Here is a 142,623-nt window from a genome sequence, read left to right on the forward strand (position 1 = left end):
AATATACCAAAATGACCCATATCTGCCACATATTCTTAATGTGTAAGTCAAATGTCTGCCTTGAGCTTTAATGTACTGATTTGTGGTATTAGGAGAGAAAAGTTGAGGGGAAATTGTGTGATAGTTTGGCTCTTTGGCTTTCCCCTGTCTTAAATCAAACTATGGATTAAGAGCAGAAAAAATAAAAGCAAATATTGAATGAGCTAAACTTTTACATAATTCATCCAACTGTCCATTCTTTTACACTATTTTGCCCAGCTTGGTGCATCAACGTGTGCAACTTTAGAGACTCATGAAACTACTGTTGTGAAATATAGGCGTATTATAACGTTTGAGGAAAGATTGCAACAAACAACTTGAAGTAACAAGGACAGGTTTTTACACTATGTTTTAGTGTGAGTGTGGTTTATGTGAAGAGCCACCTGTCTCTGGAAGCAAAACCGGCTAACTACAGTGAAAACACACTGCGCCATTCACCCAACACCTGCTTTCAGTTTGTCAATGCCTCAGTCAGTCTCTGCTACTTCTGCTTCACTTCATTTTATGACCGACATACCCATGAGGGTAGATTTTGTTTTGTTTGTTTTTGTTTCATTCAGATAGCGTAGGTGCAGGGCAGGGACAGAACAAAATGCAAAGATTTTTGACTTGAGTCAGCGCACCTTTTCACCAGGTATGAAATGATTTTTAACTGTCAGAGTGATTTTCAACAGTTTCTATTATTTAGTTATATCTTGACAAATGGGCAAATACGTCACATGTCCATGACTTTCCAACGGACCAGACCTTTTTTTTTTATTCTAAATACGACTGATCTTTGATAATAACATGAATGCAAAGGACAAAATCAGCTAAGTATTGACTTGTCACCGTTTGAATTAATGCTCTGCTCTCAGCACTCACTACTCATTTAGCAATGTGTCACATTTCTCTGACCTGTCATATTTTAATGCTGGAAGCCGGCGCTGAAATGCGTCATTCTTTCCTCGGAGTCTCATTTATTCTGTGTTGTCTGGCCTCTCACATGTGACAGATGAACGGATAACGTGACAGACAAATGAACGGAGGAGGCTGAGTCATTATAAGGGACTGAGGAAAGAGCAAACACAAGCAAATTGCAGCTTTTTAGCAGCTTTCATGTCACCGCCGAGCGCACTGTATATCCCCCGTTTTAGTTATTTTTTCCCGCCTGCTGTCGCGCGTTACGCTCCACTCGCGCTCGCTCCATCCCTCCTCTGTTGTCATGTCGGCGGTAACTAATGGCAACGGAGCGGAGAAGCGCTCTGTTATGCCTGGATGCTTGTTCTGCTTAAGAGAAATGGTGCGTTCACAATAATGCGATAATAGAGCGCTGATGAGCTGCCATTCAAATGCCTTCGCTGTGGAAAGTGGTGACGGGGAGGACGCAGTTTGGTGTGTGTGTGTGTGTGTGTGTGTGTGTGTGTGTGTGTGTGTGTGTGTGTGTGTGTGTGTGTGTGTGTGTGTGTGTGTGTGTGTGTGTGTGTGTGTGTGTGTGTGTGTGTGTGTGTGTGTGTGTGTGTGTGTGTGTGTGTGTGTGTGTGTGTGTGTGTGTGTGTGTGTGTGTGTGTGCGCACGAGGGAGGAATGAAACAGGTGCATGCATGTGCACCTCTTCCTGTTTATGCTGATTTACTACTCGGTATGTCTGTTTGTGTTCTCACTGAAACCTGTGCTGTGCTTGCAAGTTTGATGCTGTATCTCCGCATGTGTGATGGGAGAAGAATGTTTATCAAGGCGTACGCACACACACACACACACTTTCTCGGTGTGCGTGTGATTAATTTAGCAGGGCTCTGGAAGCACCGAGGCAAGCTAGATGCTGCTCTGCCGCTGCTTATTAATCAAGCTGGCAGACAGACAGTGGTGGCACGGCCCCTCTGCCTGCCAAATAGGGAGCTGGCCCCACTCTGATAACTTTCAACATGCTACACCCACCGCTCTGAGGATGCCAAATTAGGAGCAACTCTGGCTAAGATAAGTCTAATAGCCCCATGCTGTGGGAGGGTGATAGACTGCAGGTCGCATAAAAGACTGATGGTGCTCGGTCGGCCGCTGTTGGTGAAAGGATAAGAAAGCAAGAGGTCGTGAGGAAGAAAGTAGAACACAGAACCATCTCGAGTTGATGTTTTCCTTCTTGTCTAATCTGGTGAGACTTGAGCAGGAATCGGAAGAAGACTTGGCCCACCCCCCGAGGCAGGAAGTATCCAAGCTCTTGGGGTGGGGGGGGGGGTAAAGAAAAGCAGATTCACCGAATGTCAGAGCGTATTTAAAGCAGAGAGCTTTCTCTGCCAAGGAAAGACGATGATTATTTACAACCCGCATTCATGTGCGAGTCCGGCAAGAAGCGAGGTGGCTGCCAATCTTTCGCTGGCACGACTTGCAAAAAAGAAAATAAGAGGAAAGGGGGAAGGGGGAAGAGAAGAAGAAAAAAAAGCTAATTGATCGTTCAAACTGCGTTTGGACGGGTCAAACGATTTAATCCCCTTGATCTGTGCTGAAGTGTAAATAATTGTTCAACCTGGAGTTCAGCACAATTTCTAACTGCATTTGTTCATTTGCTTTTTTTTTGTGGCGTAGCGGTTCATGCTGTCCTCTCAGTGAAGAGATCACTGCTTCAGTTCCGAACATGAAAAGGCCTTTCTGAGTTTGCATTTTCCCCTTGTGCATGAGTTTCCTGTCACTATTGAACAACGAGATTATTACCTTATTTGGTGATTTGAAAAAAAAAAAAAATGATGGTCAAAGTATTTGATCAAAAGGTGTCCAGCGCTAAGTGAAAACTGGCAGGATTTCATATGGAGGGACTCATGATCTAGTTACCTGTAGCTGTGGACTATTAGTCAACAACAGCCTACCTTAAAAAACAACATTAGGAATATCTGAGAAATATTATAACATGTTGACTATCTTGTATTATCTCATGTATGATTGCATTTGCAGGTGTCAAAGCATGTATATACAGAATGTGTATTAGTCCTTCAACAAGATAATTGACCGGTATCAAAACTCTAGCTATTTTTATATCAATGTGCAGGAAACCACCAAGCCAACCTCGGTCAGTGGTTCCCAATCTGGGGTCTTGGATCTCTCTGAGGGGCTCCAGAGGTCCAGGATTGGCCCGCTGGGAGGTTTTCCCAGTTATATTTGCACTTGTCCACAGTGCATTGCTTTTGTATATTGACATTGGGTGGTTCTGTCAGTGTGCGGCTTCACTGTAAGGACTTACAAAAAAACTAAGATCAGGAAAGGGGGTCCGCAGCCTTTGGTAAAGATAGTTATTGTGGGAATGGCTCATGGTGGATTGTAAGACTGAAAAGAAACTTGTGAAAACAAACTCATGTTGACGTTAGCGGTCTGTCAGAGAGCTGACAACGTCAAACTGTGACTGATCAATAAAAAAACAGTTCCTTCATAACTTACGTCCAATCTTCCGCTCTGCGTCTTCATGTGTTTCACGACTTTTTGTTTACAAGTGAGTGTGATTTTCCTTGTACGACTCAGGAGGAAGGTACAGAGCCTCTACCAGGTCAAGCTTGATTGACTTGTGTTTGCTTGCAACTTTGTGTTTAAAATAAACAGATGAACGCTCCGTGGCTTTCTGCCTAATTTGGTATTCAGCAGCAGTGTGCAGATCCATAAAAAGTGTTGTGCGTAAAGATTTTACACAGTGAAGGATTTCCAGGTTGCCTTGCATCAATTTACGTCGCATGAATTATTCATCGAGGCCTCGGACATCTTTCAATATCTGCCTGGAAATTCACAGCGTGCATACATGTTGACTCCTCTCTCTTCCTCACTCCCTCACTCCCTCACTCTGTCCCGCAACAATGCACTTCACACCCGCGCCACTCTGACATTTCGCCTGACTCAGAATCACTTCGCCTCGGCTGCAGCTGTTGTTTGACTTTGGAAAAAGTAATAACGGTGATCATACAGTAGAGCTCCCCTCCGCTCGCCACGGTGGTGGAAGCTTAAACCCGTGTGCTGAGGTTGCAGGGAATCGGAAAGAAAATCAAACAGTTGAAGGAAGCAGCTACTTCAATTAGATGTGTGTGTGTGTGTGCAAACATTTTCAGCTTATTTTGTATTCAAACTGTAATTTCACTCTCTTCTTTTAATTATAAACAAATCCTTAATGAAATGCATTAGTTCTAATCTGCACATCTTGATTTAAAAGCACTTTTTAAAATAGAGAATCTGTTGGGTTGACCCACTTGAATTTTGGGTCTGATGTGAAGCCTCATAACTAGTGTAATTCCATCTTTATATATGGAATATATCAATAATCTTAACACGGGACACAATGGGGAAACCCAATGGTAGCTACTTAGATATGTTGCTTCTTAATGTCATTAAGCTCAGTAGTCTTGGAAACACGACGGTCCAGATGTTGGTGTGACGTTTGGACCAGAGCAGAAAAATATAATCCAAATTTTATAAAAAGAAATAACCACTGTGAAGAAAATCTATTTTGGTCTTCACCAAATACACATGCTGGTCCGCACTATGAATTCAAAATCACCTTTATATGAGTGATTCTACCACCTCCTTCCCCCACTGTCAGCAAACATGCCGTTTGAAGCAGCGTGTGCAGATCGTCCAGAGCGGCTTCGCCTCGTGGAAACACAGGAAGAGGAGCGCGCCCCGCCTCCGCCTCGGAGCGATTGCACTGGGAGCATTACCTCCATGCATTCAGAACAATGAGTGATATGACAAGGCGCAGGCACAAATCATGAGGTTGACAAACAGTGTTATCTGGCCCGGCATGCCAGAGTAGTGTTTTCTATTTGTATGTGAGGCTGTGGGGAGAGAAAAACACCACCTCTGACAAAAGCCTCCATCACAGCTATTTGTTGTTGGTTTGTTTTTGGGGTTGTTGTTTTTTTTTTTTTTGCTGTTGTTTTTTTATTGCATTCTGAAATAATAGAGCGCTCCCTGTAGCCTTTGACTTCTGGTCCAGAGCTACTACTCACTCATTCCATCCCTCTGTCATCCTGGCACTGTGACACAAACAACATGCACTTTCTTTCACTTTGCTTAAGTAATGTCTTTAGGTATTTGCTCATGGGATAAAATGTCTTTCTTCCATTTCCAAGCAAGGGTAGCCTTTTATTCAAATCTCTTTCCTTTTTTTGACGAGTCGTTGGATTTTGGTCCACATGTGAATGCTTTTCCATTCTCAACCAGCTTTCAGTTAGCCACTTGTTGAAAATGGATGGTCTTTAGTTTGACAAGACCAACTGGGTTTCTATAAGTACCAATGGTGGTGATGTAGGATGTGGAAAGTTTAATAAGGATGTTTGATAGTGTTTGATCCTGATGTTAGACGCTTGAAATGGATGTCGGTTGTTTTCTAACAGCATTTTAATCTTTATCAAATACAGTGTCCATTATGTGCAAGAAAGTAATAGAGTTACATTTCTCATCATTATTGATTTATTATATGTCTGAATAACTTGAAGACCAAATCTTTTATTTTTTTTTCTCAAGAATTTTTCACATAATCAAAAAAGGAAATACTTTGTAACTTTTCTCTTCATGGAAAATACTTAATCGTGAAAATCGAGGGGACTTTTTGGCCACTGTGTGTGTTTCTTTTGGTAGAATGCTGGCAGTGCACCATTTTTTTTTCCAGAACATTGTTTTTCTCTAAATTGTTTACCCAAACCTTGTGTACACAGATGGTCAGTTTAACGGAGGTTCTGCAGATCGAGCGTGTTTGGATGTTTGAGTGAGGGATGAGCAATTGTGGGGGATTTGAGAAGCGGTCCCTCACACACTCGTCAGATCAGTTTCTTTATCTGGCGGAGATAAAGATATGAATTGCCTTTGTCTCCCCCACACAAACGGGTGTCAGCCACACTCTTTATCTGACAATACCCTCCCAATATCGAAGGCCTTCGACGGCGCTGCTGTTGTCTTCGTCAGCGCGAGACGCATTTTTATCATATTATTTGCATATTTTAATTACGCTGCCACGGAGGTGGAAAACAGACGACATCTTGATGCTGTTTCATGTTTTGATGGACAGGATTATCACGTAAATACACGTGTGTGTACAGGCGTGTGCGAGAGAGTGAGATTAACGGCGGTTGCTGAGGGAATTTTGGTTTTGCGCAAAAGAGGAGCCGCTTGGCTTGTTCTTCTAAATAACAGTGCTCTTTCGCTTGCTCGTAATCTACCCAAGCTGCGACTGAGCGTTTCAGAAGAAGAGTTTCCTCACTTGTGAAATATTCTTTAAAGACGTTGCATTTTCTAATAAAGCATACTTAATTATTATAGATCCGTAACAGATTAGTTCGATGTTTTTGATCAACGGTGACAAATGGTCAAACAGAAATCTTCCAAAAAGCAAACAAATGGTGTCGACATTGCCGGCTGAACGAAACTCAAACTCAGCTAAACTCTACCGCATTGGTTCTAAGCAGCGCTGCGCGAGCTGAGTGGAGGAGTTACAGTATCTAGGACAAGCCAGCATGGGCTCTGTTTGAAGTTCTCCGGAGTTTTGCCAGCGCGTAGTGGAAATGCACACGTCTCCTTTTCAGCTCCACAGATGAACCGCCGTTCATTCTGATCGCAGCCGAGGGAGGCATGTGCGCGCCGGATTGTACTCGCAGCCGGCATTCGCACGTAAACCTGCCAGTAAAAGGCTTGTGTGCAGAGACAAACAGACTCGCGTACATTCACACACCCCTGCAGACTCGAGATGAGTGTTTACCCGTTTATTTTTGCTGTTTGTTTGTTTTGCTCGGTAAATCCTGACCACCGCACAGCTGCCGCTGCTGCCGCCGCCGGTGCGGGCATGGACGGCAGTTTGGGGATTCATTAGCTCTTGCTTTTCTCCCTCTTTTTTTTCCCCCTCCGTCACTGCCCAGGAGTTCTATAAAAACACTTTAAATCAGAAATGGGAAAATATGCTGGTTTTATAGAGCGATTGCTGTCACAGCCAGTGTGTGTGGATGTGTGTGTGTTTTTTTTCCATTTACATTGTGAAAACCCTTATACAAAGCGAATCTTCTCGGTGAAGGCAGAGAAAATGATCCCTTTGACGTCACGGGGGTGATTTCAGATCCACTTTGTGAGGCGCCAGCTGCAGCAATGAAATTGGCAACATGATAGCGAAGGCCGCTTTAATAAAAGAGGCTATCAGATTGAAGAATATGATGTGTGGCAGGTCATCTTTTCTTGGAGCTTGGAGGATAACTCACCCTGTGCCGCTTAAATTCTGACCATTCCTTTCTCCTAAATGCAAGCACAATTAGCAATGATTGTAGTGACTCTTGTGTATTTTCAGCTCGGGTACATTTGCGCAACAGTGTTGAGAGATAATATTAAATTGATTCAACAGCTGAATGTCTTGGATCTTTATTCGAAACACAGGAATGAAAACCGGCATTAATTGAAATAATCTTTAGATTACAGTTACATTCTATTGAAAATTAAATAATAACAACCTGCGTCTCAAAATGAAGTTAGAAGAAGTTATTCTCCGTACCTTTCTCTGTAAGAGCCCTTTAATTTTATGTTTTTTTCCTTTTCGGCGTATCACCGGTCCCGCAGTATAATAGTACGTTATATTTTTCGGAAACTATTCAGCAAACAGTTTCTGCAAAAATCGCAAAACAAAATGAACAAAATTGGCCAGTCAAAGCAGATGGAGGTGATGAGGTTTTTTTTTATTGTTTCCTGGGTAAAAACTGACTTGAAGCTTAAGCGCAATCATCAGAGCTCATGTTGGACGAAACAAAGTGTCACCACCATTCAGTCTCGTATCATTCGTAATCTTGTTTGTATGACTTTCAAAACATTTTAAACCAATAAACCTACGAGTTTGAAATCGGACTTCTGGACTTGGAAGGAAATGTGAAGCAATTGATGATGCAGTGTCTCCTTTGAGACTCATATACACATGAAAAATGAAGAGTGACGTACGTTTCACATATTTTACCTGTTAAACACAAATCTCTTTTAAAGCCACAGGACTCATTTCTGCTCGGGAAGATATTTAAAATACCTTTAAACTTTAGGACGAAGTATCGAGGTTTGCAAAAATACCAACTCTTCGTTTATGCAGCACTCAGAGCGGAATCATAGACTCTATCAGTTTTAGCCAGTTCTTGGACAAAAGAACGGGCAAAGTTTTTGCAAAAATATGTCTCGCAAATTCTTTGCAGTATTGAGTCTGATCTTTTAAAAATCACGGGAGGGAGTAAAGTGTTTCTTAGATGGTGTCATGACTGAAAACAATTACTGTAGCTTTGTCCAAGCGTTATCCACACGGCCATGAAATAATACCATACATCGTGTCTGATCTGGCCCGTGGCACCCCTATTTCACCCACCATTACCCCCTGACTGAGAAGGCAGCCCTCAGGGGTAGCAGCACCTAAGGGAGCCAAGAGACTGATAAACAGAAGTGTGGGGGAAACACTTAGGCTGAGGAGGAGATGTTGGAACACATCAAAAAAAAAAAAAAAAGGGAAACAAAGGGGGAAAGTACTTTCAATTCAAAGCACATGCATGCAAAACGGGTGATAGTCAGCGTGCGCGATCGAGACGATGAGCTATTGTTCCTCAGGGCTGTAAAAGTGTTCACAGGGCAACAAAACCTGATCGATAGACACACACCGCCACTCCATAAAGGCTCCAGTTAAAAAAGAGGAGAGAAATAGACACGGGTCCTTCTATCTCCTGTAGATACACACACACACACACACACACACACACACACACACACACACACACACACACACCTGACAATCTATCAGCTCACTTCCTCACACCCCGTTTGTCCCTTTGTGACTCATTCCGTCTCTGTCAGCCGCTCTCATCCTGATACCTCGCCGTCATCCTCCCTCATGGCGGACTGAGCGTGGGCGTGTATTTCTAACACACTCGGACAAAAGCAGACTCTCACACACACACACACAGACACACACACACACACACACACACACACACACACACACACACACACACACACACACACACACGCGCACGCACATGCATGTGCAGATTGCAGCTCATGTGCATATGGTCGTAGTCTGCTGGGAGCTGGCCTGGTTTCTCTTTCACCAGCGTCAGGACTTCAGAGGCGAGCAGCTCCACACTGAACCTTGAAAGATGAAGAGACCAGGGTAATAGAAGAATCACTGAAACAGGAGTGACTGAAGGAGCATCTGTGTACAGAAGAGAGAGAAAGACGGCATCCAAATATGTAGGATGGCCACCAGAACAAAACTGAAAATCGCTGTCCACAATCTCTGGGTTTCATCCATGTGTGGTTGGATTTGAAACAATAAAATCGAGAAAATGTTGTGTCGTCTGCATGTTTCATGACTGACACCAAAGTTCCTCGAAAACAAAATTATGTAAAGGCAGTGAAGTTTAAGTGGAAAAAAGCAGTGGAAATAATACAGCAAGTTCTGGTTCTCAAAGACAGAGATTTTACTTTTAAGAGGAGGTCTTACGATGTGTTCAAGCCACTTATTTAAATAAGTTCCTTTTTGTTGACTTTTATTTCTTCTCAAATGGAAATAAGTTATAAAACAATTATAAAACTATGACCATTCAAATTTTAAATGTTTTTGTTAAAAGTGAGGAAAAAGTCCAAATTCCCCTCAATCTTGTGGATTTCTTTCTCACGTCATCTTACAGTGGTCCCTGTGGCAGTATGCAGAGCGGACCCTGTTCCCTTCTTCCTGCTCATCCGGGGGGAATCCGAGGCCCAGGCTCACTGAGAAATATAATCTCTTTAACCGGGTCGACCTCTGGTGCTCGTCCCGGTTGACCATGTCTGATATAACTCCAACGGGATGTGACCAGGAGGCCTCCTAATCAGATCCGTGAACCATCTCCAGTCACTGCGCTGAGTTTGAGGGAATAGCAGATTCTTCCAAAAACTCCCAAAACTGTGGTGAAGAGTATAGCCTGCCATCTTGCGGAGAAACATTCTGGCCAACTGAAAAAAAAACTCTTCCTCTGTACAGTATAGGAAGTTTGTACAGTCATTGATGTTATTGTTGTGTATTGATGTGAATGAAGCATCTGCTGCAGCTGCTGAAGGGAGATTTCCTTCACCCAGTTGTATCTACAGAAAATAGTTTCTGAAGCAAAATCTATTGAGATTTTACACTTTTCCCAAAAAATCATTCACATTCAGCATTTATTGAACTTAAAAACAGGGGAAAGATCAACGTACCGTTGATAAGTGACCTCCCAGCTGGTTGAATGTCAGTAGTTAAATCTTGGAACAAATTTGGCTTGTATTTTAAAAACCTACCACATTGGGAGCTTTTTATTCATTTAATGAAGCACTCTAATACTCCAAGGTAAAAAAAAATAACCAGTCTTCATTTTGCCCAACCTTGCATCTTTATTTCTCCCTTCACCAATTAAACTTCATCGTCCAAGTGAAGTGCATAAATATCGTCCTCAAAAGTTTATATCGGTACTGCAGATTCATTACCTGATTCTTATTATCAATACGACAAATACTGCCCAATAATTGTAGCTTAGGGCCACATAGTGCGATAGTTAATAGCACTCTTGCTGTGAATGTTCAAGGTTTGAGCCTGGGTTGGGTTGAAGTTTGGAAGTTTTCCTTAAATTGCCTGTAAGTGTGATTGTGTGCCGTCAGCTGGGACCAGCGCCAATCAATCAATCCATCTTTATTTGTGAAACATCTTTCATGCCAACAAAATATAGCACAAAGTGCTTTGCATGATTTAAGAAGAGCTGCAACCCTGAGTTTGGATCAAGCCGGAGAGACATCAGATGAGGAAGGTATTGGATCACGTCTTGTTTCACATCGGTGAAAGGTGAATGTTGCTGAAAGAAAACACACACACACACACACACACAATAATAAGTTGAGATATACCAGGGAAAAGAGAGAGAAATGTGCTGATATTGACCAAGTGTCCCCTCTCATTTGGACTATTGTGCCACATCTCTAAATGCCATCATATTCATGCCGATGAAAACTACAAACAAGACACATACCCAGACAGTCTTAGAGGGGTGCTTCTCAATATAAGGGCATACAATCTGAATAATTTCACAGATAATTTGGTTGTCACAGCCAAGCAATAGTATTAACAACTTTAGAGTTAGAAAAAGCATTAAGAGAAAGACGAGCAGAAGAGCATTGCCATTCACCCAGGGCCAATCCCCTGATCGAAGCTAAAGTGGTGTTTGAAGACGACGACAAAAAAGGCTCTTTAAAGCTCGACTTAGAAAAACAGGAATATGTATCATTTCAATCCTTTTTTTTCTTTTTTAAACCCTTTTTTCTTCCGAATCCATCTCCTTCTTCGCTTTGCCGTGACTCTTTGGTAATGGCGAAACGTCAAGAGTGGCAGTGTGACGATAGCACGGTCCGGCTCCGGCAAACGCCGCGAGGCACGTCGCCTTATTTCTCGTAATACACTTAGACACGATTCGCAAATCCATCAAAACGTCCTGTAGGTTTGTATCTGATTAAACCAGAAGAATGCACATGGTCCTAAGAGTGTGTGTGTGTGAAAAATACTGGAATGCGTGCGTCCTATACATTATTCAAATGTTTCAAACGTGCTCACATCTGCTCACGTCTCTGGACGCCACTCTGATGGACAATAATTACCACGCTGCCAAGAGCGCGCATGCTCACCTGGGGAGCTCCGGGAAAACCCAGTCTGCATCCCAACAATGAATTCACGTGGGACATCGTATGTTGGAAACGCAAACAAAGTCACGCACGCGTGCACAAATCAGCATAACAAGTGTGGCTGTGCATTCACGGCAAAACCTGAGCAAAGCGTACTGGCTCTATATGCGTAATTGCACGACGCTGGAACATAAAAGGCCCTCTGCAGGGTAGGTACACAAAAGTTGGCTTGTTTGCTTACAGCGCGCAGAAAAAAAAAACACGGGCACAAACAGGGTGTCTATAGCGATTTCTTTTGAATGATCCGTGCAGGCTTTGTGTGTGTGTGATTTCTCTGTATTTTTATTTTTTTTCCACCACATGCATATGTGTTGTGTGCGGTCAGGTTGTGTGTACGTGGTAAAGAGAGGACGATGGGTATAAAATGAATCTAAAAAAAAAAAAAGAAAAGGAGGCAGTCTTCTCTGTAGTGTCAGCCTTTGATCAGTGTGTGTGTGTGTGTGTGTGTGTGTGTGTGTGTGTGTGTGTGTGTGTGTGTGTGTGTGTGTGTGTGTGTGTGTGTGTGTGTGTGTGTGTGTGTGCCAACCCCTGGTGTCTTGGAGGCAGATGAAACACTGCGCCTCTATCCGGGACTCACAGAACACCCACTATCCTTTCTCTCCCTCTCTCTCTCTCTCTCTCTCTCTCTCTCTCTCTCTCTCTCTCTCTCTCTCTCTCTCTCTCTCTCTCGCTCGCTCTCCTTCCTCCCTCGCCCCTCTCACCACCGTTCCTTACCACTGCCATTTTAAGGGCTATTCATGCCGAGCTGCGCTTTCATCTTGCATTGCTGCGTTTTTAACCAGCTCCCCTGTTTTGCTTCTTCTTCTTCATCATTTCTCAAGCCTTTTATCGGATTAGAGAGGATAGGGGAGGAATGGGTGAAGTGGCCTGCTGTTGTACACTGACTCACAGTCGGATGGACACAGCATGAAGGTGCAGTAAAAAGCATACACCTGGGGATCTCAGGTGTACGCTCGTTTCTATTGTGAAATCTGGACTTTTTTTTTTTTTTCCCTGAACTCCTGCTAATTTTTGGAGCAAGAAAGTGAGGAGTATTTCTATACACTGCATTAATTAACTTCATTAATGAGCCAATTAGTATAATTGGTAATGTTTAATATATCATGCTGATTACAGTGGGGCATTAGGCAGCTTATTTGGCTCTTGTTTGTGCTCGGCTTAATTAATGCACCCAAACATGCAGCTTACTGGCGTGTTGCTGGACGGCGAAGTGCAGCTCCGAGGCTCACAATGCAGCTCATGGATACGCGCTTTGATCCCTTTTGTTCTGTGTGGACCATCTTAAGTTATACAGCCATGCTAAAGTAAGCACACCACAGGGGAAAAAGAAAGTTAGGTGTGTCTGAACCAACACACGCTTGAGCCTCTCTGAGGACCGAAGTGGATGGGGTTGAGAAATTCACACATATTAATGATTATTTGTATTTGTTTTAAACTAAAAAGAACGTAACGCCAGCACAGATGAAATGGTCAATTTTACCTGTTAATCCATCCTACCTCTTCAGGTAAAAAAAAATAAAAATAAGTAATAGAAATAATTAACTTCATCGGTATGTCTCCAGCTTCATTATGTTTACATAGTCTCTCTACCCATTAGTCATTTGTTTTCTCCCGTTAGGTTGACCAGTCTGGAAAAAAAAGTATTTCAAGTAAATTGGAGATTATAAATTCCACCTAAACTGTTCATAAAATTGTGTTTTTGTGTTTGTGGCTCAGTTAGCAGGTCTGATGGTTAGTTGCTCCCAATGAAGTGCATTTTGATGTCGATTTACAAGCATAATAATAACCTATTTTAACCTATTTTCATGCCGCATATTGCAGATATTTGGTCACATGTAATAAAATTCCATCAATATATGATAAGCCTCAGAAAATACAAGTTTCTCCACTCATCATGAGTAAATTGCTTATGGTTGGTAATGAACCCAAAGTTCCTTTCAAGAGCAAAACGAAGAAAAAAAACATTTCTTTTGAAGAACTACTGCAGCCTGAACTCTGATGCTTATGTGGAGAAGTTTGTGTGTGTGCATGTGTGTGAACTTTTTTTTTTGAGGAGGGGGGTTGTGGTTTAGGGATTGTCGGTGGGGGGGGGGATTCCTGATTTGCAGGTTAGTTTGGCTTAATGAACAACTGAGTTAATGTCATTAAGTGGATCCCGTTTTTAATCTCTTCTTTCCTTCTGCTTAGTCACTGTTTATCTTAATTGCCAATTAAAACTGCAGCCTTGCCAGTGCAACTCACTCCATTCACTCTGTGTCTGTGCTTATATATATATATACACATTAATGCTCTGAAGTCAAGCTTTGACACTTTAAAAAAAAGTTTCAAAATGTGACTTTTAAAAGACATTTTTAGAATCAGAATGCGGGAAGCTTGTATACCTTAAACTGGATAAACCTTGAAAGACGAGCCGAGCAGGAAAGAAAGAAAGAAAGAACGAACCTGTACTTTCATGCCTCATCTGAGGGAAATGCTTCAAATTTTCCCTTTCTGATACAACCATCTGCATTTTTACTGTAAGTGAAGATTCTACGTGCGTCTCCTCAATCCTACCCGCTTGAACTGATTTCCAGTGTGATCAGAGGATCAGATGTGTTCGGAATTGTTTGACTTCATTCTCAGTCTCACGGGGAAGGCTTAAGATCCTGATAACAGTAATCAGATACTATTTACAGGCGGCATACTGTATGTTTGTGTTAGACGGCAGCCTGGTTTAACATTTACTGTATCGGCTTACTGGACGACCTTTTCACGGCACCTGTCTTTATTAAAGCTCTAATTAGAAGTCCTGTTAGGATCCCGGAGGCCGCCGGCTAATGGGTGCTTAAATAGAGAAGATTTAGGTCTTTGGTGGAACAATCGAAGACACTCGACAGCAATCATGAGAGGCAAATGCCAAGCCAACAACAAAAAGGGTAAGCTGTTATTACAGCGCGCTGATGAATGGACCGTTGTCTTAACAGGGGAACTTTGAGGAGTCTTCAGTCCTTCCTCATTCCACAGGGGAAATGTGACTCACAAACAGGCTTTCATGTCACTTCCAAACACAGAGAACAACAGTAAATACAAAAGAGAGTGAAGATGTTGCCTGAGTTAATTTAGGCTAAAGGTTGAACAAATTCTGTGATGGAGTTGAGAGAGACTATAGTATACAGTATAGATAAAATATATATTCCCGAATCCAAATCCAGCTAAGTTATATTTCCTCCTTTGGCACGTCTTTGCTTTCCTTTGGTAAGGAAACTACAGTTTCTCTTGAGAGTAATTAATAAAGCCCAAAATGACCAAAAGCTAACATTAAAGAATCTTTCCTCATCTTCTAGTTTTCTTATCCAGCCTGTGGCCCAGCTCTAGCCTCATCTGTTCTGACTAACCTTTAATATATGTACTTTTAATCTTAAACAGCTTTGTCGTTTTGACAAATGAGATCAATTTCCGCCTCAATAGTACATGAGCTGTGAAGAAGGACTGTTTTCTACTGATTCGGTGAGACCTTTTTGCAGTTTGTGAGTGAAGAAACAGCAATTGTTGGATTATTTTTGCTTGTTGTACCTTTTTTTTTATATCATGCATGGTCCACTGTAGCCCACAAGAGAAAGCTGCATCGGATAGTCGCTTGAAGTTTTTTACTTTGTTTTTTTTTTAATCGGATTGACGTTTCGTCCGCACAAAGGCGTTTTCTTCTTTTAGGGAAAGTACTTATTTTTGAAACGGGCTCCCAGAGTAGATAGATCTGAGCGTGTCTTTCATCGTCATGGCAGAAACACAAACAAAATGCTGAAATACAGACGTCATAGCCCTGCTAACCTGCATGTAGTAACCTTGCCAACCACCAACACAACAATGGAGGAATACATGCTACAGACGCTACTGATCTAATTCTGGCTTTAAAGAACTTTTATCTTTTTTTTTACATTCGCTTGTCAATTTGTTGTTTTTATAAAATCCAAACGGGCCCAAAGACGGAGTTCCACTTTGTCATTGGTCCAAACAAATGACTGTTTTTGCCATGACTGCCATTGTACTGTATGTGTTTTGACTTTTATTGTGTGCCTCCTTGTTTTCTTCTCTGTTTTCTGGTGTGTTTCTGTCTTTCCATGATGGCATTACAGCTTCAGAGGAGCTACAGTCTTGGTACCATAAAGAGTGGATGGAAGGACAAAAAAAAAAAAAGCTTGAAAGTCGTGGATATAATCGTGTTTGCTTCCTCTCGCACTAAACTTAACATTCACAAAGACCATTAAGGACAGTTGAGCTTGTCCTACATCGACAATTCAGCCGCGTAAACACGTCACAGAAGCTGCGACATTTCTGCTGTGTCATGCCGGGAGCTGCCATGCATGACCACATTGATTGAGTGTAAAACAGACACACTCCTAAATCGCAAACACAATATGTCATTGTTTTGTAATCCAGTTATGGGTGTGATTCAGATTAAGGCCACCTTTGTTATTCGGGGCGACCGCGCTCTAAGTGGCTTTGTTTAAAAGTCTGCCCTCAAAAGCATGAGAGTGAGGGAATGTCATTAAAAGAGGGGCTGAAGAAGCCATTTCTTCTCTTGCTCGCGGGGCTTTCTCCGTGCGCCCGCCGTCTGTGACTCCCGGTTGATGGATGACGGTGTTGCATGCTCAAACACATACATCCTCTTTTCCCCCCCGCGGTCCTGCGATTCCCTCTCAGTCCGAACTTGATTTAGAGGCCAAAGTAAGGATCATTTGCCAGACAGGCACTAAAGACTAAAGACACAGATACTAACATCATCCTCTCTCTTCTCTTCTTATCCAAACAGGCTTCCTGAGCACTGGAGATCAGTCCGCCAAAGGGAACTACGGTCTGCTGGATCAGATTCAGGCCCTCCGTTGGCTGAATGAGAACATCGGCCACTTTGGCGGAGACCCGGAGAGGATCACCATCTTCGGCTCTGGAGCCGGGGCGTCCTGCGTCAACCTCCTCATCCTCTCGCACCACTCGGAGGGTAAATCGGAGTGCTTTTTCTTTTTTCTTTTTTTTTTTTTTTTTTACAATTTCTTTTTTTTTTAAAGTCCTTCTTGATGTCAGTTCATCTGTCATGTGTCGTTTTCTGTCAGTTCCATAATATGTGTCGCAAAACACAGAAGCACATTGTCAGGTTATTGTTATTTTCTAAATAGCCTCAAGCCCTATTAAATATAAATGTTTTTTGCTTGAATCACTCGTGTTATGATTAGTCAAACGTATTTTTCTGTGTTAAAAAAGTCTGGGTCAGACAAAAACACACCTATTAACATCCAGCTCGGAAATGATTAAACCCTGTGTTGTTCACTTGTCACGTCAATACTCAGGGGAAAAATACCACTTGTCCTTGAAAGCTAATAGTTGAAGCCGCCATGTGGCTAATGGGCGTTCTCCAAGTTGCGTCTCGTATTTAGAGGACGAATGGCTACGGAGTGCCGGGATCCCTCTGCAGTGGTCCGTTGAGCACTCCTGGCTCGACTACCAGCCCTCTGTGCGAGGCCGCCTCCGCCTCCACCTCCATCGGAAAACCTACATCTGTCTGACCTCGTGCTCCCCATTACCGACAACACGCCCTGAGGGCGAAGTGTTAATATTGCACCACCAAAAAGACAGAGGCCTGCGGACCGGGCGGACTTTGATCTGAATTGAGATCAGTGCGGCTGACGATCCGCAGCCAAACGGTCACGCACTCGCAGCCTTTGATCATGATGTTCTTGAGGCCGTCCTCCTCCGATCTTAACTTCTCGGTTCTTTCCGCTGGTCGAGGGCTCCCCCTCAATATCTCTGGCGTCTCTTCATTTTCCGTCTCGCAAGCACAAACCGCAAAGGACAGAGACAGGGAAGAAATGGCTGGTGAAAAGACAGATAGAAATTGGAAGGAGCGTGTTCACACCGCTGCTATTACTACGCTAAATTACCATCAGTGGGCCTGAGCTACTCGAGGTTTGCGTGTATAAATCGTGTGTGAATTTGATGTAGATTTGTGCACATGCTAACGGGGCCCACCCAGGATTGTGTCCGATTGACGCGCAGAATAAATAGCGCATACAATCCATATACTACATTATTGCTTGTTAATATGGAATTTTGGACATGTACAGGTACAAATCAACATTCTTCTCCTGGAGCCTTCATCACGCTGTGCGGTCTATTCAGAATCTCTTCTTTATCCCACAGCTTTTACTTTGTGACACGTCACTCCTCCACCCGGCGTTAGCAAACGGACACAGAAATAATAGCGTTTCTAGTAAATCGTTCGTGTGCAAACACGGCACATTGCATGCAGAACCCCTATTTGAATAGTCGTGTTTGCATGTGCTCTCACTAATACTATTATTCGCACCAGAATAACGATTTATTTGTGTGAGCTTGCAGTAAATCAAGCCCAATGTCTATTAACACTTCCTACTAAACCAGACACCCGACACACACCCTTTCCTACTGGCGCAACTAGTAACGCAGCTCTTTTGGAAACAAATAGACTGTAACTGACTGTTTTGGGGGGGTTTTAATTATGAAAGATAAAGACAAGAAATAAATATTACACTTGTACAGGACTCTATCAAAATAAATGCAATGTCCATCATTAAGCGTACCAAGCTGATATGACCTGACATTTTCAAGGAGGCCCTTTTTTTTTTAAAAATAGCTTCTGTGTACGAGCCGTTGCCAGAGTTGTAGAAGTTCACTTTTAGTTTGAAGTTATCGTTTTTTTAATGGCACTGATTGTTAGATTCATCATGACTGTATGGAACAGTCTTTGTATTGCAGCCAATTGCTGTTGGACATTTGTGATGAGGATAGTCACATGAAGCTATTACTGGTTTGAACTGCCTCTCAATGAGAGACACATAAAGAGGTTTTATGAAGCATGTGTGATTAGACACAATCACTTGTGACAATCAGTGGAAATGGAAAATTGACTGCGTTCTCTTATAGGTCTGTCAGTCTAGAAGGGTTTGGGTTACAAAAATCAACAATGACGTTATTTTCTTGCCCATAGCTGCAGTGTTTTAGTCACACAGGAGACGCATGGGTGACTCAATTCACCATCTTGTGGTTCAAAGTGATATTACATCTTAAATCGCCACGAATCATCCAGCAGACATCTACAACGCATTTATGGGTTTTTTTCCCCATCCATCTATTATTTCAGGTTGTTTTATCGAAAACTAATCATGCAGCGAGCCTTGCGTTTCTTTAATATCAAAAAGCAAGAATTAGATGGTCAAGTTGTTTTATTTAAAAAAAAATTTCTACAATGCATTGTAATGATTAGTTTTCAGGTGAACCCAACTTTCCTAAAAACACATTAACAATTCAGAAAAGCAGTATTAACCTCTTGTCTTGTGTTGCTACCAACCAGCCCTACCCCACGGCCTCCTGTCCATACTCACGCCTCCGCTTTGTCATCACCCCATCGTCATCGTCCTCCTCTTCATCAGCATCTAACGGTGTAACATCAGCCCGCTAGACACCACCTGTCTGTCTTGCTCCCCTCCCTGTCTCACCCAGCCGGGGACGCCAGGTAAGGAGCCTGTCATGCTCGCGCTTCAGGGACACCAATCATGTCAAGAGCGCGGCGCCACAAATCAAATCCGACAGCGGAGACGTACAGGATGGATAGCAGGATAGCAGTGGCAGGCGGGACGGAGGGAGGTGTTGTTGGCGATACTGATCTGATTAAGGGGACCGTGGAAACCGAGTGCAAAAATGTGTCAATGCAGTATACACAGTGATGGAAACGGAAGGGTATTACACAAGAGGGAAATATGCGAGCTTGCTATTTAAATCAATACACACTCTATAAACATCTACAGGTTTTGTTTTCATGTGTGTAGTTTAAAGGCTTTGCGGAGGCTATTTTCCAGAGCAAGTTTGAAATGATGTTCAAACTGTTAAAAACAGATGAAAGAGGCAGCGATTTCAAATTAAAACTTTAAAAAATTAACTAGTTTGGTGCAAACTCACATGAAAGCAAAGCGTTTGATAAGAGCCAACTTGGAGTGTTTTGACGAAGAGATTACTGTCGGCACTCCTGAGTTCTTGTTATCATACCTGTTAGAGCTTATCCAGGACGTCATTAAAACCTGTGCAAGTTTCTAAGGTTATTGCTCTGGTGTTATTGATTCAAACGAAAGTTGAAGGCCAGGTCATTGTTTGCTTTACAAAACACAACGAATCACAAGTATCCCTTTCGTTTCCTCGGCCGCCTCATTTACCCCCATTTTTTTTTTTTTTTACCTTAACATTGGGTCAAATCCACTGCACTCAACACTGAGTCATTAAAATAACATTTGATGGCATTTAGTGTGGAAGAAAAAGAGGAAAAGTAGCCTAATGGAGTAAGACACGAAGCAGGGAAGACAAGAGGCACTCAGGGGATGACAAAGAAACTGGTTTTGAAGGTGAATAAAAGTATACCCATCGCCGTGTCTCTCAGTGCAGATATGTAGGTGAAGCTGTTTCCAAGCCGCTTCTCGCTATAATTGATTTCCCAGGGAAAGGAGCCTCTGCAACTCTGCTTAATAATTAACTGACCGGTCTTCAGGCCCGGAGAAGGGGGAGGAAGGGGTGGGGGGTGAGCGAGTGAGACAAGCGGGCCCTTAACGAGCCACTTGAGTGGTTCAAACAGCCCAGGACAGCCAGAACCGGGGAGACTGTGAGAGAGACAAAGAAGAAGAGAGGCGGAGAGAAAACCCAGTGGCGCCGAAAAGAAACAGAAAGCACAAGAAAGGGGGGATCTTTTGACATATTCCCAGCCCTTTACCTCCGTCAGTGATGCTTCGGGTCTGTAGTTCCAGATCTGCCAGATTCTTTCTACTGAGAAACCCCAAGTAGCAGTTTTAATATCCTGCGATTCTAACACTAGTGTTACTGCATCTGCAAATCTGGATTTTTATTTTTCACAAAGCTCCACCCTGCCTCTGTCATTATTGAAAGAATTGGGGTCATATGCAGTATTTGTGACTTTTCGGTATTACTTGAGGACAAGGGTCTCAAGCTCAACTATGCTGGGCGCCACTGTCATCTTATAGGAAACTCTTCAAAAATGCATCCTTTATAATAAATGCAAATATACAAACATTTGCAGTTGATCAGGGCTGATGAAAACAGCTGTTTTTTAGCTGGGTTTCTTTTCTTTTTTTGAACAGAATAATGACACAACACAACACTGAGACCCAGATTGAATTGATGTAAAATGTATTAATTACATGAAATAATTTTTGGACATATTGCTGTGTTTAATACCAGGATTTATTATTAAAATTGTCTTTATGTTGTGACTGTAGTAATTCTCTGTTGGAATTATCTTTCTTTTCAAGGCTATTATGGCACAATTTTATCACTCTGGCCCACTCGAGATGAAATTGGGTCGAATGTGGCAATTTAAATTATTTATGTTTCAGTAGGTATTTTTTGCATTAAATAAATACCAAATTTCATCTAAAAATCACCTGAAACACTTATGCTTGTATTTTATTCATATCGATTTGACATTTAAACTATCATTCACAACTGCAACTACTGCTCTTGCTTCTTTTCCCACTTAGTTTGCGTTTTAATTGGATGGTTTCTCATCATTTGAATTTTATAAGACTTCACTATTTATTTGTTGGGGGGGGGGGGGGTAAAACACATCCCCTGCTACATGTTTGCCTCACAATAACATATCTGTAAATCTCCATCTATCCTGACAGGTCTGTTCCACAGGGCCATAGCCCAGAGTGGAACCGCCATATCCAGCTGGTCTGTCAACTACCAGCCCCTCAAGTACACCAAGATCCTGGCCCGGAAGGTGGGCTGCACCTACACGGAGACGGCCGACCTGGTTGACTGCCTGAGGCGCAAGAACTTCAGAGAGCTGGTGGATCAGGACATCCAGCCGGCCCGCTACCACATCGCCTTCGGGCCGGTGGTGGACGGAGACGTCGTGCCCGACGATCCCGAGATCCTCATGCAGCAGGTGAGGAGTCCTGTGTGTGCAGACGTGAGCCTCCTCCCGAGGACAGTGGCTTGATCTGTGATGACACCGAGCGGAAGAGAAAGTGAAGAACGTGTTTGTGTGACTAAGTGTGAGCGTCACCTTCCTTGCGCCACTGGGAAGGCGACCAGTGATGAGAAGTCACACCTTGCAAAAGCTGCAAGACTGGGAAAATAAGCACGTGTGTTGGCGACGTGAGGATTCCCACCTTTTCAGTTTGCGGCTTTGCGATTTATGAAACAACGATAAAACTTGTTCTGGGCTGTGCAAACTTAGACTTATACTTTGCTCCTGTGATCAGGATTAACAGTAATCAGTATTTACAATTTCAGGAACATCGTGTGTCCCTTTTTCACTTCCATACCTTATTAATGTTATCTGTGAAGTAATGGAGTCTTTGAACATTTGCTCTATCGTCTATGCTCCATTGTGATCTCAGTATTGCTTTTATGAGAATTGCAAATGATTGCATCCTTGTTTTTATTTACACTTCAAACATCGTCCCAGCCCATTTGGAAATGGGGGAGTACATGTGCCAACGCCGAAAGCTCGAATGAGCGTGACTGTTGCAGCTGCTTTGTTATTCAGCTGCTCGGCTTCCATATTAGATCCCTATAAAAATTAATAATCTGTGAGAAAATAATTGGAGGTGAGCATCAAAAGCTTTCCGGAGCTCTTGCTGTGCATTAATTGACTGCAGACTTTTAAAACTCTAAAAGAGTTTACATGTACTCGCATGAATCCATAACCTGGAGCACGTCATCTGAGATACCTCCTAACTTGTACTCATTTTCACGAAAAACAAGTGGCATCGATAAACAGGATCGTGAAATTGCCTTGAAACCACATGTATGAGTGTCTTTTTGTGCACTTATAACCACTCAGCATGTGCTTCCCTCATCTCACCACCAGGGGGAGTTCCTCAACTATGACATCCTAATAGGAGTGAACCAGGGAGAGGGGCTGAAGTTCGTGGATGACAGCGAGGACAATGATGGCATCTCAGCCGCTGCGTTCGACTACACCATCTCAAACTTCGTGGACAACTTGTACGGATACCCTGAAGGTAAGGAGGAGGGGGCGCGTCACAGGACACCCGTCTATCTTCACCCGTCCATCATCATCCATCATCAGTGCTCTGACTCTTCCTCTCAGATTAAATCAGAGTTTCAGTAGGAGAAACATTCAAAAATGACAACTAAAAGAGTACTTACACTCTGTTAGTGTACTTAAATTGATTTTTAAGGGATCTATACTTTACTATGAACAAAGAGGTTTTTTTTCTATTTATGAAAACTTTGATACATTCTGATCTGTGTCATTGCAAATGAATAAGCATAAACTTAGTATTACAAAAATGTGCATTGATGTGAGCCCAGCAATCACCATCAAAAATGTACGTAAGGGGTTGTTTTTTTTTGAAAAGGAGGCATTGTGTATCCGTAAAGTTGAGCCATTTTACTTATGTTCTTTAATATATTTCTCAACCTGTCACTTTGCACAGAAAACAATACAAATGAAGGACAACTCGTCAAAATACAAATGTCACTGCAAATGTATTCCTTAACACATGAAACCTCAAAAACACCTAACCATTTGAGTATATTAAAGTAAATGGTAAATTTGGAATATATTTTCATTAATTTGCGGGCGGAGATGCACATCTTTAAAAGGTTATTTGGGTGAAGACAATGAGGAGATGAAATGTGAGCCCCGGTGAAGTGCGTCAACCAAGACGAGCATACTGGGGAGCTTGCCTATCGTGGAGATTATCTTTCACCACGGTGGGTCTGTGCTGTGGCCTTTGAGGCTCTGTGGGCACTTATGCCGCCGCTCATCATCCCCCAGGCAGCCGGCTCCCAATCACAGTGCTGTTGTTCCTCCAGGATCAGCCTGCAGCCCCCTCACAGCGGGCTGCAGTCAAAATACAGACACGTTGGGAAAATTGCTGCCACGCTTCCCCCTCAAGTGCCTGTCACTCATCCCACGTTCTGAGAGGAGCGTTGCAATGTTTGCTCTTTGTGTCGCTCCGTCTTTTCTCGGTCACGGATTCAGCTCCATCCTGTTCACTCCCGATTGTATCTCACCTCTGTTTTTGCTTATCTTGAACACTTTCATCCTTCAACATGTATTGTTACTTCACTCTCAGCTTTTCAGTTTTCCTCCTCTCTCTCTCTCTCTTTTTTTTTTCTCCTTTTCCCACTTCCAGGTAAAGACATCCTGAGGGAGACCATTAAGTTTATGTACACAGACTGGGCGGACAGAGACAATGGCGACATGCGAAGGAAGACTCTTTTAGCTCTGTTCACAGACCACCAGTGGGTGGCTCCGGCGGTGGCGACCGCCAAACTCCACGCTGAGTTTCAGTCGCCGGTTTATTTTTACACGTTCTACCACCACTGTCAGACCGAGACGAGGCCCGAATGGGCCGACGCCGCCCATGGAGACGAGATCCCCTATGTGTTCGGCGTGCCCATGATCGGTGCCACAGACCTGTTCCCGTGCAACTTCTCCAAAAACGACGTGATGCTGAGCGCTGTGGTCATGACCTACTGGACCAACTTTGCCAAGACTGGGTAAGTCTGATCGTCAATATTCTCTTTTCACTCTGAGCTGAACAATTTAGATTGTATGATTGGCACCTGCTTTCTCAATTCCATCAGGACAGTGATCTGCCATAACATTAGGACCACCTCAGTGACTATCTGTGATCAAGTTGATAGCAGCAGTCCTGGAAGTGGCACCGTAGAGCCCCGATGGCAGGGTTTCAAATTCAAATGAGCTGGAGCCACTTTAGATAAATTAACAAATAAACTGTAACTGTGTTCTGGACAAACATGTGACAGTACTTATGCTCAAATTTTCCTCATATCTAACAAAATACTAAAATATACACATGAGAAAAATTGCTTTTTCCTCTGCTATTGCTCTTTTTCTACTTCCTTTTTTAAAGAAGTACTTTTTAACGTTTAAATCGGTTAACAGATCATCAGTTATTTATGGAGAAAAAGGAAAACCACATTGAATTATATATTCTTCTCATTAAACTGCTTTTGACAATTTTCTTTGATTAATTTTTTTTCAATCAAATTACGGGGCCAGAATCACTATCACCATCACCTTTGATAGATACTGATCTCTGCAGACTGGGAACAAACCACAGGAGCATCAGTTTTCTAAACACTCCGACCTTTTGCTTTAGACATCTCAATTTGTCTTATTGCGCATGTCCTCACTCTTGTCCATTCCTCGGCTCCGAGCACATCAGCTTTGAGGACAAAATGTCCCATAAAAAAACCCACCCAGCTTGAAGATAGTTCAATATCACCCACTTCAGTTGTATTTGCAATATAGAAGAGCAGCTGTATTTCCACAGAGTTACAGAGCATCCTGCCCACCTTGAACATCCCAAACACATTTGAATTTCAGGTGTAAATATAATCATTTTTGGATGTTAAAAGGTTGTGCCACTTCATGTCCTGTCGTCATTGTTTTGAAAAATGCAATGATCCGAAGCCCATGACTGAGATGTCCCCCTCTTTGCTCCACCAGGGACCCCAACCTGCCCGTCCCTCAAGACACCAAGTTCATTCACACAAAGCCCAACCGCTTTGAAGAGGTCATTTGGACCAAGTTCAACTCAAAGGACAAGCAGTACCTTCACATCGGCTTAAAACCTCGTGTTAGAGACAACTACAGGGCCAACAAGGTGGCCTTCTGGCTGGAATTAGTCCCTCATCTTCATAGTCTAAATGAGGAGCTGTTCCCTACGACCACCCGCTCGCCGACAGGCACGGGCACCATCAAGCCCTGGACCAGAAATCCAGGTGCTCGCACCACTCGTCAGCCCTACCCTACCTTCCCCTCTGATCCTGAACCGGACGGTTCAGAGCGCCCACGCCAGGAGCTCTTTCCTGGAGACACCCGTGACTACTCCACCGAGTTGAGCGTGACGGTTGCCGTGGGGGCGTCGCTCCTCTTCCTCAACATCCTAGCTTTTGCCGCCCTTTACTACAAGCGTGACAAACGCCACGAGATGCGGCGGCACCGGCTGTCTCCTCAGCGCGGCGGCCCGGCCAACGACCTGGCCCACAGCCAGGAGGAGGAGATCATGTCCCTGCAGATGAAGCACTCGGAGCACGACGCCCACCACGACATGGAACCCCTCCGGCCCCACGACATCCTGCGGCCCGCCTGTCCGCCCGACTACACGCTGGCGCTGCGCCGCGCCCCCGACGACGTGCCGCTGATGACGCCGAACACCATCACCATGATCCCCAGCACCATCACCAGCATGCAGCCTCTTCATGCCTTCAACACGTTCCCCTCGACCGGCCACAACAACACCCTGCCCCACCCCCACTCCACCACCAGGGTATAGTAGAGACTGCCCCAACGCAGCGTCACCTCAGGACCAGACATACTGGCTCTCCTACTGATCGAGAGGAGGGGCCTCTGGACCTGAGCCTCCGCTCTGCTCTCTTACTTATTTCTCAAAAAGTACTCCTCTGTCATGTGCTGTAAAACTTTGCAGCTCCCTCCACTGGTGGCGTATGGAGGTGCAACTGAACTACACGGCAGCAGACGATCAGTTCGGAGGTCACTTAGATCTTTCGAAGACACTGGCTTCAAACAAGGTCTGTTTCGCAGACTAAAAGCCCCAAACAAGTGTTAGAGGAGTGAAACATTTTGCCCCTTGCCGTTTTCTCGCTCTTTTTTTTTTTTTTTTTTTTTTTTTACTTTGGTGTCATCTCTTTCTCCTGTCCCTGGTGTGTTAGTGCACATATCTTTCTCTTTTTCTACATCTGTGTCTTATTACTGCTTTGTTCCCCCCACGTTTGACATGTGATTTTTCTCCCTTGTTCACAATGCTCCTCCGCTCAAAGCAGTCCCAACCTCCTGTGCTGTTGGAGGGTTGGGATGGGGGGGGCATCGACTCCATCCAGTTAACATTCAGCGAGGAAAACACTGATATCTATCTGACACTTTCATTCTACCAGCATTCTTGGTGCCGAGTATGTATTACTGTGTTTGCTTTCTCATCGAGGGAGGAAAAAAAAAAAAAAAAAAATGAAAGAAAATTCTAGGGCAATCTTATTTACTGTCAACTAACAGAGGCTGTGCATACTCATGACAAAGTGCCAAACTGGCCTTCGATTGTGGTTTTTTTTTTTGGTTTTCTTTCATCACATTTCTTTATGTCGCACATTTGTTTGATTGTTGTTTTTTGTGGAAAGATTTTTTTTTTTTTTGCTGAAAATATAGATATAGAGAAATGATATTATATATAGTTATATATAAATGTGTACAAAGAAGAAAGTATATAAATGGGTTTTCTCAGTGGGGATCTATGCATGAATTATTTTTAAAAAAAAAAGCTAGCAGGGCTGAGGGGGGAGAGGACACTGTATCTGCCAATGCACGTTTCCCAAGTCTAATCAAGTCATATTGGCCCACTTTTCGCCATTTGTTTTTGTACCACGGGACTTTCCGAAGCCACTCGACAAATCACCCGCACCTCCCAACACTGACCAGTTAGAGTCGTCACACATCTCTGAGGAAGTTACAGTGAAAGCAGCAACTACGAACACACCCTTTCATTCACTCTCTCCCTCATGGCGTCATTTAAAGGTGATTTTTTTTTTCCCAACCTGGTGATGCAGAAGAGACAACCAAGAGTCGCTTTTTTTTTTTTTTTAGAGAGAGAGGGTAAAGAACACAAAATCTGTTGCTTTAGTTCACTTGTGTTGAATTATTTTGGGATTTCAGCAAGAGGCAAAACAATCTTTTTCCTTGCTTTCAATGTCTGCCCCTCAATTTCCAGCACAGGTAGATTTTATGAACAGTGAGTGTACTACATCAAAACTCCTTCACGTGGACATGTGTGGGCCTCGTCTGGATAATAAACAGGTAGAGAGGCAGACAAGCAGATTAGTTTGAATGGAAAAAGAGTTGAACACAAGTTTGTTTGTTTTTTTACCTCCCAGGTCTCTGTATCGTCACTTCTTCTTTCTCACTCCTCTTCTACATTCCAGACTGACGCCCGCATTGCGGCAATCACGAGCGACAACTGCAGCTGCAATCACACATTATTAAAAAAAAAAAGAAAAGACAAACCCAAACCTCACTGTGTCAGCGTCGCTCCACACAAGTTCTGACTGACCTCGGTTCACCTCCGCTCGTATCCTCACACTCAAAGGTCAGCTCACTGAGCCAGTGACGCATTTCGTGAGCTCGCCAGTTGTAAATTAAACTCTAAGCACACTGAGGGCAACCGGTGGGCCTTCACAGCCTGTGACACAGAGCCGGGCGGAGTAAAAGATGGACAACGTGTGTGGTGGTGGAGGAGGGGTGGGGGTCTCAATCACCTCAACAGGGTAAAAGCAACTCAGCTGTTCTATCTGCTCTTTATATGTGCTCCATTTCTGATGGGCCAGCAGCTCCCCCCCCCCCCCCCCCCCCAACAACTGATTTTCTAATAAAGATGTCAAATACGGTTCATAGGCGATGCTCTGGTGTGTGAACTGAACTGAAGCGCAGCTGTTTTGAGCCCACGGGACCACATGGTAGCTTACATGGGGAGAGAAGTTAGTCACCGGTGCTGTCTTTGCTTGTGCTCTAGCTTTAGCCTGTTTGTTTGTTTGTTTTCTATTTTATTACTGCCTACACAAAAGGATATATATATATATATATATATATATATATATATATATATATAATATGGCTTCTCCCTGTCAAAGATTTTGTAAGCCCACTGAAAAGGAAATGTGCACAATGTAAATCAACTGACGTGGAGGGGTGCTGTGAGACAGATGATGGACTAGAAAACTGGACACCATAAGGGACTCACAGCCTTAAATGTAAAAACTGGAACCAGAAAGTTCAGGATAAAACTGATCCTAATCTTTCCGATGAAGGACATTCAAAGGCTCTGCAGTGTTTCTACCCACGGTGTGTTTGCTGAAAGGACACTTTGCTAATCTGGGAACTGATTCGTCCATATGGACCCTTTTGTACTCACTCCTGTGGATGACGAGGCAGTGACAGCAATCACAGGAGGAAGGAATAGAAACAAGAGGTTTGGCCCGGCCTGGCTCTTTCTCTTTGTCTATTTTATAAACTACCACTGGAGGGAGCCATTGTGACAGATTGAGCACAGTCAGCCCACCATGAGGACACTGGACATGAGAAGAAGAATCTGAACCAAACCAGGAGGCAGAGATGAAGACAAACACAACATCTGGATGAGGATCAAAACTGTACATTTTTAAGTGTAAGAATCAAACAAACAAAATATTTGTAAATATTAAGTTTCTTGTTTGTTTGTTTTTTTTTTTTTTTTGTTTTTTTTTTTCGGTTTTGCTTTTTGAGTGAATGAATGATATGCTTATTTTGTGATGGGGGAACAAAGACAACAGGTGCATTTTGCAACAAGAAAAAAAAAAGAGTGTCCACCAGCTTGAGGTGTCAAAGTAATTACCCGTTTGCCACGATTAGGTTTTGTTTGAGCTTGTTTTCATGTTTCTCACTATGACGTGGGCATCCTGTAGCATCTTGATATTGTAGCAGAAGTTCTCTCCACTGACATCATCACCCAGCAAAGGGCCGAAGATCCTGGAGTTTCTTTTTTCTTCCTGAAATATATTAGTTTTCACTGCCCTGCATCATTGCTCTAAATAGTTTTCACAGTGGTCAGACCAAATACTGGTGTTTCTCCTGAATTCACTTTGAAATTTGCATGAAGTGATTAAAAACAAACTGTTAACATATATTTTTAGAGACTTTTTGGAGCCCCCCATAGGCTAAAATATGTTTCTTTTAGTAGAACGCTTCATTGTAAATGACAAGCAGATTTCCCACGTCTGATTGATGCTGTTGAAACAAGGTTATGAAAGGTTTTTATCTTTCCAAAACCTGATCTGTCACTGACCCTCCTACAAACACTTCCCAGGCTGAGAGCTCTGACGTCAGCCAACTTTTGCCTTTCGGTGATTCGTTGTAAACCAAGTCAGACACAAAAACACGAGTGCGGCCGACGAAATGTGAGCTCCCTGAACATGTAGCAGTGTTTACATGTAGCCACCTAATTCACCAGTGGGACAGACATGAGGGCTTTGAAACCATAAGATGCCTCGTCTCCTCGGAGAGTGACGCCATCACACGGGCGGTGTGACTTTTTTTGTGTTCATCCATCGCACTGTGTCGCAGTGTGCTCGTGTTCTTCTCGCTGTGATGTCACGTAGCAGAAGGCTCTTTTCAGTCCGTCAGACTCTGAGCGCGTGCGTTCCCCTGTGGACCGGACTGGACCTGCCCACACTCGGCCTCTGCTGCGTTACAAAGTGACTCACTGCAGCCTCGAGGGTCAAACAGCTTCATTTCACTTTATTCTCATCTCAACTTCCTGAAACAGCAGCAAAGCTCAGAAAGCTCATCGTCACACGACTCGTCCACCTTCAGCTCAGTCTCCACTGCAAATTTGCACCTGTTGTCTGGTTTTTACACTCTTTGTTGAATTCAGAAACCTAAAACTTGACATGAAGAAATATGTTAAATAATGGAATAAAAAAAAAAGATGATTATTAAAAAAAAGTCAAGTTAAAACTATAAATAAATGAGGTGATGATATTTCTGTTTACTTTAGAAGTTATTATACGCTGTATGCTGTGATTCTGATCTGGGAAACATTAAAGACATTCATAGCCAGTCTGCTCGTCTTGTCTCTTTATTCATTCCAGCAGTTTAACATGATCCTGCACATCTTTTGAAAATGTCACCAAGTAGAATTAAGGTTAACCTGTTGCGGCCCAAAGTTTCCAGCCTCTTTCTCAAGCTTCTGCTCAAAGAATGACAAACCCAAAATGAATAGAGTATATCTCTGCAAACGTAAAGTGTTTCTGACTCATTTTGGTGTCATAATGAAGAGAACACTTGTGAGATTTGTTCAGATGTGTGTCCGTCTATATGTTACTGGGTCAGAGGAAGTGAAGATGGCACACAGAATAAATGAAAGATTGTATTTTAGAATGAATATCCCTTTGGAATGATGCGGTTGCCGCTTTAAATCAATCAAAAATGATATTAAAATATGTAAACATCATCCCTGCCAAGGTTGATTCTGATCGAGTGAAGCAGAGTAAAATTAGAGGTTTTGGTGGAGCTTGGTCAGGCGAAACTCCAGAATTGCCTCTTTGGCAGGTTTTGGTACCATATTTGCCCTTTTACATTTCTTATCTATCTATCCATCCATCCATCCGTCTAATCTGTCACAGCTATGGACAAAATATCTCTGCAGCGGATTGGCTAATCTGTTAAGTGTAGCTGGACAACAATGGTAGTGTTGGATTCGTCACAGTCTCAGTTTTCATTTGATACCTCATTTGTGTGTGCAGCACCACGGAGCAGAGCACAAGTGATGGAAATGTAGTGTTGGAGTTACTCGGTTTTTGCTAAAATGGCTTATATGTGTTTTTTCTCATGTAATTTGATGTTTAATGTGACTTTATGTCAAGAAGGAAACTGAAGTTAGCTTCCAATGCGAAAGTTAAACTGAAAAATGACTTGACTGTCTCTTAACTATCAGTTTCCTGTACTATGCAGTGGCAGCTGGTGGTACATTTCTTAGGTGGGTTCTTCATTATCATTCTATTCTCCTGAATTCGCTTTGAAATGTGCATGAAGTGATTGAAAACAAACTATTAACACATATATTTTGAGACTTTTGGATTCCCCGTAAGCTAAAATAAGTGACTCACTGCAGCCGCGAGGGTCAAACAGCTTTATTTTGCTTCATTTATTGACTCCAGCAGTTAAACATGATCCTGTTCATCCTTGAAAAATATCACCATGTAGGATTAAGGTTAAAACATTCAAAATCAACAAAAACATTCAGATATTTTTATCATTTTCATCAGACGTGACATCATGATGTCATCGGCTCAACCTTTGTTGCAGACACAGCATTTCAACATTTCCACTTTTTGTTTTCAAAATATGTTTCTAAAGTATGTTTTATCAGAGTAAACACTAACAAATATATAAGTTTAAAATCTTCAGCAAGGAAAGTCACAATCACTTGAAACAAGATGATGATGCCACAAGTCAACTGGATGAAATTTTACATCCTCAAAAGAACAAAAACACACTTGGCATCATATGTTTTTTTTATAACAGCAATAAAACATTTAAAAACTGGTCACATGTCACAAACTTAATCTGGTAAAAACTGTTTCTTCCAGTATCATGTTTACATCTCTCACTAAATCCATAAAGATGATTCAAAACAATAATTTGACAGTTGTCAAAATGGACACAAGGACATTTTAATGTTTCCTCAGCAAAATAATCACAAAATAAAGTTATGAAACATATTAAAAGTGATAAAGTAAATAAAGTAAAATACCTCTGTGCTCTGATGGTTTCACCTCTAATACCTCAGATCTATCAAAGTAGAAATGGTGGTGACTGGTTCAAAGGGCTTGTTTTGTGTTTCTCAGTTGGTCAGAGGAAGAAGTGCCATGATGATGTCTTACACATTTTGTATTTTAACAATTTTCTGATCAGAAAAATCACTATTCCTGAGTGAGTTGAAGAAAAATGTGCCTTCCATGTCTATCATACAGCATTCCTTTTTGAATTTCTTTTAAGTGTAAATGGTGATTAAATAGTTATGTAGTGACAATATAAGTCACTTGATTTCATGTGAGATTTTTAAGAAAAATAATATAGAAAACAGACAAATTATAGAGCTGTCACTTGACACACTCAGAATAAGTGATGAAGATGAGCAGTTTCACTTCATGTTAAAGGACTTTTTCAGGCTTTCTTCAGCCTGCTGAGGTGTGATGTTTCCCCAAGTTTCAGGAATGTCAGCAGGTTTTGCATGATAATGTTTGGCAAACTCATCATTGTACTCGGTCATGATGTATTTCCAGTAGTCTGAAGCCTCAAGACTTGTATCTGGAAAAATATCCCAATTGGGGAATATTTCTCTGTAATCCTTGTAAGGATGCCTTTCTTTGTTATTTTGACGGCAGCGAAAACGAACATCACTTGCAACAAGAGATGAGCAGATGTCAGTAACAAGTATTTTCGTCGAACTCCACCTGTATCGACCCAGACCTTGTGGCCGGTGTAATGAAGCATGGTGTTTAGTATGAGCTTCTCCTCCAGCCTCACAGGGAACACCACAGAATGGACACTGTTCACCACATGCAATGACTGACTTGAAAAGCTCATTCTGAGGCTGCATATGGAGACACTGCAGTTTCTTTTCAAAGGTTGAGGTTTTGAACTCTTCTGTCAGAGTTTCTTTCATGTCGTTCACAGAGATTTTGAGGCACTCAGCAAACTTGTCCTGGTCAGCATTGTTCAGGATCATGAATGCACCAAGAGCATCCTGGGAAATGACCAGTGTATCACCAAGTCCTTTGCAGATGTCCTCCACAAATGTTTGCACATTCCCTCTGTTTTGTGTTTTGGCCTTTTCGATGGCTTCATTGATGTGGCTGACACTTGACTTAAGATGTTGGTTCTCAAACTCAGACATTTTGGAAGGACTTGAAAAATGTTCCTGTATTTTTTGAAGGATCCACTCCTTTACATATTTCTCATAGGAGGTAGTGAACCTCAAATAGTCATCAAAGTTTTGCTTTGAGAACAAATCTAGTGAAATGTGGTACTGGAAAGCGACTCGTGTGCTGAACTCCTGCTTCTTCTTCATTTCATCTTGAATGGAAACACCCAGGTAACGATTGATGAAGTGTTCAACAGCAGGCTTCAAGCATTTGTCCACAAACTCTTCAGCTTTCTTCTGACACTGATCTCGTTCATGAAACACATCTTTGAAATCAGCACAAAACTTTTCCTTGTTTTTCACAAAACATCTGCGAGGATCGTTTTCTTCTAAGAAGTCTTTGTGCATTTTCTGAAACTTTCTGGCTGCAAATTCACAGATGTGCTGTTTCAGGGAAACTTCAAACTCAGTGTCCGTCTTAAGATCTTGATTCTTTTCCAGATGCTGGTCAATGATCTGTAGCATCTCTTCGATGTAGGTGGCATGGTAGTTGCTTTTTTTAACTATTTTTTCAGCCACAAATTGTGTGCAAGTGTCGATGATGATGTCAGCATTTTTTTGTGCAACTTTGGTGTGATCTTTAATGTGAAGCACCTTTTTTATTGTGTTCAATAATCCTTTTGCTGTATATTTAAAATGCTCCTTCCCACAATCTTCCAGTCTTTTTATGTCTAATATTTCTTGAGCATGACTTCCCCTCTGTGCCAGATTTGCTCTTAAACACTGAGAAACATTTGCAAAAACATTTGTCGCTTGTTGTTCTGTAAAAGATAGAGCTTCCAGTGTTTCAGTCCACATCTTGTTGAATTCCTCATCAAGCTCATCATCGCTCTCGATCTGAACCTTTTTCTTTCGACATTTATCAATCAGTGCACACACTGCTTTCTCAATTTGTTTTGTGTGATTTTTCTTAACTCTGTCGACCTCTGCCATCCCCTGTTTGATTTCCACTGCTGCTTGAAGCTGATTGAGGACTGACCGCTCAGTTTCTTTTCGAAGGTTTCTTGCACTGTTTGCAAACTCTTCTTTGTATCCTACAACCAGATAGACATGACCGTCTGTTTTCTTGAAGTACTGAGTCACATTGTCAAGTAGTTTTGACTCCCAGTCAGACATCACTGTGACAGCTTGAGTTTTCAAATGACTGTGGAATTGTGCCAAGTCAGATGTTTGGGATTCAGCAGCAAGTGTACCAAAATTGGAGATTTTTGTTTCTGCATTTGTGACCCAGTTGTACATTTCTTTTTTGAATTCCCATTCCCATTTGTTGAATTCTGTGCAGAGTCTCACGTAAGCGTCAGCTACGAGGCTGTTTCTGAAGCTGAAAAGAAAGTTTTCATGCTTCACTGCATTCCACAGACTTGTCATCCATTTTTTAAAGTCCAACACATTGTTAACACATGAACCACTGTTTCCCAGCAGCTGGATGATGTTTTTCTTGAGCTCATAGACTGCCTCGCTGTAGCCTGTGTTGACTGGTGCCATCGGAGGGTTTCCAGTCCAGAGACCAGGAATGTAGCAGTTCCCAGTGTCAGGATCATACGCCATCACATCAGTGAAGCTCTTGTTCTCTTCTCTTCTTTCCATTTTAGCTGCTGCCTGGGTCATCTCGTTCAACTGTTGGAAGAGCAGCTTCCGATCTCGTAAGTTTTTCTCGTGGGCTGAAACATCCGACACGTTCTGGTGAACAAAGTAACATTTTGGCTTTTTGCCCACTTCCTTCATCCGGAGGAAAGCGTGCACTACTATTTGCAGGATGTCCTTCATCTCTGTTGAATTCTCCATTGCAATATTGATGATAGTGATGTCACTCAGCCCCACAACAAGTGTTGCCAGTTCATTGTCATGTTCATAGCTGTTGTCCAGCTGGGTGAGTTCTGGCGACTTCAGACCTTCAGTGTCAATGATCATCATGAAGTCACAGTTGAGCTCTTCTTTGAGCTTTTCATCAATTCTGATGAGCAGCATGAAGGCACCTCGAGTGCATCGACCACTGCTGACTGCAAACTGCACTCCAAACATGGTGTTCAGGAGAGTGGACTTCCCTGTGCTCTGAACTCCCAGAACTGTAACAACCAGTATCTTGTTCTTAGGACGAACCAAGTCATTGAGCTGAGAGAGAACATCACTAACCCATGTCAGAGGAATGTTGGAAGCATCCCCATCTACAAGCTCCAAAGGAAATCCATCAAGTAGCAGCTGTGCACAATGTTTGGGCAGATGATTGAATTGTTCACGTGACAGATGGGTTTCTGGAAGAGCCCGTGAAGCTTCATAGATTTGACCCATTTCACGGAAGAAGTGTTCAGTGCCCAGTGAACTGTTGGAAAGCTGTCGGTCAATTTCTTTGATCTCTTCGTTGTTCTCAGAGTTCTTGCTCTTTTCTTTGTACTGTTCCCTCAGTCCAGACAGTTTTATGCGAGACATGTTATCAAGGTTGATTCGCATCCACTTCAGAAAATAGCATCTCTCTAAAGCGTTGCTTGATATTCCACTGATAAAGGATGTCATTGCTGTGGAAGTTTCATAAGAGTTTTGTTTCTTTCGCAGTTTATCTTTCTGCACCTTAAGATCGCTTTTGTACTTCTCAATGTTTTCAGATCCAATGTTTCGAAGTCGAATCTCCTCCTTCTCTAAAGAAGTCAAATCTTTCCATATCTGGCCTTGCAATGGCAGCTGATCTTCTTTGTACTTAAGGATGTCATGAATTTCATCAGTGATTTCATCTACCTTTCTCTTTCCATCCTGGCACTGTGGAGAGTCTTCATCCACTCTGATTCCCAGTTCATGTGCAACCTCAGCCATCTGCTCGATTCGCATCTTCATCTCTGTTTTCTCAACTACACGAGTTACTGCTTCTCTCAGACGTTTCACAAACTCTGCATCATTCATGGCTTTTGTCTTCAAAATGATGTTTCTGTTTGTCAAGGACATGTCAGTTGCTACTTGTTTTAAAGCATCTCGACTAAAGCTCCTGCTCTGAGAGTTTCCCACCAAGAATATCTCTGACTCTGTGTTTTGGTTCGTCAGTAGTTTACATTCAGGTTCTAGATTGTCAAAGAAAACAAAGACTGCTGCAGATGTGTGACACAAAAATGAGAACTGGGTTTCGAAAGAGCCAATGTCTCCTCTGAGGTTAGCTAAAGCCACTGGTTGGTTGAAAATATCAATGTTTTCATTGCCACAAGGAAGGTACCAAGTCATTTCAGCCAGTCCATCAGATATTCTTCGTGGACTGTCTCCACAGTCCATGTTGTGGTGAACAAAGGTGTCATGGTACTGCTGAGAGCTGCTCAGAAGCTTGTTGAGGGTCTCTGACTTGGACATAGAGCACTTCCCCAGTCTCACAAAAGAGATCATTGGCAGTTCAGACAGAACCATTCTGTCTTCAATGAAACCTTTGGATTCAGAAAGCAATTTCGGTCTGTACTTTTTGACAATGTCTCTCAAAGCCCACACCATCAGTGTGCTCTGCTTTGTATCATAATCAGGAAGCAGCAGAGGCACAGGAAACTGACACATGGACATTTTGAGGGTTAATTCCTGCTGCACAAAACCATCAGAACACAGAAAGAGAGCAGTGATTATGTCTAGAGGGTTTAACATGTCAGCAGAGTCTGAACTGCTCATGAGATCATCAAGATCTAACCCAGCATTCCCTGACACACCACTTTTACATTCTGATGTATATTCCACATTTCTGGCTGTGACATTCACCATCATCAGTTTCTTTAAAAAATACCAAGAGAGGTCTGATCTACTCTTGGCAGGTTCATCATCTGTGGTCTTCTCATCAATCTGAAGTAACTTACTTAGTGACAGTTTCTGTGTGTAGAAGTTCTTCAATCCCAGATCCTCCAAAAAACTTTCCAGGTGGGTCTCTGTGGACAGAAATTAATAAGTCAGAATCCATGCAAATGTGAAGAGTCAAGATTCTGTCTCTGTAATCCATGCGTAAATGCAATACCAGCAAGGGACTCTGTTTCCAATGGCATGTGAATGTGATGGATCTTGTCATGCACATTTAGATCAATGAAAGAGTAAAATTTGCAATATGAGTCAAAGTAAATTCACCATTACTGAAATATTTTAACAAAGCAGAACCCCTGATTGAAGTTTCTGTTTCTAGATTGTTTCTAGATTCACAAAATTAAGTATTGGGGCGGCATAGCTCGGATGGTGGAGCGGTTATCTCATCCATCTCTGCCTGCCTACATGCCGAACTGTCCTTGGGCAAGACACTGAACACCAAACTGCCCCCAGTGACAGCGCCTTGCACGGCTGCAGCCTCCAATGATTATTAAACTAATAGGTTTACTGACGGCGTTCAAAAGGGCAATCCAGGTCCAGGCAAAGGTCGGTACATCGGAGAAATCCAAAACATGAGAAGTCCACACAGGAGAACACAGGAAGAGGGCTGGGGTCATGAAGACAAGCAACAATGACAATCGAGCACAGAGACAGATAGACGGAGGCTTCACAACAAAACAGGAAGTGAACACAGTGCGAGAAACGGACTTGACAAACACACAAAGACACAGACCCTTACACCTGCACCTGAGGATCCTGAGACATGGAGTTTCTTGGGGAAATGTTTAGCTGCTTGGAAAGATGGCCCAAGACAGTGAATAGATGGTAGTGTGGCTATGGAGGGATGCATAATAACCCCAAAACTACTCAGTTTGAAGATACAAGTGGCTAACGCTACAGCTTTCGTGATCTCTACAACAGCCTTTTGTCTTAATGTGTAGACATCATCAACATGTCTCAAAATGGCAGCATTAAAGTAAGAAAAAAGGATGATACCTCTGTACGCTCACATAACAGTGGCGACACAATGTCATCATCCACCTCAAAGGTCACCATGGCTATTGCTATGGCAAAGGCAAAAACTATAAACGGTATATTGAACTTAGCTGAAGCAAATTCACTTGTTGCTGGTTCCCCGTTCATCTTATTCTGCCCAAAACCATGATGCTTCTGTTCTTCTACATACTGTCTACAGCTCTTTATGTTGTGCTTCTCCAATGCTAAGGCAGTATCTGTGTGTACAATGGACTTCTTTATGGACTTATAGATTTCAGTTTGTTTGTTTTCAGACAGTAAAACTGTTTGTTTTGTATTGTTTGTGCATGTACATTTCTTTGAATGCCTCATGAGTCATGTGAGCTGACTCAACCATGCACACTGAACACCTCTTCAGCTGACTGGAGCAAGTGAACAAGTTTACTGGACGTGTTGACTTGTGAGTCAACGTTCAGTAAAGTGGCTCACAGATTTTGAACAATTTCTTAATATTCGAATATCATTAACTAAAATCCCAATGCCAGAATACAAAACAAAACATACCAAACTTCCTCCAATACTAAGTGAAGGAGGGCAGGAAGACATGAACTGAAACAGAGACGACGCATGTGAGTTTCAAGATATAACTGGATGTGCTGAAACTGAAAGACGAGACGGGTAAACACCCACAATTTAACCACGGTTGGAGCAGGTCCTGACACAAACTGTGAATGTGCCAGTTGGGTTTATAGTAGACAGTAGATTTGGTATACTTTTGGGAGCATAGAAATGTACACCTTAAGGGAAATTTTGAACGTAATAATTTTGGTGTTTTAGTGAGACGGACCCAAGTGGGGCCTAATGCTCTCAGTCAGAGGTTCTGTGGTCAGTTCAAATAGAAACAAGCAGAGAGAAAATCCCTGCCTCTTCCTTCTGTGTGTGAAAACCTGACTCCTCTCTAATGTGTTTCACCCGTGTCTCCTTTCTCATGTTCCTGATGCCAGATTGTCTTTGAACCTTCGTGTTGCAGTGTTCACTTTGTTGACTAAAACTATGATGACAAATATTTGTCAACGAACCTTTTTCACGGACAAAGACTTAATGAAAACCAATTTAAAAGTAAGAGATAAATACAAAGACTGACGAAGAATAACTGACACTTAAGTCAACAAATCAAAATGAGGCGAACATATTAGAAACTAGATTAGATTAGATGAGATTAGAAAATCGATTCTCTGAACTAATATGAGGAGAAATATGCAATGTGCTCAAAGTGAATTGTGTGTGCGCGCGTGCGTGCGTGTGTGCATGCAAGGTATTTGTTGATTATTGTGGCGGGGTTCGCTCCCGTTCAAAGAACAATCACCGCAATTCCAAATGGCAAGTTGACTTTTTCCTTTTATTGTCCCACAAACAGTGCCGGTGCTCGTTATTTACAGTGAGCAAAAATATTTACAATAAGAACAGAAAAACATAACCATGATCCCAGCTCTTCCTTTAGCTGGTGGGTTTGAAAAAAACTTTTCTAGGCTGAGTCGTGTTGCTCTACAGTGCAACTTCAAGGAATGACTCCCGTCTGCAGCTTTGCCCACTGCTTTTATACTGTTACGCCCCTCCCAGGGGTGTGATTGAGACATATTCACCAATCATAAGTTCATAACACAAATAATAATCACATCCTACTTTTAGGTCAGTTCATTTTTCTAATAAAATGTACAAAAACATTTTCCAAATAAAGTCACATAATAATTCCTTTTATAAACAAAAATTAAAAGTTAAACCAAACACCAAATGATCACGACACTATAGTCCCGCTCAGGCTTCGTTATAAACCCGGGGTTAACTCCACCCCGTCTTGCCTGTCACCAGCTCCGCGGCGTCATGTCACCGGTAAGTGTTGTGTGTGTGTGTGTGTGTGTGTGTGTGTGTGTGTGTGTGTGTGTGTGTGTGTGTGTGTGTGTGTGTGTGTGTGTGTGTGCGGAAGTTTGAATGTTTGCGCAGGTAAAACATAGCCAGTCCAAGTGTGCACCCCTGGGGTCTCCGCTGCCTGCGTAACAGCAGAGCGGAGTGCGGGCGAGCGCGTGCGTGTCCGTGTGTTGTTCCGTTGCTGATGGAGCCGCTCCATCACAATTATATCTGTTGTGTGCGTGAGGGAGGGAGAGATCTAAGAAGATTGGGCAAGAGATGATAAAATAACAATTTTCCTCATTTATTTACCCTCACAGATACATAAGACATCTGATAACAAAGACAACCATGGACCGAGTGGAAATAAGTAGGAGTGTTAAAGTGCTAGAGAAATAAAGGTAACTTGAGTTGTGCTTATTTTATGAGATTTTATGAGAATATCTTTTCTTAAAATGCCATGTCATGGTTTTGACACTGAGAATCAAATACATGTTTTGTATTACAACTGTTGGATCTGTTTGTTTTACATATTGGAACTTGAATACCATTCATTAACAGACTGTTTGATATTTCGTATGACCGGATATTCTGGGGAAACATTTAGTCGACTAAGTCCACTGTGGATTTAGTCCACTAAAACTCTTATGATATTTAGTTGACTAAAACTAGACTGAGACTAAAAGGTTTCAGATGACTAGAATAAGACTAAACCTAATGGTGTATTACTGAAAAATCTAAGGCCAAGACTAAATCAGAATTTGTTGTCAAAATTTACAGTCATCCATCATTTTTCTCGTGTCCTCTCATGCACCAACTGTGTTTTACCCTATAAAGTCATTTTTGGATTGGCCCTTGCGATGCCTTTGCTTAATTTTAAGTTTAATCAAGTGCGTCTTTGTAACTCTGTTTTGTGTCCGAGTCTGTATCAGGTTCTTCACGTGTTTTACAGCTTCTCAAAATAGAAACACTTGCAAAAAAGCTAAATTCTGCTGATAAATATCCAAAATACGACCTAGCTCCAACAGTTTCCTTCAAAATAGATACTGAAAAATGTTGATATTTTACAGTTTATGTCACTAAAAACACTGCTCCTTTAAGAAACTAACAACAACAATTTAATTCTGGAAAAAAAATAAACCATCTCCCATCTCTGTCAGCTCAACACAAACAAGATGGTCTTTCTTCCATAGATATGATGGCCTACTTATCTTCTCGTTCTTCCCAATTTGACTTTAAAAACCATTGTGTTCAAACCTGTCACTCTACACATTAATATACAATCCAAACTCCATCATGTACGATGCCACTATTCATAAACAAAGGGCACCCTTTAAAATAAAGGACATATCCTTCCGCCTCCTAATTTCAAACAACACATCCTTCTCACACTGAAAAAATCAAGGAATTTCCACTGTGGGTAACATCTATGAGACAGAGACTCTTTTCAGGAGCTGAGAAAGAAATACAATAAACTGAAAGGATTTTTTTTTTTTTTTTGATTTCTTTGAACTTAGGGACATACAGTTTCAGACAATTTTAGTGATTCTCATCACCTTCATTGAGTAACCCTGCTATTTATATAGTTTTTGGTATGTGATCCTCAGTGAAAAAAGTTTGGACTCTCAACCAAATAGTGTTTTCCTTCAGTACAACATGTTTTCTGTCCTCATCAAGTTTGACTTACTTGTTTTAACTGTTGTCGTGGCCGGGATGCTTTGACTTCCATTTTTCAGCAGTGCAGAAACGTGGAGGTAGTAACACACTGCTGGCTTCAGGTTGCTGAGGGTCACGCTGTTGGTCTTTGTGGTCACTCGGTGCTCAATCTCTCCCTCGGTGTAACAGGTCACAGTAAAACTCTCCACTTCATCAGCAGGAGTGTCCCACTGCAGAGACAGTGACTCACTGCTGGTGTTAGAGACTGTTATCTTGACTGGCGGGATCCTCACTGAGACTATTAAAGACAACAGTTTCATGGATTAAAAACATCTTACATTTTGATTTGATGGTGTAAAAACACACAGTTTTCATTTTCAAAGGGCTCATTTTACTTTTTGACTTACCTGCTGAGTCTGACATGGGGGCTGCTGTGTTTTTAGTTCCACGTTCTGCAGTTGTTAAGTTAACACAGCTCTTGGTTTCAGAGTTCAATTCCTCACTGTCTACAGGGCTTTTTTCTTCTGGCGAAGAAACATCTATCAGCAGAGGAGACAAATAGCTTTCAGTATTTCATTATAACAGTACAATAGTCAGGAGGTTTTGGTTTGTGTCATTCAGAGAGTCTGAGAACTTACTGTCATATTCAGAAGAGTCTTGTTCCGTCCTCTCAGGACCAGATAAAGTCCCCAGTGCATCAGGGAATTCCTTATTTATTGACAAAATGTTTATCAGTACTTCAAATATTAATTTATTATGGTATTCATTTATTCTTCATATTATTATGTTACCCAGTACTATGTTTACCTCCTCTTCTTCGTCTGAGCTTTCCATCCTGGCTTCACTCCCAGTTCTCTCACACTCAGTCCGGATCAAACTACCTCTGATTGAAGGTAACAAGAAAAGAAAAGACATTCAGCGTGAAAAAGTGCACATCCACATGACAGCTACAGTTAAGATTAAATAATCAGCATGTAAAGAGTAGAAGACAATGTCTGTATTAAATTTAAGTTAAAAACCAATAAAACTGTAACCTACTAGGTTGAATCGTCCATGGTGAAGTTGCTCCGTCCTGTCTGCAAGAAGAGCTGATGTGAATTGGGCTTGAATGCGATGGTGACGTCATAAATCTTGTTCCGCACCCTTCCAGCAAATGACTGTGTGACATTTCAGCAATATGCATACTTTCACTTTCAATTCTTCATAATAACATGAGAATGAGTGGATCCAGGACAACAGTACTTGTGTCAACAGATCAAACTGGTATTTTATTATGTACTGATCGATCTGGTACTAACATGTACTAACCAGTTGGACTGTCAGGAAGCTCAGGTACAGTCCAACCATGAAGCAGTTACAAACAAAAGTACAGAGAAGAAGAAGGTGGAATAAGCACTAGGTGTTGTTTTTTTGTTTTGTGATATTACATTCTGTCTTTTGCTTCGTTTTGTGATGGTATAGATTTCTGAATGTTTCTGAGTATGTGATTGATTAAAAAACAAAATCCCAGGATACAAACAGACTGACTGGAGAATTGATATGATTTATTCAAGCATAGGTTTTCATTTTTGTTGTATTCAGCATTTTGTTTTATTTATTATGTTTGAAATAAAACAAACAAAACAAGCTCTAAATCCTTCATCAACTCTTCTGTGATTAGGATTGAAACCTTTGGGCTTGTTAGAGTAACATTTGCATTTTACTTGACATTTGTATTTAAACATCAGATGTGATTACGTTTCATTTCTTTGAAACGACGCCTGAGTTCCAGTAAAACAAAACTTGTTTGTAGACAGGTCAAACCAGTATTTTCGTGCGCACTGATAGAATTAAGGTTTATTTTTATAACAAACCAGTTCTCTCACTCACTGTAGGACAATGCAAGGTGTACAATAGCTATCATACTTGGACAACAGTTTGGTCCTCTGTATGACGGACAGTTTCTTTGTTTAGTTTTTTTCTGAACCCTGAAGGAGTCTGTTCCCATGTATCATGTTTCCAGCCAGTCCTGCTTTGTTGAGCACGAGAAATGACTTTGACTTGTCTCAAAACAACACGCTTGATTGACTGAACGGTTCCTGACAGTCAGGACTGATGGGGACACCTCAGTGTAAATCCACTCTCGCGACCTGTCCACACGAGAACGCAGTTTCATGTAAAGGCACCGTATTTGGCCGATCGTTCACACAGCATGTTGTTTTTTAATTTTTAAAAAATATGATTTAAAGAGTGGGGAAATTCTAAAACACCAGTCAGCTTTGATGATGTGTGGATGGTCAAATATGCACATGTTTTCCTGTGGAAAACAATGATGGAGGGGACGGGTGGGGGTCTCAATCACCTCAACAGGGTAAAAGCAACTCAGCTGATCTAACTGCTCTTTAAAAGTGGTCCTTTTTGACTTTCTGATGGGGCAGCAGCTCAGCTCTTGCGACTACAGAAGTAATTCTGCAGCAAAACAGCAGGTTGTCATGTTGGCTGACCAGTAGCCACCAAACTGCTCAAGCTGGAGGATATACTTGCAGGTAAAATATAAATTTCTCCTCTTTCTCTCGTTCTCTGGCTCTCCTGTATACACTTTCTCTCTCTCTCTCTTTCTCTCTGTTGAGCTGAGCTGCAGTGCCCCCTCTCTGCCTCACTGTATCAGGTTGTGGTTGTGGCTTCCAGGCTGAAGGCGGCAGCTCCATCACATCAGGTGGAGGTTATCTGCTAATGAAGGAAGGTTGAAAGCATTGGCCGTTTTCCAATACCCATACTTGTGTTAGGCTGAAGATTCCAGTGAACTCCTCCAGAAGTTTCTCTGACTGAGGAGAAACACCAGGGGCAATGAACAGGCCATAAAACAGCAGGGGAGCGAGCCAGTTTTACGACCCCCCAGGTTGATAACCCATGAGGATGGTCGAATCCGACCCAAACACCACAGGGGTCCGAAATTCAAGACTGGTGAAACTTTTCAAACCAATTCTCTCTGCTTCTCAATCTGACCATCGAGGGAGACACAAGTCTCTGCTTGCCTCAGGATGGTAAAGAGAGCAAAAGAACAGAAGAAACATCAAGACCAGCCCGCTGGACGAGCAGGACCCAGTTTGGACTACATCTTCTGTTTTCCTGTATTTTTCCTGTTTTGGGGGGATTCTGGAGACCAGAGCCATCGTCTCCTCTCCAAGATCATCCTCTCAGCTGTCTACTCCTGTAGCTGAAGCCAAGCCTCTGAATTCAGGACGCTGAATTCAGACCCGGTAACAACCAGTTACCACAGCCTCCCAGAACCAACAGCAGAACCGGATGGTGTGAGAGCTTTTGTCTGGGCAGAGAATACTTCGAATGATGTTCTGTTGAAAGTGCAATGTGTTTCAATATGCCGCTCAGAAGGTCGCAGCATCTGTTTGTGTTCGCACGTTCACGCGCACCAACCAAGTCCAGGACTCTGGTTTCCCACCTCAGAACCAGAGGTCCAAGTGAGCTCCAGGCCCACTGGGAGCTCTGTGTGGAGGAACCAGGGTTCAGAACCGAGCCTTGCAGAATTCTCTGTCTTTCTCTTATCTTCATCCTCTCTCATTCTCCCCCTTTCTCCACTAACCCGGATCTCCTTGCAGCTCTGCGCTCTCCCCTTATCTGATCTTAATTTCACAGACACACACTACTGCATGTAGCACCAAGGTGTTACCTGCTGCAAGGGAAGATCTGCCTTGATCACAAGACTTCTAACTGCAGGTCCCGACCTCCACTTAGGACTCCGGTGCTCAGAATCGGGCCAACAAAACCGCCCGTTTGTTACGCCCTCGGTAGACTGCCTCGCTCCGAGACCGTCTTGTTTATCTGCCCGCTAAGCAATCGCCGCGTCCCCAGAAAGAGCGAGTCAAACGCCTCTAGTGGTCGCATGGGTCATCGCAATCCCTCGTGACATCCACCTGGTGGACACATCAAGTCATTGCCGCCGCACGCCCCTAGTGGTCGTCACACTCACCGCATTGACCCGCCGACGTCTGCCTCCACCTGGTGGACGTTCAAGGTCATTCCACCCACTCACTCCAGACCATCCACACACACACACACACACACACACACACACACACACACACACACACACACACACACACACACACACACACACACACACACACACACACTTTGTACATAGTGTTTGCTGTTTAATAGATAAGAGCTCCGTGTAAGATGTTGTGTGTTCTTGGTGATTGTTGTGTATTTATTGTTGACAATTCACTGGTTTGTAACAGTCTGTGCTCGGATCTCACATCTTCCATTTTACTTAAGATTGTTAGATTTTATGCAGAAATATTAACTAACTTAAACTTTTACAAACGAGACTGATATTTTGGTATTAGCTATTTCCAGTTTATCTGGTGGTGCCCCGATTTATTATTAATACATAAATAACACATTTATGCAACTTAATAATTTTTTTATTAATAAATAATTTTTGATAATTTATTCATTTTTTTCCCTTTTTAAGTAATTACTCAATTTCTTTAGGAGTTGTTAATGAGTAAATGACTGTTTACTTCCATTAATAATTTAAATTTTTCATAAATTACTTCCAGTGATTTATTACTTTCAGTAATCTATTACTTACAGTAATTTAATGCTAATAATCAACCATAAATCCCAACACTTGTGTTTTCATGTACCCGTGAAACGTCATCAGTGGGAGACCAAGTACTTACCCAATTCTTAGGCCGTTTTCCAATTCTTAGAGCGCCAGTGTGTACTCACCTACGTCACGAGTAACTACTTGCAAGGTATCCTCGGAAGTGCGGAAATGCAAATTTACGAGGGCGCATCGGCGTTAAAGGAGAATTGGAACACGAGTACTTGATGACGCGGTGGCTGTCATGGCTGGATGATGGACCCTGAAACTCAGGAGGAGGAGGAGGAGCCTGTTGTCTCTCAGGTTCAAGGAAGGTGATTTGTACCTGATATTTTATATGATGATCTAAATTTTAGAACATTATTGTAAAATAGTACCTTTTCTGTTGCATACATGCTGTGTATATTACAGTGTATTGTACTGTGTATAGTACAATGTACAGTACTGTGTTTAGTACCATGTACAGTACTGTTTAAAGTACAGTGTATAGTTCTGTGTATAGGACAGTGTTACTATTACTTCTACCTCCTATACAGCCTTTATTTTACTCTTCATCTCCTTGAACAATGAAAGCAGCTGATCAGAAATGTCCGACTAATACAAACAATTATTTTACTGTTTTACTGAAGATCCCTGATGTTTATTAAATGAAGTAACCAGCTTTTCACATACCTGCTGCTTGTTGTCATCCTTCTGGTCATGTCATTAATATGTACTCTATTACATTTGTCTAATATACATCCTACAGTTAAGCACTCCGATCATTAGCTGTAATTTCTCTTTAGAATAAATACATAAATGGCTTATACTGTGTGAGAGTAAATACATAAATACACATATCGCTTACACTGTCGAGTAAAGAGAGATATCAAGCAGAAGATAAAGGAAACTTTATTTAATAAACTTCAGCAGAACCTACAATAGTAATAACACAAGTTAGAAACATTATGTACATAGAATAATGACATTGTTTTGTAAAATTCTAAAGTTCTTTCGAACCTCATATATTATAGAGTATTTTCTAACAAGAGGTAGATGCAGGAAAGATTCTATCTTGCCGACATGTTTCAGCTGCATCTGTAGTCTTCCTCAGAGCCTCATCTGGCCGGTCACCTGATAAAGACCGACGTGTCATCACAACCAGATGACGACACTCTGAGGAAGACTACAGATGAAGCTGAAGCATGTCAGCAAGGTAGAATCTTCCCTGTATCTACCTGTCGTTAAAAAATACTCTATAATATATGAGGCTTATTGATGTGTACATTGGCAACTGTGGATCTGTGCAGGATGCTCTTGTCCTGCACAGATCCTCCATGTACCAGCAAGTACTGGTACCAGCTGGGTACTTTCTGCTGGGTGACAGAGGAAGTACTGTATACACCAAGTACTTTATGATGGGGGACAGAGGAAGTACTATGTCCATGCCTGCAGTGCACAGTTGTTATTATATCACTGTAATGGCAACCTGCTTTATTTCAATAATCAAAATCATGAACACGAAGGTACACAATGAATTCTGATTCATGATTACATCAAAATATATCAAATGTTTTCATGTGAATTTTAACTGACAGGCAGGATGAAACCCAACAGACACCAGGACAAACCTGCTGGTGCTCCATCTTTCTGAGAGCCTGGAGAGACATCCTCTGGTTGCTGTCTGAGTGTCGTCTGTGTGGCATCGGGTGACATCATGGAGGTGGAGAGGGAGGTCCAGGGAGGAGAAGGACGGTCCAGGGAGGAGGAGGAGGAAGGTCCAGGGATGATGATGGAGATGACCAGGTGACACTGAGGACGCCCAGAGGGACCTGGCAGGAAGTGATGTGCGAGCGAGACTCACTGTCCAGCTACCTGCTCCTGAAGAACGACCTGCAGGCCTCAGAGAGCAGAACCACATCTAGACAGGAAGCTCTCCTCATGTGGTCATGTTCTCTACTCATGTGTAAATATATGGAGATAGATGGATAAAGACAGAGAGATCGACAGAGAGATCAACAGAATGTAAATGATTGTATATGACTGTAAAATATAGAACTTAACATTTCTCTGTTTTATTTGATAAACAATGTAATGTTGCTTTAAAGAAGAAATTGTCTCGGAGGAATTTCAACAACTATGAGGTCTATGAGGAGAACATAGAACAAAAAGAATGACACACTACCAGTTCAGTAAATAACACATGTATGAATAAAATATATACATGTAATAATTCAAACATCAAAAACAATCCTCACTCCCATCCTCATCTGGAGGAGTTCCTCTTCTCCACTGGACCAGGCTTCAGGTTCCTCAGTAGCCCTGGATTCAAATAGTGCATGGTGTTAGTTTGAATCCACAGCATCCTCCAGTAGAACCTCCGATAGAACCTCCAGTCCAGTAGAACCTCCAGTAGACACACTTTAGTGCAATTGAGACAAAACACTATGGCCAGTAGAACCTTCACCTCTCAGTCAAGTTAAATAGTTTTAAACATGATCTTTCCCCTCAGCAACAAATTTAAATGTACATGAACACTGTTAGATTTACACCAAAACATTTAGATCTCATGAAAACGCCAGAACAAATGTTTAAGTAAGCATGATCTTGAAATATCAACCTCATAACAACATTTTAAACAACTATATTCTCGCCTAAAACCCTCTTAAAACTGCACTCTGTTAAACAATGACGCTAATATTTCAGATTCTATACGCACCGTTGTGTGTTTTCTCCTCCGCGACCTCCTCCGGCTTCTCTTGCCAAATGCATTATGGGTAAATTGGCTTCCCAAGTCTGCACAGGTCAGTGTCGATGCATCCTCGAAAAAGTGGGCGGAGCGAGGATACATCCGGGTATTCCATGTGTACTCGGTGAGAAACGGCCTAAGAATTGGAACAGTACTTGGTCTCCCACTGATGACGTTTCACGAGTACACGAGAGCACAAGTATGGACAAGTATGGGTATTGGAAAACGGCCTTAGGTTATTTCTGTTTACTTTAGAAGTTATTATACGCTGTATGCTGTGATTCTGAGCTCGTCTTGTCTCTTTATTCATTCCAGCAGATTTACATGATCCTGCACATCTTTTGAAAATGTCACCAAGTAGAATTAAGGTTAACCTGTTGCGGCCCAAAGTTTCCAGCCTCTTTCTCAAGCTTCAGCTCAAAGAATGACAAACCCAAAATGAATAGAGTATATCTCTGCAAACGTAAAGTGTTTCTGACTCATTTTGGTGTCATGATGAAGAGAACACTTGTGAGATTTGTTCAGATGTGTGTCCGTCTATATGTTACTGGGTCAGAGGAAGTGAAGATGGCACACAGAATAAATGAAAGATTGTATTTTAGAATGAATATCCCTTTGGAATGATGCGGTTGCAGCTTTAAATCAACCAAACAATTATAATAAAATATGTAAACATCATCCCTGCCTAAATTGATTCTGATCGAGTGAAGCAGAGTAAAATTAGAGGTTTTGGTGGAGCTTGGTCAGGCGAATCTCCAGAATTGCCTCTTTGGCAGGTTTTGGTACCATATTTGCCCTTTTACATTTCTTATCTATCTATCCATCCATCCATCCATCCATCCATCCATCCATCCATCCATCCGTCTAATCTGTCACAGCTATGGACAAAATATCTCTGCAGCGGATTGGCTAATCTGTTAAGTGTAGATGGACAACAATGGTAGTGTTGGATTCGTCACAGTCTCAGCTTTCATTTGATACCTCATTTGTGTGTGCAGCACCACGGAGCAGAGCACAAGTGATGGAAATGTAGTGTTGGAGTTACTCGGTTTTTGCTAAAATGGCTTATATGTGTTTTTTCTCATGTTATTTGATGTTATAGTTTAATGTGACTTTATGTCAAGAAGGAAACTGAAGTTAGCTTCCAATGCGAAAGTTAAACTGAAAAATGACTTGACTGTCTCTTAACTATCAGTTTCCTGTACTATGCAGTGGCAGCTGGTGGTACATTTCTTAGGTGGGTTCTTCATTATCATTCTATTCTCCTGAATTCGCTTTGAAATGTGCATGAAGTGATTGAAAACAAACTATTAACACATATATTTTGAGACTTTTGGATTCCCCATAAGCTAAAATAAGTGACTCACTGCAGCCGCGAGGGTCAAACAGCTTCATTTTGCTTCATTTATTGACTCAAGCAGTTAAACATGATCCTGTTCATCCTTGAAAAATATCACCATGTAGAATTAAGGTTAAAACATTCAAAATCAAGTAAAACATTCAGATATTTTTATCATTTTCATCAGACGTGACATCATGATTTCATCGGCTCAACCTTTGTTGCAGACACAGGATTTCAACATTTCCACTTTTTGTTTTCAAAATATGTTTCTAAAGTATGTTTTATCAGAGTAAACACTAACAAATATATAAGTTTAAAATCTTCAGCAAGGAAAGTCAAAATCACTTGAAACAAGATGATGATGCCACAAGTCAACTGGATGAAATTTTACATCCTCAAAAGAACAAAAACACACTTGGCATCATATGTTTTTTTTTATAAGAGCAATAAAACATTTAAAAACTGGTCACATGTCACAAACTTAATCTGGTAAAAACTGTTTCTTCCAGTATCATGTTTACATCTCTCACTAAATCCATAAAGATGATTCAAAACAATAATTTGACAGTTGTCAAAATGGACACAAGGACATTTTAAAGTTTCTTCATCAAAATAATCACAAAATACAATTATGAAACATATTAAAAGAGATAAAGTAAATAAACCTCTGTGCTCTGATGGTTTCACCTCTAATCCCTCAGATCTATCAAAGTAGAAATGGTGGTGACTGGTTCAAAGGGCTTGTTTTATGTTTCTCAGTTGGTCAGAGGAAGAAGTGCCATGATGATCTCATACACATTTTGTATTTTAACAATTTTCTGATCAGAAAAATCACTATTCCTGAGTGAGTTGAAGAAAAATGTGCCTTCCATGTCCATCATACAGCATTCCTTTTTGAATTTCTTTTCAGTGTAAATGGTGATTAAATAGTTATGTAGTGACAATATAAGTCACTTGATTTCATGTGAGATTTTTAAGAAAAATAATATAGAAAACAGACAAATGACAGAGCTGTCACTTGACACACTCAGAATAAGTGATGAAGATGAGCAGTTTCACTTCATGTTAAAGGACTTTTTCAGGCTTTCTTCAGCCTGCTGAGGTGTGATGTTTCCCCAAGGAATGTCAGCAGGTTTTGCATGATAATGTTTGGCAAACTTATCATTGTACTTGGTCATGATGTATTTCCAGTTGTCTGAAGCCTCAAGACTTGTATCTGGAAAAATATCCCAATTGGGGAATATTTCTCTGTAATCCTTGTAAGGATGCCATTCGTTTTTTGTTTGACTGCAGCGAAAACGAGCATCACTTGAAACAGAAGATGAGCAGATGTCGGTGACGAGTTTCTTTGTGTCATCCCACCTGTATGTACCCAGACCTTGTGGCCGGTGTAATGAAGCATGGTGTTTAGTATGAGCTTCTCCTCCAGCCTCACAGGGAACACCACAGAATGGACACTGTTCACCACATCCAATGACTGACTTGAAAAGCTCATTCTGAGGCTGCATATGGAGACACCGCAGTTTTATTTTTAAAGGTTGAGGTTTTGAACTCTTCTGTCAGAGTTTCTTTCATGTCGTTCACAGAGATTTTGAGGCACTCAGCAAACTTGTCCTGGTCAGCGTTGTTCAGGATCATGAATGCACCAAGAGCATCCTGGGAAATGACCAGTGTATCACCAAGTCCTTTGCAGATGTGCTCCACAAATGTTTGCACATTCTCTCTGTTTTGTGTTTTGGCCTTTTCGATGGCTTCATTGATGTGGCTGACACTTGACTTAAGATGTTGGTTCTCAAACTCAGACATTTTGGAAGAACTTGAAAAATGTTCCTGTATTTTTTGAAGGATCCACTCCTTTACATATTTCTCATAGGAGGTAGTGAACCTCAAATAGTCATCAAAGTTTTGCTTTGAGAACAAATCTAGTGAAATGTGGTACTGGAAAGCGACTCGTGTGCTGAACTCCTGCTTCTTCTTCATTTCTTCTTGAATGGAAACACCCAGGTAACGATTGATGAAGTGTTCAACAGCAGGCTTCAAGCATTTGTCCACAAACTCTTCAGCTTTCTTCTGGCACTGATCTCGTTCATGAAACACATCTTTGAAATCAGCACAAAACTTTTTCTTGTTTTTCACAAAACATCTGCGAGGATCGTTTTCTTCCAAGAAGTCTTTGTGCATTTTCTGAAACTTTCTGGCTGCGAATCCACAGATGTGCAGTTTCAGGGAAACTTCAAACTCAGTGTCCGTCTTAAGATCTTGATTCTTTTCCAGATGCTGGTCAATGATCTGTAGCATCTCATGGATGTAGGTGTCATGGTAGTTGCTTTTTTTCATCACTGTTTCAGCCACAAATTGTGTGCACGTGTCGATGATGATGTCAGCATTGTTTTGTGCAACTTTAGCGTGATTTTCAATGTTGAACCAGATGCACACTGTGTTTGTAAGTTTATTCATCTTTCCTTGTACATTGTATTTGAAAGGCACCTTCCCATAATCTTCCAGCCTTTTTCTGTCTAATATTTCGTGAGCATGACTTCCCCTCTGTGCCAGATTTGCTCTTAAACACTGAGAAACATTTGCAAAAACATCTGCAACATTTTGTTTTGGAAAAGACAGATTTCTCAGTGTTTCAGTCCACATCTTGTTGAATTCCTCATCAAGCTCATCATCGCTGTCGATCTGAACCTTTTTCTTTCGACATTTATCAATCAGTGCACACACTGCTTTCTCAATTTGTTTTGTGTGATTTTTCTTAACTCTGTCGACCTCTGCCATCCCCTGTTTGATTTCCACTGCTGCTTGAAGCTGATTGAGTACTGACCGCTCAGTTTCTTTTCGAAGGCTTCTTGCACTGTTTGCAAACTCTACTTTGTATCCTACAACCAGATAGACATGACCGTCTGTTTTCTTGAAGTACTGAGTCACATTGTCAAGTAGTTTTGACTCCCAGTCAGACATCACTGTGACAGCTTGAGTTTTCAAATGACTGTGGAATTGTGTCAAGTCAGCTGTTTGGGATTCAGCAGCAAGTGTACCAAAATTGGAGATTTTTGTTTCTGCATTTGTGACCCAGTGGTACATTTCTTTTTTGAATTCCCATTCCCATTTGTTGAATTCTGTGCAGAGTCTCATGTAAGCGTCAGCTACGAGGCTGTTTCTGAAGCTGAAAAGAAAGTTTTCATGCTTCACTGCATTCCACAGACTTGTCATCCATTTTTTAAAGTCCAACACATTGTTAACACATGAACCACTGTTTCCCAGCAGCTGGATGATGTTTTTCTTGAGCTCATAGACTGCCTCGCTGTAGCCTGTGTTGACTGGTGCCATCGGAGGGTTTCCAGTCCAGAGACCAGGAATGTAGCAGTTCCCAGTGTCAGGATCATACGCCATCACATCAGTGAAGCTCTTGTTCTCTTCTCTTCTTTCCATTTTAGCTGCTGCCTGGGTCATCTCGTTCAACTGTTGGAAGAGCAGCTTCCGATCTCGTAAGTTTTTCTCGTGGGCTGAAACATCCGACACGTTCTGGTGAACAAAGTAACATTTTGGCTTTTTGCCCACTTCCTTCATCCGGAGGAACGCGTGCACTACTATTTGCAGGATGTCCTTCATCTCTGTTGAATTCTCCATTGCAATATTGATGATAGTGATGTCACTCAGCCCCACAACAAGTGTTGCCAGTTCATTGTCATGTTCATAGCTGTTGTCCAGCTGGGTGAGTTCTGGCGACTTCAGGCCTTCAGTGTCAATGATCATCATGAAGTCACAGTTGAGCTCTTCTTTGAGCTTTTCATCAATTCTGATGAGCAGCATGAAGGCACCTCGAGTGCATCGACCACTGCTGACTGCAAACTGCACTCCAAACATGGTGTTCAGGAGAGTGGACTTCCCTGTGCTCTGAACTCCCAGAACTGTAACAACCAGTATCTTGTTCTTAGGACGAACCAAGTCATTGAGCTGAGAGAGAACATCACTAACCCATGTCAGAGGAATGTTGGAAGCATCCCCATCTACAAGCTCCAAAGGAAATCCATCAAGTAGCAGCTGTGCACAATGTTTGGGCAGATGATTGTATTGTTTACGTGACCGATGCGTTATTGGAAGAGCCCGTGAAGCTTCATAGATTTGACCCATTTCACGGAAGAAGTGTTCAGTGCCCAGTGAACTGTTGGAAAGCTGTCGGTCAATTTCTTTGATCTCTTCGTTGTTCTCAGAGTTCTTGCTCTTTTCTTTGTACTGTTCCCTCAGTCCAGACAGTTTTATGCGAGACATGTTATCAAGGTTGATTCGCATCCACTTCAGAAAATAGCATCTCTCTAAAGCGTTGCTTGATATTCCACTGATAAAGGATGTCATTGCTGTGGAAGTTTCATAAGCGTTTTGTTTCTTTCGCAGTTTATCTTTCTGCAGCTTAAGAACGCTTTTGTACTCCTCAATGTTTTCAGATCCAATGTTTCGAAGTCGAAATTGTTCCTTCTCTAAGGAAGTCAAATCTTTCCATATCTGGCCTTGCAATGGCAGCTGATCTTCTTTGTACTTAAGGATGTCATGAATTTCATCAGTGATTTCATCTGCCTTTCTCTTTCCATCCTGGCACTCTGGAGAGTCTTCATCCACTCTGATTCCCAGTTCATGTGCAACCTCAGCCATCTGCTCGATTTGCATCTTCATCTCTGTTTTCTCAACTACACGAGTTACTGCTTCTCTCAGACATATGACAAAATCTGCATCGTTCATAGATTTCTTCTTCAAAATGATGTTTCTGTTTGTCAAGGACATGTCAGTTGCTACTTGTTTTAAAGCATCTAGACTAAAGCTCCTGCTCTGGGAGTTTCCCACCAAGAATATCTCTGACTCTGTGTTTTGGTTCGTCAGTAGTTTACATTCAGGTTCTAGATTGTCAAAGAAAACAAAGACTGCTGCAGATGTGAGACACAAAAATGAGAACTGGGTTTCGAAAGAGGCAATGTCTCCTCTGAGGTTAGCTAAAGCCACTGGTTGGTTGAAAATATCAATGTTTTCATTGCCACAAGGAAGGTACCAAGTCATTTCAGCCAGTCCGTCAGATATTCTTCGTGGACTGTCTCCACAGTCCATGTTGTGGTGAACAAAGGTGTCATGGTACTGCTGAGAGCTGCTCAGAAGCTTGTTGAGGGTCTCTGACTTGGACATAGAGCACTTCCCCAGTCTCACAAAAGAGATCATTGCCAGTTCAGACAGAACGATTCTGTTTTCAATGAAACCTTTGGATTCAGAAAGCAATTTCGGTCTGTACTTTTTAACAAGGTCTCTCAAAGCCCACACCATCAGTGTGCTCTGCTTCGTATCACAATCAGGAAGCAGCAGAGGCACAGAAAACTGACACATGGACATTTTGAGGGTTAATTCCTGCTGCACAAAACCATCAGAACACAGAAAGAGAGCAGTGATTATGTCGAGAGGGTTTAACATGTCAGCAGAGTCTGAACTGCTCATGAGATCATCAAGATCTAACCCAGCATTCCCTGACACACCACTTTTACATTCTGATGTATATTTCACATTTCTGGCTGTGACATTCACCATCATCAGTTTCTTTAAAAAATTCCAAGAGAGGTCTGATTTACTCTTGGCAGGTTCATCATCTGTGGTCTTCTCATCAATCTGAAGTATCTTACTGAGTGACAGTTTCTGTTCGTAGAAGTTCTTCAATCCCAGATCCTCCAAAAGACTCTCCAGGTGGGTCTCTGTGGACAGAAATTAAAAGGTCAGAATCCATGCAAATGTGAAGAGTGAAGATTCTGTCTTTGTAATGCAATACCAGCAAGGGAATTGAGAAGACTGCAAGTCATTATTGAGCTGAAAGTAAATAGCTTCACCAATATGTTCTATTAAGCTGGCCTGGACATTATCTCATTTACAACCCCAGACTTTTTTAGAATAAGACTGTTGCAGAAAATACAAATCAAATGGCAAATATGATGAGCGAAGTGATCCCAAGACATGTTCAATGTTAATGCCGAATGATTTCAAGGCACAGGTCTTGTTGCCAGTGGTGTGTGAGCAACTTGCACAGCATCTGTTTCCAATGACATGTGAATGTGATGGATCTTGTCATGCACATTTAGATCAATGAAAGAGTAAAATTTGCAATATGAGTCAAAGTAAATTCACCATTACTGAAATATTTTAACAAAGCAGAACCCCTGATTGAAGTTTCTGTTTCTAGATTGTTTCTAGATTCACAAAATTAAGTATTGGGGCGGCATAGCTCGGATGGTGGAGCGGTTATCTCATCCATCTCTGCCTGCCTACATGCCGAAGTGTCCTTGGGCAAGACACTGAATGCCAAACTGCCCCCAGTGACAGCGCCTTGCACGGCTGCAGCCTCCAACGGTTATTAAACTAACAGGTTTACTGATGGTGTTCAAAAGGGCGATCCAGGTCCAGGCAAAGGTCGGTACATGGGAGAAATTCAAAACACTAGAAGTCCACACAGGAGAACACAGGAAGAGGGCTGGGGTCATGAAGACAAGCAACAATGACAATCGAGCACAGAGACAGATAGACGGAGGCTTCACAACAAAACAGGAAGTGAACACAGTGCGAGACACGGACTTGACAAACACACAAAGACACAGACCCTTACACCTGCACCTGATGATCTTGAGCCATGTAGTTTCTTGGGGAAATGTTTAGCTGCTTGGAAAGATGGCCCAAGACAGTGAATAGATGGTAGTGTGGCTACGGAGGGATGCATAATAACCCCAAAGCTACTCAGTGTGAAGATATAAGTGGCTAACGCTACAGCTTTTGTGATCTCTACAACAGCTTTTTGTCTTAATGTGTACGCATCATCAACGTGTCTCAAAATGGCAGCATTAAAGTAAGAAAAAAGGATGATACCTCTGTACGCTCACATAACAGTGGCGACACAATGTCATCATCCACCTCAAAGGTCACCATGGCTATTGCTATGGCAAAGGCAAAAACTATAAACGGTATATTGAACTTAGCTGAAGCAAATTCACTTGTTGCTGGTTCCCCGTTCATCTTATTCTGCCCAAAGCCATGATGCTTCTGTTCTTCTCCATACTGTCTACAGCTCTTTATGTTGTACTTCTCCAATGCTAAGGCAGTATCTGTGTGTACAATGGACTTCTTTATGGACTTATAGATTTCAGTTTGTTTGTTTTCAGACAGTAAAACTGTTTGTTTTGTATTGTTTGTGCATGTACATTTCTTTGAATGCCTCATGAGTCATGTGAGCTGACTCAACCATGCACACTGAACACCTCTTCAGCTGACTGGAGCAAGTGAACAAGTTTACTGGACGTGATGACTTGTGAGTCAACGTTCAGTAAAGTGGCTCACAGATTTTGAACAATTTCTTAATATTCGAATATCATTAACTAAAATCCCAATGCCAGAATACAAAACAAAACATACCAAACTTCCTCCAATACTAAGTGAAGGAGGGCAGGAAGACGTGAACTGAAACAGAGACGACGCATGTGAGTTTCAAGATAAAACAAGATGTGCTGAAACAGAAAGACGAGACGGGTAAACACCCACAATTTAACCATGTTCCTGATGCCAGATTGTCTTTGAACCTTCGTGTTGCAGTGTTCACTTTGTTGACTAAAACTATGACAACAAATATTTGTCAACGAACCTTTTTCACCGATAAAGACCAATTTAAACCAATTTAAAAGTAAGACATAAAGACGAAGACTGACGCAAGATAACTGACACTTAAGTCAACAAATCAAAATGAGACGAACATATCAGAGATTAGATTAGATTCGATTCGATTAGATTAGATGAGATTAGAAAATCGATTCTCTGAACTAATATGAGGAGAAATATGCAATGTGCTCAAAGTGAATTGTGTGTGTGTGTGTGTGTGTGTGTGTGTGTGTGTGTGTGTGTGTGTGTGTGTGTGTGTGTGTGTGTGTGTGTGTGTGTGTGTGTGTGTGTGTGTGTGTGTGTGTGTGTGCGCGCGTGTGCGTGCGCGTGTGAGCATGTGTGTGTGCATGCAAGGTATTTGTTGATTATATCTGTTGTGTGTGTGTGTGTGTGTGTGTGTGTGTGTGTGTGTGTGTGTGTGTGTGTGTGTGTGTGTGTGAGGGAGGGAGAGATCTAAGAAGATTGGGCAAGCGATGATAAAATAACTATTTTCCTCATTTATTCACCCTCACAGATACATAAGACATCTGATAACAAAGACGACCATGGACCGAGTGGAAATAAGTAGTAGTGTTAAAGTGCCAGAGAATTAAAGGTAACTTGAGTTATGCTTATTTTATGAGATTTTATTAGATTATCTTTTCTTAAAATGCCATGGCATGGTTTTGACACTGAGAATAAAATACATGTTTTGTATTACAACTGTTGGATCTGTTTGTTTTACATATTGGAACTTGAATACCATTCATTAACAGACTGATTGATATTTCGTATGACCCGATATTCTGGGGAAACATTTAGTCGACGAAGTCCACTGTGGATTTAGTCCACTGAAACTCTTATGATATTTAGTTGACTAAAACTAGACTGAGACTAAAAGGTTTCAGATGACTAGAATAAGACTAAACCTAATGGTGTATTACTGAAAGATCTAAGGCCAAGACTAAATCAGAATTTGTTGTCAAAATTTACAGTCATCCATCATTTTTCTCGTGTCTTCTCATGCACCAACCGTGTTTTACCCTATAAAGTCAGTTTTGGATTGGCCCTTGCGATGCCTTTGCTTAATTTAAGTTTAATCAAGTACGTCTTTATAACTCTGTTTTGTGTCCGAGTCTGTATCAGGTTCTTCACGTGTTTTACAGCTTCTCAAAAAAGAAACACTTGCAAAAAAGCTAAATTCTCCTAATAAATATCCAAAATACGACCTAGCTCCAACAGTTTCCTTTGAAGTAGATACTGAAAAATGTTGATATTTTACAGTTTATGTCACTAAAAACACTGCTCCTTTAAGAAACTAACAACAACAATTTAATTCTGGAAAAAAATTAACCATCTCCCATCTTTTTCAGATCAACACAAACAAGATGGTCTTTCTTCCACAGATATGATGGCCTACTTATCTTCTCGTTCTTCCCAATTTGACTTTAAAAACCATTGTGTTCAAACCTGTCACTCTACACATTAATATACAATCCAAACTCCATCATGTACGATGCCACTATTCAAAAACAAAGGGCACCCTTTAAAATAAAGGACATATCCTCCCACCTCCTAATTTCAAACAACACATCCTTCTCACACTGAAAAAATCAAGGAATTTCCACTGTGGGTAACGTCTATGAGACAGAGACTCTTTTCAGGAGCTGAGAAAGAAATACAGTAAACTGAAATGATTTTTTTTTTTTTTAGATTTCTTTGAACTTAGGGACATACAGTTTCAGACAATTTTAGTGATTCTCATCACCTTCATTGAGTAACCCTGCTATTTGTATAGTTTTTTGGTATGTGATCCTCAGTGAAAAAAGTTTGGACTCCCTAACTCTCAACCAAATAGTGTTTTCCTTCAGTACAACATCTTTTCTGTCCTCATCAAGTTTGACTTACTTGTTTTAACTGTTGTCGTGGCCGGGATGCTTTGACTTCCATTTTTCAGCTGTGCAGAAACGTGGAGGTAGTAACACACTGCTGGCTTCAGGTTGCTGAGGGTCACGCTGTTGGTCTTTGTGGTCACTCGGTGCTCAATCTCTCCCTCGGTGTAACAGGTCACAGTAAAACTCTCCACTTCATCAGCAGGAGTGTCCCACTGCAGAGACAGTGACTCACTGCTGGTGTTAGAGACTGTTATCTTGACTGGCGGGATCCTCTCTGAGACAATTAAAGACAACAGTTTCATGGATTAAAAACATCTTACATTTTGATTTGACGGTGTAAAAACATAGTTTTCATTTTCAAAGGGCTCGTTTTACTTTCTGACTTACCTGCTGAGTCTGACATGGGGGCTGCTGTGTTTTTAGTTCCACGTTCTGCAGTTGTTAAGTTAACACAGCTCTTGGTTTCAGAGTTCAATTCCTCACTGTCTACAGGGCTTTTTTCTTCTGGCAAAGAAACATCTATCAGCAGAGGAGACAAATAGCTTTCAGTATTTCATTATAACAGTACAATAGTCAGGAGTTTTTGGTTTGTGTCATTCAGAGAGTCTGAGAACTTACTGTCATATTCAGGAGAGTCTTGTTCCGTCCTCTCAGGACCAGATAAAGTCCCCAGTGCATCAGGGAATTCCTTATTTATTGACAAAATGTTTATCAGTACTTCAAATATTAATTTATTATGGTATTCATTTATTCTTCATATTATTATGTTACCCAGTACTATGTTTACCTCCTCTTCTTCGTCTGAGCTTTCCATCCTGGCTTCACTCCCAGTTCTCTCACACTCAGTCCGGATCAAACTACCTCTGATTGAAGGTAACAAGAAAAGAAAAGACATTCAGCGTGAAAAAGTGCACATCCACATGACAGCTACAGTTAAGATTAAATAATCAGCATGTAAAGAGTAGAAGACAATGTCTGTATTAAATTTAAGTTAAAAACCAATAAAACTGTAACCTACTAGGTTGAATCGTCCATGGTGAATTTGCTCCGTCCTGTCTGCAAGAAGAGCTGATGTGAATTGGGCTTGAATGCGATGGTGACGTCATAAATCTTGTTCCACACCCTTCCAGCAAATGACTGTGTGACATTTCAGCAATATGCATACTTTCACTTTCAATTCTTCATAATAACATGAGAATGAGTGGATCCAGGACAACAGTACTTGTGTCAACAGATCAAACTGGTATTTTATTATGTACTGATCGATCTGGTACTAACATGTACTAACCAGTTGGACTGTCAGGAAGCTCAGGTACAGTCCAACCATGAAGCAGTTACAAACAAAAGTACAGAGAAGAAGAAGGTGGAATAAGCACTAGGTGTTGTTTTTTTGTTTTGTGATATTACATTCTGTCTTTTGCTTCGTTTTGTGATGGTATAGATTTCTGAATGTTTCTGAGTATGTGATTGATTAAAAAACAAAATCCCAGGATACAAACAGACTGACTGGAGAATTGATATGATTTATTCAAGCATAGGTTTTCATTTTTGTTGTATTCAGCATTTTGTTTTATTTATTATGTTTGAAATAAAACAAACAAAACAAGCTCTAAATCCTTCATCAACTCTTCTGTGATTAGGATTGAAACCTTTGGGCTTGTTAGAGTAACATTTGCATTTTACTTGACATTTGTATTTAAACATCAGATGTGATTACGTTTCATTTCTTTGAAACGACGCCTGAGTTCCAGTAAAACAAAACTTGTTTGTAGACAGGTCAAACCAGTATTTTCGTGCGCACTGATAGAATTAAGGTTTATTTTTATAACAAACCAGTTCTCTCACTCACTGTAGGACAATGCAAGGTGTACAATAGCTATCATACTTGGACAACAGTTTGGTCCTCTGTATGACGGACAGTTTCTTTGTTTAGTTTTTTTCTGAACCCTGAAGGAGTCTGTTCCCATGTATCATGTTTCCAGCCAGTCCTGCTTTGTTGAGCACGAGAAATGACTTTGACTTGTCTCAAAACAACACGCTTGATTGACTGAACGGTTCCTGACAGTCAGGACTGATGGGGACACCTCAGTGTAAATCCACTCTCGCGACCTGTCCACACGAGAACGCAGTTTCATGTAAAGGCACCGTATTTGGCCGATCGTTCACACAGCATGTTGTTTTTTAATTTTTAAAAAATATGATTTAAAGAGTGGGGAAATTCTAAAACACCAGTCAGCTTTGATGATGTGTGGATGGTCAAATATGCACATGTTTTCCTGTGGAAAACAATGATGGAGGGGACGGGTGGGGGTCTCAATCACCTCAACAGGGTAAAAGCAACTCAGCTGATCTAACTGCTCTTTAAAAGTGGTCCTTTTTGACTTTCTGATGGGGCAGCAGCTCAGCTCTTGCGACTACAGAAGTAATTCTGCAGCAAAACAGCAGGTTGTCATGTTGGCTGACCAGTAGCCACCAAACTGCTCAAGCTGGAGGATATACTTGCAGGTAAAATATAAATTTCTCCTCTTTCTCTCGTTCTCTGGCTCTCCTGTATACACTTTCTCTCTCTCTCTCTTTCTCTCTGTTGAGCTGAGCTGCAGTGCCCCCTCTCTGCCTCACTGTATCAGGTTGTGGTTGTGGCTTCCAGGCTGAAGGCGGCAGCTCCATCACATCAGGTGGAGGTTATCTGCTAATGAAGGAAGGTTGAAAGCATTGGCCGTTTTCCAATACCCATACTTGTGTTAGGCTGAAGATTCCAGTGAACTCCTCCAGAAGTTTCTCTGACTGAGGAGAAACACCAGGGGCAATGAACAGGCCATAAAACAGCAGGGGAGCGAGCCAGTTTTACGACCCCCCAGGTTGATAACCCATGAGGATGGTCGAATCCGACCCAAACACCACAGGGGTCCGAAATTCAAGACTGGTGAAACTTTTCAAACCAATTCTCTCTGCTTCTCAATCTGACCATCGAGGGAGACACAAGTCTCTGCTTGCCTCAGGATGGTAAAGAGAGCAAAAGAACAGAAGAAACATCAAGACCAGCCCGCTGGACGAGCAGGACCCAGTTTGGACTACATCTTCTGTTTTCCTGTATTTTTCCTGTTTTGGGGGGATTCTGGAGACCAGAGCCATCGTCTCCTCTCCAAGATCATCCTCTCAGCTGTCTACTCCTGTAGCTGAAGCCAAGCCTCTGAATTCAGGACGCTGAATTCAGACCCGGTAACAACCAGTTACCACAGCCTCCCAGAACCAACAGCAGAACCGGATGGTGTGAGAGCTTTTGTCTGGGCAGAGAATACTTCGAATGATGTTCTGTTGAAAGTGCAATGTGTTTCAATATGCCGCTCAGAAGGTCGCAGCATCTGTTTGTGTTCGCACGTTCACGCGCACCAACCAAGTCCAGGACTCTGGTTTCCCACCTCAGAACCAGAGGTCCAAGTGAGCTCCAGGCCCACTGGGAGCTCTGTGTGGAGGAACCAGGGTTCAGAACCGAGCCTTGCAGAATTCTCTGTCTTTCTCTTATCTTCATCCTCTCTCATTCTCCCCCTTTCTCCACTAACCCGGATCTCCTTGCAGCTCTGCGCTCTCCCCTTATCTGATCTTAATTTCACAGACACACACTACTGCATGTAGCACCAAGGTGTTACCTGCTGCAAGGGAAGATCTGCCTTGATCACAAGACTTCTAACTGCAGGTCCCGACCTCCACTTAGGACTCCGGTGCTCAGAATCGGGCCAACAAAACCACCCGTTTGTTACGCCCTCGGTAGACTGCCTCGCTCCGAGACCGTCTTGTTTATCTGCCCGCTAAGCAATCGCCGCGTCCCCAGAAAGAGCGAGTCAAACGCCTCTAGTGGTCGCATGGGTCATCGCAATCCCTCGTGACATCCACCTGGTGGACACATCAAGTCATTGCCGCCGCACGCCCCTAGTGGTCGTCACACTCACCGCATTGACCCGCCGACGTCTGCCTCCACCTGGTGGACGTTCAAGGTCATTCCACCCACTCACTCCAGACCATCCACACACACACACACACACACACACACACACACACACACACACACACACACACACACACACACACACACACACACACACACACACACACACACACACACACACACTTTGTACATAGTGTTTGCTGTTTAATAGATAAGAGCTCCGTGTAAGATGTTGTGTGTTCTTGGTGATTATTGTGTATTTATTGTTGACAATTCACTGGTTTGTAACAGTCTGTGCTCGGATCTCACATCTTCCATTTTACTTAAGATTGTTAGATTTTATGCAGAAATATTAACTAACTTAAACTTTTACAAACGAGACTGATATTTTGGTATTAGCTATTTCCAGTTTATCTGGTGGTGCCCCGATTTATTATTAATACATAAATAACACATTTATGCAACTTAATAATTTTTTTATTAATAAATAATTTTTGATAATTTATTCATTTTTTTCCCTTTTTAAGTAATTACTCAATTTCTTTAGGAGTTGTTAATGAGTAAATGACTGTTTACTTCCATTAATAATTTAAATTTTTCATAAATTACTTCCAGTGATTTATTACTTTCAGTAATCTATTACTTACAGTAATTTAATGCTAATAATCAACCATAAATCCCAACACTTGTGTTTTCATGTACCCGTGAAACGTCATCAGTGGGAGACCAAGTACTTACCCAATTCTTAGGCCGTTTTCCAATTCTTAGAGCGCCAGTGTGTACTCGCCTACGTCACGAGTAACTACTTGCAAGGTATCCTCGGAAGTGCGGAAATGCAAATTTACGAGGGCGCATCGGCGTTAAAGGAGAATTGGAACACGAGTACTTGATGACGCGGTGGCTGTCATGGCTGGATGATGGACCCTGAAACTCAGGAGGAGGAGGAGGAGCCTGTTGTCTCTCAGGTTCAAGGAAGGTGATTTGTACCTGATATTTTATATGATGATCTAAATTTTAGAACATTATTGTAAAATAGTACCTTTTCTGTTGCATACATGCTGTGTATATTACAGTGTATTGTACTGTGTATAGTACAATGTACAGTACTGTGTTTAGTACCATGTACAGTACTGTATAAAGTACAGTGTATAGTTCTGTGTATAGGACAGTGTTACTATTACTTCTACCTCCTATACAGCCTTTATTTCACTCTTCATCTCCTTGAACAATGAAAGCAGCTGATCAGAAATGTCCGACTAATACAAACAATTATTTTACTGTTTTACTGAAGATCCCTGATGTTTATTAAATGAAGTAACCAGCTTTTCACATACCTGCTGCTTGTTGTCATCATTCTGGTCATGTCATTAATATGTACTCTATTACATTTGTCTAATATACATCCTACAGTTAAGCACTCCGATCATTAGCTGTAATTTCTCTTTAGAATAAATACATAAATGGCTTATACTGTGTGAGAGTAAATACATAAATACACATATCGCTTACACTGTCGAGTAAAGAGAGATATCAAGCAGAAGATAAAGGAAACTTTATTTAATAAACTTCAGCAGAACCTACAATAGTAATAACACAAGTTAGAAACATTATGTACATAGAATAATGACATTGTTTTGTAAAATTCTAAAGTTCTTTCGAACCTCATATATTATAGAGTATTTTCTAACAAGAGGTAGATGCAGGAAAGATTCTATCTTGCCGACATGTTTCAGCTGCATCTGTAGTCTTCCTCAGAGCCTCATCTGGCCGGTCACCTGATAAAGACCGACGTGTCATCACAACCAGATGACGACACTCTGAGGAAGACTACAGATGAAGCTGAAGCATGTCAGCAAGGTAGAATCTTCCCTGTATCTACCTGTCGTTAAAAAATACTCTATAATATATGAGGCTTATTGATGTGTACATTGGCAACAGACACCAGGACAAACCTGCTGGTGCTCCATCTTTCTGAGAGCCTGGAGAGACATCCTCTGGTTGCTGTCTGAGTGTCGTCTGTGTGGCATCGGGTGACATCATGGAGGTGGAGAGGGAGGTCCAGGGAGGAGAAGGACGGTCCAGGGAGGAGGAGGAGGAAGGTCCAGGGATGATGATGGAGATGACCAGGTGACACTGAGGACGCCCAGAGGGACCTGGCAGGAAGTGATGTGCGAGCGAGACTCACTGTCCAGCTACCTGCTCCTGAAGAACGACCTGCAGGCCTCAGAGAGCAGAACCACATCTAGACAGGAAGCTCTCCTCATGTGGTCATGTTCTCTACTCATGTGTAAATATATGGAGATAGATGGATAAAGACAGAGAGATCGACAGAGAGATCAACAGAATGTAAATGATTGTATATGACTGTAAAATATAGAACTTAACATTTCTCTGTTTTATTTGATAAACAATGTAATGTTGCTTTAAAGAAGAAATTGTCTCGGAGGAATTTCAACAACTATGAGGTCTATGAGGAGAACATAGAACAAAAAGAATGACACACTACCAGTTCAGTAAGTAACACATGTATGAATAAAATATATACATGTAATAATTCAAACATCAAAAACAATCCTCACTCCCATCCTCATCTGGAGGAGTTCCTCTTCTCCACTGGACCAGGCTTCAGGTTCCTCAGTAGCCCTGGATTCAAATAGTGCATGGTGTTAGTTTGAATCCACAGCATCCTCCAGTAGAACCTCCGATAGAACCTCCAGTCCAGTAGAACCTCCAGTAGACACACTTTAGTGCAATTGAGACAAAACACTATGGCCAGTAGAACCTTCACCTCTCAGTCAAGTTAAATAGTTTTAAACATGATCTTTCCCCTCAGCAACAAATTTAAATGTACATGAACACTGTTAGATTTACACCAAAACATTTAGATCTCATGAAAACGCCAGAACAAATGTTTAAGTAAGCATGATCTTGAAATATCAACCTCATAACAACATTTTAAACAACTATATTCTCGCCTAAAACCCTCTTAAAACTGCACTCTGTTAAACAATGACGCTAATATTTCAGATTCTATACGCACCGTTGTGTGTTTTCTCCTCCGCGACCTCCTCCGGCTTCTCTTGCCAAATGCATTATGGGTAAATTGGCTTCCCAAGTCTGCACAGGTCAGTGTCGATGCATCCTCGAAAAAGTGGGCGGAGCGAGGATACATCCGGGTATTCCATGTGTACTCGGTGAGAAACGGCCTAAGAATTGGAACAGTACTTGGTCTCCCACTGATGACGTTTCACGAGTACACGAGAGCACAAGTATGGACAAGTATGGGTATTGGAAAACGGCCTTAGGTTATTTCTGTTTACTTTAGAAGTTATTATACGCTGTATGCTGTGATTCTGAGCTCGTCTTGTCTCTTTATTCATTCCAGCAGATTTACATGATCCTGCACATCTTTTGAAAATGTCACCAAGTAGAATTAAGGTTAACCTGTTGCGGCCCAAAGTTTCCAGCCTCTTTCTCAAGCTTCAGCTCAAAGAATGACAAACCCAAAATGAATAGAGTATATCTCTGCAAACGTAAAGTGTTTCTGACTCATTTTGGTGTCATGATGAAGAGAACACTTGTGAGATTTGTTCAGATGTGTGTCCGTCTATATGTTACTGGGTCAGAGGAAGTGAAGATGGCACACAGAATAAATGAAAGATTGTATTTTAGAATGAATATCCCTTTGGAATGATGCGGTTGCAGCTTTAAATCAACCAAAAAATTATAATAAAATATGTAAACATCATCCCTGCCTAAGTTGATTCTGATCGAGTGAAGCAGAGTAAAATTAGAGGTTTTGGTGGAGCTTGGTCAGGCGAATCTCCAGAATTGCCTCTTTGGCAGGTTTTGGTACCATATTTGCCCTTTTACATTTCTTATCTATCTATCCATCCATCCATCCATCCATCCATCCATCCATCCATCCATCCATCCGTCTAATCTGTCACAGCTATGGACAAAATATCTCTGCAGCGGATTGGCTAATCTGTTAAGTGTAGATGGACAACAATGGTAGTGTTGGATTCGTCACAGTCTCAGCTTTCATTTGATACCTCATTTGTGTGTGCAGCACCACGGAGCAGAGCACAAGTGATGGAAATGTGGTGTTGGAGTTACTCGGTTTTTGCTAAAATGGCTTATCAGTGTTTTTTCTCATGTTATTTGATGTTATAGTTTAATGTGACTTTATGTCAAGAAGGAAACTGAAGTTAGCTTCCAATGCGAAAGTTAAACTGAAAAATGACTTGACTGTCTCTTAACTATCAGTTTCCTGTACTATGCAGTGGCAGCTGGTGGTACATTTCTTAGGTGGGTTCTTCATTATCATTCTATTCTCCTGAATTCGCTTTGAAATGTGCATGAAGTGATTGAAAACAAACTATTAACACATATATTTTGAGACTTTTGGATTCCCCATAAGCTAAAATAAGTGACTCACTGCAGCCGCGAGGGTCAAACAGCTTCATTTTGCTTCATTTATTGACTCCAGCAGTTAAACACGATCCTGTTCATCCTTGAAAAATATCACCATGTAGAATTAAGGTTAAAACATTCAAAATCAAGTAAAACATTCAGATATCTTTATCATTTTCATCAGACGTGACATCATGATTTCATCGGCTCAACCTTTGTTGCAGACACAGCATTTCAACATTTCCACTTTTTGTTTTCAAAATATGTTTCTAAAGTATGTTTTATCAGAGTAAACACAAACAAATATATAAGTTTAAAATCTTCAGCAAGGAAAGTCAAAATCACTTGAAACAAGATGATGATGCCACAAGTCAACTGGATGAAATTTTACATCCTCAAAAGAACAAAAACACACTTGGCATCACGTGTTTTTTTTATAACAGCAATAAAACATTTAAAAACTGGTCACATGTCACAAACTTAATCTGGTAAAAACTGTTTCTTCCAGTATCATGTTTACATCTCTCACTAAATCCATAAAGATGATTCAAAACAATAATTTGACAGTTGTCAAAATGGACACAAGGACATTTTAATGTTTCCTCAGCAAAATAATCACAAAATAAAGTTATGAAACATATTAAAAGTGATTAAGTAAATAAAGTAAAATACCTCTGTGCTCTGATGGTTTCACCTCTAATCCCTCAGATCTATCAAAGTAGAAATGGTGGTGACTGGTTCAAAGGGCTTGTTTTATGTTTCTCAGTTGGTCAGAGGAAGAAGTGCCATGATGATGTCATACACATTTTGTATTTTAACAATTTTCTGATCAGAAAAATCACTATGGCATAGTGAGTTGAAGAAAAATGTGCCTTCCATGTCCATCATACAGCATTCCTTTTTGAATTTCTTTTAAGTGTAAATGGTGATTAAATAGTTATGTAGTGACAATATAAGTCACTTGATTTCATGTGAGATTTTTAAGAAAAATAATATAGAAAACAGACAAATGACAGAGCTGTCACTTGACACACTCAGAATAAGTGATGAAGATGAGCAGTTTCACTTCATGTTAAAGGACTTTTTCAGGCTTTCTTCAGCCTGCTGAGGTGTGATGTTTCCCCAAGGAATGTCAGCAGGTTTTGCATGATAATGTTTGGCAAACTTATCATTGTACTTGGTCATGATGTATTTCCAGTAGTCTGAAGCCTCAAGACTTGTATCTGGAAAAATATCCCAATTGGGGAAGATTTTTCTGTAATCCTTGTAAGGATGCCATTCGTTTTTTGTTTGACTGCAGCGAAAACGAGCCTCACTTGAAACAGAAGATGAGCAGATGTCGGTGACGAGTTTCTTTGTGTCATCCCACCTGTATCGACCCAGACCTTGTGGCCGGTGTAATGAAGCATGGTGTTTAGTATGAGCTTCTCCTCCAGCCTCACAGGAAACACCACAGAATGGACACTGTTCACCACATCCAATGACTGACTTGAAAAGCTCATTCTGAGGCTGCATATGGAGACACTGCAGTTTCTTTTCCAAGGTTGACTTTCTGAACTCATCTCTCAGAGTTTTTTTCACGTCGTCCACAGAGATTTTGAGGCACTCAGCAAACTTGTCCTGGTCAGCGTTGTTCAGGATCATGAATGCACCAAGAGCATCCTGGGAAATGACCAGTGTATCACCAAGTCCTTTGCAGATGTCCTCCACAAATGTTTGCACATTCCCTCTGTTTTGTGTTTTGGCCTTTTCGATGGCTTCATTGATGTGGCTGACACTTGACTTAAGATGTTGGTTCTCAAACTCAAACATTTTGGAAGAACTTGAAAAATGTTCCTGTATTTTTTGAAGGATCCACTCCTTTACATATTTCTCATAGGAGGTAGTGAACCTCAAATAGTCATCAAAGTTTTGCTTTTGCTTTGAGAACAAATCTAGTAAAATGTGGTACTGAAAAGCGACTCGTGTGCTGAACTCCTGCTTCTTCTTCATTTCATCTTGAATGGAAACACCCAGGTAACGATTGATGAAGTGTTCAACAGCAGGCTTCAAGCATTTGTCCACAAACTCTTCAGCTTTCTTCTGGCACTGATCTCGTTCATGAAACACATCTTTGAAATCAGCGCAAAACTTTTCCTTGTTTTTCACAAAACATCTGCGAGGATCGTTTTCTTCTAAGAAGTCTTTGTGCATTTTCTGAAACTTTCTGGCTGCAAATCCACAGATGTGCTGTTTCAGGGAAACTTCAAACTCAGTGTCCATCTTAAGATCTTGATTCTTTTCCAGATGCTGGTCAATGATCTGTAGCATCTCATGGATGTAGGTGTCATGGTAGTTGCTTTTTTTCATCATTGTTTCAGTCACAAATTGTGTGCAAGTGTCGATGATGATGTCAGCATTGTTTTGTGCAACTTTAGCGTGATTTTCACTGAACATTTTGCGCACTGCGTATTTCATTTTCTTCAGCCATCCTTGTACATTGTATTTGAAAGGCACCTTCCCATAATCTTCCAGCCTTTTTCTGTCTAATATTTCGTGAGCATGACTTCCCCTCTGTGCCAGATTTGCTCTTAAACACTGAGAAACATTTGCAAAAACATCTGCAACATTTTGTTTTGGAAAAGACAGATTTCTCAGTGTTTCAGTCCACATCTTGTTGAATTCCTCATCAAGCTCATCATCGCTGTCGATCTGAACCTTTTTCTTTCGACATTTATCAATCAGTGCACACACTGCTTTCTCAATTTGTTTTGTGTGATTTTCCTTAACTCTGTCGACCTCTGCCATCCCCTGTTTGATTTCCACTGCTGCTTGAAGCTGATTGAGTACTGACCGCTCAGTTTCTTTTCGAAGGCTTCTTGCACTGTTTGCAAACTCTTCTTTGTATCCTACAACCAGATAGACATGACCGTCTGTTTTCTTGAAGTACTGAGTCACATTGTCAAGTAGTTTTGACTCCCAGTCAGACATCACTGTGACAGCTTGAGTTTTCAAATGACTGTGGAATTGTGCCAAGTCAGATGTTTGGGATCTAGAAGCAAGGGTACCAAAATTGGAGATTTTTGTTTCTGCATTTGTTACCCAGTTGTACATTTCTTTTTTGAATTCCCATTCCCATTTGTTGAATTCTGTGCAGAGTCTCACGTAAGCGTCAGCTACGAGGCTGTTTCTGAAGCTGAAAAGAAAGTTTTCATGCTTCACTGCATTCCACAGACTTGTCATCCATTTTTTAAAGTCCAACACATTGTTAACACATGAACCACTGTTTCCCAGCAGCTGGATGATGTTTTTCTTGAGCTCATAGACTGCCTCGCTGTAGCCTGTGTTGACTGGTGCCATCGGAGGGTTTCCAGTCCAGAGACCAGGAATGTAGCAGTTCCCAGTGTCAGGATCATACGCCATCACATCAGTGAAGCTCTTGTTCTCTTCTCTTCTTTCCATTTTGGCTGCTGCCTGGGTCATCTCGTTCAACTGTTGGAAGAGCAGCTTCCGATCTCGTAAGTTTTTCTCATGGGCTGAAACATCCGACACGTTCTGGTGAACAAAGTAACATTTTGGCTTTTTGCCCACTTCCTTCATCCGGAGGAACGCGTGCACTACTATTTGCAGGATGTCCTTCATCTCTGTTGAATTCTCCATTGCAATATTGATGATAGTGATGTCACTCAGCCCCACAACAAGTGTTGCCAGTTCATTGTCATGTTCATAGCTGTTGTCCAGCTGGGTGAGTTCTGGCGACTTCAGGCCTTCAGTGTCAATGATCATTACGAAGTCACAGTTGAGCTCTTCTTTGAGCTTTTCATCAATTCTGATGAGCAGCATGAAGGCACCTCGAGTGCATCGACCACTGCTGACTGCAAACTGCACTCCAAACATGGTGTTCAGGAGAGTGGACTTCCCTGTGCTCTGAACTCCCAGAACTGTAACAACCAGTATCTTGTTCTTAGGACGAACCAAGTCATTGAGCTGAGAGAGAACATCACTAACCCATGTCAGAGGAATGTTGGAAGCATCCCCATCTACAAGCTCCAAAGGAAATCCATCAAGTAGCAGCTGTGCACAATGTTTGGGCAGATGATTGAATTGTTTACGTGACCGATGCGTTATTGGAAGAGCCCGTGAAGCTTCATAGATTTGACCCATTTCACGGAAGAAGTGTTCAGTGCCCAGTGAACTGTTGGAAAGCTGTCGGTCAATTTCTTTGATCTCTTTGTTGTTCTCAGAGTTCTTGCTCTTTTCTTTGTACTGTTCCCTCAGTCCAGACAGTTTAATGCGAGACATGTTATCAAGGTTGATTCGCATCCACTTCAGAAAATAGCATCTCTCTAAAGCGTTGCTTGATATTCCACTGATAAAGGATGTCATTGCTGTGGAAGTTTCATAAGAGTTTTGTTTCTTTCGCAGTTTATCTTTCTCCAGCTTAAGAACGCTTTTGTACTTCTCAATGTTTTCAGATCCAATGTTTCGAAGTCGAAATTGTTCCTTCTCTAAAGAAGTCAAATCTTTCCATATCTGGCCTTGCAATGGCAGCTGATCTTCTTTGTACTTAAGGATGTCGTGAATTTCAGCAGTGATTTCATCTGCCTTTCTCTTTCCATCCTGGCACTCTGGAGAGTCTTCATCCACTCTGATTCCCAGTTCATGTGCAACCTCAGCCATCTGCTCGATTTGCATCTTAATCTCTGTTTTCTCAACTACACGAGTTACTGCTTCTCTCAGACATATGACAAAATCTGCATCATTCATAGATTTCTTCTTCAAAATGATGTTTCTGTTTGTCAAGGACATGTCAGTTGCTACTTGTTTTAAAGCATCTAGACTAAAGCTCCTGCTCTGGGAGTTTCCCACCAAGAATATCTCTGACTCTGTGTTTTGGTTCGTCAGTAGTTTACATTCAGGTTCTAGATTGTCAAAGAAAACAAAGACTGCTGCAGATGTGTGACACAAAAATGAGAACTGGGTTTCGAAAGAGGCAATGTCTCCTCTGAGGTTAGCTAAAGCCACCGGTTGGTTGAAAATATCAATGTTTTCATTGCCACAAGGAAGGTACCAAGTCATTTCAGCCAGTCCATCAGATATTCTTCGTGGACTGTCTCCACAGTCCATGTTGTGGTGAACAAAGGTGTCATGGTACTGCTGAGAGCTGCTCAGAAGCTTGTTGAGGGTCTCTGACTTGGACATAGAGCACTTCCCCAGTCTCACAAAAGAGATCATTGCCAGTTCAGACAGAACGATTCTGTTTTCAATGAAACCTTTGGATTCAGAAAGCAATTTCGGTCTGTACTTTTTAACAAGGTCTCTCAAAGCCCACACCATCAGTGTGCTCTGCTTCGTATCACAATCAGGAAGCAGCAGAGGCACAGAAAACTGACACATGGACATTTTGAGGGTTAATTCCTGCTGCACAAAACCATCAGAACACAGAAAGAGAGCAGTGATTATGTCGAGAGGGTTTAACATGTCAGCAGAGTCTGAACTGCTCATGAGATCATCAAGATCTAGCCCAGCATTCCCTGACACACCACTTTTACATTCTGATGTATATTTCACATTTCTGGCTGTGACATTCACCATCATCAGTTTCTTTAAAAAATTCCAAGAGAGGTCTGATTTACTCTTGGCAGGTTCATCATCTGTGGTCTTCTCATCAATCTGAAGTATCTTACTGAGGGACAGTTTCTGTGTGTAGAAGTGCTCCAATCCCAGATCCTTCAAAAAACTTTCCAGGTGGGTCTCTGTGGACAGAAATGTAAAGGTCAAAACTCCTGCCAATGTGAAGACTGAAGTCTGTATTTCATGTGGAAACTAAAAGCCTGAAGAGGCCATGCAGTAGTGCAGAAAGGAAATGGAGAAAAACTAGATTAACTATTCATTATCAAATCCTCTGTGAACAACTCAAAATCTACAATAATAAAGTCAAACAATCAAGAACTTCTAATTTTTCAAAATCTACTTCAGGTGATAAAAACAATCCCAGATTTCTCTTTTAGACCTTTTTTACCTTTTATGCACATTTTAATAAGTCCTCTCAGTCCTATCTGATCAAGTTACTTTTAAGGTTTCTGAACCATTGTTTCTACCTGAGGAGACACTGCAGAGTTTTGCCCTTGTTGACGCCGAGACACTTGGTCGAAATGACGGTGTGATTGTGTTTTCTTTCAGTACAACATCTTTTCTGTCCTCATCAAGTTTGACTTACTTGTTTTTGCTGTTGTCGTGGCCGGGCTGCTTTGTCTTCCATTTTTCAGCCGTGCAGAAACACCAAGTGGGGAACACACTGCTGGCTTCAGGTTGCTTAATTTTACACTGTTGGTGTCTGTGGTCACTGGTTGCACAATCTCTCCTTCAGTGTCAAAGGTCACAGTCGCACTCTCCACGTCATCAGCAGGATTGCTGATCTTACGGATCTTGAATGGAGGGATCCACTCTGAGAAAAATGTATCACGGATTCAAAAAAAACAGTCTTATATTTCCCAAAAAATTATTATATTGGTTGACAGTGTAAAAACATGCAGTTTTCCCTCCCTGTCTAAAGGGCATTTTTCTTCTAGTGAAGACACATTTATCAGCGGAGAAGACAAATAGCTTTCAGTGCTTCCTCATAACATTAGAATGTTTTGTTAGTGTTACTCTGAGAATCAGAGAACTTACTGTCATATTCAGAGTCTTTTTCCTTCACCTCAGGACCACATGAATCCTCCAAGGCATCATAGAATTCCTTGTTAAATACAAGAAAAGCAAATGCTTGAACTATTCATTTACAATAAATAACCTTTGATATTTTCTGATACTATTCTGTTAACCAGTCGTATTTTTACCTCCTCCTCTCCCTCTGAGCTTTCCATCCTGGCTTCACTCTCAGGTTCTCTCACACTCGGTCCGGATCAAAAAGAAAATACATTGAGTGTGAAAAGGTGCACACCAACATGGTAGCTACACTTAAAAATAAATAACCAACATGTAAAAAGAGGAAGAAAATCTGTAGATTAATGTTGAATTTAAAACTAATAAAACTATAACCTACTAGGTTGAATAGTCCATGGTGAAGTTGCTCCTTCCTGTCTGCCAAGAGTTTGTGAGTTTGCATAATGTTGAACCTTCAGTTTAAACTTTGTCCCACACCCAACAGATAAAAAGAGTATTTTATTGTGCACTGATAAGACAAGTCATTCATGTCATGGGACGGAACTGAGGCTCAAGCGCAGACAGCAAAACAAGAGACAGAATTTGGTTCACGGATTTATTTGAACCAAAAGAAGAGCGGGAACAAAAAAAAACTACTAAGGCAAAAACTAATACTAAGAAGTAAACAGAAAACGATCAGGAAACTCCTGACGGAAAAGCTACTAGAAAAGGTAAATACAACGAAGCAGACTCGGGGGGGCTAAACTAACTGCGTAAAACATAAGGTACAAACGATCGCAGCCAGAGGGGACGGGCGGAGGAATCTGGCACAGGAGTGGGGAGAATTGGCTGAAGAGTGGGAAGGTTAGAGGGGATCGTAGTTCCAGGCAGGCAGGAGGCAGGCAGGAGGCAGGCAGGAGGCAGGCAGGAGGCAGGCAGGAGGCAGGCAGGAGGCAGGCAGGAGGCAGGCAGGAGGCAGGCAGGAGGCAGGCAGGAGGCAGGCAGGAGGCAGGCAGGAGGCAGGCAGGAGGCAGGCAGGCAGGAATCCAGCGACGCAGAGGGCCAGAATGAAGTAGATTACGGTTTGGCGTCGGTTCGTGGTCAGCCGGTGTTTATATAGAGGTGCAGGTGGGGAGGCCACTCCCCGCCGCAGCTGGAAGCAGTTGAGTTGATTGGAGGTGAGAGGTCATGCCCATGAGGCAGGGAGGCCACCAGATGGTGCCAACGGACCAAATTAGGGTTGAGAAGTGGAGGGCATGACAGTACCCCCCCTCCTACGTGCACCTCCAGGTGCACGACTGAAACGTTCAGGATGCCGCCGTTTGAGGTCCCTGATCAGGTCAGGGCAAAGGATCTGTCTGCGGGGGACCCAGCTCCTCTCTTCAGGCCCGTATCCCTCCCACTCCACGAGAAACTGAAGCTGCCGAACCGAGTAGGCGGGTGAGTCATCCACCATCCTGGGAGGAAGGGGGGAGGGCGAACTGGGGGAGCCAGGGGGGAGTCTCTGACGGGCCTGACCTGTGAGACATGGAATGTAGGGTGGATTTTCAATGTTCGAGGAAGGGTGAGACGTACCGCCGTAGGACTGATGATCCGCTCCACTGGAAAGGGACCGATGAACCGGGGCGCCAACTTCCTGGATTCAACCTTTAGAGGGAGGTCCTTGGCTCTCAGCCAGACTTGTTGACCCACTGTGTAGGTTGGGGCCGGGCAGCGACGGCGGTTGGCATGACGCTCCATCCTCTTGGTTGATTGTAGAAGTGTGAGCCTGGCCCTATCCCAGACCCTTTTGATCCGGCTGACGAATGTTTGCACGGAGGGAATGGCAATTTCTTGTTCCTGGGAGGGGAACAATGGCAGCTGGTAGCCGAGGGAGCACTGAAAAGGAGACATTCCCACCGAAGAGTTTATTTGCGAGTTATGTGCATACTCCACCCAGGACAGATGCTCACACCAGGCCGTCGGGTTGGAGGTGACCAGGCACCGGAGGTACGTCTCCAGGGACTGATTGGCCCGCTCCGCTTGTCCGTTAGACTGGGGGTGAAAGCCAGAGGTGAGACTGAGGGTGGTCTCCTTGGCTGAGGGGAGTTTGGGAAGGGCGACGAAGTGTGCTGACTTGGAAAAACGATCAACAATGGTGAGGATGGCTGTGTTACCTCCAGAGCGGGGTAGTCCCGTGACGAAATCCACTGCGATGTGGGACCACGGCCGAGAGGGCACATGGAGTGGCTGGAGGAGGCCCAAGCTGGGCTGGGAAGGCGTCTTGCCCTGGGCGCAGGTGGGGCAAGCAGCGACAAAGTCTCGAGTGTCCCGTTCGAGAGAGGGCCACCAAAACCTCTGCCGAAGGATGGACACGGTCCGGAAGCCTCCTGGGTGGCAGACATGGGCCCACTGGAGCACCTGGGTACGCACAGACTCAGGAACATAGAGAGCATTAGGTGGGCAGTTACCTGGGGTTGGCTGTTGGATTTGCGCCTGGCAGACCTGATTCTCCACTTGCCAGGTTAGAGAGGCAACGAGGCGAGCGGGGGGAAGGATAGGTTCGGGGTCACCGGAGGGCTCATCGCTTGAGAACTGACGAGACAGGGCATCCGGCTTGATGTTACGGGACCCAGGCCGATATGTGAGGGTGAACTGGAAGCGACCAAAAAACAGTGTCCAGGGGGCCTGTCGAGAGTTCAGTCTTTTGGCTGAGCGGATGTACTCCAGGTTTTTATGGTCGGTCCAGACTATGAATGGGTGCTCCGCCCCTTCCAACCAGTGACGCCACTCCTCTAGGGCAAGCTTGACCGCCAGTAGCTCTCTGTTCCTCACATCGTAATTCTGCTCTGCTGGGGTCAGGCGGCGAGAGAAGAAGGCACATGCGTGCAGCTTTTGGTCTGATGGAGTCCTCTGGGAGAGCACGGCCCCCACCCCGGAATCAGAAGCATCCACCTCGACCACGAACTGAAGGTGGGGATCTGGCTGAACTAGGATCGGAGCAGATGTGAATCGTACTTTGAGGGACTGGAATGCCTGCACAGCCTTGGGGGTCCACTGGAAGGGAATCGAGGTGGAGGTCAGGGCTGTGAGTGGAACTTCCACCGTACTATAATCACGGATGAAGCTGCGGTAAAAGTTGGCGAAGCCCAAAAAACGCTGCAACTGTTTCCGGGTCTCCGGCTGGGGCCACTCCCCGCCGCAGCTGGAAGCAGTTGAGTTGATTGGAGGTGAGAGGTCATGCCCATGAGGCAGGGAGGCCAACATTTAGAGTAGGTTCACGAAACATTTAGTGAAATAAAGTTTTAATTTGTAATTCAAGTAAAGAATTGTGACATTCCTTGTCTGACTCTGAGCAGTCACCTTACAACTAGTGTTTCAAATATTTTTTTAACATCGTAAATATCTTCAGTCATTCTCCAATGTTTCTTAAAAAGCAGTTGTGGTCCGACTTCACTCTCAAAGCTGGGATTGTTTTTAAAAGTGGTGTGGAGGGCAGGAGGGAACTTAAGGAGGCTAACAGAGGCTCTTCTCCTAAGATCAAGCTTAAAGCGTCACTCTTTCATAAAACTTAGAGTTTGAGTTGGTTCAAGTGACTCCAGGGCATTTTCTAGATAAGCTGCTATAGTTTAGCTGTGAGAGCTTCTGTACTGCAATGAGGTTCTCTCCCACTCTTCCAGCATTCATGTCACTATTAAATGTCAATATGATGACGTGTGCTTCTCTCTTTGCATTCTCTGTGCATTCAGGAAAGGATAGAACAGAGACGGAGAGCAACAAGACATAACAACATGAGAAGTGAGAATGATTCTACAATCCCTGAGAAAAGAGAGAGGTTGTTTTCGAGGCCTGCTTCGGGTTGCAATAAACCTTGACATAAGTGGTTTAATATTTAATCAACTTGAGTGCTATGTTTAAATCTGATCTTATATTGCTCTTTGGGTTGTTAAATATTAATACTTTCTCTTTCGTTTCTCGGAAACAGCAACTGAATTACTGAATGGAATTCGAATAAAACAAGATAGAATAAGATAAACCTTGATTAGTTCCACAAGTGCGAAATTGCAGAACCCAGTGAAACTGATATTTTAGCACACACTCTAATGTTGGTTTTAACAAGGAACTAGTACTCTGACTCTTGCAGTAAGTCCAGTATTGCTCGATGTACAATGATTGTGCGATGACTTTTAAACAGTTTGACCCTCTGTACGATGCAAACTGTTAAAACCTTTTCTATTAGGCCAAATGCTTTATAATCTGATCATTATTTGAATATGTGGTTGTAAACAACTGCTGCAGTCTGACAGACAGTTCTTTTAGAAATACTGAAGGACTGTGTTGTCATGTAACCTTTTTAAAGCCAGTCATGCTTTGTTGATCATGATATATGAGTAAGTTTTGTCTCAAAGCAACAAGCTTGATGGACTCAATGATTAGTTTGCTGTGAGACAGATGATGGACTAGAAAACTGGACACAATAAGTGGAACCAGAAAGTTCAGGATCAAACTGATCCTAATCTTTCCTGTGAAGGACATTCAAAGGCTCTGCAGTGTTTCTACAAACAGTGTGTTTGCTGTGAGGACACTTTGCTAATCTGTCTACTGAGGAGGGAACTGATTCGTCCATATGGACCCTTTTGTCTTCACTCCTGCAGATAACGAGGCCGTGACAACAGTCACAGGAAGAAGGAATAGAAACAAGGGGTGCATCTGAATAGTCCCTCCTATCCACTTTTCCTGAGCCCCTGAAGTCTTTTGGTGACGGCCATGAGAAGGAACATTTGAATTCTCAATAAGCTAAGGAAAGGAGGCTCAATGCTTCCTTTAGAACCTCCTTTAGAATAGGAAACACTGATGCATCCTTTACCAGAGGAGACAAAATCATGCTGTGGCAACAACATTTAAAGGGACCCGCTCATCCAAACGTTCAGGGAAACTCAGGATGACTCAACGCAGATCATGTTAAGTTATCAATGTAATAAACTGCCTTCAACAACTTTAAATAACCTCAAACTCAAATTCCAATTCTGAATGTTGTAGCATACAACACTATTTATTCAGCTGGCAGCCTATTTTCTTTTTAAATTCAATTCAAACCTTGTGATGATTGAGATTATATCAACGGTAAGAGGCGCAAGGGGAAATTTGTAGTTTTTTTTCACCACGGCAGACGTCACTAACCCTGTTGGATTATTACGCCACCTAGTGGAAAAGCAGTCTGATTGTCAAAACAACGTGATCGCCTTTCCCCAAGTCTCCTCGAAGACTCCTAACGCCTTTCCTTAACCCCGTGACGTCATCCATGGAGTTCAGAAAAAGTGAATAGGAAAGGAGGTAGGAGGTACAATTTGGAAGCGCCCCATGACTTCCTCCCTTTGTGTGACTTTCCCAGCACTGTGATTGTTCACTTCCCTCCGGTTGGTTACACCCGCTCTCCCCTCCCTCGTGCAGTCCTTGTCTCCCTTGTCCCTCAATGTTGTGTTTTATAAATTACCTATCACAGATCAAAAATCTGAAAATTAGATTATTGTTTAGTCCACTGTGAACATCAAAATACACCTAACCATATGTCCAGTATCAAAACTACATGTATGATGTTTGCAGGAAAGAAAACCAGGTGAAAGTCTGTTTAGTTTTCAGCGAGTTATGATTGATTAAAGTTGCCGACGCTTCATTATTCCTGCCAAGCAGATGAGACTCAGCGGAGCGGACGACCGGGCCAAGATGGCGGCGCCACTGCTCGATAGCAGTGGCCAATGCGGCGTCTATTCTTTATTGTGTCTATGGCTGCAGGTCCACTTGCTGCAGTTTCCTGCAAGGCCGGTAGATGTCGCTGTCTGGTTAAAGGCAGCCCAGGTTCCTCACTGCGGTACCTCACTCTGCTGTTCCCTGGCATGCGGTCTTTGCGTCGGTAGGCGGCAGCACTGCTTCATGACCGTAATCAAACTACCCGGAAAACCCTACAAGGAACGAATCGGAAGAGTTCCGGTCAGATTGTAGCGAACATCTGCAGAAATAAACAGTTCGCAGACCTCCTGCGATGACCTGAAGAGAGTTTGTGCCTGCACTTTACCATTTGAAGGTGAGCGTGACATCATTATGGAATATATAAACGAGGTTATACGCGTTTTCGTAGTTGGCACAGTTATCTTAGCTCGCCGTCCACTCTGCAGCGCTAACGAGCCACCGTTAGCTTTGCTGGACGTATCAATCCATTCCTCATTAATTAACGTCGTTTCTCAGCATCACCTGTGGATAAAACTCGGAGTTAGGACATCTCTATCAAACGTTCCGGGAATCTTATTTTAGAGAGGTGACTGAGAGACTTCAGGTGTGTTTAAGCTGTCAGAACCTGATTCTTGCAATCAGTCGTGGTACTATGTTGCCACTTGATGCCCGTATAACTTTATAATATGGCTCAAATAATCGTTTATAAACTCTTTATTCCAAGAGTGTCAAGCTGCTTTTAATCCAGGCGCCAGACACAACTGCATCTGCTCTTGGGCAGACCGGCCTTATGGTTTTGTCATTACGTTGACATTTGCAGCTGTTACCACTCCTTGGCATAAAGTCAAAACCATAATGTCACCCTTGTTGAAAAGATTCTGCAGAAGAGCCGGATGGAATTGACTGGACTCGAGAATGATGCACTGTTTATTCCAGATATATCTTTGAGAATTCAGTACGACACAGAGGACTTGCTATGCCAATTGTGATGACGAGACCCAAAGCATATGAAATAAGCACAATTTAGATAAGGATATATAAATGGACTGTGTGCGGGTGATTTGTGTCAGTTAGGGTCAATGTCTTGATAGACTTGAGTGTGTTCAGACTGTATGACTCCTGTCAATGACTCAAAGTTGAACAAACTGTCATTCATGTGCTAAACATGGTGAAAGAGCTGAAAGTGTAGACCAGTGGTTCGACCAATGGGATCGATACAGAAGAGTGACAGCGGTCCGTTTTTCTTTATCAAGCGTTAAACTTCTGCGACTTAAGAATGGTCCTTTCTTGAATCATTGTTTGCTGGAGGAAAAACTGACGAGAGAAAGGATGTGCCATGTGCTCCTGGTTCCACTGGACATGCTATTCCAAAATCACAGTCTCAAACTCAAGAAAGCCACAGCCTCCTTAAGAATTATACGTTATCAAATATAAAGTATAATTGGGCTGGCCAACCCAAAAAATGCTAATTAAATCAATTATTCACGGCTCCTCAAACTCTTTGTTTTTATTTAATCAGCAGCTGGCCAGTCACATGACCTGAAGCATGACGGAGCAACGCACCCCCGGCATGTCCGCCGCCCCGCCGACGGCCCCGCCGCACACGGACTCCGGCTCCCAGGCCGTGGAGATGGACCCAGTGGAGTACACCCTTCGAAAGCGACTGCCGCGGAAACTCCCCAAGCGGCGCAACGACGTCTACGTCAACATGAAGACGGACTTCCGGGCCCAGCTGGCGCGCTGCCAGAAGCTCCTGGAAGGCGGCGGTCACAGGGAGATCTGCGTCCACGGCTTGGGCCTGGCCATCAACAGGGCCATCAACATCGCCCTTCAGCTCCAGGCCAGCAGCCAGGGGGCGCTGCAGCTGGCCACCAACACCTCCACCGTGGAGCTCGTGGACGACCTGGAGCCCGAGGACCCGGACGAGGCCGGCGAGCCCATGACACGCACACGCAACAATTCAGCCATTCATATTAAAGTGTTCTACCCTGACCCTTAGTGACCTCAGACGGTTCCTCCACCTGGCCCACTGGCACTGCGGCAGCAGCACAGGACTGCAGAGCGAAGCAGGTGGACGGTGTGTTTCCTCTCAACCAGGGAAGGAATTCTCTCAAGTGACTGTTATGCTTGTCATACGAGGTATCCCCCCCTCCACCACTTTTTTTTTTTTTAAGTTTTCACGCGCGAGAACAACAGTGCCCATCACCGCATGACGTTTCAGTGTAGTGTATTCAAAGTAACCGTGGCTGTGCCAAATGTACACCCTGAAGTGTCTCATTTCAATGTCTGGACATGTTTACAAGTTTGTGTAAAGTATTAAAGATCTATATGTGTAGAAAGTCAGTGATTTTTTTTCTTTTCTTCCCAACTGGCAGTATTATCAAAACTTGTATGCTTTGGATCACACTCTAATTATTGTTGGTTGAATAAGCGCGGAATAATAGTCTGAGTAAAGACGGATGTCTGATAGGGTTCTGCTCATGCATGGAGTTGAACTCGCAGTGTGTGTGAGAATAAACCGTCTATTGGTCAGGAAGCTCCAGATATAAGATCCAGTTGAGTTCAACTAGTAAGAATCCTAAAATGGGTTTGGGTGGAGTGCACACTCACTGGCTGCCTCGCCTGTTCAATTGGCAATCAGCCAATCACATGCTGGTAATTCGATATGCCGACATGGGTAAAGATGAGCCGCTGTAGTGCAAACCGAGTTCTAGTAACTTCAAAAGACTGGTTTTGGATCATAGGAAGGAACCACGACTTTAAATAACCGGTGGTTACAGCGAAGGCGCATAGACGGCGAGATCTGCAGTTCGCACAGGTTCACCAAACCTGGACAAGAGAAGATTGAAGGTCCGGTGAGTCTCGGTTTGGACTACAAATTTTAGTGTCTGAGTGTGGTGTAAATGACAGTAAAGCACGTTGTAATGATCAAACACTTTTAGAATATTGTGGAAGAGGCAAATCTACAACAATCGGGTCTTCAATTTCATTTCCAGTATTTACTATTGTTTTTTTTTTTACTCTAATCCATGAAGATTCAAGAATGTTCTGAAGGTAAAGGTTGGTTCAGTACGAGCCAGGTGTACCTAATTAAGTGGCTGGTTAATGTATGTCACCTGTTAACATCTCCCAAGTGCTTTCAAGTGAATTTTAGGTCCATTAAATGAATCGCCTGGCGACGATCTGAGTTATATTTGATGATGTCTCCGTGGACTCACTGAACCAACTCTGATCTGCCAGTCTAAATACAAATTTAACATCTTCAATCAAGTTTCCTAAACCAGCTTTCTGGAAGAGGCCCGATATGTTGTTGTTGTTCCTACAAATGTCCACTAGATGTCAGCAGTTGGCCACAGTTAGCGTGCGAAGCTGTGACTCGCCAGAAGACTAACCTCCAAGGGGGGCATGACACAACAGTGTCTTATCAAATGACTTCAGCCCGAGTTCATCGGAGGGTCAAAAACACTTCACAGTCCCTTTTCATCGCAGCTGTCAACGTCCTCTTTAGGAGGTGGGTGATGTGTTTGAGCTCCAGAAGAGAAATCAAACGTTGCGCGTCCGTGCCTTTCGTCGGGTCGCCTGGCGTCAAATGAAAACAGGCCGCTTTGTGACGTGACCCGCGGGAGAATTTCAAACTTCCACCGACCCGAAAGACTCTGGGAAAACGAAGGAAATGAACAGACTTCCTCTTGTTGTGTTTCCATCTATCCTTTCTGTCTTTATCCAAGAACAATATTTTGCATTTAAATAGTGAATCATACAGCAACGGGACAAAAACAACAGGAAAGAAAAACATACAAACATCCTCAAAAACATCTTGCACTTGTACAACAAGACATAAAAATAAGGAAAAAACAAGGAAGAACACTTAACGAATCCGAAACGGCTGAGCATCGATTTTCTATTTTTTTTTGCAGAAAGCCTTGAGTTCCCAGGACGAGCTGATTGCTCGCCGGCCGTCTGATGACGGACGATGGAAATGGGCGGGCGGGGGGGGTGGTGAGGGGACAGCGTTAACGTCAGGTTCTGGAAAACTTCTTTTGCAATTACAGCCGCACGGGATGTTAATCGTAAGATTTCCCCGGCGTCCTGGCTCTCAGTGCGCAGACGGTTGGTCGAGTGTTGGTTTCGGCAGAAAACAAAAACACAGACGGAGACGAAACAGTTTCACAGTTCTCATGTAATCCCCTCCACCCTGACCTCTGGCTCTCACGCTCGCTACAACCGACGCATCAAACATTACAGGCCCTCTGTCTTGTTTAGTTTTGTTTTGCGACGAGCTTTCGGTGTGAAAAAAAAGTACGTACAATCTTTGTATTAAAAATAAAATAATAATAATAATAATAATGAAGAGCAGCAAATGTGTCCCATGACAAAGAGCTCAACTAAAATCTGAAAGACCTTACACTAACTCAACTAAGACTGGAGCTTAAAAGTAGAAAATCTGTATAAATAGCAGTTACACATCTTAAAAAAAAAAGAATAAAATATTCACAGAAAAATAATTCAAAGGAATATTTCTGTGTGGCAAAGCTGAAAATTGTTAACTCGTGTGTGTGTGTGTGTGTGTGTGTGTGTGTGTGTGTGTGTGTGTGTGTGTGTGTGTGTGTGTGTGTGTGTGTGTGTGTGTGTGTGTGTGTGGCCGAGGCCTTCGCCGCCGGAGTAGAAATGGCCGCCCTGTCGCAACCTCGCAGTCCTCACGATTTCCCGGTGCAATCAATACTTTCCGGGTGTTTCGCGCCGCAATTTACTCTAAAGAGACGATTGTCTGGGTCAGAGTCGCTGGAAACATACACGCACGTACACAGCGAGACGTCCAGGCTGAGCTCACCCACACAGAATTACATCCACACACAAAGTGCAACAGAGTGCCAGTAGAACAGCGATTGGAACAGTGCTTCTCGAGGCGAGGGGGGGGGGGGGGGGGGGAGGGGGGGATCATTTATTTGGTCAGTGCGTGCTTCACCACATCCACGAGTCAGTCACATCTACATTCCAAGGTGCTATCGTCTCCTGTCCAGTTCTTAAAAAATAAAAAAATCCTTGCTGGGATCGTCCTTCCTTCCTCCCTCCCTTCCTTCCTTCCTTCCTTCCTTCCTCACTTCCCGAGGATCGCCGCGTCTTCCTCCATTCCGCGCCGCTTCCAGCAAGCCGGCGTTGCAGGTCAACAGTGTCAAGTTCCTCCGCTTGCCTTTTTTGGAAACACATATATTACCTACGCCCCGGAGTCGGGCATCGGGCCGATCAGCTGACTTCGGGCTGACAAGCCTGCGCGTCCAAAAGGAGGAGGCGCACTTTGCCTCGCAGGAAGTTGACGTGGACTTGGAGGAGCTCTGATGCGGAGGACACTTGCCAGGTTCCCTCGAGCCCCGCTGCGCTCGACGGCGGGGCGTAATCCTGGAAGAGGAGACAAGGCAACGTGTTGAGCCTGCACACAGACCGCCCATTCATCTTGCACTCGTCGATCCGCCGAGGCGTTTCAGCGGTTGTGTGTGTGTCACAAATCGGGGAACTCTAAGAACCGTGTTGTGCAGCGAGTTTGCGTGCCCGCGGGCTTCCCCCTGACAGAATGTCCCATGACCCACCAAAGCAGTGTTCGAACATTTGAAGAAACCCCAGCTGAAGGAGGACCGTTGTATCTCAGAAAGTCCACATACTGTACCAGCTGTAACATCTTGCTTCATTTTGTGAGTAATGCCCCTGTAAGGCCCATGAACTTGGCGTCGCTTTATCAAATTAGACGTCTTTTGTGCGGCACGTACCAACAGATCCCCATCTCGGGGGATTCTGGAGGATTTGGATCGCTCCTTCGCCATTTTATAAACAACCGTTTTGGCAAAGTGCGTTGAACCTGCGCCGTGCGAACCAGCGTTGCACTCAGTCTGCGGCGAGGTTGGCACTTTAAACCTGGATGGATTCAGACAAATAAGCTATTGACAAATGTCCTTTACCGTGAAGATATTGTGACCGCTCGATCTCATCGTCTGTGGTGATTTGTCTGTATCTGATCACTTGAATGATTATTCTTTAAAGGTAAATCACTCTGGGCTTGTGCTTCGGGAGGAAATAGCTTGCGGGTAAATACTGGACCTGATGTTTGACGTAAACAGTGTCATTAACCCAAACAGATAAACAAAGAATTCATGACACAAATCCCGACATCAACTTTGCACTCAGACTGGGTTCATGCTGTGTTTAGTTTTGAATTAAGAGTCCTAGTTTGTGTTGCCGTGAGCCTTTTTTGCAAAGATTATTGTGAAAAACGTATAATATTTTTCCAGACCATGTTGTAAAATAAATAAAATGCTTCAGGTGTCAACTCTATTTAGTTCTCCAGCCACATCCAGAACTATTTAATCTTGAGTGTGACTCAACAGATAACTTGATTTAGCTTTTTTATTTTGACTGTATACTGGAACATTACTGATCTCTGGGCTTATTGTGGTGTTGTGTCCGGTGTTTTTGTTGTTGTTGTTTTGTCCGCGATTTCTACACATGCAAAGATTTTCCATCCTGTATGTTTTGACACGACTAGTCCACAGTTAGATATTGTTCAACTCTGCAAAAAACAATTTTCGAAATCAAAACCTAGCAGTATAGTACTATTAGTATGCACGCAAAAGAATATGAAAAATAGTCAAATAAAAAGTTGACGCGAGTACAGTGAAAGAAAGTAAACGTCCACTTTTTGGGGAAAACTATTCTTATAAACTAAACGGTGGAGTGCAAGAACAAATATTAATTGATACGTCTAATGTGTAACAAAGGGATTTTTGATTGAAATTATATGACAATAAATCTTTGATACGAGCAAAGTTTGAGCAAAAGAAGCAAAATAGGGCGATAAATAGCAAGCAAATGATTGTGTCGAAGTGAAGTGAAGTGAAGCTGATTACGTCACGGCTCCATAGACTGATTGAACTCCAATAGCAATAACGATTTAGAAACTCTGGAGAATCCTCAGTATGCAGGGGACAATTCTGGAAAGTTCTTTTGAATAACGTCCATCGTGTGAGCCATTATACGGCACATTTGATTCATTTTGTTGAAAATCAAATCTTGAGCTCAACATATTCCTCGATCCAAATTTGTCATTATTCCGGGAAATTGCCGATGTGGCAGCACCTGAGCTAATCAGAAGAGGGACTTTACGGCGTGTTATCAGAAGCACAGTTCAAAAGCCAGCAGCTCTATGATATGATATGGGGGTGCATTAGTGCACATTGCACGGGTGACTTGCACAACTCCTTTCTCACTTTGGAGGGTTTCTTACTCCAGTAGGTCAATATCAAACCACCACCTGGACATAAACCATCAGCATGGATCTATAAGACGAGTCCCAAAGGTACCAGCCACAAAGTTGACGTAATCAGCATTTTCCCTCTTCGTGCCACGAAAAGCAAACTCAAAGTTGACCTCATGCAGTCATGAGCCATACCTGGGTTGGCTGTAACGGGCCGTAACTCACCGGAAAGTTGAGGCTCCGCAGCACGGCGCTGATGCTGGGCAGGTTTCTGATGTTGTTGTCTATGTGGCCGTGCAGCGCCGTGTTGGTGACCGACGTCCGCAGCGAGCCCAGCGCCTGTTGCAAAAGCCACAAGCCGGTCTGCACTTCCTGGGCTTGATCCTGTGCCTTCACAAGTTGAAGAAAACAAGAGGTGGAGCTCAATATGGTCATTTATGGAATGAATTAACTATCACAGGTTAATTCATTGTATCAATTTTTTCGAAAAGTGGTTCCTTACATTTTTCTTCTCCCAGACATCCAAGTCGACTGTGGTTTGGGGAACGGTTACCTCCTCCGTCAGACCACATCCTTCTCTGCATGACTTCTGAGAGGGCAGGAGAGGGATGAGTCTTTCCGGTGAACCATCTCACCGTTTCCTAAACACTCTGCTGCCAGGCGAACTCAAACGTCTCAACGCTAACCTTCCCCGCCCATCCCCTGCATGCATACATTTTGCCTCTCACCATAGCGACTTCGGCGTCTCGTGCCTCCTTTATGAAATGGTTCAGGACCCTCAGGTCACAGATTGGCTTCAGCGGGGACAGCAGGCCTGGCCGGGTCCACTCCAGTACTATCAACAGCAAGGCAAGCAGTCCTGGAGCCGCACGAGCAAGAGACACACAAGTTTGAGTCGAGCAGCAAAGTGAAATTCACTCATAATCTCTCCGCATCGTGTTTGTCAGTCAGTTCAGACGTTGCCATGAAACATGTTTTGTCCTCGTGTTATTTTTGAGATTCTGACAACGTTTTTTGTGTCTGATTGCTGCTCCCTGATGTGTTTCACCTGTGCCTGAGTGTGTGATTGTCTTCACCTGGTGGCTGTGGTATATGGTCAGCGTTTTCCGTCGGTAGCTCTCCGGTGTCTCAGTCTGTGTTTGGACTTTACAGCATCTCCGCATAATCTCTCAAAGAGTTTGTAATTTTACTTTTTATTTATTTATTTTTGGGGGGGCGGCATCCGGTATCTTGAGTTCTCCCCTGAGCCAGACTTGCCTTAAAGATACGACGAGCTTGATGTGACAGAATACATTCATATAGAAAAGAATAGAATCTTTGCTTTGCATCTTGTTGTGTGTGTGTGTGTGTGTGTGTGTGTGTGTGTGTGTGTGTGTGTGTGTGTGTGTGTGTGTGTGTGTGTGTGTGTGTGTGTGTGTGCCAGCAATCAGCTTCACTGTCATGTTTCTTGAATTAGAGGTCAGAGGAAGGGTCTGCAGCAGAGCAACACCTATTAGAAAAACTCTGGAACCTTGCTGCATTAAATGTCAGAAGACTTTTTTTTTTAAAAGATAGCGTTCAAATTAGACACGTTCAGTCCTAATAAACCTCCCTTACTAAGACACATTAGTCTGTGTACATTTTCTGAGCGTGAGAGCGAGTTTGAATAGAAGGTGGACTAAAGTGTGCGGTGAGAGGAGTTAACGGGCAGTAAAAGAAACATTTCAGATGCAATCGAAGGAGAATGAATCCCGAAACATTTGAAGTTACAGCCAACATGCCAAAAGTTAAAATAACTTGCTTTTTTCATACTGACACGTTGCAAATTGCACAGTCTACCATTGAAACCGACTTGTATTAACATCCAGGCTGTACAAAAACTGAATGTTGTGTTGAACATACCTCGATTAGGATCTAACCTCAAACCTATCAACAGTGCTGAATACTGTCTTTTGTTTAACATGTACCCTCGACGCAGCACGCTCCTGTGCAGACGTCAGTTGAGGTATTTCAATGGCAGAGATGCAAAAAAAAACGGCATCAGATGACCGATCCGTGCATCTTACGTATGGTCTGCCACAAGCGCCATGGCCAGTGGCATCTGCCTTTTGTTCTTAACTTCATTTCACATCATCCAAACTAAATTCACACTGCTGCCGTCCTCTGACCCGTCGAGATGTGTTTCGGTTGCACAGCACATTTAGAGTTTCTAGGAATCCCGAGCCTCGCCCGCAGTGCTGTGAACTGCTCCAGGACCAGTTTAGTTACATTTAAACCACCGCTATGCTTTCATCAGAAAGACGTTCCTTTATCTAGATGTGAAAGATGAAGCATTCTCTCTCGTGATTGTGCCGTGTCAAAAAAGACGAAAGAAAAGAAGAAGCAAGAATAGAAGAATGACGCAGCATCTCAACTCAATGATCTTAGTTGAAGAAACTCAATTACGTGTGCAATAATAGCTTCACATTTTAAGCGGCTCTCTTTCTTTGTTTATTTTTACGGTAATGTTTCTGACAGTGCACGAAGGACCTTCTTTAACCTCTCATCAAATATCACGATATCTTACAGAGATCTAGAGATCACGACTGAACCTTTTTTTTCTTTTTTCCTGAGTGAGTGTGACAGAACTCTCTAATGTCCAATGTCCATGTGCACAGCACATTCTGAACTCTACGAATTTGGCAACCCGGGTGATTTTACTCTTGTACGTCATGTGGGCATACAGCCTTGTTCCTGCATGCGACATGCTGAATGCGCTCTTTCGCCTGGATGTGTGACGCAAACAGGTGATAGAAAAATACCGACGGTCGTCTCTGGCAGACGGGGGACACCCAACAGGTTAGATTAAGTTCTTAGACGACAACTTGCACAAATTGAGATGGCGTTGCTAGTTTGATGGTCACGGTTGAAAAAGAATATTGAGAAGTAAAAACACTGGTGCGTCAGTAGTGGTACAGTCAGATCAATAATCAGGTCCATCATGACATGCAGGACCTGTCTGGATCTGTACAGGCACACGTCAAGAGGTGGGCATGCCGCATGCATGTCCACCTAAGGTCCCTGTAGACCTGCGGCTCAGGAAATCACAAACACACGAATGCATGTGCGGCTCTGTCGGGCGTGCAGGCGGTGATTATGCACATGCATTTCAAAAGAGTCATTCAACATCCTATTATAAGTGCAAGCCATAAGCATGGGAACACAAAGCATTTCAGAGGCTAAATCCGACTTCGCTGAGGCTGCTTTCATCCCGCTGGCTTAAACGAGTGGCTGCTCCACTTTACTGAGACAGTGGTAAATTGCTCATAGGGATTTCCACATGAGTTTAAAACTTTTAATCTTTGTGCATGTCGTCCATATTCAAACCCTTCACAAGTCATATATCATAACGTGTACCAGCACATTTTCAAAGATGAAGTGACGTCTGCACTGGCAAACTAGTGACCTCTTTTTTTTATGTGCTCTGACATTTGTTAACCAAGTGTGTGTGACTCAGCTTGAGGATTACTGGTGACCTTTTCACCTCGACCATCGCCTACGTGAGAATGCATCAATCTGAAGCGTTTACGCATACACTCTCTCTCTCTCTCTCTCTACTTTCTCACCAGCGTGGTGGAATTTGCGGCCCAGGATCACGGCCAAACGAAAGGTTAACAGCTTTTCTCTGGCAACTCCGGCTGCCAAAAAAAACAACCCCCCCCCCCAAAAAAAAAAATACAGCGCCGCTATTTTAAGTCGGAATCAAGTGGTAGCGCTTTGGACAGTGGCGAGCGTCACTCCAGGTATGTGACGGGTACTTTGGAGAGGTGTCTGTCTGCCTCACATGCGGTGACAGCGTTCGATGCGGACTATTTTAATGAGCACGTGCTCAAGCCTCTTGGTGATTTTATCAACGGGCTGGCGTGAAAGTGATGCCTGGAAAAGGGGGCATCCTATTTAAAGCGCGTATCACCGGTTCGCTCTCAAATGCTTTGTGCAAACTCCTCCTCTATTTTGGAACAGGTCTTCCACGTGACAAAGTGCAGAGTTGTAAAAAGTGGCTATCAGATGACAAGGTTGTGACATAATTTCCTCTTCTGCCCTGCTGGAATCCCTCGCAGCAGTTAGTCTTGAATGAACTTCTGCTCTATTCTGCTGACATAAGTGTGTGACAATGGGGCTCAAATTGCAGATTCAAAGTTGCATGCCTTTAGCTTCCCAGTAAGCTGAGTCACACTATGGAAATACACTTGAGACGTACTTTCCCACTGAAAGGGGAAAACAGAAACGAACTGCTTTCCACTACTCAGCATCTCCTGCATCTGTAAGACTAAAAGGAAAAGAAACTTCCTTAAACGGAGGGAAGAACATCAAACCGAAACTCCAGTTTTTAGTACCTGACTTCAAACATTTAGAACCACTGTATTGCATCTGCTTTGTTATAAGCATTAAAAAGTTTAGATATAAAAGTGAAGTGCAATTATCATTGGCTTTGTGGAACAAAATACTGTTGCATGTAAGTTTGCTTAGTGTGTTCCACTTAACAAGACCTTGACTCAGTTCCACTTTAAACAATACGACCAACTGGGAACATCACCCACTCATTCGTCCATTTTCTACCGCCAAATATTGAAGTTTGTTTTACCGGAAACTGAAGCTTATCCAAAGTGATGCAGGGTGAACTGGCTGAGCTCGCCCCTCCATGCCAGTGCCAACACACAGAGAGACAAGACAATGATGCACGCAATTTTTAGATTGTGCTGGAAAGCTGGTGAAATTCCATACAGGCGCAAGGAGAAGATGCAAACCTCTGTCCAGTATCAAACCGGTTTAATGGTCACTGTGGCCCAATTAGGAAGTGCATTATCACGGTTTGTGGTGGATTTTGTTTTAATATGCAAGTTAATATATGGCTAAAATACAACATCAGTTACATACGAATCAAACTACATGTGTTGATGATAATGTGTCTTGCTCACTTATATTTTGTCTATAATCTTCAGACTAGCCAAAAAAAATCCCGTTGTAGTGCAGGTCAAGCAATGAAATGTTTATTATTCTTTAGGTTAAATGGGTGTAATGGGTGCGTTGTAAAGAGGGCACCCAAAATGTTCTTCCACTGCACGCTGTCTGAAGCCGGCTCTGGCTGAAAGGATTCCAGTTTTGCAGTACAGCAAGAAGTGAAATTACAGAATCTATTCCCATGAAGTGCTGTAAAAGAATACAGTCACGGAGCACTCACAAACCAAAGATCGCTTTTACGCAAACATGCATTGATATTCACAGCAAGTTAGACCCCCGCTCACCCCCGGGGGCATGGTTTACAATCTGAGTTATTAGGTCACAGGGTATGTAAATACTAAGTATATGCATGAGACATCATCCGCGAGGTGATCGTATTTTCATAAAAGCAACGAGCAGATAAAGATGCAAAAGCGCGCAGTCGAGAAAAGGCGCACCGAGTGAAACGCACACAAACGGGGCAAACAAACGGCACGTTTCGCTCTTACCTCTACCCGTTTTCTGCAACATTCGCGAACAGGTGCAGCATCTTTTAAAAACATGGTGAAAAAAAAATTTAAAAATCACGCACGGCACACGTCAAAGGGACCGGTCAGGCGCAACAAGTCCAACATGTAACCAGAGCGCGCTGCGATCCGAGCGGCACGCAGCCCCGTGTAAAATAAGGTATGCGCTGCCTGCCTGCGGGAGCAGTCGCCTACCACACTTTGCATCACTGCTGTGCTTTGGCAAAACCTTTTTATTTGCCTCCCTCAAGGATACAGAGATAAAGCCCGCAAGGACGAGGACGCGCCTTTTCTCACGCGCCACGGCGAGCGATTAAACATCAACCAGTCATGCAGCCCCCCAGTGCGCAAAGCGTGAAAATAGACTAACGACTAAAGCCGGTGTTGAGAGGGGAAAAAAAATAATGAAGGCATGCTCGTAACTCACTGGGAAACTCCATAGCGTTATCCGCAGAGCCCCTCACAGGGTCCTCGCGGTTTGGCCCATAGGTCCGTCTATTGCCCATTAATTGGAAACGAAGCTCTTTTGTGGATCTCTTGTGCACTTATCCGGTAGGTGTTTCTAAAAACTCATGCCGTTTGATTTTTTTATTGATGACTATGAAAATAAAGTTGCATTGTTTCTATGATGTCAATACAAACGACGCCTCCCTTTAGGGCAATTGCTTTCTTTCATTGTTAACAAGATAATGGGCTATATCCCCATGTTTAGAAAAACATTTGGCCATATAAAGTAAATAGTGTCTCCAAAAAAGACGCACAGAGACTTCTGATTCATTGTTTTTATGCTTTTCAGAAACGATGATTAGAGTATTTTAATTATAAAAGGATTTTTTAAAGACTGAAGGTATAAAATGAGAAATCTGTAATGTTATTATTAACATTTGTGATTTTGTACAGGATGTGGTCTATGAGTTCTCACTGATTGCATCTCTAGAATTTAATGAGGATTGCAACCTACATATATTGACAAGATTCAGTTTTTGATTTACAGATGGAATCGGATCAAAACAGATGAGTAAGCATGTGTTGAGTTGCAGCAGTGTGCTCTCTGTCATTGCATCGCGGTATGGGAAGCACAGACTGGCAGACCTCTAAAGGTCTCCCTCTCTGACTTGCATCACGCTCACAGATTGAACTCTGACCTTCACTCTGGCTGTCTTCACCCAGTCCCATGTGCCCCAGAGGCAAGCAAGCAATGCTGAGGTTACTTGTCGGTGTATAAAATGAACTAAATTCAACAGTGCAGGCGAAATGTTTCTCACAAGCATCTGGCTGCTCCTCACATCTAAAAGCTTCCATCTCATTAATATTCTCTGGCTTCTGTGCTGCCACTGCTCTCTTCTAATCCCACCTAAGATTATGAATGGGATTTAAATCCCCGGATTGAGATTGCCACTCAAAGACACATTCCAGCAGCGATTCCTGAGCCCAGCTTTGGTCCACTTCTCCGAGGGGTCAGTGTCTTTCTCCAGGGCGCAGCGCTTACCAGCCTTCAAACAAGACCATCACGTCTTCCTCATGCAGCTTGAGATCTTGATTTTAATCTTCATGCCCTTTTTAATACCCTGATAGTCCAAGATCCAAGATCACATGGTTGAACTCAACAGTTTCATCTGCAGCCTAACATCCTCACTGCAGTACGGATCCCCCTTTTAGTTTGAATGGAGTACTTATTTTGTCACCAAAGATTTGGTCTTTGTCCCACGAGACCATGTGTTCTAACAGTGTTATCATTCCTTAACCCTTTATCAGACAAATTAAAATATTAGGAAAGGCCCAAATTTAACCTTCTTTAACGATGAATAACGAGGTCTCAGCTTTCCAGAATCTGACAGAAGTCACAAAATGTGTGAGTTCTAGAAAGTGTCAACATAATGGTTTTCTGGTGTACCAGCAATATTTGTGTTTGATTTTATGGTTCAAACTATAACATTTCATCTCATATTCAGAATATCATCATTCAAGCCTGTCGGTAATGTCCGGTGTCTTTTTTCAATACAAATGTCTTTCTTGATTTCACTGTTTTCTACTTTTCATACTTAATTCATATTTAATTTCATTCATTTGACATCATATCCAAAAACTAGGATGCACAAAAGTGTGTGGCGCTGTCATTTACCTGAAAAAATAACAAATTTTAATAGCATGAGTTAGAAATTTGTTACAGTCAGTAAAAACTCGAGCAACAACGATCTTTTTTCTCCCCGTCATTCTTAAAAAAAAATCTCCCGTCCACACTACTGCATTGCTGCGGAAATATCTGTGTCCACATGACACCATGAAAACTACTCAAAACGATGTAGTACACATGTCGGGCCTATGGGTGGCGCTGTAACGCTGCCACAGAAACACACCAAAAACGGAGAAATCGACAAATCTGACATATTGCCTTACTAAACCAAAAATGTCTTTTTTTTTTCTTTTTTTTTTCCAGAGGTGACAAGTTCAAACCGACACATCAGTTTGTTAGCAGACGCTGACAATATAAAATGGTTTGCCCCCTTCGATAAGACATTTCACACTTTTATACAGTATCAAATTAGTTTCCTGTCACTAGTTGATTTGGCTTTTCATCCTGCTTTTTTTTAATATGACAACGATAAAACTGTTCATAAATAAGAGGCCACTGCCACTAACCTGAGGACCAGTAGAAGAGCGAAGAGTTTCATCATCACAACAAAAGCATCTGCTACAGGATGATCCTGGTGATTTAAAGGAAATGGCTCATGTACAGTATGAGACTTCATTTACAGCGGCATTCTTAAAATAGTTCCCTCTCTGTATGGCTTCCTCGTGGATGTAACTGACTATGAACAAGCAGGCCTTAGACAAACATTTGAGCCATGACGGGACGCATACCATTGTGTACGTCACTGACTAATTGAGCCTTTGGTCATTAAAAGTAAGTTTGTAAAGTCTGATAACACAATCAAGTCGATCTGTACATTTTGAAGAAAATAAATCAATAAAAAGGTTATCCTGCAGGTAAGCCGCGCACATCAAACAGGAGTATTTATATCTGGTGTCCTCACCCTGACCCCCGACAGCCCCTTTGGAGCCAGTGTAAAGGAAATATATTGAAATTTCCTGGAAGGTCCCCCACTGTGTGTCACACAGGGCGATGTGGGGGGTGATGGTGGTGGTGGGTGGCGCGGGTGTCTTCCAGGGGTTACGAGGAGCTGTTCCATCAGACAGGAAGTAACGGCATGTTTGCATGTGTTTCATCAGGGGGCCAGCGTGCAATGTTGAGTGACACACATCGCCATACTCATCCAAATATTTGGAGAACCCTGATACAAGCTGACTGTTTGAACAGTGCGCCTCTAATTCCCAACACTTGCCCGCATGCACGTGCAGAAGTGCACCGCCGGGTGAAAATGTGCATTCACATTGCTTGAGTTTCAAAAAAAGGAATCCGTTGACTGTTGATAATAAACATTGATGAAGGTCGTGTCGTCACTTTGTGATAATAAACGTGTGATAAACGTAAAACAAGTCGGTGGGATTAGACTTTCACTTTGTCTGAGTCAGCTTTGGAGCACCCTGGTCATCGCACTGAAGACAATGTTGACAACTTTGTTGCACTGTTTGCTCAAAGGGCTGTTTGCTTATGTCTGAGCCAACATGAGAGAGAGAGAGGAGTGGTACGTGCTGCGAGCCATGCTTCATGACCACAGCAGTGGCTTGGGGTGGGAGGTGAGGGATGTGTGGAGAATGCGGGGGCAGGGGTGTCCAGTCACACTGACTCCTGGTTTGAAATGGGACAGACGTATTGAATTCAGGATGGATTAAAGGTGATGGGATGTCGGCGGGGGGGGGGGGTGAACCAAGATGAACTTTTATACATAAAACTAATCCAGAAACACTTGTGCGACATAGGACGCAGTGAACGTGCATAGTTGTGTGTGTATGTGATTCGCTTTCTCATCCAGGTTTTGGGCTTGTGGCCAGCTAAGGTCTACTCCTCTGGCGCGACACAAGACAGGAAGCTGACATAGAAGAATGGGGGGACTGACTGAGAGGGACACCGGAGCCAAGGCAGGAGCCACCGACGAGGTCGGAAGTTATTGTTCCAGCTCGGAGGTATCCACAGCAATGACAGGCTCATAGTCTAGTGGAACTTGTTGTGATCCAGAGGCGGTGGAGAGCGTCACAATGCCAGAACGTCTTCAGGGAAGTTTCACAATGCCTTTGTGACGTTCGATATTGAACCGTGGAAAAAAAACACAATCTGGTTTTGAACAGGTACGATACGTTTCCCCTCCTGGCCTTGATGCTCTTCTGATTGTTAAATCTTGGTTGTATGATTTATTTATCAAGCTATTGATTTGCAATCACAACAAACAAAGTGCTTTTCTGGCATTTCCCAGCAGTATTTCAGAAGCGAGGTGGTCTGAATTAGTTGATTGTTTTTGCCTCCATTCAATGGTTGTAATTACTTAATCAGATCATTTTTGAGAACCAATCACATTTTCCTTTCATATTCTGAACTCTGTCACCTGTGTGCAAATCTAATCTGAGTATGAAGCCAGCAAACGTGCAGTAAGGTGCTCTGGTCAGATGAGACTAGAATTTAACTTTGAAACACGGTGGTGGCAGCATCATGCTGCGGGGTTGCTTTTCTCCAGGAGGGACAGAGAGGCTGTTCCGAGATAATGGGAAGATGGATGGAGACAAATACAGTGCAATCTTGGAGGAAAACCTGTAAAGAGTCTGCAAAAGACTTGAGACCTGGGGTGGAGGTTCACCTTCCGGCAGGAAAAGGAGTTTAAATGTACAGCCAGAGGTACAATGGAAAGGTGTAGCTCAAAATATCTTCATGTGTTAATATGGACAAGTAAATACCCAGACCCTAATCCAATTGAAAATCCCTGGGATGACTTGAAAACAGATGCTCTCCAGCCAATCTGACTGTGCTTGACCTGTTTTGCAAAGAAGAATGAGAAGAGAAAGGCTCTACAAAGTAGTGACTCAAGAGGGAGGAAAAAATATAGATTAGTGGTTGTAATGTGACAAAACATGGAAAAGTTCAAGACAGACTTACTAAAGAATAAAGTAAAGATTGACGGCTCCAGCTCGGATGGAGAATCCATCCTAATACCAACACTTGCGTTGTCAAGTAGGTACTAGTGCGGTGCCCTTTTGGTGACACGGCAAGTGACCATTAACAGTAATAGCATGTGGTCGAGTATCAGCGCTTGATAAAAGTTCATTGGAGCAAATACTATCAACACGCAGCGCTGCAGATACAGTCAGATGACAAACCGTTCAAGAAGTTCAAGGAGCAAACAGACGGGATCAATGTAGTTCAGAGGAATCCGAATCTTAATTACAATAAAGTGTATTTTATTGTCCTGAAACTTCCCAGAGAAACTCCCTGAAACACGACTGACGTCTCGTGTATGTGAAGAATAAATAAGTCATATTTCACTGGCAGCTGAAGTGCCAGCATTCCAGCCTCTCTGTAGCTTTCTTTCTTTCTTTCTTTCTTTCTTTCTTTCTTTCTTGGGCGGATGGCGGTGGTGCAGCTTCGCGGATGCCAACTGCCACTTAACTCAAATGAAGAGAAGAAGGGAAACCGTCACCAGGGACAAAAAACCTGCTGATAGGAGAGAAAGGGAAACAGTCATCAGGGACGACGAGAGCGGAGGGAAACGATGTAGATAGAACCAGCAGAAATAAATGCAACTGTATGGATGGAAAATGCCGTTAAAGCCAAAAGAAGAAGAAGCAGCTGAAGCTGTACCTCAAAGTCTGATTCTAGAATTCAAACAGTTTGTGTTGAATAGTTTTTTGTTTCTTTTAAAAAAGGCTTGTGTCATGTTTTCTTTACTATCTCGAGACGACGCCAACTAAAGAGGACATCAAACATCCAACAGTATCTGATGGGCCATGCCAATACCAACACTTGTGTCCAACACTGCCAGTTATTGTAGAACCGTGTCAAAAGTCTCTTGGAGGAAATGTGGGAGGAAATCAAAGAGTGCACACGAATACATTTGTGAGCAACAATAAACAACATAAAGTAATATAAATACTGACTGATTCCAGATTTGCCTTCATGGGTCGACATCATATCCAAGTTTCTGCCAGGTTATTTTGATTTATTTGAATTTTTTTGTCAAGTGATCCATTGGGTGTAACTTTCGTCTCAAAATTCACAAACTAACAAGAGGAGACTTGTTAGATGCCAACAGCCCCCCCCCCCCCCCCCCCCCCCCCCCCCACCACCACCACCTTGCAGTGTCTTTTTGTAAAACACATTTGCATGTGTGAAGTTTTCCCCGCCGCGAAAGTCAAAAGAAACACCTTTGATGTGTCACTTTTTTTTTTCTTTCAGTTTTGTGATGACACAGCAGTTTGCAGCACAAACGGGCTACATCACACAACAAAGCTTTTCCTCACTGGGTCACCAGCTCATCACAGATGTCTTTTTCTGCCTCGACAGCTGGAAGAATTGATGACGCTGGTGTCAAATTACAAGGGCTGAATGCTAAAAGTCGGTGGCTGGGCACGAAGGAAGAGAGGGTTCTTGCAGGATGAGCAGTTTTGTTTTTACGGCGTCACGCTGTTACCTGAAGCCAACGCCGCAATCGATGCAGAGGAGACAATCATCAAACCGCGTGTCTTTTTGTTAGGGATAGTTTTTTTGAATGCTTGTGAGTTTACAAGGCAATGCTTTACAGAAGAAGAAAAGTGAGGATATACAATTTCTTGACAATTATTTGACGCGCAGATCGATAAATGACTGCATAACATTACTGTAGGCTGCGGGGGGGGGGGGGGGGGGGGGGGGACTGGGGACTAAATTATCGATTGCATTCAATTCTTTTGTATTTATTTATTTATCCATCTATTTTTCAGACCTGGCTGTCGTGGATTGAAACAGCATTCTATGAAATCCTCCAGGTTTCCCATCTGGCCTGTCACATATCCTGTCACGAGACTGGACAAGTGTTTCTCCTGCAGACAGGCGACACAAAGCACATGTATGGCCACATAGCTGTCCCATTCTTAAACCCTCTGTGTTTATTCTTGTGTGCGTGTTGCCTCAAGATATTTTAGTTTCCCATTGTAGTCCTTTGGCCTCTTTCTGGAAATCAATCAAAGGTTTGTTTACAGGCCTATGATGGCAAATTCTTTTTATTTTTTTTTTCATGGTAAGATTGCTCAGATGAGACATTTCTGATCAAAATCTCTGTTTTCACTTCTAACAGTTAAAGCCCCCATTGTTTACGGATAATAGTAATGTTCAAGTGTTTGGTTAGAGTCCTTTCGCTTTTCTTTTTTACAGCTTTTTTTCTGAAATTCAATTTGCCTACCTCAATGTCTGAGAACTTGTCTTTAGATTTGTTGGGTTTCTCTCTGTTAAAAGCACCTAGAAATGGCTGTGTTATGTGTTGTGCTATATAAATAAAGTTGAATTGAATTGGATTAAATCATAGCAAGTTAGACATCGTATTTATTCCTCAGCAGTAGCGGTGTTTAGATAGTATTTATAAAAAAAACATGTACGGTTGGCAATGAAAAATGTATCAAACTACAAAAAGGTGCATTGAAAACAAGGAAATGTAGAATGAAAGAAAAGCAACATCTACCAAAATATGAAAGTAATTTAAAGGACAGTAAGCATCAGAGCACATAAGTAAAGGAGTTACAGATACAGTGAAGCCTATAATAATTTCTTCAGTTGGAGCCACTCTGCAGTTTTCAGGGTCGTTTGTTCCAAATATTTGGTGCATAAAAGCTAAAAGCAGCTTCTGCTTGTTTAGATCTGACACTGGGAACAGAAAATAGGTTTGATCCAGACGACGTGACAAGTCTGGATGTAGCTGAAGATCTGAGTTGTGTTTTTGTTTTTTTTTCTTTGTTTTCAGTGTTGCAGTCTGCATGGTCCAGTTATTGTGCCATTCAAGGCAACCTACTGAAGACTGACCTCAAAGACTGCGATAATATTATATCATCTATGGATCCATGAGCAACCGGTTTCTGTTTGAGCTGCTTGTCCAGTGTGGAAACTGCAGCACTCACACAGAACAATGTCTCCCTCTGTGGCACACCGGCCGAATAACAGAAAAACGTCTCCTGCTCTGGAGTGCAAAAATAAAGAGGAACCGGCTTATGATAGAGACATTTCATAAACCAAGATTTGTGTACCGAGTAGAAAATTACTAAAACAAAAGTATGAAACCCAGAGAGTACAGAATAATACCAAATATTACTTATTGCAAACATCCTGAATGATTCAATTATAACTCATGTTGTTTGTATCCTTCATCCCCCTTGCCATAAGACAATATAACAACTAGTGACACCTTTATGTGCAACATTTTTTTTTTACATTCTAATGACTTATTTAACTTATTGCTGAATCCATCTTTAATTTACATTTTGAGCTGGTGTGGTTACACGTTGGCTGTACTGCCAAATTCTCTGAAGTGCCTTTAGAGACGTCTTATTGCCAAAAAAATGAACATTCAATTCACGGGCAGCAGCTGTGGACATGCCTGCAGCCACAATGCCAATTACACGCTCCCTCAAAACTTGCGACATCTGCGGCACTATTTGATAAAACTTCACATTTCAGAGTGGCCTTCCTTTTATTGTGGCCAGCCTAAGACACAGCTGTGCAATAACAATGCTGTCTAATCTTGACATGCCACTCCTGTGAGGTGGAGGGAATCATCTGGGGTTCTCACTGTCACAATTTTTGACCATTTCAAAAATATTTGAGAGGAATTGGCCTTTTGGGTAAATAGAATTCAACTCAATACAAATGGGAACAAAAACAAAAGTATTGCATTATTTTTTGTTTTGGGCCAACCATCCAGCTCTTCCTCGTGCATTTCCACTCCAGTGCAGCAGGGGGCGGCATTGTAAGAGCGGAACGATTAATCACTGCAGGTGTGCCATCGGGACTGTTATTGCTGCTGCACCCGTTTATTGACGTGTGAGTAGATGCGATGATTTTCTTTAAACTTGTGTTTTGTGTCATCAGGCTTTTTTAAATGAAAGATAAAGTGTAAGAATGGAGGGCGAGGAGTGTGATCGGGGGATTGACTGGTTAGAAGGAGGATCGGCGGAGAGGGAGATTCCTCAGGAAAAACAAAGTTTACTATTAAATAATGTACACTCTGGTCTCCCAGACCCGCTTCCTAATCCCGTGAAATGTTCCGTGATCAGAGGAGATTATTTGTACTTTCACTATGGCTGTGACGGGCAGGACGACCGGGGCTGGGGATGCGGGTATCGCACCGTCCAGACTTTGTCTTCGTGGCTCCGCATGAACGGATTTCCCCCGCACGGCCCCGCGCCGAGCCTCGCGCACATCCAGCGGGCCCTGGTCTCCATGCAGGACAAGCCGGAATCGTTCCGCGGCTCCAGGGGCTGGATCGGGACGTTCGAAGCCTCCCTGGTGCTGGACTTCATCCACGACGTGCCCTGTAAGCTGGTGCATGTGAGGGGCGGGGGCGCGGAGCTGGAGGGCGTGGCCGCGGAGGAGCTGCACGAACACTTCCGCGTGCACGGGTCCCCTGTCATGATGGGAGGGGACCGGGACAACTCCTCCAAAGGGATCGTGGGGGTGTGCACCGGGGCCGGGGGGAGCTACCTGCTGGTCGTTGACCCGCACTACTATGGAGGTCCGCCTGACCGAGCAGAGCTGCAGGGGCGGGGCTGGGTGGCCTGGAGGAGGGTCTCATCCCTGGATCAGGACTCCTTCTACAACCTGTGCATGCCCCAGACAGCCAAGAAGGACAAATGATGGAAAACAATACAACTGCTGTAGCTGTAGTGCCATCCAGTGGTTAAAGTCAATAAAATATTAAAAATATTGGTTGTGTTCAAGCTCACGTTCAACAGTCGTGTCAAGGCACTTTTATGGAGAAAAAAACCCAACAATTCCACATGAGCATGCACAGACAACAGTGGAAATGGAAAAAAAATAAAAAAAAAGGCTTTTGTCAGGAAGAAAGAGAGAGAGATGGAGACTTTCTGGTGGGCGGATCGATCCAAATATCGATAATATCGATACTACGTTGATAGTGCAATGAGATCGATATTTAGTTTCAGTTTCTCTGGGAGTGATAGTTTTGTACACTTTGTTTATCTAAGAAAAAAAGACATTGCAGCCTATGGGGGAAAGTTGTGTTGTTACTGGTTGAACAAAACTTACCTTGAATATTAAAAAGTATAGAATCAGTACCATCGATACTGGCCCTGTATTTACTTGGTATCGGATCAATATCAAATCCTGCACTACTTTCTGCTGTTCCGGTTGGAGTTAGAGAACAGAAAGAGAGGAAATGATATGACCGAGACAGAGCAACATGCAAACAAACAAATCTCCTCACTCGAGAAGTGATGGTTGCAGAAAGGAAAGAGGTTCAGTGTAGGTCTGCCTGCAGTCTAAACCTAAAGCAGCTTCACTAGAAAATGGTCCCGACTGGCCTGAACCAAGGAAGGTTCGAAGCCTGACCTTAAAAGTAGAGGCGAGTAAACCCAGACGTCAGTGTTTCCCTATGATATTATAATGACGACACCAAATCTTTCCCTTTGTTTTACTACTCAAGGGTTTTCAAAATGTCAGTGCTTAAATCCCACATTGCTCCATAGCCCTACATAAAAAAAACCCACAGATATTGTTTCATATTTGGGTTGAATATATAGTAGTTATTGGGATTCATAGGGAATAAATTCCTGAATGTTTTTTTGTGTAAGTACTGTTTGGAATATGAGCCTCTGAATTTTGTCTATTTAATGTATTTTTTTCTATTTGTTCTATTCTGTGTGGAGCAATGCGTTAAAGGGGTCCTATAATACACTTTTTCAACACTTTCACATGGGTGAAACGTTGTATTCATAGTTTATTGCCCCAAATCCAGCTTTATATATTGGATCATAGGAGCTGCATTCAGAATCTGCTGTGTCTGTGTGAGCTGGACTGGCTCCGCCCACACATGCCCATCTTGGGAAGAGGAGGAAGTACTTCCTCTCGTGATGACATATGCCAGAGCAGAGCTGCCTAATTGTGGGAGGGTCAAAGGGAGGGCCTACCTTGATTGGGATTGGCTAAACCCCCTATGACACTATATAGGGTTTGATTTCTGATTGGCTGGTTGGAGCGACACACTTTTTAAAAACTGAAACAAGCCAGGGAGAGAGAGGATAGACCGTCTTAACTTCTGGGGCGTTGCTCCAGGTATGGGTACACATATTACTGTTAAAAAAAAAAACATTAGAAAGCGAATTTTGCATAATTTGACCACTTGTCTGGAAATAATAAAGTATTTCCGTGTGTTTTCAATGAAGCTCCTGAAGATTGGCGACACGGCTTGGTGTTACTGCTCCTGTCAGAGAAAGAAGAAACAGGCCGAAGTACAAGAAAAACGACATAAGTAACAGTCTTTTCAAGATTTGTACATGTCACAGACATTCCATTCATAGCTGATAAAGTAGCTTAACTTAAGCTCACGTTATTACTCACAAGTAAAGAGTGAAAACATCCCGGTGAAGTCCACCTTCTGCGCATGTGACCTCTTCCTTGAGTGTTTGTTTTTGAGGTGGTCTGAGTGTTTTTCTAGCAATTCAGAAAACAAAATTACTTGAAAGTGCAAAGCTACTCTGTTAGATAAAACACTACGAACAACATTAATTGTCTGTTTATACGATTAAAGATGGAAAATAGTTTTAAACACAGTTTCATTAATTCATTTATTACTGCAAAACGGACACAAGATGAATTTGCATACATGCATGCACAGTTTGCTATATGCAATATGTATCTTAAGTTTCATTCAGTATTTTTTTTTAAATGAAAAATCTGACCAGTAATGGCACAAATATAAGGCATAACATGAAAACCAGTTGCCATTTACATCAGCCGGGTCTACAATTCTGTTGTGCTTGAAGCACTCTTGTTCTGTATTGATTTTCAGACACTTCAGTGGCAGCTTCAGAGTGTCCTCACACCACACATGGACAATATTCGATAAGAGAAGTGTGTGTGGAACAGTTTGGGTTTTTTTTTTTTGCTTTTAAAATCAATGAACAGTGAGCTGGGCTGAGGAAAAGTGGCTCTTGCTGTTAGTTGTCATTTACTCAACCATTTGTGGAAAAACCAAGCGATCATCCCCGACGAGAGATGATCTGAACACGTGCAGTGCCTCCTGCCTCAGAGTTTTATCATTGGGGAAATGGGTCCCTAATGCAACTGGCTAATTGAGTTAAACTGTGTTGGCCTAATCAAAATGTCTTACTAAAACACCAGTCAGGTGTCCCTTCTCTTCTTGAAAGGATTTTCTGATACGCAGTTCTTGTTGAAAACAGTCACGTCACTGCCAATGCCTTCTTGGCTCTTCAGGAATCTCTCCAGGGCTTCCAATGGCACCTCCACCACGCTGTCGCCGGACGGTTCATTCAAGACGTATCCCCCATAACTGGGGAACATGAACCTGACATCATACGGTGCGTTGCGGTCGAAGCGCGGGCAGCAGTAAGCCAACCATAAATGTTTTGGGACGGAAACACGGTCTCTGTCGTCTCGTCGGATGGTGACCGCTGAAACGGTCACCCCAGTCACCATGAAAGACGGCCCATGGCAGAAATTGTTGAGGCGCCGCCGGATGACATCTAGGTATGGACTCCAGGAGTCATCGCGGAGGTGTGCGATCGCCGGAACCACGTTGGTCAGGGTGTAGGTGGAGGATTTGTACTCGGGCTCAGCGTGGTGCAGGTCAGGGTTCAGTGAACTGCGTCTGTACTCCACAGCGTCGGTGTAGTCCTCCAGCACAGCCTGGCTGCCCTCAATCAGAGAGGCACTCGGGGGAAGCACCCTCATGTTACCGTTCTCAGCCGTGGAAACCAGCTGCAGGAGGAAAAAAATGACATGAAGTCTAATGTTTAAACAGCAAATTCCTCACGTAAGCAAGAATCGACTATGTGTTTGCCATCATGATTGCATACTGGAGCAGGGTTCCATTCAATAGCATCTAATATCTGCCATCGATTTAATAGTAGTGGTGACGCAGCATTTTTTTTAATGTGATCCCATGATGACAAAAACAAAAGTTAAATCGAGACATTCTGTGTTTGTTCAGGAAATATCTAAAAAAAAAAATAGATTTGAATAAGGAAAAAAAAAAACTTTTGCTCTCAATGCCACGTTACAGTGAAGCAAACTGGTGACGTTTGACAAAGCCCTGTAAATGGTGTCAACGATGCTGGAAGCATCACGAGAGCAGACAAGTTAATAGCAAGCTCTCTCAGAATGGCTAATCAGTTATTAAAGTGGCTCATTGATGTTTCGTGGACAACTTGGTCTTGGACTCTGCGGCCAATTTGTTTTCCTGAAACCATTTGGACTACGAGTTATCGAGGAGTCTGCAGACTAATATGTGAATAAACGTTGCATTTCTTAGTGGTTTGACTGTATTATTCTATTAACAGTTTTAACCAAATAATAACTTTACAATGGAAGGCTGATTTGTTCCTTGTGGATCGAATTTTTTTAACATTAATCAGTTGAATTAGGTGAAATACAACTGGCTGGTGGTACGCTTGGGTTTTTTTCGTCTCCATGCTATTTCTGTATTTTCTGTCTTTCATACAAGCAAATTGGTTGTTCTAGACAGCAGTGGAAATACCATCTAATTCCTCTGAGACATTCAGCTTCTTGCAGCATAATGGAAAACTGACTAAGAATCCAAACATGGCTGTGCTCTCTCTACCTGCGGCTCATACATCCAGGGTGTGTCCATCCTCCTCTTCCCATCAGACTTCTGAAAGACGTAGGCTGAGTAGAGGGGGAGACGGCGGCCGCTGTCGTACAGCGTGGCATAGCGCGTTTTATCTGCGTACGTCTGGCAGATCCTCCTCAGGCCTGCCCCTATGATCCCTGCGGGGGGCGTCTCCATGTAGAAGAAATGGCTGCAGCCTTTGAAGTTGTCTGACACTGTAGCGCTCGCCAAGAGGGACGCCGTCAGCAGAGACGAGGACAGGATGCATGTGTGAAGCAGGAGCATCCTCAAACAGCTGGAGGAGCTGGGAGAAGGTTATTTCCTTCTCATGAAGACATGTCTGCCATGCAATGAGAAAGAAAACATCAACAATGAAGGGTGTTCTCCACAACTGTTGCGCAGTCTAGTAAAACACAGCGGCAAATGAACGTAGACTGAGTATGCAAAGCAGCAACGCCTCAGTGTGGATCTGTTGGCCGGATAGTTTACCTATCAGCTCCGAAAACATCAGTACAGCCATGCGCTTCAGCACACGTTTCTCTGGGGCTGTGTTCATTTTCAAACTTGTCTCATAAATCATCTGTAATTACTGTATTGTCGGCTGGTGGATGCACTTCTTATCACTTAAATGATACACATGAACAGTTTTCATAAGGTTTAGAAAATATTTTGAGGTGGACAACGCTGTGTGGAGTCTGCATGTCAAAGGTTCACGGTACAATGTGGTTATGATTATGGTATTGTGTGTTGTTTTCTGTGGGCTCTGCGCAGGGGATGAAGAGATGATGAAGTGGTTCACTTCCAGCCCTTCTTACTGTGAAATATTTGTAGTCTTTTTTTATGCAGTTTCACCCCTTTAACTCTACACATCCTTATTTCACTGCTTTGACTGCATGTTTACATGTTCATTAAATGTATATAACTATCAGTTATTTGTCTATGTTTTCTTCTGCACTGTCATTCGTTCACAGTTTATATTTATTTATCTGATGTTGTCTGCTATAATTTATTTCATTATGAGATTGTTTTTCAGTGTTACTGCTTTTTCTATTTGGGCGCTGGTAATGCTGACTAAAGATCTTCTGGAATATTGAGGGTTTATACGTGTGTGTGTGTGTGTGTGTGTGTGTGTGTGTGTGTGTGTGTGTGTGTGTGTGTGTGTGTGTGTCCACACAATAAAAATTAAACTGATCCAATATGTGGCCTGAGTAGATACATTTCATTTTACATAAATTATATTCACTTAAATATAATTTCACATGCATTCAGATATATTTGTCAAAATCTAATTCAGCCATCTTGCATGTTGACAAAGCCTAGAGAATCGTTATTTTAAAGACTGGTTTCCTGGTTGGAGTTTGCATGTTCTCTCGGTATGTGTTGGGTTTTCTCTTCATACTCCAGTTTCCTCTGACAAGCCATAAACAAGTAGATGAGGTTAATTATTTACGCTAATATGGTTGTGAATGTTAGTGTGTGTGTGTGAGAATTTAAGAGATGGTTTCCTCTTGATTTATTCTATACAATGCCACTGCTGAACTCTCATGTTTACATCTAAATGTTTAACGACAGTAATGTGGTTTCCAACCATTTTAGCAGAGTCGGCTCTTTTAGCTCGGCACTTTTACGAGCCAGCTGCTTTAGATCTCAAGTTTATATTTCTTCTTTTTTTGTTTAAACTAATTTATTTCCAAAATAATGCAAAATTTGGCATAAAAATTAATTTTATGTTAAAAAAAAATTACTTATCAGATCCAATCAGGCTCAGAGGTGGTGGCTTTCGGATGTTTGGGATTTCAAAATGTTGCAGTGCAAATGTGAAACTTTCCTGATATGAAAACATGAAAACGATGCCTTTTCATTTGAAATGTTGTGTGAAGAGGGCTTGAATATTAGTCAATGTTAACATGCCCATCACCATATTTTTAGTTAATGCAGCTACAAAACCTGAAAACAAATTCCCCAGAAAGAGAAATCTGGTACAATGGTTCACTTTATGGAACCGACTCCAAAAACTATTTAGCGGACAGACATTGCGCATGCTCACTCTCTACAAGTCACCCCGTCCACTTTGAAAGGCGTTATTAACATCTTTTCACAGATATTACAATTTCAAAACCCAGTGATGCCAAAAAAACGGCATGAGCGTATCTTTGTGGGACGTTTTCCTTGATTATGTCGTTGCCGCTTGGCTTTTAGTTTTTTTGTCGATCTGTTTGCAAACTACTCAATTTGTAGAAACACATTTCGCCGGTTCCATGGTTTAAAATCCCGGCATGAGCCCGGTGTGTGTGTGTGAGTGAGCCCGGCCTGGTAAAGAGGGGTGTGTTTGTCCTGCTCTTGCATTGGCTCGCCGCTTGTCAGTGTCCAGTCACGTGGTGTCACACGGACGGCCATGTTTCCGAAACACAAACAACAAGAAGAAGCAGCGACTGGGAGCCAGCAGACACACGCAGATACGCAGCAGCAGCGACCGTTGGAGGAGAAAGGGGAAGAAATTAAATAAATAAAGCCGCGGAGCACGACTTTCTCAGAGTACTATTCTGTCGAATGAATACGTTTACAGTGTTTGGAGAGACCAACGCAGACGAGCGGGCCAGCAGTCTGGTAGCTATAAACAGAGGAGGTAAGCCCCAACGGTTGCTCTCCGTGCTAGCACGCTAAAGCTAACGAGCTGCAGCTCGGCTCTTTTCTCTCCGCCGAGAAAAGCAGTTCCACGCCGGGGCGGCGTTTTCCCGCTGCGAGTCTTGTGTCCTGACTCGTCACGGTTCGTCGTGTTTACACCGCGTTAGTCGTTTTTATTTTGTTGCTTATCGCCCGAGACGGCGAGTGGAGGTGGTCGTCCCCGCACATTGGCGGAGCAGGCCGGGGGACTCCGAGCTCCACACTCCGCCCCCCTCCGCCATCATATCCAGTGTCATTTGAACCCACAAGCTAAGGCCTTCACGATCAGCGCAATGCCCAGGGACGCTGTTTCAGCTGGTTATCGGTGTTATGCAACATAAACGTGATTTTTCGAGATAATTTTTCTTGCATTGGTTGATATTTCGCCCTCTTTCTATCAACCGATCCTGTGTAATTGGCTTGAAAGGTGGACAATGTGAAGCCTAGCATAGCTCGCTGCATCCTGCGGTGGCTAATGTGCACGGGAGCTACATAAACACAATGTTCAAATCCAAAAACTTTCTCCCCAAACTAACTTTGTTAACCTCACAAGTCGACGTGCATGTAATGCATTTTGCTACTCAGACTACACAGTCTGCATTTCACGAACTTATCAAAGCTATCCCGCCACGTCTTAAAGTACGTAACACAACAGTAAAGCCTGAAAATCTCCTATTTACCTGTGTGACCTTGCTTTCGTTTTTATTTGGTCATTTGTAGTAGTCATTTAAATTGGCCAAATGATGTAACTCCACTTTGATTAAGTTTTATATCCTTACATTTCCCCATGCAGTTTGCTTTATCCGTACTTTCAATAATTGAATACATTGTTGTCAAGTTTTTCTGCCTGGGAAATGACCTGTAATTGCAATAATGCACCTGCTTGAATCACACTGCTTGCTGCTCTACAAAATTTTACCATCGTACCATACTTGTCTGAATATAATCTGATCATCAAAGTAGTAAAAATGTGTACATGTTGTGTTTTGCAAATACTCTGGAGACTCGGTCGTAATGAGTTTTTACAACTTTTTTACATGCCACTATAATCTAAAGTTACAATGGTAGAAGATGATATCGTCTGTTTGTAAACATCCAAATCTGGGTTCTCAAACTCAAACTTTATTTGTCAAAATATGTTCTGACGCATGTTAGAGAAGTCAGCAGAATAAACGAATTTCCCTCAGGGATTAATACAGTATTTATAATCTATTTAAGATACTATATGACAATAGTAGGCACAGATCTTGTTGCTTGTTCTTAAATATCCGAATGAAATCTTTCAATGAAAACGTATCCACATAAAAAAAAAATATTTTTGACTGCGAGTGCATGCAGTTTCTCCCCCTTTTTTCTTCTGCTGCAGTTTCTTTTTCCTCAAACACTGCCCTATTAAATTTTTGGGGTTGATACATAATCAGAAATGAATTAAAATGTACTATATTTTTGACATCACTTTGCAATATTTGATCCTTTTTGCAGGCGTGTGGTTGTAGAGTTTTAGAATTAAAATCTGACATATCAAACTTTCAGTAACTGTACAAGAAATTGAGCAATTTGTTGTTGTTTTTTTGTTTGTTTTTTGGTCAATACCTGGACCTACTTCACTCATGTCTTAGACATTTACACCTTGAAGCATTCATTATTATGTTTTTAAATGTACTTTAGGATGCTCTCAGGGTCCCTGCAGTCGTATATCACTTTATTGCGTTTCATTAAATAGTGTAATTCTGGTGTAATGGGGTATAATGAACAGCAGAGTCGATACGACCAGTGAATGGCACAAAGAAGCTACTTAATTCAAGACTAGTTTAATTGGTAATCCCATTATTTCAGAACAAGAAATGTCCATATTTCTTGAAGTATAACAATTCTAAGAGTTTTGAGTTATAAGACCCCATGGTGAAGTGTGTAGAACCTTTACCGTTTGGTTTCTGAGAGGTGGTGTGAAAATACTGCAGAATACTACAGGTCTTATGTGAAGTTTGATCCTCTGGGACTGAATAAAGTCTTGTTCTTACAGTAGTTTATTTCTCTGCCAGTTTTTGAGACTGTGTTGTTGATATGAGGAAGGAAATGTCTTTCTTTTCTTTTTCTTTTTGGTACGAGGCTCACTCGGATATGTTTTTCTGATGATTCATGCCATTTATATCAAAATCTTGCACATGCAGTTCAGTTTAAAGTTGCACCTGCTGATGTCCAGCAATACACATAGTTCCATTAATGTGCAAGATGTAAGTATTAGACAAAGTCAAACAATCCCATGTCACTAAACTTCATTTATTTCAATTTTTTTAATTTTTTTATGCTGAGCTGTTGAGATGTGTTTATGTTTGAGAAATGAGCAGAATTGTTGGTTTCCCTGTTGGGTTGTAAAGATGAATCCTGAACACTGCTGCTTAATGACGACATTCATGTTTGTAGTTGTGAGTTTTAGACCACCATTGCTAACTAATTGCACATTTAAGATATGAGTTTATTTTTGTCAATTATGGCTGCTTGAGCTCAAGTGACTGTTTTGTTATTGGTCATTTGTTGATTTCCCTGCTTCTGACTCCTGAATTATGAATTAATTAATGTGGGCTCTTTTCTTTCAAATGTAACCTTCTATCAGTTTCTGTTTGCAAAGCCAAAATGTGTGGAAACAATCACAGCTTAGTGTTGAGATAAGTGCTCTATTGGTATTGCACATGCAGATCTTTTGTGATGCCTTGTGCATCTCAGATTGACTTTCATTGTTAACAAAGAAACTGGTTAATATATTCAACACTGTTCAACTTCAAGAAAAGTCTAAATTGCATTAATGCACCTGCACATAAGGTCAGTTAAAGCCTAATAGCCCATAAATATAAGCCAGGGATCTTAAATAGGATTGAAGCTGTGCTGGCCTTGCAATTTTTAAAAATGAGATGACATTAATTGCATAGTTTTTTTCCCCCAAAGTGAAAGGGCAGTTCCTAAGTTGTCCACTGGGAATTGGACTGTTTCTGTAAAGGCTGCAACACACACCGATTTTTGGCTGTCCCAGGCAAAACATGTAAATTGTGGCGAAGTCTTTGGTCTAAATCGGTGGTCCTACGTTGCACTGTGGAGCCGGTTCAAGGACGGCCATTGTCATGGTCTTGCGACCAAAGACACCCTGTGATAAACTTAACACAGTGTCAGATATTTGGGGTGATCATGACTGCTGCTCCCACCTGGAACCTGTTTATGTTTACAATTAGTGTGTTTTTTTGGGAAAAGGAAATACCATGACAGTAAATTGTAACGTATAATGCTAGTAGATGCAATCAAGTACTTTTGCTTCTTTTGCAAAGTTGGTATCCCAAGTTCCCTCTCTTTCGGAGCCAGCACCTCGTTCATATTCTCCTCCTCCTAATACATAAATGCCACAATGGCGGAGGCTCCGTTTCTGTCTATGACGCGTTATTCTTGTGCAACCACATCGACTCACGCCATCGTAGGTTACGATTTAACTTGCGTTTTCATTGTGCAACTGACTCTTAAGGCAGGGAGTACGTATAGATACTGCTGTTTACAGGCGTCCTTAAACACCTCGCATGCATGTTAGCTACTTACTGCTAAAGATAACGTATCTTAACTGCTTGGCGGCATTCAGACATGCTAGCAAATTCGAGATGGCATCAAAGTAAGAGCACTTGTATGCAGGATACATTTTGTACTGCAGTTTTGTTTCATAAGGAATCGGAACATTTTCAGAATGTCATATTTTCTCATTGTTTGTATTCGTAGGTTATTATGCTATCATTTTACCAGTCAGACCCAATTGAGATCAAATTGGAGTGTGTGCAGGCCGTGAACTAACCCCTGAATCTACAAATATACAGGTACAGAAACACACTTGTCAGGATGGCTCCCTGATTTAAAAAGCCTGATTAAGATGAATGGAGAAGTTTAGCAGAGCTGTCATAAAGAGCCATTCATTTGAATAGGACTTTACATAGGCGCTCTGGACCTCCGCAAGAGGATGGCTGTTTAGAACAGCAGACCCCGTCCCACCCAATCCACCAAATTGTATTATATTTGCCAAAACATTAGAGTGAAGCTTAAAACTGGCAGACAGGCGAACATAGAAGAGCATGATCCTTCAAAGTCGAAACGGTGGGCAAACTGCCCAGGTCATGTCTGCATTCCAAGAAGTGACTTGTTCTGGTTTCTGTAACATACTTTTGGCAACATCAGAGCAGACAAAGACCTGGCCCCCCTGCTGTAGGAAGTCCCAGACCTCAGTTTTGGAACCACTGCACAAGATAAGAGTTTAGTGTTCAGTGTGAATGACTGCTGAGTACATTTTTGCATAAGGAGCTCAGATTCCGTGTCAGCCTATATCCAGTTTCAATAGTCCCACACATTGCAGGATCTCCAGCTTCTATTGAATACCGACAGAGAACAATAGTTTCATGAGACGTATCTCCTTTTTTGAGTTTGAGGTGGTGATGAAGGATGGAGCTGAAGCTTAATTAATTTAAACTCTGCTGGTGGTGGCAGCAGATGAATTGGTGGTAAATTTCTGTTGGCTTTTCTTTCATGTTTTATCCAAGTGAGTGCAAATACGAATTACTACCAATGCTGTTAAAGTCTTGGCAGGACGCCCGCTTGTTCATTGTTGCATTGACTTCCTTTCCACAACGCCTGTGCAGCTCAACGTGGTGGTATTGCTAATCCTGTCTGCAGCAAACTGGGTATTTTTTTTTTTTGAGTTGAGACTAACAAACCGATGACAATACGCTAAATAAAAACTCATCTACACTATTGTTTTCACACCTTTGTTTTTAGAGCAGCTCTTGTTCAAACCAATTTAAGTGTAGACTTGGTCTGTTGAGCATGCCAAAGATATATACCTGCTTATACACAGTGGAATAACTAACAGGGTCACCGTTTGCTTCTGTGGACATTACCTGTAGAAAAGTAGACATCGATATTGCCTCAATTTTTCTTTCAGGAAAGGTTCCCAGCCAGCTGCGTGCTCTCAGAGGCAGCTGGTTTGCAGCGTTACTGAAATAGACATTTCTGGATGGAAAGTCTCCAGTGAAACACGGGGCCATGACCGAGTGCGAGACTACAAATAGTTTTCATATATTCAGTGAAGAAACGCCACTGTGCCTTTCACTGGGCTCGGCGTGCCGGAGCAGATTGATCAAATTGGGCTGGTACCTTTCACTGGGTCCGAGGCACGCTGTGTAAATAGTGTCGGGTCTCCACAGCGGAAAATCGAATTACACCTCCTCTCCTCCGACAATACAGGTGGACCGCTGCGCCGTGAAAACGCATCTCATCCAGCAGCTAATTTATCAAGTCCACACTTTTAAACGTTCTTCTTGTGACTGTAGCATTTCTCTGATCTCATCACTCAAAACTCTTCTCTCTTTCTTTTTCTCGTCCCACAGTGGTGCAAAGGGAGGAGGACAGGAAATAAAGGAGTCACCTGGAGGGTCTCCGTCAATCCACATTTCAGTTGGAGCGAGGGAAAAAGGCACAGAGGGAGAGAGAGAGAGAAAGGAGACGAGGAGTGCGAGTCGCGTCTGCTCTTGGCAGCTGTTCCAGCAGCCCATTTCATTGTTTAGGCTGTTATTTAGTTTCCTGCGTTACTTTTTTTTTTTTTTGGGATGAATCAGTTCATATTTTTAACTTTAATGTGAGATATAACTGCTGTAAAAAAGAAAAAAACGAGAAAAAAAACAAAGAAAACATTATTACTAGCAAGAGTGTTTTATTTTGTTCCATTGTTGATTTCCGAGGTTCTTTTCGTTCCTTTTTTTTTATGTTTAACGACCCTTTTTCGGCTGTGAGTAGCAGGAGCTTCCATTCTCCAAACTATTGTCGAAACCCCCCGCCCCCCTCCTTCCCTTCCTTTTTACTTAGTTAGGACCTGATAACCTGGTATTCCTCAAGCACCTGAAACTGGCAGCTATTCTCTTTGTGTCTGTGTGTTTGAGGAGCTCTGTGACCACAGCTTAAGCACCACTCAGCCTTCTAGTCACCTAAGCCTAACTAAAGCCAGCCAGCTCGAGCCTGGTCCAGCCCAGTCCAGCCTGCTCCGATTATCTGGACAGGGTAAGGGATCTCCACTTCACTCACGTCTGCTACGCAAGTTGCGTTGGGTTGTTTTTGTTTGTTTTTTTTTTTTTGCAAAAATTAATGAAAGGAATCTTGTTTCCTCCTCTTCAGATACTCAGTTCTGTGTGGACGTGAGGAATATGACTGCTGAGACTCTTAACTTCGGCCCAGAATGGTAAATGATCCCGTTTTCTTTTTCTTTAAACCTTTATCATACGATTAGGTGATCCTGACCTGGTCAGGATCACTCAATCCTGATCCTGACCCAATTTTAAGAAGAACTCCCTTTCTGAATCTTCCCAGTTTAACAACATTTTTTGTTCAAGTTTCAAGGCAATCGAAAATTTCCTTGTTAGGAGCCGTGTTTTGCATCACTATATTGTTGCCTGCAGGTTATAGTGACGTTTTGACAACATTTTGTCAGTGTGCATGAGTGAAATTGGGAATATTTTGGGGTCAGCATCGACAAAAGTGGTCTGCATATATAATGTGGCCATATAGCTTCAGCAGACGTCGTTCGCAATTGAAATGCTGCTTCTCCTCGGGTCACTTGCTTTCCATTGCTGATCTGGGAAGTTCTGTAAGAAGCTAAACAAATCTAACCGACTGTATGTGAAGTGTTTCCTACACTGAGTTAGATATGTCAGCAATGTGATGGAAAAACATGACTATAATTTTTATTTAACATTTTTTGAGAGGTTGTTTTTGTCCACAAACCTTTTTCTACCTGTGAACTTAGCTTGCATTAACCTCTTGACTAGACTGAGACTGGAGAAGACTAAGGGGGCGAACTCCCGATTCCTGTGCTCAAACTTGACACATCACACATTAATGCTCAATTGCATTTGACATTAAATATAAATACACACAGAGAGATCTGTCGATGTTCATTCCATTCACATATATGTCAGTCTCCTGAATGATTACACGGCTCACACAAGGAGCGTAACTGTAGATATAAAGAATAACAAATAACGAAAGTAGTTATCTTCAACTTCCTTTTCTCTCAAAATAGACTCTTCACTTCTCCTTGGTATTTGGCCAATACGTTGATTCAGAGTGGCTCTCTAATGCTCACTCAAACACATTGGAAGCATAAGGGTGGCAGTGTTTACAGTGTAAAGCACACGTATCTATTTTCTTGTGTATGTTGGGCAGAAATGTGCCTTTTAGTTTGAACAAACATGAGTAATGTCGCTCTCACATCTGTAAATCAACTGAAGACTTAAATCTCTTAGATGGTTGCCATCTGTGATCTAAATCATCACACTATAACATTGTTATCTCACTGAGCAGCTTATAGAGAAGGACATTTTAAAAGACTAAAGTCAGACTCCAGTTTGGATTGACATAAAGGGTCGCGGACCATGTATATTTAGCAAAAGGCTAATTGACTATTTCAACTAATCACAAAAGCAATAGCTTAATAGACAACGCGTGCTATGCCCTACTAAACAACAACTATCTATTTCATACAACCTAATTAAACCAGAATCTTGGTTTTCTCAGTACCGTGTGCATGTCCGTCTATCCCCTTGCTGTGTCTACACATCGTTGTGTGTTTGTATAGTGATTAACGGGGGGGTGGAAGCTGTGTAGCGTCGAGTTTGGTAGCACTCCATCTCTAACAGAGTGCGACTGCCCTGCACATTCTTGGTGGGGCGCCAGCCTCGCAGAATATTTCACTCTTTACACATCTGCAGCTGCGTTCCTCTCGGTGGCCCTTGCAGCTCACTTTTATCCCCGTAGTGCACATATACAGCTGTCTGGTGAACATGTTTACAATTTTGTTGAAGCTTGTTAGCATTAAAAAAAGGGGGGGAGAGAGAGATGTTTTCAGGGTGCAAGTGATGTTAGTCACTGTGGTGAAATTCTAAGTGATATATTCTGTCAAATCAGATGAACAGTAAAGATTATGAATCCACACAGAACAATGAAAAAAAAAAATCCATCTTAGTCCTATTATAGATTACAGTTGAGTGTGCTCAGGTAACTACAAGTGAATTTGATGTAGTCGCATACAAATACCGTGCTACTTCACCCACCAGAATGTTTTACCTCAGATCTCCTCTTATTTTGCATAGTGGCTGCGGCTCCAGCTATTTTCACCCTCTTTGATATGCTACATGCTCCCCACCGGTCTTTCATGATGCGTTCCCTTACCTCTTCCACCCCCCACACCCACCGCTGCATCTCTGAGCTGCATATGGTTTTGATGTGGAGCTGCGAGTCAATGACACACTTTGTCGAGGCATGTGAATGGAGTCATTGTAAAACAGCAGGGCCTTGGAAGCCTGCCTGCTCGTAATGGCTTTTTAAAATGAAATCTTGAGATTGGAAAGCTAATACATCAGCCACACTGGGCCAAGCATATTCAGGGGGACCTGCGTAGGAGGATGGCTGAGCTGTTCCAAAACATCCACTAAATTCTTTCTCTTCTCTCTCGCTTTGTGCGGCGAGATGGATGCTATTATATTATTTTGTCTCCAATTCACGTTGAAAGGACTTCTATTAAGGTTATGAAACTGCTGAGCCAACACGCATGCCTACACAGAGTTATTTACAAGACATTTTCCTATAATTTATGGTGGGAAAAGTCATTAGTCAGGATAAAGTAATATTAACAAGGCTTTTTAAAGGTACAGAATGAAATTGCACCGCTTTGTGTCGGGTGGTGAGTTCGATGCATCATTGTGCTGTTCCTTCAGTACTGCGTTGTTTCAGCTTTTTGATTTTAGTTAAGTTTAATACATTTATTGATTTGTTCCACTAACTGTTGATGGCTCGGTTAAGTCGTTCAAATACAACTGCAGCAAAACCCATATATTTGTGTTAGATTATGAACTAGCTGAGCTTGTCGGCTCTTAGAAAGACTGAGGATCAGACAGATTAAGTGCTGATTAAGGCGTTATTAATTACCGCTGGTTGAGAGATTTTGCATTATTGATTGATCAGTTCGACTGTCCTAGTATTAATATATTTTTGAGAAATTCACCTTTAACCTATACTGCGCCATGTGACTAAACGCCAATAAGATTATTTCAAGGAAAAGACATGCTTGTCACACATTTCTCTTTTCCAGGGAATTTTCTTATTAACATTGCTTTAAAAATGTGGAGAATTATATATTATGTGTGGTTTAAGTTAATGTAAAAGCATGCATACAAACACGTGGCGAATGCTGAAGGAAAGTTTGTGCTCTGTGTACACACAAGGGAAAACTCCCCCAAAAAATGGAGGGATTGTTTTTTATTTGGTGCCGTAATACACTCCAATGTCTCAATACACCATCTTGTGGTGCATATTGGTATTTCAAGACAGTGTTGCTGTGCTTCTGTGGCTAATTTCACCAAAGACCTTTCAGGCACCACTTGTTTACTCCCTTGTGCTGACATCATTTCTGTTGTGACTATGTTAATTTAAATACGTTTGTTAATTTTCGAATCTAAAGTTGCATTTTGTGTTTTGGGTCGACTCGGGTCTCTGTTGCTGTTGCTCCAGATGAGTGTTTTTTTTTTTTTTTTTGTTAATGCATTTTAACATCGTTATTCTTAATGGTTCTTCTTTGTCTTTCCCTCTTATAGGCTTCGTGCACTGTCCAGTGGGGGGAGTGTGACGTCCCCCCCTCCTTCCCCCGCCATGCCAAAGTACAAGCTGGCCGAGTACCGCTACGGCCGAGAGGAGATGTTAGCACTTTATATCAAAGACAACAAGGTTAGCTGCCTGACTTCACACAGAACGCTGGCTCCTATCACTCTATAGGTCTTAATGCTCAATTAAGTATGGAGGTGGAGTTCATGTCCATTGTTCAAATCAGATCTTGCTTTAATCCACGTTGTCTCACACAGAATTGTGGCACTTGCTTTAAAACGAGATTTTTAAAAAACCCCAAAAAGTTATATTTATCAGATTTAGGGCTGTATTAGTTTCTTGGATCCATTTGCTGCTGTTCAGAATATCCTAAAAACAAAAAAATCAGATAAAGGTCACATATGGGCCAAAATCTGACATTTTGGAACTTTTATATGCAGTGAGAACAACACTTAGTTCATGTTTGGATTTCAGTGATAAAGTCTTTCCAAGCTGTAGAATGCTGGCACTGGATTTTGTTTCCAGCTCTGTTGGTTCATATTTGCATAGCAAATAGCCCCATCCTTTAAAATGAGGACATGTTAGCGAATCCTTTTTCTGTGTGTCTTTGTTTAACTCATGGTGGAGTTCTTAAAAGATGGTTTTGCCCTGCTGAGCCTCTGCTGCTGTTGTTTTTAGGTCCCGGAGGACATGCAGGATAAGGAGTTTGCTGCTATTCTGCAAGATGAGCCCATGCAGCCCCTGGCACTGGTGCCTCTCACTGAGGAGGAGCAGGTCTGCCTCAAACACACCAATGCACAGATAATCTGCAACAGTTACACTCTTTGAGTCGGAGCCAAGTGGTACCGCTCCACGATCACAGTCGTCGTTTTGGTCGACAGAGCTGCCTGTGAGCTCAAATTCCTCACATTCCTCTGTTTCGGTCCTACCACTCTCTCTCTCTCTCTCTCTCTCTCTCTCTCTCTCTCTCTCTCCAGAGGAACTTCTCCATGTCGGTGAACAGTGTGGCGGTGCTAAGGCTCATGGGAAAAGGAGTGACTGGGGCCCCCCCAGCTGGAGTTGTTCGTGGACGAGGGGCCGCGAGAGGTGGTCGAGGTAAGAAAAACATAAAACGCCAAATAGATGAGAATGAGTCATAAACTAAAACACTTTGATTGTAGATTCAACATAGAGTCCAACAACAACAGAAATGCTACTCAGGCCTTTTTGGCTGCAGCTACAATGACCGTTGTCTAGGCAAAGTAAAACAGTTTATTCAAGGCAGGGCCTGGAGTGCTTGTTTCCGCTGTTTCTCCCACCATCTTAACACAGCACACTTCCTCTTGGCCCGTCTAAACAGTTGTCCCTCCAGCCACACCTGTCCAAAACCACTGGGCTCATGCGCTCACCTTGTCCACACACACTCCAGCTTAATGTAAACATGAGCTATCTGGTACAGAGCGGCTAAGGAAACGACAGAAGAATGATGCTGTGCAGGAAGGGAGGGAGCAGTGACCACAAGGTCTGTCCTGCAGATAGCAAACACCTGCTTCCCCGTGCGATTTACACAGGCCGAGGTCGTGGCGAAGGTGGATTCTACCAAAGAAGTATTGAAGAACCAGAGGTGGGCTTCGGCCGAAGTGTCCGAGAGATTCACCGCAGCCAGAGCTGGGACGACCGGTAAGGAGATCGCCAGCAGAAATGTTGGTTATTAGTCGAGTGCTCTACATAGAGTTAAAAGCTGCTGAAAGGAGCTGTCATCCGGTTTAATAAACTCTGTAATCTGCTCCGGTATTTTTGCCCTGTGCGTCTCCTTGGGATGGTTTATGTCACTTTCGCTGGAATCGTTTTCTTATCTTTCCCTCATGGATAAGGTTGAAATGATCAAATTAGTATCTGATATTAAATGCCAGCTGAACTCATTTATTCAGGACCAGAATATAGTTTATGATTTGGACTGATAGAAATTCCTTTTTGTTTCCCTTCTTTAAGGGGTGAGCGTCGATTTGAGAAGCCTCTGCGGAGGGAGGTGGGACGGCCTGGCTTTGAAGAAACCGGAGGTCCCGGGGGTCCAGGGAGGAAGGAGTACACAAGGGCTGACAGCGATAACTGGCGCATCCTCCGGGAGGAGCAGGAGGAGGAGGAGGGGGAGCCAGGCACCAACTGGAGACATGCTGGACCCCGCAGGGATGGTAGGATAACAAACATTTACTCTACGTTGTACAGCTTTAAAGGCTATGTTGAGACCTACACAGATCTCGGGCATTTATGTTGATTTCATGGATTCAGTTTCCTGCTAATCAAACATAACTGGGGAATTGCGCCACAGTCCTAGCTAAAGATCCTCGTGATGAATTGTCACTAACATTAAGGGCTCTAGGAAACAATGGTATTCATCACTGTTCAATGTAGCGCAATAACTGAAGATGAGACGTCTTGTCAACAAGCTCAGGTCATGAAAATTCTTATGTGGCGTCTGCTCATGATGTCTTACAGACTAAAACAGCAGTGATTTCTTTTGCTCTGTCCACATTCTGCTGTGATACGAACCCTGCTAAACATTGGTTGCAGCAGCTATACTGACATCTAGTGGAGATAAACAGACTTGTCTTACACATAAGGCATCGTTCGACTATTTCCCAACACCATCTGTGTCCGTTCACCTAATTTACCAGGTAGTGATGCAGCAACAGTCCCAGCAACAGGCTCATTCACTGCCTGGGTTACTGTTATAACTTTGAGTGATCAGTTCTAAAAATAGTAAATACGAATATCAAACGATTTGAAATACATTGAAAGCTTATTATTCTGTGTCCAATTTCTTTTTACAACCTAAACTTTGTTTGATATCTACTTTCTAGCAGTCATCATTTCATTAACTTTTTAGTTTGCAGTAAAACACATGGTTTTGAAAATTAGACTTTGGTTTTCAAAGACAATTCTTTACTCAAAATTGTTCTAAGACTGAGGAATCCATTCCTAACTCTCACAACTAACATTCTTAGCTGTATTTTTCATGAAAATACTTCCAAATAAAGTTTAATTATTTTTTTTATTTCTAATTTAATTGTTTTAGACTGAGGAGTCTTCCTGGTTGTGCTTTAGATTACGTCTTTCACCTTTGCTTCCTGGAGAAAATATCACTAAAAGCCAAGTACAGAACAGTTTTAGGGCTGCGGGGACTGACCTATTGCTTGTTTGATAAAGAACTTGGTGAAGGATGCAACGCTGCATTGAAATGTTAAAACGTTTGTTGGCACAGTGAGTCATTCAGAAACCAAATTTAAACTGAATTATGACTTTGTTTCAGGAGAAATGTTCAAAATCTAATTTTAATTTCACTCCATTTTACTCACACTTGATGGACTCTGGCCAGGTTGTTTGCCCATAGACTAGTTTACAGTTTTTCATAACCGATGTTGTTGCTAGACGGTGGTCCTCGCTCAGCGGGCTGGCGGGACCACATCGGTCCAGGTGAAAGTCGCCGGAGGAAGTTTGACTTTGACTTCCGGGACTCGGAGGGCCACAGCGGTGGGCGTCGGCGTGCAGGCAGCGACGGACTGGAGGACGACCGGGACGGCCTGCCTGAATGGTGTACGGACGAAGAGGATGGAGAGATGGGCACCTTTGACTCCTCCGGCGCTTTTATGCCTTTGAAGGTGTGTCAAATATCTGCTAATATAGAAAGCCTCATTCCAGAATGTGGAAGCTGTTGATGGCTCATCACCACTTCAACAAAACCCATATGTACTGAATCAAAACCACAGCCAAACATTTCTCTTTGCTGACTTTATCGCGTTACTGTTCTTTTCCTGGTACGCTTACGTCAGAAGGGCGGCAAGGAGACAATCCTGGAGGAGGACTTAGATTTTAAGGGGATCGAGGAGGAAGACGACGAAGAGATCTATGCCGATGTGGAGAGAAACTGTACTGAAGGAGACAAAGATAAGGGTGAGGAGAAACTAAATTAATTGTTCAGATCACATTTTCACCTTGTGCCACACTGGTTTACTTGCTGACCAAAGTCCACAGAGGAAACAAATCTCCTTTATTGTGTGACAGAAAGTGTTTAATTTCTTTTCTTGGCTCTCCTCTTGACTGTACAGAGTGTCAAGAAGCCATCTCTGCACTCGGGGATGGTGAGATAAAGCCAGCATCACCCTCCTCTTCTCCTCCAGTCCACTGCACCCCTCCATCTCTGGAGCTCCAGTCCAGCATGGCGGGTCCGGTGGTGGAGAACTCTCAGCTGAGCAACAGCCACTCTGTGAAGGCCAACAGCGCGCCCAGTGAAGGTATGTCCAGTCTCAGGTTTCTGTGCGCTGCTCAGAGCACAGCGCGAGGCTCGTGCATCTAGGCCTCCCCATCAGTTACTGAGACTCTGGTGGTCCGCTTGGTTTCACATGTCACAACACAGTTTCAGAATAAACCTTTAAGTAACATACACAGGGTTTCCACCATCACTACAGCTAAGCAATTTCAATCCATTTTCACACTGAAAGTGACCGGCTGATTTGGGGGGGGGGGGGGGGGGGGTCTGATCCTGAACTTTGTGAGACAGCTCAGAGGTTTGACCTGTCTTTGTCCACAGTAGTTAGTCTTTGTTGGCACAAGAGAAAAGATGGGATAGAAGTAGCAGGATTTTAAAAAGGTTAAAAAAAAAAAAAAAAGGCTATGTTTGTCTAAATGTGCTGCATATTTGATAATGAGTGCTGTAGATGTGAATTTGTGCTTAGAATGTGTTTCAACTGCAATATCTGTCTGTGGTTTAATGTCGGAGACCGTTTCAGTGCTGCTGGGGATTTTATTGACCGTGGTCCTTTGATGATGTGATTGAACTGGGTCAACAATCGCAGCATCCGCTGTTCATTCAGCTACTAATTACTAGTTCACACTAACCCCACCTCCTCCAAGGCGGCGTGTTCATTGTCTTGGATGATAATTTGGAAAACACTGTAATGTGTGCATACACTATCCAATTTAAATGAAAATCAGCATTTAGTGCAGCTATTCTTGGCATCCAAAACTGCAGCGTTTGTTTCCTTTCTTCATGAAGTGCTAACAGACTCCATGATGTGTATATCAGGACTTGCAGGACTCTTAGCCCATCTTTATAACCTAAAATACTATTGGCTATATAATTGGATCTGGAGCCAATCAGATGTGTTCTTTTAGGTGCTGCATGATGGAAAGAGGGCCTCTTGCACAATGCTGTTTATGCAAAAAGGTCTTCGCTTGAAAGAGGTTTTGTATCACCGGATAAATTTAAAATCTGACCCACCCTTTTTGGACCAGTCGACTTGAAAGTGTATACCAGCCTTTAAGCCTTTTTGCAATGTGCTGTATTTCAGAACTTACCTCAATCAATCATCTATCTGTTAAAAGTAGCTTTACAGATAAAGTCAACATTTTGTGAAACCAAGTCTACAGTTGACAGGAAATGTTTTGTTGGGAGTGTTCAGCAGTCTCGTCCTGGAGCTGTGAGCAGAAGTTAGCCAGTATTTTGGCTTGATATTTAATATGTTTACCCGCAGTCACTTAATATCTTGTTTACTGAACCTGCTGTTCCTGATGTATGATATACAGGGCCGAGCCGGTAGATGGCCCTACCACTCACAATCCAGCACCCATAAATAGAAAAACTAAAAATAGAAGCCATTGTTTCACTCATGTTTCTTCTCCTTCTTGTTGTTGTTTTTGCATCAGATGTCGCTCCCATGGGGGTCTCCAAGGCCCAGCTGAGCCCCAACGCCGCCACCTCCTCCGCCCTGCCTCCCCCTCCCCCCTCCTCCGCTGCTCCTCTCCTCCTTCCATCTGGAGGAGATGCAGAGGATGACGAAGGCATGAAGCACCTGCAGCAGGTAGGAACAGCAGGAGGCCCGTCTGAAACATCTGCCTTAGCAAGTTGACACAATTGTCTCAGAAACTGCACCTCCCTCAGAGGAGTGCAGAAACTAGTCTTTATTTCAATGCAGAATATCAGAGATAATCACTGTAGATTTGAAGGAAATACTGGTCTCAAATGAAATACACAAACACACCAGACCTGTGCAGCTTAGATGTGTTCAATCCTGGAAGGTTACTTTCCGCTTGTTATTGGACGTTTCTCACAGCTTGATGATGGTACAGCCGTTGATTCAGGTGTTTTGAAGAACCTTAACAAAAGCCTGACAATGACCCTCCAGGACCAGAGTTACTTTATTTTCGTTCTGGTGGCATGTTGCCTACATTTCCACTAAGTCATTGTTTTAGCTTCAATTAGTCTTCCTCTTATGTTGGAAATGCAGCTGCTTTCTGCTCTTTTGGATTATCCCGTTTTTTCAGAAATCTGCATGAGATTTGTCGGCTTTGTTTTTCTCTAAGCAGTTGAATTAAGGAACCTTTTTGTCTTTGTGTCTTTTCTCAGCAGTCTTGAACCCTTAGAAGTGTCACCTTTCCCTTTTGCACTTTGTGCAAGAATGAACTGATTGGGCTGTGTTTTGTGTAGGAGGCCGAGAAGATGGTGGCTTCCCTGCAGGACACCTCCTTGGAGGAAGAGTGTTTCACCCAGGCTCTGCAGCAGCAACAGGAGAGCAGGAACACTGCAGCCGCTCTTCCGCTATCTCACGAGGCCGCCATGAAGTGGTTCTACAAGGACCCCCAGGGGGAGATCCAGGGTACTCGCAGTGGAATACACACTCTAGTGGTCACAATCAAATATTGCTCTACTGCAATACACTAAACCTATGTCCACCACCCAGGTCCCTTCACCACAGTGGAGATGTGTGAGTGGTTCCAGGCGGGCTACTTCACCATGACCCTATTGGTAAAGCGGGGCTGTGACGAGGGCTTCCAACCCTTGGGGGATGTTATCAAGATGTGGGGCCGCGTGCCCTTTGCCCCGGGGCCCTCCCCACCGCCCCTGCTGGTGAGACAGCTCCCACCAACGCAGCGCCCGCAGCCCACCCGGGGGCCCGCCGGGACTGTGAGTCAGAGCTCAGCCAACCTAGTGGATGGGGAGGGAAGGCTGGAGATGAGAGGGCACATTAACAGACAGGTTGGGGTAATGAGCGTTTAACTTGATTCCAGTCTAAATAAACATACCTTTCATACATTGCATGCACTCTTCATTATGTGGCACATAATGTCACTTGCATGCATGAATCATATTTTCTGCATGGTCTGAGTTCGATTTGTATTAAATGATGATTTGGCCTTTCCTATTTTCAGGGAAACCTGGACCAGGAGCGCCTGAAAAAGCAACAGGAGCTGGCAGCAGCAGCTCTTTATCAACAACTCCAACAGCAGCAGCTATTCCAGCTCATTAACAGGTGAGACTGAGGAGAGGCACCGAGAGGTTTCGCCTGACGTGCACAAATCGGTGTCTTTTTCCTGTGGGGTTGTAACTGGACCTGTTTGTGTGGCAGGTGCAGTGAGCAGGGTATGATGCCTTCGATGAACAGGTCGATGTCAGTGCCAGATACAGGGTCCATGTGGGACATGCATACCTCAGCTTCACAGCCGTCAGGTACAGTGCCGACTTCTTCAGTTTGAACCAACAGGCATTATTTAAGATGCACAGATATTTGAGCTACTGCTGCTAAAATAATGCGACTTTATCTCCTTGTAGGCGGTGAAGCCAGTCTTTGGGACATAACAATGAATCCTTCTACTCAGGGTCCAACTCTCGAACAGCTTCAGAAGGTGAGACTGAACGTTCATTCAGTTGTTCTTCCTCTTCTTTGTCATCTTCTTTTCCTTCTTCAGCCATCACCATCAACGTGGGACAATAAGTGAAATCCATCTCATTCTTTCCATTCATCTTGTCCATCATCATCTTCTCTCTCTCTGTCTCTATCTCTAACATGCTTTCTCTCCTCACCATGTGTCCAACACTTCTGAAAGTGCCACATATATTTTTCCTTCTCATATATCAGGATAATACTTTAAACTTGTTCAGTACAAATACTTGAATGGTTGTAGTGTTCCTTACCAGATAATTGAAACAATGTAGAGAAGCTGAACACAAACGTACATCTGGACTCATCCGTGTGCTTTCTCCTCCAGCTCCAGCAGGAGAGACGAGACGCTGAACTCAGGGCAAAGCGTGAGGAGGAGGAGCAGCGTAAGCGGAGGGAGGAGAAGAGGAGGCAACAGGAGGAGCAGAAGAGGAGGGAGGAAGAAGAGCTATTCAGACGGAAGCAGGTAAGAAGGGAGAAATATGAACTGTGGTTAAATTAACCTCACTGTTGTTTTGTAGCGACACATGCTGACATGTTTGTGCACCAGCCTTGTTTTAATCTTTGTATTTATTGATGGATCATTACTACTGTAATCTAATACAATATCATGATCGTGTCTTCCTGCAGTGCCGTCAGCAGCAGGAGTTGATCATGAAGTTGCTGCAGCAGGCCCCCCAGCAGCAGGGACCCGGGTCAGGCGGCTCCAGTTGGAGCGGGGCTTCCTCCTCAGGGCTTTCGAAGTCAGGAAAGCCCCCAGCTCTGGCGCTGCTGGAGATGCAGCAGGAGGCAGAGAGGCTCCTGAAACAGCAGCAGCAGCAACAGAGAGCCCAGCAGCAGAGAGACCGCGTGAGTTTGATTTAGAAGCGTTCACACACTGCTGATGTCAGCTAATGGTTGGTTGTTGCTTGTATATTCAGCCTGGCTCCTCTTTTGGTTTGCAGCACTCTGGCATGTCGATGAGCAGCTCCTCCATGGGGGGGCAGTGGGTGGACGGTGTTGGCATGTGGGGCGGGTCCAGTGGAATGGAGGGTAAGGGCAGTAGCGGAGGTTCCTCCAGCAGCATGGGCATGTGGGATGAGGCTGTGAAGAACCAGTCCAGTCTCCGAGGAAACAGCAACAACAACTTGGGCCTGAAGAACAGCCGCAGCAGCCCGTCACTCAGGTACCACGCCGTAGATAAAGATGTGTACACACTCCACATCTTACAAATTGCTGTGGCTTTCTGTGGATGAAAATGAGAACTGTGTTTACCCTTGAACGCCCTCCACAGTGATCAGTACATGATGCGCCGTAAGCGGACGGAGGAGGAGGAGAAGCTCCTGAAGCTGCTGCAGGGCATGAAGCCTCAGGATGGCTTCACCACCTGGTGTGAACAGATGCTGCACGCTCTCAACACCTCTGCCAACAACTCTTCCTCTTCTCTGGATGGTAAGCCGCTCCAATTTATGTAAATCCGTCATCGCTGCTAGTCTATATACAACTGAGACAATACAACACTTTGCTCATGCCCTAATCATTTTCACTGTTTACCTTTGTGAAGTTGCCACCATTGTGGCATACCTGAAGGAGGTGGAGTCTCCCTATGCAGTGCTGGATTTCATCCGGTCCTACCTAGGGGACACAGTGGAAGCCAAAGAGTTCGCCAAACAATTTCTGGAGCGACGTGCCAAACAGAAAGCCAACCAACAGAGACAGCAGCAACAGGTAGGACCGTCACCTCCTTCTCTCTGCCTGTCTCTTTCCTCTTGGTCACTTTAAAATGTCTTGCCACGAAATGTACAATCCTTCTTCCTCTTTGGACTATTGTATTAACTTAAGGAAACTTATTTACTCCTCATGTAGGGTGCCGAATCTGTGAAGCTTTTGCTGATTATCCGAAGAGAGGATGATTAATAGTGTTTTTCTGTGATGATCAGCATTGCTATACATGTTGAGAATAGTATTAACATTAACATTCTGAACTTGTAATATCTGCTCCTTTCTGTGTCCTAGTTATCAAAGGAAGTGGCTGGGTTAAACATGAACTTCCCTCTGCAGGTAAATGCAGATAAGCCTCCACTGCATGATTGAGTACTGTCAGGATCAATAAAGAAAATGTTCATATATCTACAGCAATTAAATCAGAGTTGAACTGTTGACAGTAAAAGTTCAAGCAACGTCCCAGACCTTTTCTCCTTAATTAAAGGCGCAACAGCCAAACTTTGGTTTTCTTATGTGATTTAATTCTGAAAGTTGTTCTAAAACCACAACACTATCTCATAAGAAATGATATAATCTTTTTTTTTTTTACTGTATTTTGTGCCTGAAAGAGATGTTATTGTGTGGAAGTTGCACAGCAAAGCCAGGCCCAAACAAAATTTGCATTTTTCTGTATTTCCTCTTTATTACTCTATTGTTCTTGTAATTTTCCTTAACAGCTTTTTGCTTTCTTGGCTCTCAAAGTGACTTACCAAAGAAAGTATCCTAAGAGTTATGACCATAATCGAAGTACAGTAAAGTTTGTACAACAACAAGTACTTTTATGAGTTCAAGTAAACTGATTTCTTTTATAAAGTAAGCTACAACTATGGAACGTGGACAAATCCATAATGATTGAAGTTAAAGGTTATGAGAGGATTATCCATAGAAACAGGCCCACATTGAAAGATTGCAGAGAGAGACATGCCAACATTCTTTTTTTTTTTTTTATACTTACTGGTTAATCTGTGACTCTTGATACTTTAAATATACCAGGAATAAACCCAAACATGCAAATTCCACACAGGAACGCACCAGCCCAAACATTGCCCTCTGATCATTCCCGCTGCGAGGCGGGAGTCCTAACCACCGTACCATAATGCCTCCATTTTCAACAATGTATTTTAAGACTTTCTCATAAAACCGCTGACATTCATTCGAAACAGTTGTTATTTTTCCAAACCCAGTAAAAAGGACTGACCTTTAAGTCAGGCTTGCCTGTTGTCTCGAGGTTTACACCAAGCAGCACTGCTGTCATGAGACCACGATGCACCATCAAAACTCAGTTGGAGTATCTGTAACATGTTTTGTCATTAAATTGAATGTTTTCTTCTTTCAGGACTCAATGCGAGGTATGAATCCAAGCACTCTGCAGTCCATGTTTCAGGCCAACCACATGGGCAAGGCTGGTCTCTATGACAACCAGGGGGGAAAGATGAAGAAGAAACCGCCCATGATGCTGCACTCTGACCCCAGCATCTTAGGTATATGAGTGTTTTTCTGTCTGGAAATAGTCTGAGCCCAAAAACATAACTGCTCACAAAGCATGGCCAAACGGCAAGAAAATAACGAATTCTAGCAAAAACATGCACTGTGAACATCTGTTGCCCTCATTTTTGTGTATTATAACATTTTATTTCTATTGTTCTCATATAACCTCCCCTTACTGTTTATGTTACAACTTTGATGCAGGTTATTGCATTTCAAAGTGGTCAACAGATCTTAACATTTGATTTGACCTTTTTTTAAACGTCATTAACATTTGAATCTCACAAGAATGCATATGAAATATGTACATATACATATATGAAAGGTTAAATAATGCCATTTAAAACCTGATGATTATAATAATGCATTTAATTTAAAGCATGTTCCAGAACACTGTTCATAGATCAATAATATTCTTTGTCCAGGCACATTTTAGTGGGTCTTCTTGATTTCTCCCCATGTAAACTACCACTTTACAAATTTTAATATTTATTTTTTAAGAACTACTAAACTTTATGTGACCGTCCAGAGCTGAGGAGCAAATTTACAGAGATGAACCCTTATCGATGGTGCAATTACATCTGGGACACGTTACAAATCCTTTTTTGCGTTTTTGTTTCAGGAAAGTTTTGCGTTTACACAGCAGCGTTTTGAAAACTATGTGGAAACAGAAACACTGTCAACAGGCCACTAGTGGATGCACATGCGGACGGAGACCAATAAGTTATAAACATGAACAATAAGCGAAGCCTTATGCTGAGCTGTGACTTACAGTTCTGAAAATACAGCCGCTTCATCTTACTCACCAACTAAGGTGTAACATTACTGGAGCTGAGGACTCCTCTCTTAAAACAATTTAGCTTTTTTGTTGTCATCATCTGCTCGGCCTGTGTCTGATTCCCTTCCTCCCTCCCTGCAGGGTACTCATTCCACAACGCGGGCGACTGTCTGAGCCTGAATGAGATGGAGATGGTGGAGGATTACTGATGTGACGCAGCGCAGCAGCAATAGCTACCTGAGGCCTTCTGTCTTTTAATCAGACAAACCTGATGACGAATGTGCACTGCTGGGGGAACCAGGGGGTGGGGGAGGGGGAGAAGAGCGTAAGGGGAGGTTGCAGGAGTGGAGGCCCCTCGGTCTGCGCCTCCCACTCTTTCATTCCCTCCGGGTAGACACACAAAAAAGGGCTCCCTGCTGCACCAGTTGATCACTAGAGCAGGGGTGAGGGTGGGTGAGGTGGTGTGAGGTTTCAAGGAAGATGGTTATCCTCTGGCACTCAAAAGATTAAGCACCTTATACTAAACTAATGCACTTTATTGAGATGGGATTTGAATAGTTTTTGTTTATTTTTTTTCTTATGTGTATATGTGTGTGTTCAGAATCGGTGCGTACAAGGCGCGCGTGCACGCACGCGTGTCCGAACTGGAAGGGAGGGGACGGGGAGGGGAGGGGAGGGGGAGGCAGGCAGGCGGCATGGGGTGAATGGTCGGGCGAGTTTTTTTTTTTTTCTTTTTTTTTTTCCAGCGGGACCTTTTTAGTTGAACCATTATCAGAAAGCAAATCCTTTCTCAAAAGACAAACACTGTTGATATTTCTCTTGTTTAGCATTTTTTTACGTTTATATAAAAAAAAAAAAGTAAAGCTATTGAAAAATGAATTCTAAAAAAACTTGAAGATTTGCACTTGCCTAAAAAAAGAAATAAGAAAAACAACAAAAAAAATCAAATGGGGTTAGTTCTAGAAGTGAATATTTTTGTGAATGTGTACGAGTGACTGAGCGTGCGTGGCTGATGTGTCAGTGTGTGTCAGTGATATAAAGTCTGCACAATGTTGTTTTTTCTTTTGTTGCTTACCAAGATGTATGAAACATAAGAGGCCATTTTTGTCTTCTTTTTTTTTTTTTTTTTTTTTTTCCTCCTCTTTTGTTCGGATGGTTATTTTGTATTTTTCATGTTTTGTGTGTGTGTGTCCCTTTCCAAACGGGGACCGGAGGTGTGTGTTTTGAGAGAGTGACTGAATTCGAGAGAGAGGGCAATTGCACAACACATCCTTTCTCTCACCAGCTCTTCATCCCCAGATAGAGAAGAACAGCATCCATTTCTAAATGTTAGCTTTGCTCTCATCACACGATGACCACCACTAGTTTGATTTCCCTTAGCTCCTCCCGGTGGCTGGGGGGGGAGGGGGGAGGGGCCGGCGAATCATAAGGGACGCGACTTTGTGCGTGCGTGCATCCGCGTGAGATTTTTGTTTTTTTTGTATGCGTGTGTGTGTGTGTGTGTGTTTCTCCGTGTTCGTTTACTGTTCATAGAAATGAGTTCAGACTACAGGTACTCATTTTGAATACGTGCTGTTTTTTTTTTTTTGTTGTTTTGTATGTGTATGAATGCACATTTGTGCCTAAGAACTTGGATAGGGTGCATGGCCATTGAGACATTAACTCTTTTTTGAGAGCGAGTGCGATGTGTGTCAGTGCTCAGCACAGTGTATGTAAAGTATGTAAGTTTCTATGGTAAATATTTCTAGTCGAGTGCAGGGGTGATCCATCGGAAAGGTTTAGTCCAGTCTGTCTTTTCCTGGGGTGTGATCACGTTGCCTTCTGTCAGCTCTCGAACTTGTGAATGAAAGGCGTCGAGTTTCTGACTCTTGAGAAAAAAAAGAAAGAAAAAAAATACAGCATCTTAATGTGCGTGTGCACAGGACGGTGCATGAAATGTTAGCATATTGTGTTACTTATTCGTCGTTGCAATTTGGTAACGGCGAGTTTTCTTTTTTTAAAATGAAAAATATATATGAATATATACATTATATACAAAGTTTAAAAAGTATTTGGACTAAGATGATGAGCACTTGGGGCTGCTATTTTCGTTGTGTGTTTTTAATTTTTTTTTTTTTTCTTAATTTGTTTATTTTTGTTTCATTATTGCCATGTGAAGTGTGTATTATTTCTTTCTTAAGAAAACATTGAATGTATTCCAAAAAAAAAAAAAAATGACAAGAAACCCATGCTGATACCAGATTTTGTTTTTCCTCAGAAGATTTCAAAAAATGGAAACAAAATACAGAAAAGCTTCAAAGAGTTTAGCGAGGTCTTTTTTCTTTTTTGTTTTTTCTCCCTTTTTTCATTTACACCGCGGAGAAGGAAAAGAAAACTCGGGATGGATACAGTTGAACACACTGCCTCTACAATCCTGGTCATACAAATAGTGGCTAAGAATTTAAAGAAAGGACTCTTTCTATTCCATACTGGAGCTTTTGGTTGTTTACAAACCACATGGATATCTGTGGGCGCATTTTTTTTATTTTTTTGTTTTGATCCCACACAAGACGTTTGGGGTTTGCAAGTGCGCTTCTGCCATATGGACATTGAGTGGTGTTGGGTTTTTATTTTTAAAGGTTTTTTTTTTGTTTGTTTTTTTGGAGAAGAGTGGCAGGCATCAGCACGGACGAGACCCTCAAACTGGACCCGTGCTCGTGGTGGCGGGTCCCGAGACTCGGGTTAGCCGTGGAGCGGACTCTGGGGCCCCCCCCCCCACCCACCCCTCGTTGTGTGGAGATCAGAGAGCCACAGAAACCCTGGGGGGGAGAGGGGGGGGGAGGGCAGCATAAGTACACCTGCTTGGTGCACTTGTCTTCACCTCCACCCTCGTGAGCACTCGCACCCTGCCCTCATCAACTCACCTATGCACTTTTGTTCATTCAAGCTGTGAGGTACAATTTCGGGGATGGGAGCACAATTACAACAGGAGGATTGCTGCGACTTTGACAAAGTCACTGAAAAGATATTCCCAAACTGAAAGAAAATAAAATAAAAGAGAGAGAGAAAGACACGAGAAGACGGTCTTCTCCCACCTCCTGTATATAAACCATATTTTTGTATTATCTTTCAGAGTAGAAAGAAAAATTTGCAAATGGATGAAGGAAAATTCATGAAAAAGTTGAATATATGGAGTGAATGTTCAAGAAATCTTTTTTTTTTTTTTTGATTTGGACTCGAGTTTTTCTCTGAGTTCGCCAGTCACCCCCGAAACATTCGTGGATGGAGCGGACGGAGGGGTTGGAATTAAAAAAAAAAAAAAAAAAAAAAACACCCCACATGGACTGAGGTGTCGGATGTGCTACCGTGGCTCCAAGACTGACTGATAGTTGCTTATCACAATGGAGGTCGCAGTGGCTCGCAAGAGAGCCTGTCATCAGCTAAGAGGCCGAAGCGGGTTTGAAGAGACGGCGGCGAGGGTGCCTCCACCCCCCCCCCAAAACCTGGCGGCAGCCTCCAGAGCTGAAGGGTGACCGCAGGGAAGGAGAGAACGAGGAGAAACGTTCGGTATTGGTAAGATCCACTTGCCTTTTCCTCAGTTTTATATGTTTTAATGCCATTATTTAATACAGTCATTGTGGTTTCCTCTGCCAGAATAGAAAGTAGAAATGAACCAAAAGATGTGATTTGATGGTGTACTTTTCTCTCTGCGCAACGATGCTGTTTGACAAACTTTACCGCAATGGAATATACTTGAATATTTTTCTCACTTCAAGTTCTGGGACCGTCTATCATTACTTTATTACAGTTTGTCAGTGTTTAACTTGTTGCAAAAAAAACGTGTTTTCAACACTTTCGTCTATTTTATGGCATCGCATTAAATTCATAATTACTGTGGGTCCGGCCCGGCCACCAGGCGCTCGCATGCGAGCCCCAACCCCAGGCCTGGCTCCAGGGTGAGGCCCCGGCTGCGCCTCGCCGGGCGACGTCACTTTCCTCTTTCGTTGTATTTTCATAGGGGGCTTGTTGAACTGCTTTTGGTCTGACTCGTCACCTAGGACCAGTTTGCCTTGGGAGACCCTACTGGGGGGCAAGCCCCCCGACAACATAGCTCCTAGGATCATTCGGGTACTCAAACTCCCCCACCGCGATAAGGTGGCAGTTCAAGGGGGAGACCCTTCAGGTCGGTGGAGAGCCCTTGTCCCAAGTGGAGGAGTTCAAGTATCTCGGGGTCTTGTTCACGAGTGGGGGGAAGATGGAGCGTGAGATCGACAGGCGGATCGGTGCAGCGTCTGCAGTTATGCGGTCGCTGTATCGGTCCGTCGTGGTGAAGAAGGAGCTAAGCCAAAAGGCGAGGCTCTCGATTTACCAGTCGATCTTCGTTCCTACCCTCACCTATGGTCATGAGCTTTGGGTCATGACCGAAAGAACGAGATCCCGGATACAAGCGGCTGAAATGAGTTTCCTCCGTAGGGTGGCTGGGCGCACCCTTAGAAATAGGGTGAGGAGCTCAGTCACCAGGGAGGAGCTCGGAGTAGAGCCGCTGCTCCTCCGCATCGAGAGGAGCCAGCTGAGGTGGCTCGGGCATCTGTTTCGGATGCCCCATGGACGCCTCCCTCGGGAGGTGTTCCGGGCATGTCCCTCCGGTAGGAGGCCTCGGGGCAGACCTAGGACACGCTGGAGAGACTATGTCTTTCGGCTGGCCTGGGAACGCCTCGGGGTCCCACCGGAAGAGCTGGAGGACGTGTCTGGGGCGAGGGAAGTCTGGGCTTCCTTGCTTAGACTGCTGCCCCCGCGACCCGGCCCCGGATAAGCGGAAGAAAATGGATGGATGGATGGATTACTGTGGGATGAACTTTTTTAAATTGCGGCGGTATTATGAATTTTCTCAATACGCTTCGAATTCTTGTTGGATTCCAGTTTACAAATACATTGTTTTTTAAACATATAACTTAGGAAATGTTAAATTTTTTAATCACTTTGTAACCTAATATTGTGTTAAACATAAAACCGAATACTGAAGACAAAATCATCTTGTCACAAACCATAACAGTATAAAATATCACATTATCAGCGTATGAATGATCATCTTAATATAAAGTGTAACACTAACTATACATAGTCACATATCATTCAGTTATCTTCCGGTACTTAATCATATAGGTTAAAGTATCTTGGCTTAACGCTGATGCATTAAAGGTTGATAGTGTATTCAAGTAATTTTGTGATAATTAATCCTTTATTTGTTCACATTACAAATGTATCACCGAAGACCAACATTATTTACAGGTGATAAGAGTTGATCTGCGAGGAGGAAGTCAATCTGACGGTCTTTGGTCCGTGTTGTTTCCGCTTCAGAATGCTGGACAGAGATTTCAAAAGACTGGCTCGTTGTTGTATTTCTTTTTTTCAGGCTGTTTGTCACAAATAAGTTTATACTTTTGTGTGCCGTGAAATGTTTTTAGTACTTGTTCCACACCAAAACGACAGCTTTTAAAAGCCAATCATGGGTAACCTGTTTTTATCAAGTTACACTAATTCTTGTATGAGTGGGAATTATTCTGAAATATTGATTATAATTTGATTTGACTTCATTGCAAACATTCCATAAGGCAGTGCCACATCCCCATGCTTTGACAGTGAGATCACTATTTTGAATATTTCTTCACCTAAAAAAAACGTTATGACACAGTTAAAAAAAAAAAAAAAAACTGCAGGGTACAGAAAACTAAAGACCTTACTCCCAAAGTTTCCACATGCACATTTTAATTCAGGAAAAATATAAAGATGATAAATAGGGAATGTGTATAAACTACAATCCAGAAATTGGACCTGATAAAAAGATGAACACAGAATTGTCCTGGTTGTAAACCTGAGCTCCTTTACAAACGGGAGCTGAGCTTCTTGACTCAGATCCACAACTGAAACTCTTGATGTGACGAATCTTTCATGTCGATGCGGCGCCGCTGACACCCGAAGGCTAACCGTCGATTCTCATCGTTGACTTGAAAGAGCCGTTTAAAACGACTCGACTTGTTTGCGAACGTCACACCAAACACACAACTCCTTAAAGAGTCCCAGTGGTTTGCCCGACAGCATTCACACGACCGCCTCCTTTGTGCAGTTTGAGGATAACATTTGGTGCTTTCTTTCTTTCTTTCTTTCTTTCTTTCTGTCCTGTAGGAGTCTGGCTGTACTTTATTTGCTGCCCTCTGCAAGGAGGATCTATTCTACAGCCAGCCCATGAGCCAGTTGTCCCGAAACCTGCCCCTTTGAACTTAACCCCCCCCCCGCCGCCCTTCAAGAAACCCTTTCTTGACTTTGGACTGGGCAGGCCGATGGCATTATCAGTTGGACAGTTACCAGATGAAGTTACAGGTTCATCATCTGCTTTGAAGGCTTCGACCGCGCGCTCTCAAGCAGAGGGAGAAGCGCGGAAACATTGACACGCCGCCCAGACGTCATCCTTTCGCGGAGGTCTTCGTCGGAGAGCTGCGGTCGAGCGACGGCGGACGTGGCGGTGTACTACCTCTCCACCAGCGGAGATCCCTGCAGCGGGCAGAACTGAAAGAATTGTACAAAGAAAACAAAAAATAGATAAATAAACAAACAAACTTTAAAAAAAAAAAAAAGAAAGAAAAAAAAAACGCGACAAAACTACATGCCACATAGATTCTCGTGTCCAAAGGAGCAGCAGACGCACTACATGCACAGTCGCAGCGAAAAAGTTACATTGGCTCTCCTCTGGAACCATTTGTCTGCGAACACACCACAGCATCAAACCACACGGACACACAAGCATCAACCAGCTCGCCAGTATAAACGCTGAGCTTTGTAAATAGTGTAAAAGTTTGTTTTGATTTATTATTTTCTTCCCGGCGGGGGGGGGGGGTGTTGTCTCTCTCATAGTGGATTATGGTTTGTTTCTCTGTTCAACATGCCTTAAAATTGTATAGTTCAATCTTGAACGCCGAGCTGAAAAAGTTCTCTGTGATGAATCTAAGTTGGAAACCACCTGGTTAACTGTACTCTAAAGGTTTCAGCCAGACTGTTTTCTGTTGGCTAACAGAATTGTCCCGCATAAACTTGCTCCGTATACATCTGATCACCTTTAAAGTTCCTAGTCGACTACGGAATAAAGCGGCAAGTCTTTTTTTTTCTTTTCTTTCTTTCTTTCTTTGGATTGATCGAATTTTCGCAAGTGGTTGACTTTTGTTGCCCTTTTTGTTGCTTTCATTAAAATGAAGAGTTGATTTGTTCAGATCTCGTATTTCCATTCTATCTGAAGGTGCAGGCTTTAAAAAAAGGGCTGAGGTCTGTACTTTGGGGGGTGGTGGGGGGAGGGGGGGCTGAGCTGATCGCTACGGGGGCTAAAAAGAAATGTTGGAACACAGACATGTTACTGTGGGGACGGTTGGATACGAAGCTGCAGGAGAAACCGAACTAGGGCAGCAGGGTTAAACTTGATATTTTATTTTTAACACTCCAGGAGACTTCATTGTTGGGAAGACACCAGGTACTTTTTTTTTTACTTAAGAGTTTTTGAGATGAGGCAGTGTAACTCTGGTTGTATGGTCTTGTGGGTTGTGACACTGTGTGTGTGTGTCTAATAGGATTCTAGAGATTCACATTTTTAGCCAACCATTGTATCAATGAAGGCTAAACCGTATGCAGTTTTTAAACTTGGATGGCGCCTGACACTCACTGAGTAGCATCAGCGTAGACGTGTGATCCGTTTAAGACGTGTTGAGGATTTTGGTGTGGAAGCCACTGTCGGTGCACAGGATTTATAACTGTGGAAGAGATACTGGATTAATATTATTTTTTTTGCTCAATTGTTGCATTGCTGAAGCAGAGACCATTTACCTGAAACATACAATTATGTTATCGCGTCTACTTGTGATTGACAAAAAGTCCTTGATGACTGGCTGCAGTGTTTGGAGATGATCTTGTCACTTCCTGAAGATTCGACTTCCCGCCCTAGCTGAGTATCCAACCGTATCCAAGTGAGACCTCGTGATCAGCTCGGCACCCCTCGCGCTTAAGTTCTTGAATGTTGTTGAAATGACAGCATCCATGTTAATGAAACTGTTTTGGGAAAGAACAGAAAGATGTGTAAATAGTTTGGCTTTTGTTTGTTTGAAGAACAAAATAAATACTGAATAAATAGCATTTAGCTGTGACTGACTTGGTATTTGTCGATGGATTTATTTCATTGCGCCTGAGTGAGGAGGGGGGGGACAAACTTAAACAGCATACATTGGGAGTAACTGTATGTGACTATATGCAAATAAATTCCACACACAACTCCGGAAAACATTTTTTTGTTTCGTCGAAGAGTGCATGCATGGTTCCAGATGTGGGAAGGAACAAATAAAGAGAGAACGCCTATGCATATGCACAAGGAGACTATGCAAACTCCACCTGCTTATCACCCACAGTCACATTAGAAAGACAGAAACTTGAACTGACTGGGTGAGTGAGAGACTATACTTAAAATTTCACTGTCTTTGTTTCCAAATTAAAAACCTTTTCAGTTTTGGACTTTGTCTTTTTTTTGTCTTGCAAAAATACATAACTGTTGCTATACTGTTGAAGTGTCAAACATAAGGATAACATCAGTCGACATGAAGCTCCAGTCCAGGAAACAATAAAGCAAATTGTATAAATCCCTGCTGTCACTGCATACCAAAATGCAACAGATTTTTTTTTCCCCCTTTTGGACATTTCACTATTTTGCACTAGAACGTATTATTAAAACTGGCTTCATATTGAGATATTAGTCATTTTAATTATTGTTTGATTTTTTTCTTACTAAACTGTTTCATGACAAACATTCTGCGCTACAAGAAAAACCTTAACGTTTTAATTTGAACCTTATTATGGCTATTTTATCTGCCCTTGCCATGCAAGTTACAATTGGGCTGCTTGTGTTCCTTGAACTAAAATTTGTTTGATGAGTCTTGGCTCTCCAAACGTTTTTCAGGCTACAAATAGTACTTACAACAGGTCAAGCTCTTTAAACTACTTAATTTTAAAAAGTTTTAAACCTTATTTTAGAATGATGAGATTTTAACAGGCTGCTTTCAATAACACACACAGATAATAAATGCTATTTTTAATAGAATATTTTTTAGCTTTCTCACACTTATTCTAAGAAGTTGTTAGTATTTAATTTTTTAAAAAAAATTTTATTTACGTCTTGGTTTTTTGAACACAAGCGGGGAGCTCAGTTCTCGCCGGGAACCGTAACTCTCGCGATACTTGGGAACACATGGCCGCCTTCAGTGTTTACAACTTCTTGTGACGAGCTAGTGAAAAGAAACACAAGAGTCTTGGAGCGAAGCCGCGTCCCCTTTCTTTTTATGGTTATTCCGGCCGTGGTTCAAACCTCGACGCCAACAAAGAGAAACGGACAAACTGCGAGCAGAACCGACGGGCCAAGCTAGAGGTACAGACGTATGTAGCTTCAGAGTGTTAGCATAGGCTAATGCTAATATGAAGAGGTGGTGGAAGGCAAATTAAATCCTTAAAAAAATGAAGGTGTTTTGTGTTTATCTTCCCATGTCGATATGTGTGAAGGCAGCAGTTAATGAGTATATAGAATATAGAATCAGGTAGGGTGAACTCGATATGAATGGCAGTTTGAGTTGGTTGCATGTCACGACTCGCTACAGGTGTTTTCCTACAGTCTGAGTGATGGCAGAGTCTCTCCAGTGGAAACTCTTCTGTGATGCTGCTTTGGTCTGACAAGTCTCTTGACATCAGTCCTCTTTTGTTTTGCAGGCTGGTGGGTGCTGTGATGTCCTCGTACCCCAGCAGACTCAGACACCCACACTGCAGGAGGAAGCACTATCCCAGCAGCACCTACCTCACCCACGTCTGACAGCCAACCCCATCAAACCAAGGAGAGATGTCTGACTCCGCTGGAGGAGGTGAGAGCGGAGGTGTGGTGGGTGCAGTGCAGGACTCGGAGGCAGACAGTGAGCCCCCTCAACCGGCTCCGCCTTCACCCCCTGGTGTCGAAGGTGCAGACGGGGCATCGCCTTCGGCCAAGCGGCCCCGGATGAGCGAGGAGGAAGCGGAGCCGGTTGTGGAGTCGGTTGATGAAGACGTTCCAGCACAGGCTGAAGTCCCATCAGCACAAAGTAAAGTGTTTTTTTTTTTTTTTTTAACACACCTCGTTTCAATAATGACAGGGCTGGTTGTGTTGGTGGAGCAGGCGTCTGTCAGTCAAAAGGTTGCAGGTTCGATTCTCCACTTGTCCACATGTTGAAGACACTGAACCCGCTGTTTGAAGTCCCACTTATCATCTGACCTCACTGAGGTCTTATACACATTTCACGTTCATGGGTAATTCCCGCTGTGCTGAGGTTACGCTGCATTTTATATTTCAAATTTCAATTTCAACTGCGTCTCTTGTATCTACAGCAGAATTGACATTAAAGGTCACTGTGACTTTAACATACGGTCAAGGCCAGCTGTGACATTCTCATTCCAATAAATGTGGTTTCTGTTGTTAGAAGCGGAAGATCAACCAAAACCTGAGGAGTTGACGGTCATCGGAGAAGACGAAGAAGAATGCCACCAGAACGGAGGTCATGGCCATGATGGCGGTGTCGGAGGAGATCCGAAAGCAGAAGAGGAGCACAACGGTAACGGATCTCCGGACAGCCCCGGTGACGGACAGCAGTAAGTGAACGATTTATTTTTAACCTCAGTCCACATAACTGAGAGTAAAAAATATGAGCGGCATAACATGAAGTGACCCAGCAAAGTTCAGTTAAAAATAAAAGGACACTTGGTGCCAAATTTCCAGGATACTTGAAGCAAATGATGTGGTATGAAAAAGAATAAAAGGTCAAAGTAAACAGCACTTAGTCCAGTATCTCTTCAGATATACAGTTAATATTTAGTAGATCACACATCTATTGTTGCACTTAGTCCTGTTTGAGTGAAATTTGTCTATCTTCATGTTGGTTTCTGTCCAATGACATCTTTTTATTTTGCTTAACTTTAGTGCCCCCATGAGGCCAAAGTAGAAGTTGCGTTCTGGTTTAAAGGATTGACACTTTCCAACTTCAACAGACTCACGGCTTTGACTATGATACCGCAGCAACATTACGGCCGTTTCAGTCCAGACATTTAATCAATCATGATAAAGTTCAAAGTAAATAAAATGTTGTCGTTTTAACTTGTCATTGCTGGAATCGATTGTTATTCATGACAGCTGCTTTTAAACTTTTATCAGGGAGTTTGGAAACGTCCACATTTGTTTTCCAGTTTCTTCCAAACCAGTTGAATCAGCATGCACATTATAATTTTAATACATCATATCTCAGACACAATTTATCTTTTCCAAGAAATTCAGGGGAAATTTGCCCAATTTGGAACATTTTGTCTGTAGAGTTGATGTAATGTGACCAACTTCAGTCTTAATTTCTGTAGAGTCAGACTTTGGTATAAATATAATCAACAGTTCATTCTGCTGATGTTGGGGGAGTTTTATAGTGGATTATTTATAGGCCACAGCCTACCCGAGTATTGTTCATTACCACAGCGTACACATCTTCAGATTAATGTCACAAAGCTCAAATCATCTCCGAA

The 142,623-nt window shown here is 42.6% G+C and overlaps 9 protein-coding genes across 16 annotated transcripts in view; 5 read left to right on the forward strand and 4 right to left on the reverse strand.

The window, feature by feature from the left end:
• The window catches only part of nlgn2a (neuroligin 2a), a gene marked incomplete at both ends in the record, with an annotated part of 134,343 nt that extends 108,254 nt beyond the window's left edge, over positions 1–26,089 (forward strand). For all 3 annotated transcript variants that reach the window (XM_080486485.1, XM_080486484.1, XM_080486486.1), the window contains 5 exons: positions 16,519–16,704; positions 21,425–21,690; positions 22,621–22,774; positions 23,918–24,284; positions 25,261–26,089. In XM_080486485.1, the coding sequence (XP_080342611.1) occupies positions 16,519–16,704; positions 21,425–21,690; positions 22,621–22,774; positions 23,918–24,284; positions 25,261–26,089 (1,802 nt within the window). The remainder of the gene's footprint in view (positions 1–16,518; positions 16,705–21,424; positions 21,691–22,620; positions 22,775–23,917; positions 24,285–25,260) is intronic.
• A 5,385-nt stretch (positions 26,090–31,474) lies between these two features.
• On the reverse strand, positions 31,475–42,769 carry LOC308123802 (interferon-induced very large GTPase 1). Of its 2 annotated transcripts, none has more exons than XM_080486487.1 (6): positions 42,665–42,769; positions 42,434–42,509; positions 42,265–42,334; positions 42,034–42,165; positions 41,658–41,924; positions 31,475–37,161 (listed from the first exon to the last, which is right to left on the reverse strand). In XM_080486487.1, exons 2-6 carry the CDS (start codon positions 42,458–42,460, stop codon positions 32,498–32,500), a joined length of 5,160 nt encoding a protein of 1,719 aa, XP_080342613.1. In that variant the 5' UTR covers positions 42,461–42,509; positions 42,665–42,769; the 3' UTR covers positions 31,475–32,497. The 2 variants fall into 2 exon arrangements, with proteins under 2 accessions (XP_080342613.1, XP_080342614.1); XM_080486488.1 differs by having other exon boundaries at positions 42,418–42,509; positions 42,665–42,726.
• A 7,570-nt stretch (positions 42,770–50,339) lies between these two features.
• Positions 50,340–60,967, reverse strand: LOC308123804 (up-regulator of cell proliferation-like). Of its 2 annotated transcripts, XM_080486491.1 has the most exons (7): positions 60,866–60,927; positions 60,635–60,710; positions 60,466–60,535; positions 60,235–60,366; positions 59,861–60,121; positions 57,734–57,778; positions 53,063–56,031 (listed from the first exon to the last, which is right to left on the reverse strand). In XM_080486491.1, exons 2-6 carry the CDS (start codon positions 60,659–60,661, stop codon positions 57,750–57,752), a joined length of 519 nt encoding a protein of 172 aa, XP_080342617.1. In that variant the 5' UTR covers positions 60,662–60,710; positions 60,866–60,927; the 3' UTR covers positions 53,063–56,031; positions 57,734–57,749. The 2 variants fall into 2 exon arrangements, with proteins under 2 accessions (XP_080342616.1, XP_080342617.1); XM_080486490.1 differs by lacking the exon at positions 57,734–57,778 and having other exon boundaries at positions 50,340–56,031; positions 60,866–60,967.
• Positions 60,968–68,246: 7,279 nt separating this feature from the next.
• LOC308123803 (interferon-induced very large GTPase 1-like) lies at positions 68,247–75,296 on the reverse strand. Its single transcript, XM_080486489.1, has 4 exons — positions 75,025–75,296; positions 74,858–74,924; positions 74,406–74,633; positions 68,247–73,941 (listed from the first exon to the last, which is right to left on the reverse strand). Exons 1-4 carry the CDS (start codon positions 75,049–75,051, stop codon positions 69,269–69,271), a joined length of 4,995 nt encoding a protein of 1,664 aa, XP_080342615.1. The 5' UTR covers positions 75,052–75,296; the 3' UTR covers positions 68,247–69,268.
• A 111-nt stretch (positions 75,297–75,407) lies between these two features.
• Positions 75,408–82,878, forward strand: pop7 (POP7 homolog, ribonuclease P/MRP subunit). Of its 4 annotated transcripts, none has more exons than XM_080486027.1 (2): positions 75,408–75,561; positions 82,056–82,878. In XM_080486027.1, the coding sequence occupies exon 2, from the start codon at positions 82,083–82,085 to the stop codon at positions 82,533–82,535; it is 453 nt and encodes a 150-aa protein (XP_080342153.1). In that variant the 5' UTR covers positions 75,408–75,561; positions 82,056–82,082; the 3' UTR covers positions 82,536–82,878. The 4 variants fall into 4 exon arrangements, with proteins under 4 accessions (XP_080342153.1, XP_080342150.1, XP_080342152.1 ...); XM_080486024.1 differs by lacking the exon at positions 75,408–75,561 and adding an exon at positions 80,767–80,891; XM_080486026.1 differs by lacking the exon at positions 75,408–75,561 and adding an exon at positions 80,770–81,140.
• Positions 82,879–85,780: 2,902 nt separating this feature from the next.
• On the reverse strand, positions 85,781–93,771 carry epoa (erythropoietin a; the record flags this gene model as incomplete). Its single annotated transcript, XM_080486519.1, has 5 exons — positions 85,781–85,933; positions 88,005–88,169; positions 88,282–88,368; positions 88,508–88,638; positions 93,693–93,771. The coding sequence occupies 5 exons, from the start codon at positions 93,769–93,771 to the stop codon at positions 85,781–85,783; spliced, it is 615 nt and encodes a 204-aa protein (XP_080342645.1).
• Positions 93,772–102,189: 8,418 nt separating this feature from the next.
• Positions 102,190–103,471, forward strand: ufsp1 (UFM1-specific peptidase 1). The gene has a single exon (XM_080486510.1). The coding sequence runs from the start codon at positions 102,297–102,299 to the stop codon at positions 103,029–103,031; it is 735 nt and encodes a 244-aa protein (XP_080342636.1). The 5' UTR covers positions 102,190–102,296; the 3' UTR covers positions 103,032–103,471.
• A 5,928-nt stretch (positions 103,472–109,399) lies between these two features.
• gigyf1a (GRB10 interacting GYF protein 1a) lies at positions 109,400–131,315 on the forward strand. Its single transcript, XM_080486509.1, has 25 exons — positions 109,400–109,630; positions 115,077–115,743; positions 115,858–115,921; positions 119,331–119,460; positions 120,016–120,111; positions 120,315–120,432; positions 120,888–120,996; positions 121,309–121,508; positions 122,746–122,975; positions 123,150–123,267; positions 123,423–123,608; positions 125,020–125,174; positions 125,801–125,969; positions 126,054–126,355; positions 126,523–126,623; positions 126,720–126,820; positions 126,923–126,996; positions 127,360–127,497; positions 127,662–127,880; positions 127,976–128,196; positions 128,305–128,462; positions 128,575–128,738; positions 129,027–129,071; positions 130,111–130,255; positions 131,179–131,315. The coding sequence occupies exons 3-25, from the start codon at positions 115,887–115,889 to the stop codon at positions 131,244–131,246; spliced, it is 3,282 nt and encodes a 1,093-aa protein (XP_080342635.1). The 5' UTR covers positions 109,400–109,630; positions 115,077–115,743; positions 115,858–115,886; the 3' UTR covers positions 131,247–131,315.
• Positions 131,316–140,270: 8,955 nt separating this feature from the next.
• wrap53 (WD repeat containing, antisense to TP53) overlaps positions 140,271–142,623 on the forward strand; it is a 15,193-nt gene continuing 12,840 nt past the window's right edge. Inside the window, exons 1-3 of the mRNA XM_080486836.1 lie at positions 140,271–140,467; positions 140,803–141,164; positions 141,540–141,708. Of these exons, the coding sequence (XP_080342962.1) occupies positions 140,930–141,164; positions 141,540–141,708 (404 nt within the window). The 5' untranslated portion in view covers positions 140,271–140,467; positions 140,803–140,929. The remainder of the gene's footprint in view (positions 140,468–140,802; positions 141,165–141,539; positions 141,709–142,623) is intronic.

The sequence above is a fragment of the Lipophrys pholis genome (genome assembly GCF_963383615.2).
Source record: "Lipophrys pholis genome assembly, chromosome: 18".
Taxonomy (NCBI): Eukaryota; Metazoa; Chordata; class Actinopteri; order Blenniiformes; family Blenniidae; genus Lipophrys; species Lipophrys pholis.

Bases quoted from the DNA above. Each gene is read 5' to 3' on its own strand.
- LOC308123802 (XM_080486487.1), bottom strand. From the start codon at position 42,460: ATGGAAAGCTCAGACGAAGAAGAGGAG. The intron at 42,166-42,264 runs GTAAGTTCTCAG...CTCTGCTGATAG, and splicing joins AGACTCTTCTGAATATGACA to ATGTTTCTTCGCCAGAAGAA. The intron at 41,925-42,033 runs GTAAGTCAAAAA...TGTCTTTAATAG, and splicing joins CCCCATGTCAGACTCAGCAG to TCTCAGTGAGGATCCCGCCA.
- LOC308123804 (XM_080486490.1), bottom strand. From the start codon at position 60,661: ATGGAAAGCTCAGACGAAGAAGAGGAG. The intron at 60,367-60,465 runs GTAAGTTCTCAG...CTCTGCTGATAG, and splicing joins AGACTCTCCTGAATATGACA to ATGTTTCTTTGCCAGAAGAA. The intron at 60,122-60,234 runs GTAAGTCAGAAA...TAATTGTCTCAG, and splicing joins CCCCATGTCAGACTCAGCAG to AGAGGATCCCGCCAGTCAAG.
- LOC308123803 (XM_080486489.1), bottom strand. From the start codon at position 75,051: ATGGAAAGCTCAGAGGGAGAGGAGGAG. The intron at 74,925-75,024 runs GTAAAAATACGA...GTATTTAACAAG, and splicing joins GCTCAGAGGGAGAGGAGGAG to GAATTCTATGATGCCTTGGA. The intron at 73,942-74,405 runs GTAAGTCAAACT...TTCTGTCCACAG, and splicing joins CACGACAACAGCAAAAACAA to AGACCCACCTGGAAAGTTTT.
- pop7 (XM_080486027.1), top strand. From the start codon at position 82,083: ATGACGGAGCAACGCACCCCCGGCATGTCCGCCGCCCCGCCGACGGCC.
- ufsp1 (XM_080486510.1), top strand. From the start codon at position 102,297: ATGGAGGGCGAGGAGTGTGATCGGGGGATTGACTGGTTAGAAGGAGGA.
- gigyf1a (XM_080486509.1), top strand. From the start codon at position 115,887: ATGACTGCTGAGACTCTTAACTTCGGCCCAGAATG. The intron at 127,498-127,661 runs GTAAGAAGGGAG...GTCTTCCTGCAG, and splicing joins AGCTATTCAGACGGAAGCAG to TGCCGTCAGCAGCAGGAGTT. The intron at 127,881-127,975 runs GTGAGTTTGATT...TTTGGTTTGCAG, and splicing joins CCCAGCAGCAGAGAGACCGC to CACTCTGGCATGTCGATGAG.